The sequence below is a fragment of the Heterodontus francisci genome, chromosome 27 (genome assembly GCF_036365525.1).
Source record: "Heterodontus francisci isolate sHetFra1 chromosome 27, sHetFra1.hap1, whole genome shotgun sequence".
NCBI lineage: Eukaryota > Metazoa > Chordata > Chondrichthyes > Heterodontiformes > Heterodontidae > Heterodontus > Heterodontus francisci.
In genome coordinates, this window is record NC_090397.1 from 62,095,473 (window position 1) to 62,230,524 (window position 135,052).

General features: G+C 42.8%; 1 protein-coding gene across 8 annotated transcripts; it reads right to left on the reverse strand.

Moving 5' to 3' along the window:
• Window positions 1-22,941: 22,941 nt before the first annotated feature.
• LOC137384867 (uncharacterized) lies at window positions 22,942-96,563 on the reverse strand. 8 transcript variants are annotated; one of them, XM_068059474.1, is made up of 24 exons: window positions 96,146-96,562; window positions 80,148-80,296; window positions 76,986-77,081; window positions 76,465-76,537; window positions 73,024-73,115; window positions 71,858-71,995; window positions 71,504-71,631; window positions 71,367-71,386; window positions 68,869-68,968; window positions 64,090-64,190; window positions 63,898-64,004; window positions 61,203-61,275; window positions 61,032-61,106; window positions 59,054-60,106; window positions 55,289-56,444; window positions 51,743-52,223; window positions 49,826-49,922; window positions 45,091-47,189; window positions 40,183-40,308; window positions 35,105-35,258; window positions 32,134-32,239; window positions 29,667-29,848; window positions 26,805-26,927; window positions 22,942-24,311 (listed from the first exon to the last, which is right to left on the reverse strand). In XM_068059474.1, the coding sequence occupies exons 1-24, from the start codon at window positions 96,237-96,239 to the stop codon at window positions 24,241-24,243; spliced, it is 6,894 nt and encodes a 2,297-aa protein (XP_067915575.1). In that variant the 5' UTR covers window positions 96,240-96,562; the 3' UTR covers window positions 22,942-24,240. The 8 variants fall into 8 exon arrangements, with proteins under 8 accessions (XP_067915575.1, XP_067915573.1, XP_067915574.1 ...); XM_068059472.1 differs by having other exon boundaries at window positions 22,942-24,508; window positions 68,869-68,965; window positions 96,146-96,561; XM_068059473.1 differs by having other exon boundaries at window positions 22,942-24,508; window positions 55,289-56,432; window positions 96,146-96,561.
• Between the last annotated feature and the right edge of the window lie 38,489 nt (window positions 96,564-135,052).

Consider the following 135,052-nt stretch of genomic DNA (forward strand, 5'->3'; position numbering starts at 1 on the left):
TTCTCCCCATCACCGGACTTGACTAACCCTTTCTACAAGCCAGCTGATGTAGCAGTTCTAGATTAAAGGTTGTAGGGCTGGAGGAAGTTGGAGATTTAAGGATTTTGAAAACGAGGATGAGAATTTTAAAATTTGAGGTGTTGCTTAACCAGGCGCAAGTGTTGGTCAGTGAGCACGGGTGATGGATGAAACTGACTTGGTGTGAGTTAGGACACTGGCAGCAGAGCTTTTGATGACCAGGTTTACGGAGGGTGGAAGATGGGAGGCCAGCAAGGAGTGTGTTGAATATTTGGGTATGGAGGTAACAATTGTATAGATGAGGCAAGGGTGGGGTCAGTGATGTTATGGAGGTACAAATGGGTGGTATTGGTGATGGCACAGTTATGTGGTCAGGAAGCTCATCTGAGTCAAATATGACAAAGTTTGTGAACAATCTGGTTTGGCTTCAGATAATTGCCACGGACAGGGATGGAGTCGGTGGCAAGGGAACTGAGTTTTTCAGGGATCAAACAAATGGTTTTGGTCTTCCCAATATTTAGTTGGAGGAAATTTCTACTTGTGCAAAACTGGACATCGGACAAGCAGTGTGATGATTGACAGTGGAGAGATCAAGAGAAGTGGTGAGATAGAGTTGGGAGTGATCAGCATACATGTGGAAACTGATGTTGTATTTTCAAATGTTGCCAAGGGGCAGCATGTAGATGAGAAATGGGAGGGGGCCAAGGATAGATCCTTGGACACCAGAGATAAGTGTGCCAGAGAGGGAAGAGTAGCCATTACAGATGATTATTTGGCTGAGTGGATAGATAAGAATGGTACCAAATGAGTGCAATTCCATCCAGCTCAACAGTGGAAAGGTATTGGAGCAGCGTAGTGTGGTCAACAATGTCAAAGGCTGCAGACAGGGCAAAGAGGGATAGTTTACCATTGTCAGTTACATAGGATGTTGTGACTTTAAGAGCTGTTTCAGTATTGTGGTGGGGCATAAACCTGATTGGAGGGATTCAAAGAGTTCCAGAAGTCTGCATACTTAAGTCTGCAACTGTAGATCCGTCATGACCTGCCTCTTGTATTTTGTACTGTGCTATATTCTCATTAGTTCAACTTAGACATGCAAACTGAAAGCATAATAGATTTTTTATTACCACCTTACTTTCAAAATCAACTTTACCATAGAGTTCCTTCCCAGTTTGCCCCGTGCCTCATCTCTACCTGGCAAGACTTAATCTCCCCCTAACTTTTGCTAGTGGATCTGTGATGCTTCATGTGATGAGTCAGATTATGGGTGCCTCTTGACAGCAGGGATCAGAAAGAGACAAGACACCAGTACTCTCCACCCACCAGCAGCCATGTAATCCCCTGGCATAAATAAACTAGAACAGCTTGAGGAAAAATAATTTTGGGGAATTCATCTGACCCTGTTTGACAATCAACTTAAGTTCCAGGAGATGATCACTCATTACGATCTCAAAACAAAGCCCCCAATCAAATATATGATTCTGATTGCAGTGGGGGAAAAACGCGCTGTCGATTCAGTCCCATCCCTCCACAGATTGCCCATCATATCACTTTAAACTTGCCAAATTAAAGAAAACCAGAGCCAAATTGATTCATCTATTAGCCCCTGAATGAAGTGAACCGAACCAGGTATCCTTAGGTCAATAAATTAACTGTTTATTAGAAAAACTAAACTCTTAAACACTACTAAGATATAATCATTAAAAAAAGTCATTTTCAGATTTATGCTCCTGCTGAAGTGGAGTATGGAATATGCAATAGTCCAAGGTTGCTTGAAGTCCTCGCAACTGTCTGATGGAGAAAAACCTTTTTCAACAGTAGGACAGCCAGTAGTCTAGTTCCAGTTGAAGTGATGCTCTTCCAGTGATGAATTTGGCAAGTACAATTCAGTAGTTAAAGTAATTGGTTATTTTCTTTTAAGAAATTAAGCTGGCTTGACTTTTCAGAATTCTGAGTATAATAAATACTGTTTAAACAGAGAGAGAGCTCTCCTTTCCTTCAGTATATGCTGGACAGACTACATCAGTTAGAACAGTCTGTCTCCACTAGAAGTCAGTTCTAAAAGGATAATTGCAACATTGTATTTTGTATATTTACCCCCCACCCCCACTCTCATGCCCGCATCGCAGCCTGGGCGTGCTGCAGTGTTCTAGTGAACATCAACGCAAGCTCAAGGAACAGCGCCTTATTTACTGATTAGGCACACTACAGCCTACCTGAGTTCAATAATGTCAGCGCATGACTGCACCCCCCCCCCCCCCCACTTTTTATTTTTAGTTTTACTTTATTTTTTAGTTTGTTTCATTCAATTTTTTTTTACCATGTGCCTGTCCAATGTTTTTTCGTGTTTGTACTTTTGGTTAGGGCTATCATTATCCTGTCATTCAATGTCCTCTCTGCACTAACGCTTTGTCTTTCACCACACTATTAATGCACTCTTTGCCTTTGCCCCATGACCTCCTTGCCAGTTATTGAGTGACCCTGTGTCCTATCAACACCTTCCCTTTTGTTCTGTTTTGTCCCTCCCCACTTTATTTGCTTAAAACCTATTACATTTCTAACCGTTGCCAGTTCTGATGAAAGGTCACTGACCTGAAGCATTAACCTTGCTTCTTTCTCCACGGATGCTGCCAGACCTGCTAAATATTGCCAGCACTTCTTGTTTTCATTAGAGTTCAGCTTCTGCAGTATTTTGCTTTTATTATATTGTATATTTTGTCCTTGGTCTCCGAATGGCTGTTGCAGGGAAACCAGGAGGCATTCTTTGAGCTGGTTGGTTCCTCTCCATATGGTTGTATCCAATGGCAACCAAAAATGCATCATCTTGAAAATTTGAGGCTTGCTAGTTCTTAAAGCAAATACTGATCCTTTTACAGCCTTAAAGGCACACTGTATACTTCCCAGAAAAGAAAAGAAAAACTACAGGTTCATAACACCTCTGCCCCTGGTGGATTGAAACTTCCTAGAGTGGTTGGGGAGGGTTTAAACTAAAATGGCAGGGGGATGGGAACCTTTGCAAGGAGTCAGGAGGGGGGGATCGAAGACTAGAACAAAAGACAGTAAAGGGAATAAAAGCGATAGGCAGAGAAATCAAGGGCCAGAATCAAACAGGGCCACAGTGAAAAATAGTGTTGGAGCTGCACCCATCCAGGCAAGCGGAGAGTATTCCATCACACTCCTTACGTGTGCCTTGCAGATGGTGGACAGGCTTTGGGGAGTCAGGAGAGGAGTTACTTGCCGCTGGATTTCTAGCCTCTGACCTGCTATTGTAGCCACGGTATTTATGTGGCTACTTCAGTTCACTTTCTGGTCAATGGTAAACCCTAGGATGTTGATAGTGGGGGATTCAGCAATGGTAATGCCATTGAATGTCATGGGGAGATGGTTAGATTCTCGCTTGTTGGAGATGGTCATTGCCTCGCACTTGTGTGGCACGGATGTTACTTGCTACTTATCAGCCCAAACCTGGATATTGTCAAGGTCTTGCTGCATTTCTACACGGACTGCTTCAGTATCTGATGAGTCGCGAGTGGTGCTGAACATTGTGCAATCATCAGCAAACATACTTCTGACCTTACGATTGAAGGAAGGTCATTGATGAAGCAGCTGAAGATGGTTGAGCTTAGGACACTGCACCCTGAGGAACTCCTGCAGTGATGTCCTGGAGTTTTAAAACGCCACGAGCAAGTGCAGAAAATAATCAAAAAGGCTAATGGAATGCTAGCCTTTATATCCAGAGGATTGGAGTATAAAGACACAGAGGTTATGCTGCAGCTGTACAAAACCCTGGTTAGACCCCACTTGGAGTACTGTGAGCAGTTCTGGGCACCACACCTTAGGAAGGATATATTGGCCTTGGAGGGAGTGCAACGTAGGTTTATAAGAATTATACCTGGACTACAGGGGTTAAGTTATGACGAGAGATTACACAAATTAGGCCTGTTTTCGCTAGAATTTAGAAGGTTAAGGGGTGATTTGATTGAAGTCCAAGGTATTAACAGGAAAAGACAGGCTAGATAAACTATTTCCACTGGTTGGAGATTCTAAAACTAGGGGGCATAGTCTAAAAATTAGAACCAGACCATTCAGGAGAGATGTTAAGAAGCACTTCTTCACGCAAAGGGTGGTAGAGGTTTGGAACTCTCTCCCACAAACGGCAGTTGAAGCTAGAACAGTTGTTAACAAAAATCTCTCTCAGATTTAAAATTAAGCAAAGATATTAAGGGATATGGACCAAAGGCAGGTATATGGAGTTAGGCTGCAGAACAGCCATGATCTCATTGAATGGCAGGACAGGCTTGAGGGGCTGAATGGCCTACTCCTGTTCCTATCTTCCTATGTTCCTAAGCTGAGATGATTGACCTCCAACAATCACAACCACCTTCCTTTTGTGCTAGGTATGATTAACCAGTGGAGAATTTTCCCCAGTTCCCATTGACTGCAGTTTTGCTAGGGCTCCTTGATGCCATACTCGGTCAATGCTGCCTTGATAGCAAGGGCAGTAACTCTCACCTCATGTCTTGAGTTCAGCTGTTTTGTCCATATTTGAACCAAGGCTGTCATGAGGTCTGGTGCTGAGTGGCCCTGGCGGAACCCAAACTGAGTGTCTCAGAGCAGGTTATTTCTAAGCAAGTGCTGCTTGTTAGCACTGTTGATGACATCTTCCATCACCTTACAATGTGTAAAAAAAAACTATTTGAAAAAAAGCTAATTTTTTTCCCCGCAGTTTCAGCTATACACTTTTTAAAAAAAATATTAGGACTACAGCAACAAGTTCCATCTCAACACTTTCTGCTTTAAACTTGCAAAAAGGTTGTCCCAATTAACCCATTTCAAATTTCCAAGCCTAGTCTTCCAGTTGTTTCGTGTTTCCTTCCCAGTGTCCCTATTGTCCATCACCTCAGCCAGGTGAACTACACAGCTAGGAGCACTGATCACTACTGGGTTCACTATTCTGAGAAGTTGCTCGAGTACCCCTTAACATATGTGGCATCACTTGACACTGGAAAATCCTGTCCAGTGTAACAGAAGCTGACTTTTTCTTACCCTGGGGTGTCAAAGGAATTTGATAGTATCCCTCCAACACATCTGTCTCTTTAAAGCACATGGTGTTGCCCATTCTGTCCATACAGTCCTTTAAATGAGAATTTGGGTAGGAGTCTGCCTTTCTTACCGCAGTTACTTTTCTATTGTCTATGCAAGTTTGAGCTGTTCCTCCCAGGTTTAGGTATCAAGACCACCTATGAATTCCAGCTGTCCTGACGAGGTTCAACTAAGCTGCCCTTCAGCATGCATTGTACCTCTGCTTCTACTTGGGCCTGTCTGTCTGGATCCAAGCAACAAGGTTGCTGTTTTAAAGGAATTGTTCCCCCTATATCCATATCATGGTGGTGCAGTGGTTAGCACCGCAGCCTGACAGCTCCAGCGACCCGGGTTCGATTCTGGATACTGCCTGTGCGGAGTTTGCAAGTTCTCCCTGTGACTGCGTGGGTTTTTGCCGGGTGCTTCGGTTTCCTCCCACAGCTAAAGACTTGCAGGTTGGTAGGTAAATTGGCCATTATAAATTGTCCCTAGTATAGGTAGGGGAATTGAGGGAAGGTGGGGATGTGGTAGGAATATGGGGTTAATGTAGGATTAGTATAAATGGGCGGTTGATGTTCGGCACAGACTCGGGCCGAAGGGCCTGTTTCAGTGCTGTATCTCTGGAAAAAAAAATGTGTGGCTAAGGTTGTACATCCTGGCTTATCCCTACAAACTTTTTGAAACATTGTGAAAAGCCTGGTTAGGTTTTTATGCTGTTTTGCCTCTGTGCAACAGCATATTGTCTAATTTTCCTAGCCATTCTGTATTCGCTAATCTGACAGTTGGAGGTTCAATCTGAGAATTTTCTAGGCCTGCTTCTGCCTCATCCTCACAATTCGTTTCTTTCTCAAGAGTCCCGATTACCTGACATACTTGTACTGGCTTATCCTCCTCCCTGCGGTAATATTGCAGGGGTGTCAATCTACCTTACCCACTCTTTTGATCACTCTATGTAGGCCACTGAACCGTGCTTTTAATGGTTCTCCCTGTGATGGTAACAACACTAATACTTCATCCCCGGGTTTTATGGTAGGTTGTGGTTTTCCCACCATTTAACAAGTATGGCATGTCCTGCAAAATTGTGTCTCATCCTTTGTCAGAGCTGGCCAGTAATCATGTTGGCTTCTGTGTGATTTGGTGTTCCGAATTCCCCTATGTCCTGCAAAAGGAATGTCATGTGCCAACCATAATAATCCATGGCGATATGTAGGTGGCACCACTATCTGTTCAATAACTGTCCCGTCTTCAGCGGCAGGTCTATGAGGCAGTCTCCATTTCCTCCTCAAAACCCCGTTTGCCATATAATAGCCTTCCGGAACTCCTTTCACTTCAGCTTCTGACAGAGCTGTCTGCTATTAGGTATATCTCTGGATCAGCTTGCTGTGCTGCAATGATAGACGATCTGTTAAACATCTCATTTGGATTATCTAAATCCCCAAATAAGGTTTCAGATGCCTGATTATCTATTTGTGGTGCCCCTTTTACCTCCAACAATGAATCCTGTTTAGCCATTGCTCGGGTGACTACAGATGCAGGAAATATTCCCGGAACTTGTTCCTCTAATTGCTCCGTTTCCTTAATTTCAATTGGTTCCTCTAACTATAGGAGAAACTGGTACTTTAGATCCAGCCAAATCCTTTCCTAGGAGTAGATCAATTCCCTTTACGGCAAACTGTGGACACCACCTACAGTTATTATCCCAGATATTAAGTCACTGTCTAGGCATACATTATATGAAGGTATGGGTATATACTCTCCACCAATTCCATTAACAAAAACTTTAGTGTTCAAGGTGCTCTCTGGTGGAAACCTTATATCTTTCCCCAGCAAGAGTGATTGGGTTGCTCCTGTGTCCTTGAGTATAATGGGTTTTCCTGCCTCACTTACAGGATACACAGTTACTCTCCCCTTTGACAAAGATTCATTATAACTCTCAAGTATTTTATTATTAACCTCTACACTCCTTTTAGTTTTAGTATCTGGTTTCATAGCTGTCGTTAAAGCTATAGCCTGGTCTGCTACACTCTGAGTTTTTTCCTCTGCACTAGCTTTGTGTACCTCAACAAGTCCTATGGGTTTACCTCACAATTTCCAGCACTCTGAACGAAGATAACCCGTTTTGTGCCAATGATAACACTTTGGCTTGTGAATCTCACTTCTACCCTCAGCACCTTCCTTTCTGACTAGTGGAGGTGATCCTAGGGCATTCCCAGCTGTTCTTCCTTGTCTCCGGCTACTTGCCTTCCTTTCACTCTCCCACTTTCTATCCTTCTCATGTTTATGGGGGTGATGGACAAAATAGGTTGGCTTATTCACAAGCTCAAAATCATCAGTAATCTCGGCTGCTTGCCTAGCTTTCAAAACTTTCATGTTATCTATATGAGTTCTCACTACTAAAGAAATGGAGTTTTTAAACTCAGAATTAATTCTTGAAGGTTCTCATATGTGGTTTCTATTTCAATGCCCGTATCCAAAGGTCAAAAGTAATTTGTTTCACCCTTAAATTCTAAATATGTCTGCCGAGCCAATCTCCGTAAGTTCCTAAACATCTGACGGTAAGCTTCAGGGACTAACTCGTACACAGTGAGAATAGCCTTTTTTGCCATCTCATAATCTGCAGAAGCCTCTTCAGGAAGCATGGCATAAGCTTCATGAACTCTGTCTACCAACCTTCCCTGTATAAGCAATGTCCAGCTTGCTTTCGGCCATTTCATCCGTTTGGCTATTTTTTCAAAAGATATGAAAAATGCTTCTACGTCCCTTTCCTCAAACTTAGGAAGAGCCTTTATAACTGTAAACAACTTCTCGCTGGGTCCTGAGCTAAATTCAAATTCTTCCTGACCTGAATTTTCCCTGGATTCAAGACTACCCTGTTGTCTTCTAACTTAAATTCCCTCTTCTCTTTCACTTTCTCTCCGAAATGCTCTCCCTTTCTCCCTTTCCTCCAATTCAAGTTTTCTTATTGCTATTGCTTTTTCTTTTTCCCTTTCCTCTTTTTCCAATTCAAGTTTTCTTAATTCTTTTGCCACCTCAAGTTTTTTTTGTTTCTAACTGAATCCTAACCAATACCACTGCATCACTTTCGGACCTCCTGCCTGCTTGTTCCTCGTATTGCCCTTCATCATCATCTACTAATTCCAGATGATTGGCTATTATGTCAATTATCTCTGCATTTTTGGTGCCTAATTTCAATTCCAACCCCAATTTCACTGCCAATTCTTTTAATTTGCTCTTAGTTAAAGTTATTAAGTCACTCAAGGAAACATTCTACTTTCCCAAAAACTCTGCTGCAACTACTAATGCCATTACAATGGTATAGACTGTACCTTATTATACAACAGACCTGGTTCTTTTATTTCTTTGTAATTGGTGTTCATTTAGATCCCAACAAGCGAGTTTCCAATTACTATGATCCCAGACGCGAGAGTGATTAAATATGATGCCAAATGCAAGACCCCCAATTTAAATATGTTATCCCAGAGACGAGTAGTTAATATGATTCCAAATGTGAGCCCTCCAAATTAGTCTGATTCTGATCCCAGATGTGACCCACTGAATGAAATATGATTCAATCTCCAGCAAGCCCCCAATTAATAGGTTACGACCAACCGCTCAAAACAAAGCCCCCAATCAAAATATATGGTTCTGATTGCGGTGGGAGAAACACACTGTCGATTCAGTCCTGTCCCTCCATGGATCGGCTAACATATTTTAAACTTTCCAAATTAAAGAAAACCACAGCCAAATTCATTAATCTATTAACCCCTGAAAGTGGCAACACAGGTGGATAAGATAGTCAAGAAGGCATACGGCATGCTTGCCTTCATTTTTCGGGGCATCAAGTATAAAAATTGGAAAGTCACGCTGCAGCTGTACAGAACCTTAGTTAGGCCCCACTTGGAATATTGCATACAATTCTGGTCGCCACACTACCAGAAGGATGTGGAGGCTTTGAAGAGGGTACAGAAGAGGTTTACCAGGATGTTGCCTTGTCTGGAGGGTATTAGCTAAGAGGAGAGGTTGGATAAACTCGGATTGTTTTCACTGGAATGACGGAGGTGGAAGGGCGACATGATAGAGGTTTACAAAGTTGAGAGTGGCATGGACAGAGTGGATAGTCAGAAGCTTTTTCCCAGGGTGGAAGAGTCAGTTACTAGGGGGCAAAGTTTAGAGGGGATGTGCGAGGCAAGTTTTTTTACACAGAGGGTGGTGAGTGCCTGCAACTTGCTGCCGGGGGAGGTGGTGGAAGTAGGTACGATAGCGACATTTAAGAGGCATCTTGACAAATACATGAATAGGGTGGGAATAGAGGGATACGGACCCTGGAAGTGCAGAAGGTTTTAGTTTAGACAGGCATCAAGATCGGCGCAGGCTTGGAGGGCTGAATGGCCTGTTCCTGTGCTGTATTGTTCCTTGCTCTTTGAATGAGGTGAACCGAACCAGATGTCTTTAGATCAACAAATTTAACTGTTTATTAGAAAAATTAAACTCTTAAACACTACTACGATATTGTCATGCAGACCCCCACCAGCCAAGAATGAGACATATTCATTTTGTCATATGAACATTGATTTTAAACTGTTGCTGGAGTGAAGAAAGGACTTGTTAAAAAAAAAATCACCAGACACGTGGCTGGAAGGACATTTGCATACTAACAGACAGTGCTTGGAGAAACAAAGGACTATTCCTTGGTCCACTTAACACAAAGAACAAAGAAAATTACAGCACAGGAACAGGCCCTTCGGCCCTCCAAGCCTGCGCCGATCCAGATCCTCTATCTAAACCTGTCGCCTATTTTCTAAGGGTCTGTATTTCTTTGCTTCCTGCCCATTCATGTATCTGTCTAGATACATCTTACGTGCCCGCGTCTACCACCTCCGCTGGCAACGCGTTCCAGGCACCCACCACCCTCTGCGTAAAGAACTTTCAACGCATATCCCCCCTAAACTTTTCCCCTCTCACTTTGAACTCGTGACCCCTAGTAATTGAATCCCCCACTCTGGGAAAAAGCTTCTTGCTATCCACCCTGTCTATACCTCTCATGATTTTGTACACCTCAACCAGATCTCCCCTCAACCTCCGTCTTTCTAATGAAAATAATCCTAATCTACTCAACCTCTCTTCATAGCTAGCACCCTCCATACCAGGCAACATCCTGGTGAACCTCCTCTGCACCCTCTCCAAAGCATCTACATCCTTTTGGTAATGTGGCGACCAGAACTGCACGCAGTATTCCAAATGTGGCCGAACCAAAGTCTTATACAACTGTAACATGACCTGCCAACCCTTGTACTCAATACCCCGTCCGATGAAGGAAAGCATGCCATATGCCTTCTTGACCACTCTATTGACCTGCGTTGCCACCTTCAGTGAACAATGGACCTGAACACCCAAATCTCTCTGTACATGAATTTTCCCCAGGACTTTTCCATTTACTGTATAGTTCACTCTTGAATTGGATCTTCCAAAATGCATCACCTCGCATTTGCCCTGATTGAACTCCATCTGCCATTTCTCTGCCCAACTCTCCAATCTATCTATATTCTGCTGTATTCTCTGACAGTCCCCTTCACTATCTGCTACTCCACCAATCTTAGTGTCGTCTGCAAACTTGCTAATCAGACCACCTATACTTTCCTCCAAATCATTTATGTATATCACAAACAACAGTGGTCCCAGCACGGATCCCTGTGGAACACCACTGGTCACACGTCTCCATTTTGAGAAACTCCCTTCCACTGCTACTCTCTGTCTCCTGTTGCTCAGCCAGTTCTTTATCCATCCAGCTAATACACCTTGGACCCCATGCGACTTCACTTTCTCCATCAGCCTACCATGGGGAACCTTATCAAACGCCTTACTGAAGTCCATGTATATGATATCTACAGCCCTTCCCTCATCAATCAACTTTGTCACTTCCTCAAAAAATTCTATTAAGTTGGGAAGACATGACCTTCCCTGCACAAAACCATGTTGCCTATCACTGATAAGCCCATTTTCTTCCAAATGGGAATAGATCCTATCCCTCAGTATCTTCTCCAGCAGCTTCCCTACCACTGACGTTAGGCTCACCGGTCTATAATTACCTGGATTATCCCTGCTACCCTTCTTAAACAAGGGGACAACATTAGCAATTCTCCAGTCCTCCAGGACCTCACCCGTGTTTAAGGATGCTGCAAAGATATCTGTTAAGGCCCCAGCTATTTCCTCTCTCGCTTCCCTCAGTAACCTGGGATAGATCCCATCCGGACCTGGGGACTTGTCCACCTTAATGCCTTTTAGAATACCCAACACTTCCTCCCTCCTTATGCCGACTTGACCTAGAGTAATCAAACATCTGTCCCTAACCTCAACATCCGTCATGTCCCTCTCCTCGGTGAATAGCGATGCAAAGTACTCGTTTAGAATCTCACCCATTTTCTCTGACTCCACGCATAACTTTCCTCCTTTGTCCTTGAGTGGGCCAATCCTTTCTCTAGTTACCCTCTTGCTCCTTATATATGAATAAAAGGCTTTGGGATTTTCCTTAACCCTGTTTGCTAACGATATTTCATGACCCCTTTTAGCCCTCTTAATTCCTCGTTTCAGATTGGTCCTACATTCCCGATATTCTTCCAAAGCTTCATCTTTCTTCAGCCTCCTAGACCTTATGTATGCTTCCTTTTTCCTCTTAGCTAGTTTCACAATTTCACCTGTCATCCATGGTTCCCTAATCTTGCCATTTCTATCCCTCATTTTCACAGGAACATGTCTCTCCTGCACGCTAATCAACCTCTCTTTAAAAGCCTCCCACATATCAAATGTGGATTTACCTTCAAACAGCTGCTCCCAATCTACATTCCCCAGCTCCTGCCGAATTTTGGTATAGTTGGCCTTCCCCCAATTTAGCACTCTTCCTTTAGGACCACTCTCGTCTTTGTCCATGAGTATTCTAAAACTTACGGAATTGTGATCACTATTCCCAAAGTAGTCCCCTATTGAAACTTCAACCACCTGGCCGGGCTCATTCCCCAAAACCAGGTCCAGTATGGCCCCTTCCCGAGTTGGACTATTTACATACTGCTCCAGAAAACCCTCCTGGATGCTCCTTACAAATTCTGCTCCATCTAGACCTCTAACACTAAGTGAATCCCAGTCAATGTTGGGAAAATTAAAATCTCCTATCACCACCACCCTGTTGCTCCTACATCTTTCCATAATCTGTTTACATATTTGTACCTCTATCTCACGCTCGCTGTTGGGAGGCCTGTAGTACAGCCCCAACATTGTTACCGCACCCTTCCTATTTCTGAATTCTGCCCATATTGCCTCACTGCTCGAGTCCTCCATCGTGCCCTCCTTCAGCACAGCTGTGATATCCTCTTTGACCAGTAATGCAACTCCTCCACCCCTTTTACCTCCCTCTCTATCCCGCCTGAAGCATCGATATCCTGGGAAATTTAGTTGCCAATCATGCCCTTCCCTCAACCAAGTCTCAGTAATAGCAATAACATCATACTCCCAGGTACTAATCCAAGCCCTAAGTTCATCTACCTTACCTACTACAATTCTTGCATTAAAACAAATGCACCTCAGACCACCAGTCCCTTTGCGTTCATCATCTGCTCCCTGCCTACTCTTTCCCTTAGTCACGCTGACTTCATTATCTAGTTCATTACGGGCTTTAGTTACTACCTCCTTACTGTCCACTGACCTCTTCATTTGGTTCCCATCCCCCTGCCAAGGACATTGGTTCCAGTCCGGCCCAGGTGTAGACCGTCCAATTTGTAATAGTCCCACCTCCCCCAGAACCGGTCCCAATGTCCCAAAAATCTGAACCCCTCCCTCCTGCACCATCTCTCAAGCCATGCATTCATCCTGACTATTCTTTCATTTCTACTCTGACTATCACGTGGCACTGGTAGCAATCCTGAGATTACTACCTCTGAGGTCCTACTTTTTAACTTGGCTCCTAACTCCCTAAATTCTGCTTGTAGGACCTCATCCCGTTTTTTACCGATATCATTGGTGCCTATGTGCACAACGACAACTGGCTGTTCACCCTCCCCTTTCAGAATGTTCTGCAGCCGATCTGAGACATCCCTGACCCGTGCACCTGGGAGGCAACATACCATTCGGGAGTCTCGTTTTCGACCACAGAACCGCCTATCTACCCCCCTTACAATTGAATCCCCGATGACTATAGCCCTTCCACTCTTGTTCCCGCCCTTCTGAACAGCAGAGTCAGCCACGGTGCCATGAACCTGGCTACTGCTGCCTTCCCCTGGTGAGCCATCTCCCTCAACAGTATCCAAAACGGTATACCTGTTTTGGAGGGAGATGACCGCAGGGGACACCTGCGCTGCCTTCCTGCTCTTTCTCTGCCTTTTCGTCACCCATTCCCTTTCTCCCTCAGCAATCCTAATCTGCGGTGTGACCAATTCGCTAAACGTGCTATCCACGACCTCCTCAGCATTGCGGATGCTCCAAAGTGAGTCCATCCGCAGCTCCAGAGCCATCATGCGGTCTAACAAGAGCTGCAACTGGACACACTTCCAGCACGTGAAGGAGTCAGGGACATCAGCCATGTCCCTGAGCTCCCACATTGAGCAAGAGGAGCATAACACGGGTCTGAGATCTCCTGCCATTTTTAATCTTAAGCTTAACTTAGTCTTAACTTAGGCAAATGAAAAAGGAACGAAAAGTTTTTACCAATCACACGAAAAAAAAATAGAAAAAGCCTTACCTTATCTACACACCACCGAGTCCTTTTTTTTTTGGTTAGAGGAGGAGGGCGGGTGGGAGACACTACAGGTGTAGTGTCTCGGGTTCAGCCGCTGCCCAAATATATAGGACTTACTTACCCAGCTGCCACCTCGCTCTCCCTGTCGCCACTGCAAAAAGAAACTGCCGAAACAAAAAGGTAAGTTTATATAAGTTGTAAACTCACTTACCCAGCTGCCACCTCGCTCTCCCTGTCACCGCTGCAAAAAGCAAAATGGGCTGTGATCACCAGACATTGAAGGTGAGGATGCTCACATTCCAGGATTACTGCTAAAATGGCAGAATCCACAAACAGAAGTGGTCAAACCAGCTAGTCACATGACTAACCTGCTGGGTAACCTGGGGTTTTTTGAATTGTGCCACAGAGAAAGAGGCAGAAGGCAGTTTGAACTGGAACCTGGTGCAAGGAAGCTTTCTCCCAAGCCACCAGACCCACGGAAGACACGTAAACCTCAAGAGAGAAAAGACTGACCTCGAAACAAGTTGATGCGTGCACTGGGCCCCAACGAATTGCAAGTCTGACCGGCAACCAAAAACTTCACAACAAACTCAAAGGACAGTAAAATAGAAACCCATCTATTGCCTCAAACCTTTCCCCTTTATTCCCTCTACTTTTTCTGTCTCTATCTGCATGTGTGCCTATCGCGTATGCACGCTAGCGTGGTCGCGTCACATATTCATAGTTGGTAACTGGATTAGAGTTTAAGATTTAAAAACTTCTACCTTTCTAGTTTAAAATCTAAGAAAGTCTGTTTGCATTGATTTCTTTGCCTTACAATTGGAAAGCATTGAACAAGGATTCACTAGGGGGGAGCTAAAACATGGTGTTTTAAAAAAAAATTAAACCCTGTTACGGTTAAACCAGGCAAAGGCTGAGACGGAACCCTCGACCCCTCTCACCTGGTCGTAACAGAAATTTGGGGGCTACCGTCCGGGATTTGACCCACAAATGAGAAACTGGAAGTGGGAAGTCAAATTGTTCCCAATCAAAAAAGAGAAAAAATTTCAATACAGGTTTTCTTGTGGTTGTGTGTGCTTGAATACTAACATGTCTGTGACTGAAGCCAGTAACTCCCCAAGCCAGGGTGAAGTAACTTGTGATAAGTTAAAAGCACTGTCTATGGAGGAGTTGAGGAAAATGGCTGAGCAGTGTGGGATCGTTGTACATGGCAAGGCTAGAAAGTCCAAACTCCTAAGACTAGTGGCCAACCATTTTTCCCTTGAATCTGAAGAAACAGAATCAGGGTTAGAAGTAGACCCCGACAGGGTATTGCTAGCAAAGCTACAATTGGAACAGAGGAAACTTGAAGTTGAGGGAAGAGAAAAAGAAAGAGAGAGAGACAGGAGAAAGAAAGAGCCTTCCAGAAGGAACATGAAGAAAAAGAGAGAAGAGAGAAAGCAAGGGAGGAGAGAGAAAGAGAAAGAACCTTCCGGAAAGAATGCGAAGAGAGAGAGCTGAAGCAGCTTGAGTTAACTAGGGGGCGACAGAGTAACCCCAGTGAAAGCATAGCTAATTTGGAGGAGCTTAATTCAGGGTTGGGTACAGGATTGTTAAAATTTTCCCAACTGATCCCAAAATTGAATGAGAGAAACGTGGAAGCATTTTTTGTGTCTTTTGAAAAACTGGCAAGGCAGTTCAAGTGGCCAGCTGAGGCTTGGACTCTGTTGTTACAGAGTAAATTAGTAGGAAAAGCCCATGAGGTTTATTCCTTGTTGCCAGATGAGGGTTCATCAAATTATGAACTGACAAAAAATACTATCCTTAGGGCATATGAATTAGTACCCGAAGCCTATAGCCAAAAGTTTAGAACCCTCAAGAAGCAAGCTAATCAAATAAAAGCAAAATACTGCGGATGCTGGAAATCTGAAATAAAAACAAGAAATGCTGGAACCACTCAGCAGGTCTGAAATAAAAACACCTATTAACACCTAATTTGTACTAATGCGTTGTCTTTCAACACACCATTAACATATTGTTTGCCTTTGCTCCGTGACCTTTTGGTCAGCTATGCGGCCTGGTCCAATCTAGACCTCCTTTGTTACCTCTTGCCCCACCCCCACCTCACTTGCTTATAACCTGTGACTTTTCTAATATTTGTCAGTTCCGATGAAGGGTCACTGACCCGAAACGTTAACTCTGCTTCTCTTTCCACAGATGCTGCCAGACCTGCTGAGTGGTTCCAGCATTTCTTGTTTTTATAGCAAGCTAATCAAACTTATCTGGAGTTTGAGAGAAATAAGCAGCGAGCTTTAGACCAGTGGCTGAGGGCTCTTAAAATACAGCTCAGCTATGAAAACCTCAGAGAAGTAATTTTGTTAGAGGAATTTAAAAACTCTCACCCTTCAGACACATGTAAAGGAGCAGAAGGCTCATAGAGCCCAGCAGGCTGCAGTCCTGGCTGATGAGTTTGCTCTCATTTTTATAAGTCAGTTTCCCAGGGGAAAACCTTTCTTAATCTGAAAAGGACTAAGGATGGGAAGGTGATAGAAACCCAAGCAGTCCTGGGAGGGAAGGAAAAGCAGGAGACACAGGGGGCCCTCCTTCAGCCAAAAAGGAAGGTGCTGTAAACAGGAGTGAGACCTGGAAACCTGTGTGCTTCCATTGTAATAAAGCAGGGCATTTAAGAGCTGACTGCTGGAAACTAAAGGGAAAACCTGTAGGGTTAATCAGGGCACACCCACTCTGTGAAGACAGGACCTTGATGGATAGCACAACAGAACAAGCTGTGGTTTTAACTGCAGTGAGAGTCAGTCCCAGGAAGCTTATGGCTGCAAGTGCAGGAAAATTTAATAGGATTACTGAGGGTTATCAGGGTTTTGTGTCTGAAGGGAGAGTAACCCCATATCCCTTGAGTGGGGCAAGCAAGCCCATAGTAATTCTCAGGGACACAAGGGCCACTAGATCCCTTTTACTGGGAAAAGGCCTGATCTTTTCCCTAGAGAGTGCAGTAAACTCCAGAATGGTGGTGAATGGTATTGGAAGGCAGCGTATGCCTGTACCTTTACACAGGGTGCACTTGGAGTGCGACCTAGTTTCGGGACCAGTGACTGTAGGGATTGTCCCTAGTTTTCCTGTAGATGGGGTTGGCCTGCTCCTAGATAATGATCTGGCGGGGGATGAAGCTGGTAGCTTCCCCAGTAGTGAAAGAGAGCCCCCTGCAATTTCCCTCAATGTGTAATGAATCAGGCCAGGATCAAACCAGCTTCCCCAGAGAAGACTGCATTGGCACTGCAAGCAGATGACCATGAGGTCTGTCTGTCCGAGACTTTCTTTGGAAAGTTAGTAGACCCAGGGAATGAGATAAATAAATCTTTTTGAGCTGAGGCTCAGTGAGTTGACCCATTATTGAGAGAGTTAGCACAGGCTGCCCAGTCTGAAATTGAAGCAGAGGGAATCCCTGATTGCTATTACTTAAAGAATGAGGTACTGATGAGGAAATGGAGTTCTCCTCACAGGCCTGAGAGCAAGGAGTGGACAGTAGTTCACCAGTTAGTTGTGCTGCAGAGGTAGTGGAGAGAAATAGTAAGAATGGTCCATGAGACTACGGGTATATGAAAAACCAAAGCCTGCATAAGACAGCAGTTTGACTGGCCGAAACTCCACAAAGATGTGGTGGGGGACTGTAGGAGATGCCACATGTGTCAGGTTGAGGGGAAACCCCAGCCTACGTGAAATCTGCACCCCTAAGTCCTGTATCGGTGTTTGGAGAACCCTCCAGCAGGGGGTTGGTGGACTGTAAGGGACCCTTGCCGAAAACAAAAGGGGACAGGCAGGCACCAAGCTGGCAACAGGTTAGAAAGGAACGTGTAAAAAGGGACCAAGGTTAAAGGAAGTCCGGGAAGATTCCTAGATGAAAACCCCTACTTTCCGGTCAGCCAACCCCGCAATTTTTGAAAAATTAGACCCCAAATCCTCCTATGTAAATGCAGATGCGAGAAGCACCCCACCAGAGTTGCTAACAGCATTTACAGACACCTGCAGAGACAAAGAAAGTCCTCAAGAGGGCAGAGAAACCGTGAGGTTGATGCCTCACCTTGTCGAAGTGCCGCAGGGAAGCGCAGTAGAATCTGAACAAATACCTGCAAGCAGGAGTGTCCCAGAGGACAAAGGGAAGATTAGTAAAGGCTCTGCCCCCACAGTCAGGAAAAAAGGGAACCAGCCATCCACTGAGGTGAAAAGCCCTTGCATGACTCATCAAGGCACTGAAAGAGGGTTCAGAGGGGAATTGCCCATTGCTGCCGCCCCTGAACAGAACTCCAACTTAGGGCTAATTAAACCTAACCCTCCTCCTGCAGACCTCAACAAGAACAAAGCCTCCTTTGGCAGTCATGGAAACTGAAAAAACTTCCCAAAAACTACGTTTATTGGGATGCCAAAAAGGGCAGTTTAAACTAACACTGCTACCATGAAAAGACAGACTGTAACAGTTGCTAGGGTTCTGAATGAATGAGAGAGATGTGGGAGTGTTCCTGTCCTTATCTTCTCTCCCTTTTAATGAAATGCTCTTTTAAAGACAAAATCGCATTTCATTTCGCTCAGTGTGGAGGTGTTATGCAGACCCCCACCAGCCAAGAATGAGGCATATTCATTTTGTCATATGAACATTGATTTTAAACTGTTGCTGGAGTGAAGAAATAAAAATAAATCACCAGATGGCTGGAAACATATTTGAATACTAACAGACAGTGCTTGGAGAGACAAAGGACTATTCCTTGATCCACTTAACCAAAAATGGGCTGTGATCACCAGACATTGAAGGCGAGGAAGATCACATACAAGGATGACTGCTCAGATGGCAGAATCCACAAACAGAAGTGGTCAAACCAGCTAGTCACACGACTAACCTGCTGGGTAACCTGGGGTTTTTGAATTGTGTCACAGAAAAAGAGGCAGAAGGCAGTTTGAACTGGAACCTGGAGCAAGGAAGCCTCTCTCTGTCTCTCCCAAGCCACCGGACCCACGGAAGACACGTAAACCTCAAGAGAGAAAAGATTCTGACTTCGAAACAAGTTAAAGTGTGTACTGGGCCCCAACGAATTGCAACAAAGTCCTTTCAGATTTACGCTCCTGCTGAAGTGGAATCTTCCAATGTGGAACAGTCCAAGGTTGGTTGAAGTCCTTGCAGCCGTCCGATGGGGAAAAAAAGGTTCTTCAACAGCAGAACAGTCAGTAGTCTAATTCCAGTTGAAGTGATGCTTGTCTTCTTCCAGCGATGAATTCAGCAATTACAGTTCAGCAGTTAAAGTAATTGGTTATTTTCTTTTAAGAAATTAATCTGGTTTGAATTTTCAGAATTCTGAGAGTATAATAAATAGGGTTTAAACAAACAGAGGGAGTGTTCTCTTTTCCTTTTGTATATGCTGGCAAACAGTCTGTCTCCACGAAAAGCCAGTGCAAAAAAGGTAATTGCAACCTTGTATATTTTGTCCTTGGTCTCCGAATGACTGTTGCCGGGTAACCAGAATGCATTCTTTGCAGCTGGTTGGTTCCCTCTCCGTATGGTTGTATCCAACGGCAACCAAAAATGCATCTTCTTGGAAATTTCTGAGGCTTGCTTGTTCTTAAAGCAGTACCGATCCTTTTACAGCCTTAAAGGCACACTGCATACTTCCCAGAAAATAAACCCGCAGGATCATAACACTAAGTACTTTACACAAATTCCTGTTGAATGTTTGCAGCAAATATGCACAAGCTGGTAACTGTTTCCCAGGTCACTGACATTTAGCATAGGAAAACCACCTGACCTCTAACCTAGTTCTGTACTTTAGTTTTTACATATGTTGCTTCATTCTCCCTAAATTATCTTATTCAAATAATCTGGCCTTGTGGACAGTCTACTTTCATAGTTATAAATACTTTAATTAAGTCTCCTAAGAGCCTAGATTTTTTGGAGTAAAGATTAAGTATCAAGCTAGTGGGCCTCTAAATCTCCCACCATGTGAGGGGACCAGAACTGGCCGCAGTATCTAGACAAGGCACAACTAAGATTTCATATAAAGGTGCAACGGGAAAATTGAGTTCTACATTCTGATATTCTGCTTTTGCTATAGTCTTTCAGTACTGCTAGCCAATCTTCAAGGACTTGAGTTCTATTAGAAGACCCAGGTCTTTCTCTTAACAGACCAATATAAAGCCCCTTTTAACATTAGTCACATGTTGTGGCTGTGGCAGTGTTCTGACCAAGGGCAGGTCCACTGTTCGTTCTTTTCTCCACCCAGGAGAGATGATCATGGCTAAGGAAGAGGGTATATGAGGTGGTTTCCTGTTGCCTTCCTCAGATAGGAACAGGGATTGAACCTACGGTGTTGACGTCTATCTCAATGACATACTAGCCATCGAGCCAACTGAGCTACCTGGTCCCCAGCTACATTGTTATGAGTGCTTTCTTTTTTTTTTTGGTTAAATTTTGAGGACTTGTGTTTTATTTGGGAAAACTGAAAAAGGATTCCATTGATGTTGGAATTTTCTTTTTATTAAAAGGTCTTCATAAGGTCTTTTGGACTTGTTTGCAAACAAGTACCGGAAGCCACTTGTTTTCAGATAAATACGCAGCAGAGGCTTTTTGCCCTGGAGACGATGTTTACAGAGAAGTGGCAGGTCAAGATTTATAGGGGTCAGGAGGCTTGACTCTTGACATTGTTTTTGGTTTCGCTTTGGACAATCAGTTGGAGTTATAAAAACCAACATGAAGGACAAATCCCAGCTCAGCCTGTTCCAGATTTTTGAAAAGCCTGCCAAGTTTTCCATCTGAGAAGTTCTTAGAAGCAAGTGTAGCTCAGAAGTCAAATGGCAGTCCATTGATGCCTGTTATTTTGTAAGTCTGCATATTTGTTCTTTCATCATTCCCTCCCTAAACTTCTCTGCCTAGCGCTCCTGTAAGACGCTGCTTAAAACAGGTTGCCTGCCCTAATGTCTCCTTGTGATTTAATGGCAAATTTTGTTTGATAATGCTCCTGTGAAGTGCCTTGGGACATTTGCTACATAAGGTGCTATGTAAATACAAGTTGTTGATATTTGTCTATCTAATATGAGTAAGTCTATGGTTTGAGGATATGGTGCAAAACAGGCTTGCTTTGGGAAAATTCTGTCAGAATCCACATCGGATGGACCACCTTAGTTGTAATCGCCTCATGCTAAACACAATTCCCCATTGGCCGTGAGGGGCAGGCAAGCTGATCTCGCGGCTCCTGCCACAATGTAAATACCTACCAGGCAATACTCTAATGATGTACTGCTGCTTATCCCGCATTGGGCATCTCCAGATCAGTCTTTTTTTATCCCTCGAGTGTGACGTCCTTCCCCTAATATTTCCTCTTTGTTTGATCTTTTCAAGAAACTCCTGAACTGTGAAGTTCCCAGGTGGAATTTCACTGCCCCTGCTTTGCAAGCAGAGTTTGGCAGGGGGTCCGTCGTTGATTGGGTGCCCTGAGGGAGGGCAGGAAATCAGCCAGGGCCTGTGCTATACTAGCTGACAGTTCGGATCCATTGAGCAGTGCCTTAAAGACATTTAAGTGACACTTCAGTATTAGTTTGATGCCACATCGCTCTGGTAACTGCATCGACACCCTGGTGAATGTAGTAGTCCAGGAAACAGCTTCAACAGTAGGACAGCATGAGGAGGTTCTAAAGGTGATCGTTGCTTCCAGTGATTCCCTCAAACACCCAAACTCAGGCCTTATTTTGCACTGTTTGGTCTGTTTTTGCTTAGATCATTAATCAAATTGAGCCCTTGCCCAGCACACATAGGCTGGAAAGAATGATAGCAGCATTGCTGCTACAACCACATGGTATCAATCTAACCCCCTCCAGTGCCATCACGGGGTAGGGTGGGGCTCCTGCAGTGGGCCCAATAGGCATTGAACCTGCAAGGTGCTGCAAGGACACTAGTATCACTGAGACAAATGCCACCTCAGTCTATGAGGGTCCTATTGGCTATAGAGCCAGCCACCAACCTCGCAGCCTCCTCACACTGAGCTGCACCCAGTAGGAGTAAGAAGTTAGTTTCATGTATTAAAAGAGACACCGTGATCAGAAATAATAGGAAGTAATTGGTATTTGTGGAAATCTTTGGCAAATGAGTGTCTTTGTGGATTGTTTTTATATACGCCTTCTTATTCTCTTTTTGTAAGAGTCCTTTCCTGAAAGGATGTAAAAATCTATTATAGGGCTTAAGCACTAAAATCAAGGCTGACACTTCAGTGCAGTACTGAGGGAATGCTGCACTGTTGGAGGTGCCGTCTTTTGGATGAGATGTTAAACCGAGGCCCCATCTACCTGCTTGGGTAGAAGTAAAAGATCCCAAGACACTATTTTGATGAAAAGTGCAGGAGTTCTCCCCAGTGTCCTGGCCAATATTCATCCCTCAATCAATATTACAAAACAGATTATCTGGTCATTATCACATTGCTGTTTGGGGAGCTTGCTGTGCACAAATTAGCTGCCGCGTTTCCTACAGAGTAACAGTGACTATACTTCAAAGCAAGTACGTCATTGACTGAAAAGTGCTTTGAGACAGCCGGTGGTCATGAAAAGCGCTGGCTTGGACTCTGGCCCACATGGCCTCCTCCTATGCTGTAAATGACTATGAATCTATGCCTGCTTCGAGGGTTATTGTGAACCCATAACTCTGAAGTTCTGCAGATCTGCTGTTAAGCGAAAAGTTAAAATTTAATGCACTGTTTCTGGGCTGAATAAATTAAACTGCAGAGTATTTCAGAAACATTTGTTATTCAAATGGGAGTAATCAGTACATCAATTTTTGTCTGATTACACTAATGATGTCATTTTTCTACATTAACAGCACAATAAATACAAGATGTTGGTGTTAGTGAAGCAGACAGGGGGAAAAATTGTACAAGGTGACATTGGGGTCCTGTAGAGGTAAAGGAAGATTATGTAGTCTGGCAACTTGAGGATAGCTTTCTGTGCTGAACCCTATGGAACCAATTGTGCCGAGCTTTTTTTTTTAATGTATTAACAGACTGCTGGGGAGTACTTTACATCCCTTACTTACCTCCTCCTCACATTGTTGAGTTTCTAAATGCAAAAAGGAAATCTCTTCCACAAAACACACTAAGTTGAAATCTTAAGACAGTTTTATTTTACCAAAACATTTAGTGTCAAATGGAATGTTGCTTTTTTGAAATGTAGCAATAATCTTTATTTTGACAGATTAAATATGTACATGTTTACAAATAAATACAAAAATATAGTACGCTTTTGGTTCTATTTAATTGACAAAGTAATTTTAGTCTGAACTAGACTTAAAAAGTACATCTTGATGCATAAAAACATTAAAACTGATCAAATATGGCAGCTACATTTTGTTTTGACAGTTCTATGACAAGTACCAATAACTACATTTTCTATTTCTAAGTTAACAAGTCTTGCAAACAATCACCTAAGAAATCTGAAGCAGGTTTCTGTGTTGTGATTTCAATTCAGTTTGTCTAACTTTAGTTACTACATTTTTGGGGAGGGAGGGAGGAGTAATATGGAAAAAACAGAACTCGTGGAGTTCACCTGTTAGTTGAGAAAATTGTAAATGATGCACGGACACCTAAAGAAGATACTATTACTTATAAATAATTTTCTAAAAACTGGTAAATACTGACTCAAATCAATACATATTTTGCTAAATGACATGTTTCAAAAACTTAATTGTTTTCTAGTGTTTTACTGGATAAGAGGTAGATTACTACCCATTAGGTTTAGACTAAATTCTTCAAATGAGGATTCCATAGAATAGCAATAAATCAGGATATTACAACCAGGTAAACTGGAGGATATCTGTAGCTTTTCAGGGAAGTCCTGACTGAATTCCCACCCACTGATCAGCTTCAGCTCTTGGGGGCCCCTTGCACGTGTTGAATGTAAAAATGGTGCTGTTGACGTCTGTATCCCTGATGGGTTTATAACTGCTCAGACCAAAATGCTGCTTAAGGGACAAAGTAGTTCCCTGAGCATCTGCAAGAGCTTCCTGCCATCAGCAGTAAACTAGTCAGTAAGGTTCGAGCTTCAGAAGGCATTGCAGGATTCCATCTTTCCGTCCACCGCCACCCCAGTTTGCCTAATGGGAAACTAATAATGAAGGAAGTTTGGAGATGAAAGAAAGTTATTAGACATTGAGACATAGTGCCCCATTGTTTTGCTGTTTGCTGACAGCCAGAATATCAGATCAAGTTTTACAAATTTTGTTGAAAATGTTTAGCCAAGTACTTGCCAAAATCTGGCAGAGACTCTGAAAAAATAATTCATTCATGGCAAAGCACAAGGAAAAGAAGTGAGGGCACAATCAATAAGGGAAAAACATAGAGTCATTGTTGAATTCTCTTCCAAATGCAAAAATTGCACTCTGATCCTCCTGATTGCATCGGTTACCTTAAGTCGCACCACAGAGAGCTAACATGACTGAATGATGATGGATAGTTGATTGCCCTTTGTTTTGCTGGAAGCAAAAACAGGATGGTGAGATTGAGGACTTCTCTTCCTTCCCCCTCCATCCCTCCCTCTTCACATACTATGCACACATCATAACAACTCAGAACAAGGTTGGAGTCATTTGCAAATTCTGGGTTACTGTACTTTTCCCAAAGGACGATTCCAACTGGGTCTCTGTGGAGTGACCACTTTCAGCCAGAACAGCTAGAAAGGAAAGATCAAAAACAGTTTTCTCTGTGCTCAAATTTATGTATAATGCCACATTATGCATGTTGAGTGGCACACCCTGTAATCTGCTTACATTCATATAAGTGTCAGCATGTTGGATAAGCCGTTTTCAGCATCACTGATACTTCCAGTTGGATTACTAGTACTTACACATTAGTTATAAAACTCTGATATGCTATCTGAGTCTGCCAAAGAAAATACAATTCACTCTAGCACACAACAAATCTTAATGCACCTCTTTCAACGAATGGGCACAGGCATGTTGGGCCAAATGACTTCCTTCTGTGCTGTAAGGATACCGGACTCAAAATTGAGAGAAATCAGGGCTTTGTAGCTAACTTAATTTGGCATATGTCTTATGGTTTGTCACAGCATTTTGTGCAAACTTCAAATAAAAACAGAATGTGACCAATTTGCAAATCTCTGTACCGCAGCTGGTTTTAAATCATTAACAATTCAAAACCACCATTAACAGAAAAAAAGTCAGACAAATGCTCAAGACTTGTAAATGAAGCTTATTAGGGTAAAATCTGAAGTTTGGGAGGGAAGGAAATAATTGGATTCAGCTTTGTGAATCACACAATACACCAAGAAGTCGAAGTTTGTAGCTAGTAATGCATTTCTCCTTGCCTCAGCTATGAGGCAGTAGAGTTGCAAACACTAGTTTGCCTCTCCCCAGCCAAGCTTAAAAAAAGAAAGGCAGGAGAGGGCAAAATCATGTCAGACAGTCGTCCACATTTCCACATGCCAGTTAGAATTTGTTTGGTATCTGGGCTTGCTATGTGGCATGGAGTAAGACAGAACAGAAAAAAAAACAATAGAACAGGGGAGGATTCACAGTTGTAATCAATAATTAATAAATGAGTGAATGGGACACTGATGCACTGGAATATATTGCTTGAATCTGGTATATGTTTAACTTGAGTGGCTATTACATACTATAAATATTTTTTTCAAAATGTATTAAAAATACACCAAGCCTTGAATTTTACAACCTCCCCGGGAGCCGGCTGGAGGGTTGGAGGGGCTGGTAAAATTGAGTGGGAGGTGAGGGTGAGGCAAGGATGCCGTTCCCGTCGCCTAAGCCCCGTTGCCATTTTACCAGCAGCGGGGGGAGGCTGAAACAAGACCGGCAGCCCCAGGACAATGGAGTCCCTTAAGTAGTCAATTACTTGCCACTTAAAGGCCTCCTCCCCGACAGCTGGGAACTTCGACACCTAAGGATGCCGTCTGGTAATACCAGGCAGCCACCTGAGGGCCCTCTTGATCAGGCATCCTGTGCCCCACAGAAGGCCCCCCGCAGCAGTGCAATCCGGCCCTGATGGAGCACCAGCCGATTGTCCCCGGCGAGGCCCGAAACCCGACTTACCTTTTTCGGGGTCGGTATCCATGATGCTGCTCTGGGCGGGTTGCAGTCCCACTGCCGGTGACACTGTTGGGACTAAAGAGCTGCCAGCTTGTTGATTGACTGGCAGCTCTTGGAAGTGGGACTTCCTGCCTCAGAGGGGCTGAAGTCCCACCCGAGGCCAATTAAGGGACGGGCCATGCAAAAGAGCCAGAGGGCGGGGCCTCTAGCTGTCATGTAAAATTCCAGCCCAAACAATTAACTCTTAAAAATATTGTGGGGAAAACTGTCCTCCTCAAATTGGATAGTTAATTTCCTCTGGTAGTCTACTGGTCAGCACACATGCGTGAAATTTCTTAGGGTGCTATTTTAACATAGAGGAAATTAAGACCTTTAAAACAATTGCAATTCACTCCAGGTATTCTTCTCCAATTGGACTGCCTGTACCAGGTTTCCCAAATATAGTTTGAGTTCTCAACAACTTGGTAAACAAACCAATGTTGCCTCCAGGTCTCTACTCATCACAGACCTTCCCTTGTGTTCTTGCCTTCTCCCCCCGCACCCGACTTTCTCTGCACCTGTACTTGTTTAAAACAAGTAACAGATTAAAACAAGTACAGATTACATCGGTAATCTTTTCCATTTCTGATGAAGAGTCACAGACCTGAAACGTTAACTCAGTTTCTCTCTACAGATGCTGCCTGGCCTACTGAGTATTTCCAGCAATTTCAGTTTATATTTCAGATTTCCAGCATCTGCAGTATTTTGACTTTTGTATCAGTGTTGTTGGATTCTCAAAAAAAAGAATAGATTTCCAGTGGCTGTAGACTCATTGCTGATTACTATGGTCTTCAATAGCAGGCAAACCTTTCAATTATGTAATGGAAATGTAATTTAAAAAAGGGATAAATTATAAATTAGTCTTACCATTTTCTGTGGCCAAAGAACTTTGTAAAGGAGTGGTTAACATTCTCAAACCTTTAGTAAAATTTTTTACATCCGTAACAAGGATTCCACTTTGTGCGAAAATTTCTCGGTTCTCAGGTTGACCTAAAAGATTATTGATTAAAAGAGGCAATAAAACATGAATTACTATATTTATTTATTTATTTTTTATTTATTTAGGGCTACAGCACTGAAACAGGCCCTTCGGCCCACCTTGTCTGTGTCGACCAACAACCACACATTTATACTAATCCTACATTAATCCCATATTCCCGACAACATCCCCACCATTCTCCTACCACCTACCTACACTACGGGCAATTTACAATGGCCAATTTACCTATCAACCTGCAAGTCTTTGGCTGTGGGAGGAAACCGGAGCACCCGGCGGAAACCCACGTGGTCACAGGGAGAACTTGCAAACTCCACACAGGCAGTACCCAGAACCGAACCCGGGTCGCTGGAGCTGTGAGGCTGCAGTGCTAACCACTGTGCCACCCTAGTTTTAACAGGTTTGCAAGTTAGCACTTCATGACCATGTTTTCAAAAATAAGTATAAAAGGACAATGCTTGTGGAGCGAAGGTTTCGATTGTTCAAAGAAACAATTTGAAAATATGCTCATTTATTCAATATAGGAAAGAAAAATAGTTGAATTTATAGAAGAACATAGAACTAGGACATTCAGCCCCTCAAGACTCTTCCGCCAATCAATTAGATTGTGGCTGATCTGTATCTTAACTCCATCCTATTTGCCGTTTCCTTAACCCTTGCCTAACAAAAAAAAAATCTTTCCATCTCAGTTTTGAGATAATAGCATTTTATCACATCCTCAGAAATCTCAAAAGCACTTCACTATCAATTCATTACTTGGAAGGGCAGTCACTATTTTTTTGGAGTCAGAAACAGCAGCCAACGCAATGGCAAGGTCCCACAAACAGCAAGCGAGATGAATGACCAGTTAACATCTTCCTTATATTGTTTGCTGAAGGAGGAACATTGGCCACGACCCTGGGAGACACCCTACTCTTCTGAATAGTACTGTAGCGTCTAATGTCCACCCAAACGGGCACGCAGGACTTCAGTTTAATGTCCTGTCTGTAATGTGCTACCTGCAACATTGATGGAATGCTACACTGAAGTGTCAGCTTGGGCTATAAACTTAAGTCTGAACAGGCTGGTGAATTTTCTGTAGGAACGAAAAGACTAAGAGGTGACCTGATAGGGTAGACATCCAAAAGATGCTTTCACTTGTAGGAGAGTCCAAAGGTAGGGGCTTTAAATGTATGATAGTCACTAATAAATCCCATTAGGAATTCAGGAGAAATTTCTTACACTTCTGGGCTGAATTCAAAAGGCGGGGGAATCCCGCCTCAGCCATTTGGAGCACCTACCCCCCGATTCTACGGCACTAGACCAATTAGCAGCCCTTTAAAGATGAGGATCCTGCCTCCAAGAGTTGCTGGGCAATCAGAGGGTTGGCAACTCAGTCATAGTGGCAGCACCATCGGGAGTGATGGCCACTGCTGGTACTGCACCAGGCTTTGGACCCAGGCCCAGCGCTGGAGACCTGGACCGGAGGTAAATGAGGTGGGGGTCACTGGGGACAGTCCAGTAGGCCCTGGCGATGAGAGACAAAGGAGGGTGGGCGTCAAGTACAGGGGGCATAAAATTCAGCCCAGAGAGTGGTGACAATATAGAATGCTGTCACAAGAGGTGGTTGAGGCAAATAGAATGGGTGCATTGAGGGGGAAGCTAGATAATTACATCAAGAAGAATAGAAAGTTATGCTGGTAGGATTAGATGAAATAAGTAGAGTGCGAAGAAACTCATGAGGCGTGAAGCATAAGCACCAGCAAACATTGAATGGCCGGTTTCTGTGTTTTAAATCCTATGCAAGTGCTGGAATGGAGTTTGGATTCATGTTCTGAATCAGAAGAGAGAATGCACCACCAAAACAAAACCAGACTTACATTTGGTGAAAGGGGAATTCTGACCTGAAATACTTATCCCTCAATTCACAACTGTAGATACTTCCATTCATTCTCACTACCTCATGGAGCTCAAGATTTTAATGTGACTAAAAGTCCTGATCCAGCCTCGATTTTCCTTCAGAGGAAAATCCAAGTCTAAATTATATAAGTGAGTGATTCTGGCTTACACTTGCAATATCATATATTTTACCCTCTTCAAGAAAAATCAATTTTTAAATCAGTATTTTTTTTTCCCAAAAGCCCTTTGCTTCTGATAATCACCTTGCTTAGCTGCAGGCTTGACAATTGAGAACACAGACTTAATATAGCGTTAAAAGTTGTCTGTGATTTCAACATTAGTTAAAGCTCAATTACAGCAAAGCTTTGGCACTTGACCATCCAGCAAGCTCTATTATCTGGAATTTCCAAAATCTCCCAAAGCATTCCTGGGCTACGTTTTCCTGAGTGCGGTCAATTGTTCTTGGCATTATTTAGTGATGCTTGTTGGAAAGAGCTGACTCTCATGCGTACTACAGGTATGTTGTTGATGCACCGATACCGAAGGATTAAGGGAAAATTAAAATCAGCTTTCCCAATGCCCTGGTATCCTTCGGTCTTCCGGCAATAACTTTGGAATGGAACACTGGATCTCCACCCACCTTGGTAAGTTCAACTCTTGATTAACCGGAATGTTTAATTATCTGCCACCCCTCAGGTCCGGCACATGTCGCATAACAAAGCTTTTACTGTACAAAGATTTTCAAATGTTACTGTCTAGGCTATTTAACGTGCCTTTAAATATACAGCCACCAACTTTCCCCATTTTCCCTCCAAAATCACATCACCTATTTAGCCAATATCGTCACATCTCACCTGTGAGAAATACTGCAAACCTGGAACTGATTTTCTGAACCTGGAGCTTCACAAGGCAGCGAAGATAGTCAGGCTTCTCCTGGGAACTAGAATCACACTCATGGAAAGGGAGAACTTCCACAATGTTTGCTGCAATCTTTCGAGTCAGTAGAGAAATCTTTCTCTTTGCAGTATTGTCCTCTCTGCATCAATAAATTATATTGTTTCACATACACATGAAGTAAATACATTCTAAAGTCAATAAGAAATGGACCAATTCAAATGTTATTCACCAAAACAGTTAAGAATTCTTTGAATGATGCCATAAAATAACTTGCAGTTAGATAGTACATCTCACATCCTCAGGACATCACAAAGCATTTCACAGGCAATTAAATACTCTTCTGAAAACAAAATGTTGTCACAACTGTTTTGTAGGCAAATGTGGCAGCCTATTAGTGCACAGCACACAGCAAAGTCCCACAAACAGCAATGCAACAAATGGCCAGATAACCCCTGGAGGTTTTAGAACAAGTCAATCTGGTTTTACTAAAGAGAAATCCTGTTCGAAAAATTTATTCGAGTTTTTTGAGGATGTAACTTGTCGGGTAGATAAAGGGGAACCAGTAGATGTAGTATACCTGGATTTCCAAAAATCATTCAATAAGGTGCCACACAAAAGGTTAACTGGCAAGATCTCATGGAGTTCTGGGTAATATATTAGCATGGATAGAGGATTGGTTAACAGACTGGAAGCAACGAGTGGGCATAAAAGGGGCATTTTCAAGTTGGCAGGCAGTGAATAGTGGAGTGCCGCAAGGATCAGTGCTGGGGCCTCAGCTATTTACACTCTATATTAATGACTTAAATGAAGAGACAGAGAGTAATGTATCTAACTTTGCTGATGATACAAAGGTAGGTGGAAAGGTAAGCTGTGGGGAGGACACAGACAGGCTGCAAAGAAACAGGTTAAGTGAGTGGGCAACAAGATGGCAGATGGAGTATAATGTAGGGAAGTGTGAAGTTATGCACTTTGGTCATAAGAATAGAAAAGCAGAATATGTTTTTAAAAGGTGTGCAACTTGTAAGTGTCGATGTTCAAACAGACTTGGGTGTGCTTGTACAAGGAACACAAGGTTAAGTATGATAAGCAATTAGGCAGGCAAATAGCATTTTGGCCTTTATTGCAAGGATATTGGAGTACAGGAATAAGGAAGTATTGCTACAATTGTACAGGATTTTGCTGAGACCACATCTGGAATACTGTGTGCAGTTTTGGTCTCCACATTTAAGAAGGGATATACTTGCTTTGGAGGCAGCGCAGTGAAGATTCACTAGATTGGTTCCTGGGATGAGGGGGGTTATCCTACGATGAGACACTAAGTAAATTGGGCCTGTATTCTCTGGAGTTTAGAAGAATGAGAGGTGATCTCATTAAACCATATAAGATCTTAAAGGGGCTGGATAGGGTAGACGCTGAGAGATTATTTCCGCTGGTCGGAGAATCTAAAACACAGGGGCACAGTCTTGGGATTAGGGGCCTATCATTTAGGACTGAGTTGAGGAGAAATTACTTTATTCAAAGTGTTGTGAATCTTTGGAATTCTCTACCCCAGAGGGTTGTGGCTGTTCCATCGTTGAATACATTTAAGGCTGGGATAGACAGATTTTTGGTCTCTCAAGGAATCAAAGGGTATGGTGAGCAGGCGGGAAAGTGGAGTTGACTCCGAATATCAGCCATGATCGTTTTGAATGGCAGTATTGTCGATGAGCCATATGGTCTACTCTTGCTCCTACTTCTTGTGTTTTGATAAATATTGGCTAGGGTCCCAGGAGAATCCCTACTGCTTTCCTTCAAAATAGTGCTATGGGATCTTTCACGTCCATCTGAAGTGGGTAGACAGGGCCTCAATTTAACATCTCATCTGAAAGACAGCACCAATGCAGCACTCCCTCAGTTCTGCACAGAAGTCTCTGGACGTGAGCACACAATCTTCTGACTCAGAGGCAGCAGTGCTACCAACCGAACCATAGTTGGCACTCAAGAAGGTTTATTTGTTTCCTGTTATACAAGGGTATCAACATATTAGTTTGAGAATGGTGCCTAGCTTGGAATAAAATATAATAAATTCACCTTTTGAAGATGATAACACTGGTTCTCACTGCCAGGCATAACACACCCTCTATTTATAACCCCAGTGTGTTCTCAAGAACATAGATTAAAATTATGTTATTTAAATGACAGTTTTGATTTCTGCAATAAAAGACATGATGTTACGTTTAAAAAAAATAGGAAAAAAATTTGCTGTTATCCACAGTGCCACCCACTTTGGAGCTGGTAAGATCAATGCTTTGCGTTTTCTCACTGTCACATTCCCTATAGTGCCAGGCCACCCTCCACGGTGACCAGAACCCGAGCTCCTGACCCGATGGCCAGTTTCACAGCCCCACAACACCACTGCCAACATAACATTCATCACAAACCAACCTTGCCACCTCCTTCAGTTTTTTGAGTTCTTTGAAATGAATCATCCATTTCCATTTACACTCCATGTTCAGCTGCTCCAAGACGGCTGAAATTTGTTGCAAATGTTCTGATTGTGCAAAAAAGAAAAATGCTCAGTAAAAATGTAAAATTCTCAAACTGGAAACGCTGGAGACTTGGTAAATGCATCCGCTTAAACAATTAAGGGCAATGAGCTTCTAATCGGCACAACTTGTGGGGGGCAGTGGGGGGGGGGGGGTGGATTGCGGTTTGAGGAGTTTGCCATCTCTGCACTATGGAGGAGAAGGAGGAATCATCCAGCATTCCCATTCAGGATCCCTATTCAGTGATTCCTGTTGGGAAGTGCGCATGTTTTAATGTTGATCTGTGAGACTGAGGTCAGCTGTGATGCCACACAGTCTAACAGTTTGCCAACATTCACGGTTTAGGTGCACATAAAGATTGGTCATTTACCTGATACAGTGGATGAAGCTGCACTCCCAGCATACAGAGGGGGCAGAAGAATTGGATGGGATGGGTTAATAGAACTGTCTCATTGTCAGGATCTCTTTTTAAATTGAAACAGTTGCAAAGAATTATGATTAAGCTTAACATCTTTTTGTTCTGTTGTATTATTTTCTTTATGATAAAGCTCAAATGCTGGCAGTACATTACTGGAAGCAGTGATTAACAAACTATGAGCACAACAGCACGGAGAGATGAAACAATGCACAAGGACATCTTAACTGTGGCCTTCTCCAGGCTAACAACCTTCCGAGATCTCTGCACTCCTCCAGTTCTGGCCTCATGCACGTCCCTGATTTTCATCACTCCAACATTGGCGGCTGTGTCTTTGGCTGCTAAGTCCTGGAATTCCCTCCTGGAAACATAGGAACAGGAGGAGGCCATTTAGCCCCTCGAGCCTGTTCAGCCATTCAAAGAGATCATGGCTGATCTGTGAGCTAACTCCACATACCCACCTTTGCCCAATATTCCTTAATACCTATGGTTACCAGAAACCTATCAATCAATCTCAGACTGACAATTAACAATTGATCTAGCATCAATTGCTGTTTATGGAAGAAAATTCCAAACTTTTATCACCCTTTGTGTGTAAAAGGGTTTCCTAATTTCACTTCTAAAAAGGTGTGGCTCTAATTTTTATGACTATGTCCCTAGTCTTAGAATCCTCAACCAATGGAAATAGTTTCTTTCTATCTGCCCTTAATATCTTGAAAACTCAACCAAATTACTCCTTAACCCTCTAAATTCCAGGGAATATTACCCTAGTTTGTGTAATCTCTCTTCTTGGAGTTTAACTCTTGGAGTCCAGGTATCATTCTGGTAAATCTATGCTGCACGCTCTTCAAGGCCACTATATCCTTCAAACCTGAAGATCCTTAAACCTCTGACTCGCTACCTTTCTTTCTTTAGGACACTTGTAAAACCTACCTGGTCATCTGCCTTAATATCTCCTTATGTGGACTGGTGTCAAATTTTGTTTGATATCATTCATCAAGATGCTCATTAAACCCACCTCCTTGACCAAGCTTTTGGTCACCTGTCCTAATCTCTCCTTATATGGCTCATTATAAATATTGTTTGATTATGCTCTTGTGAAGCACCTTGGGACATTTTGCTATGTTAAAGGCACTATATCAATACAAGTTATTGTTGTTGTTGATAAATTCACCAACTACACCCTCCCACTGGGGAGCCAGGTTTGATTTAGTGGAGCTAATAACCCATTTATTTTAGACAGATTACGAACATAGGAACAGAAGTTAGCCACTCAGTCCCTCAAGCCTTCTCCACCATTCAATTAGATCATGGCTGATCTGTATCTCATCTCCATTTACCTGTAATAGCTCCATATCCCTCGACTGTCATACACAACAAAAATGACGGGTTTAATGCTTGCACTATAGTAAGTGGGAAGAATTTCAGATAAAAAAAAAGTGTTAAGCATTCATGCACTTGCATTTCAAGATCATAACAATTTGGAATAATTTGGTTTTAACAGGTGTCCTGATTGTGAAACAGCTTCTTTAATGTCACTTTCACTTCCCTTTCCCCTATTAAAAACAAAATACATTAGTGCTTTGGAATTCATTAAGTTTCAATATCTACTGTAATAAAGGGATTTGTCTGACATAGTAACCAGAAACCCACCAAGAATCCATTTGTTAAATTTGATTTCAATGAGGGAAAACTGCAAAAGATAAGTGCATAATGGAATTTGAGCAGATAACAAGGAGAGGATCAATTAGGGACAGCTCTACCTGTAGGACTGCTTCCCCCTTGAAAAGAAACTATTTGATTTAATACAGAAATTTAACCACCCATTTGGATAGACTACTACCTGGGCTGGGAGTACTCACTGCTCTGATCAACCATTACACTTTATTAGGAAGAGCCTAGTCTCATGGAGACTCCCAAGACTGGGCTTTATTCTTTCCTACTGGCAGATTATCTAAGGCACCATGAGGTGTACGAGTTTTCCAGTTTCCACACTGGTCATTCGATTTTCTTTTAGAATTTCCAGAAGATAGCCAAGTGATTAAACTAATTTGTAGACTGTTTTCAAATCCCCTACATCCTTTCAATCTACTGAAATATTAGTTATTATATTTTGTGAGAGCCATTTGGCAGTGCTGCACAAAATAGGAATTTTGTTAATTAAAAAAATGTCATATACATTATCAATGACATGATAATTCCATTTTATGTCAGGAACTATACCAACAGCTTAGGATCTAAAGTTTTCCAGCTCCTAAACTGAACATAGTCTTTGCAATTCTTTATCCTTATTTTATTATTTGTCATTGAAGTTAAATTTAAGCTTATTTCATATTCTGGACTTCTACATCAGCACAGTAATAAAGATTACTCTCACGTATCAAGAAATAAAACCTTAACTTCATTAAAGGAAAAGTTGTTCATGTTGAAAACTGAGTTTGACTACTGCACCCACCTGGAGTCACATCGTTCAGCACTGTACCATCAGAGACAACAAAGCCTCCTGAGCTAAGTAACTCTTGGAATGTCTGGTCTTTTATATCCCCTGGATTATCCACACCAGCAAACTGAACACAATGCCTCTGTTTCAGTGCCACTAAATGAGGAATCTGGGAAATGGTCCCAAAAATATATAATTATTCCAGTATGTACATAACATCTCATAGCAAAGGCAAAGGCAGGAAAGCAGCTTAAATGTACTGTAATTATTTTTTAATAATATAAAATTACTGCTGTAATTCCTCTAAGTCACCCCTCGGGGCACTGAGGGGATTGGGTGCAATGCTGGTTTTACAGCCCATTGAAGCAATATTAGGCAGGATGGAAAGTTGGCAATTCACTCGATCCCTTGGGTTGCAGTGAGTTAGGTTAAAATTGCCCCAGAGTCTTCCATGTATTATGAGTCTGGCTCCTGCAACACAGTCGTAAAAGGAAGCTGCACTTTTGTCTATTTGTAATCAGGTTAAAAAAAAATCGTTCCTGATAATCACAGGACCCACAGTCAGACTACCTGGCATCATCTTTGTTCTATTTCAATTGGCATTGCAGTCCCTTGTATCCCATTGTGAATAAAAGTTTTGCTAAACCCATCATCCTATACCAGTTAATCCTATACCTGCCACCCCCTGTAGCATTGCTCACTGGCAGTCTGGGACTCACGAGTGTGGTCTCAGATGTGGTCCTGTGGCAGCCTAAGCATGATAGAGGTTCTCCCATTGCTATAATACAGCAAGCTTAGTGAAGCAATATATTACCTGACTTGCACAAGGTAATAAAAATGTGTACACTTCATTGAAACAGAAAGAGAACAGTAATGCTATTTATCTGCAACGTTAGAAAAACTGACTTAATGTGAAAAAGGCTCGTTTCTTCCCTCTTTTTCTCTATTTCTTTACCCGACTTCCCACCAAGGATTTGCAGGATTTATCTCAGATACAAGTATTTTATTTGTTTATTCTTTTTTTGTGTCTCCCTAAAAACATTTCTTTTCTTTAGGAGTTATCTGTACTGCATGATTATAAAATATTTTTCCTCCCCCTCAAGCTGCAGGGTGGATTGACAGTACTTGCTGAAGCTGGTGCTGTGCATTAGCAGTGTTCCAAGGTGGTTTTTTTCCCCCATCAAGTCTACAATAACCCCCACCTTGTATACATGGTCAGAGTGACTGACACAAGCCAAAAATTCCAAGCTCAGTATCAAAGCATCTCAAACAATCGCCTCCATCCCTCACCCCTCCGCACAATCAGTTCCCCTCTAACACAAAATATAACCACCGTTGGTGGCCGTGCCTTCAGCTGCCAAGGCCCCAAGGTCCAGAGCTGCCTCCCTAAACCTCTCTGCCTCTCCTTTAAGTCACTCCTTAAAATCTACTTCTTTGATCAAGTTTTTGCGCACCTGTCCTAACATCTTCTTATCTGCCTCCTTGTCAAAAGAAAATTTGACAACAATCCTGTGAAACGCCTTGGGGGCGTTTAACTACATTAAAGGCGCTATATAAATGCAAATTGCTGTATAAAGGAGGAAGGATCAAGAGCTTTGTGTGACACGCTTGGAGATGGAATACTCTGGACCTGCAATGTATCCAGGAAGGAATGGACAGGCACGAAATGTGACAGGAGTGGACTGCTCGAGCAGAGGAACCTTCAGTGTTAAGACAAGCTGGCTATGCTGTGCAATATTGCAAAGGAAGAAAAATGCACGACAGAGGTGGTCACCCCACAATCAGAGGAACAGGTGACTGACCTCACGAGATTCCTACTGGTCTGGACTGGTCCAGCAAATATACAGTTCTCGACAGGTGTTATGAGGACAAAGGCTGCAGCACATGTGAGGGTAATGAACGGCAACAAGAGCGATTATAGAGCAAGGGGTTACCCACTGAGGAAAGCCAGAATCTAACCGACAGAACAGGCAACTCAATAATTCAGTAAAAGCAAAATACTGCAGATGCTGGAAATCTGAAATAAAAACAAGAAATGCTGGAACCACTCAGCAGGTCTGGCAGCATCTGAGAGAAGAGAAGCAGAGTTAATGTTTCGGGTCAGTGACCCTTCTTCCGAAGAGGGACCCGAAACGTTAACTCTGCTTCTCTTCACAGATGCTGCCAGACCTGCTGAGTGGTTCCAGCATTTCTTGTTTTTATTTCAATAATTCAGTAGACAGCCCAACTTGCAGCTATGACTGGGAGTCCAGGATAGGGGATGAAAAGTCTCCTTGAATGGGAGAGAAAACAGACAAATATAACAAGCAATGGCACAATTTTTAAAAAAAAGAAAGCTTAGTGGCTTTGGAGTTATGCTCAAGGTTAAAATACAATCAAGATTTCAAGGATAATATCCTGATGAACACTCCCAGGTCTGAGGTTTAGCCGGACATGCACACTGTAAGCAAATCTGTACATTTCTATCTGCTGGGTTGGCAAAATATCTGTTGTAGTGCAAGCTGCTCCGATGGGATTGGGCTTGGAGATTGCTGTTGTTCTGTTTCCTGAAGTTCTCCTGCTGCCAGTCTCAGGGCATTTCATGCCTGACGCTGCAGCTTTGATCAGGGAGCAAACTTTGGGCAGCAGGAACTACTGAATTCTTGATAGACCAGGAATTCCTGCGTGCAGGAGAATGTGCTTCTGCAGCAAAGCAGCAGCATCATCAGGCAGGACCTGCAGTCAGTATTGTAATGAAAACATTATTAAGGAAGCAGAGAAGGGGACTAGAGGTGGAGAGGGGAAAGTGCCTTTTAACCATGGGTAGGGTTTGGCGAGGGAAGATTGATTCTTTTGAGCTGAACAGGGGGTTAGAGAGAGTCGAATATCTCTGTGAACTGGACAGGGGATAGAGAGAGAAGAGATAGTGTGAGCAGGTTGAGGGTTAGGAAAGATGGAGAGTTTCTGAACTGGATGAGGGTTAAAGAGGATAAACTGTAAATGGCACAGGAGGGAAAAAAATCGGCCCTTTGAAGGGGTGGGGAAAGTTTTTAAAACTGGTACCCCCATCACTCCTGCCTCCCTAATATAATTCTCACAGTCTTACCTTGCATAGTTCAGATGAGCTGAGCAGAATGGGGCAAAGGAACCTGCAATCTTCATTTTCCAAGGTACTATACACAATGGCTCAATATACAGCACTGGACTGCCCAGCATCAGCCTCATTTAAATTATATTACATATAGAATAAATTTTCTAAGTATAATTATGATCCATTTGGTTTCCAATGGATTTACTGGACAGGCAGTATGGTATTAATAACCTGTGTTTTGTTATCTTATATATATTTATGTAATCTCTCATTACATAATACATGCAAATTAATAAAACACAGGTTGTTAATTCTATATAATTAGGGCCCTACCAAATTCACAGTCAAATTTCATGGTCACAGCATTTTAAGAATCGTGAATTTCACAGTTTCACGTATTTAAATCATAAATTGTGGCAACAAACTATCAAAAAGTCACATCAGATTTCTTTTTACACACTTTATACTTTATTTGCATCAACTTCTTACTGCCACTAAACATTTCAATCTGCAACAGAACTTTCAAATTACTTTTACTTGCGCACCCAAACAATCTACAAATGCTGCTAACAAGCAGCAGCGGATTTCCCCTTTCTGTCCTCCCACTCCTGCTGTGTCACCTCTCCAACACTAGTTGACGCTGTTAGCCATTGTAAAGCCATGACAAATGGAACGGAGTTTGCAGAAAGGAAGAAAACAAAGGAAATCACAATGCTTTGCCATTATGGTAAGGGTAGGAGTAAAACAAGACAGATAACAAATCCATTGTTGATCTAACATCAGAAAATAAAACAGGAATGATTTGAACAGTAAGGTGAAGCACAAAGCAAATCAATAAAAGTAATTCACAAATTGTGAATTTGCAACAAAGAGAAAATGAGCAAAACATAATTTTGAATTGGGGCAGCATAATAAATGGCCAATTTCATGGAGGACCTAAGATTGCATGGTCTGTGATGCATTTTGCACGGCCATGAATTTAGTAGGGCCCTATATATAGAAACCTAATGGATCATAATTTTTTTATATTATCTAGGTAAAAATTATGTATATCCTATGTCATTCTATATGCATACCAAAAGTAAGGTAACAAAATGAAGGTGACGAGAGAAAAGTCAGCAGTGTTGACAGAAGTTCTAAACTCCCAATTCAAACAAGAAACATCAATGACAGGAAGACAGGGGGCATCAAATGGGTTCAGGGCTCTGATGATGTTCACAAACCAACAAAGTCGCTTAGGTATCTTACACCTGTTTGCATAAAATGCTACACCAATTGTTTACACTTGCTGGTTTAAGTTTCCCTATGACTGATCATCATTTTTTGTGATGTGTTGGAATCATTTAATCTGTGTGCCAAACAAATATATCAACAGCAAAAATTCAGTGTCAAATATCTTTATCGCTCCACACTTAAATTTGTGAATGTATTTGAGAACTGCAATGGGCAAAAGATTATTTTTAAATTTTATACAGTGCGTGCATGTGAGGAGACTCAAGAAGCTGGGACTGTTCTCCTTAGAACAGAGAAGTTGAGGGGAGATTTAGCAGAGGAGTTCAAAATTATGAATTGTTTCTACCGGCAACAGGGGCAGTAAACAGAGGACACAGATTTAAAATAATTGGCAGAATAACCAGAGGGGAGATGAGGACAATTTTTTTTTTTTTAAATGTCGTGAGTTGTCTGGAATATATTGCCTGAAAGGATGGTCGAAGTAGATTTCAAAAAGGAAACTGGATATATACTGGCAAAGGAAACATTTGCAGGGCTTTGGGGAGTGGGACTAATTGGATAGCTCTTTCCAAAGATCAGACACCGGCACGATGGGCCAAATGGCCTCCTTTTATTTTGCTGTATGACTCTTATGATAATGTGCCAGATCCTTTGCTGAAATCAATACAAGTAACTCATGCCAGTTGTATTTTCAGTAAACAACCAGGTCCGATGCACATCCTATATGAAAAGAAACGTACATAACAAAGGTGTAAGTTTAAGTGCTCAGGTGTGTTGCTGGGCTACTCACCTGGTGCAAGTGTGCTGATATGTCTTCATTTCTAATAACAATAAGCACTCTGCCGGAATGAGGTGGCTGGATCATTGAAAGATCCAAAGGTCCAATTTCCTCATGACCTTCTTTCCTAAGAAATTCCTGAAACGTTAATGCGGTTATTAAATAAAAAATAATTAAGGGGATCTCAGATGAGCTTTATAGGCGATTGCTGAAAGTCAAGAGGTAACGGAGGAAAGGCACAGTTTATGGCCTTATGTACCTTGATGTTTAACCCATGCAAATGGCAATCTATCAAACATCTTCAAATGCTTTTTAGCAGAACCAAGAGGCAGAACAACAGAATCACAGTGAAGGGCAATGTCGTCCAATATTATGTAGCAACAGCAGTAAACATGAATGGCAAAAAGGCCATTCAGCACATCAAGCCTAATCTTTTAGAGACTCTGTACAATTATCTTACTCAAGGATTTTACCCTACCTTATAGAATCTTACTGTTTTGTGTTTCCTGTATTTGTAGGAACTGACTATTTTGCAGACTAAGGAATCCTCTTAATTCAAAGTTGCTCAATTTGAATTATCTGATCAATTGGAGTGGAAATTGTTCAAAACACTCATTATTTAAATTGCTTATATTGAACTAATGGATAATTAAATTTTTTCCCCAAGCAACAGAAGACTTTGAATTAACAGGATTAATGGATGACATAGAACCACTACAGGCATTGCACTGTGACTGCAGTTTACCAGGTGAGAAACGGTATGATGCATCGAAATGGTTTTAGTTTTCAGTTTCACAACCATTTAAATAATTTTTTAATACATATAAATTCAAATAGAATAATTCAGTATGAACTATTAGGACTGTCTTTTGAACCTTGCAGGACTGAGTGAAAGTGTTCCTTGCACGTAGTAATGTTTCAATAACTGATCATTCTCATATTACCATAGAAACTATACATTTACATACTGATCAATCTACCATGGCATCGTACACAGTGAGTCAAGACAGAGAGTCATATTCAGGTAACATCGTTGCTTCACTGCTGCAGGGTCAAAATCCTGGAACGCCCTCCCTAACAGCACTGCGGGTGTAAATCAGGAAATGGAAAGGAGAGAGGAACTCAAGAAAATTACAATCACCAGGATGTGGTACTGAACAAATTGTTGGAGCTGCAGGTTGATAAGTCCCCGGGTCCTGATGGACTTCATCCTAGGGTCCTAAAATAAGTGGCTAGTGAGACAGTCGATGCGTTGGTTTTAATTTTCCAAAATTCCCTAGATTCAGGGAAGGTTCCATTAGATTGCTAATGTAACTCTTTTATTCAAAAAGGGAGACAGAAAGCAGGTAACTACAGGCCAGTTAGCTTAACATCTGTCTTAGGGAAAATGTTAGAAGCTATTATTAAAGGTGTTATAGCAGGGCACTTAGAAAAATTTAAGGTAATCAGGCAGAGTCAACATGGTTTTGTGAAAGGGAAATCATGTTTAACCAATTTATTGGAGTTCTTTGAAGGAGTTACATGTGCTGTGGATAAAGGGGAACCGGTGGATGTACTGTACTTAGATTTCCAAAAGGCATTTGACAAGGTGCCACATCAAAGATTATTGCAGAAAATAAAAGCTCATGGTGTAGAGAGTAACATATTGGCATGGATAGAAGATTGGCTAACTAACAGGAAACAGAGAGTAGGCATAAATGAATCATTTTCTGGTTGGCACGATGTAACGAATGGTGTGCCGCAGGGATCTGTGCAGGGGCCTCAATTTTTTACAATTTATATAAATGACTTGAATGAAGGGATTGCTAAATGGTTGCTAAATTTGCTGATGACACAAAGATAGGTAAGAAAGTAAGTTGTGAAGAGGACATAAGGAGGCTACAGAGGGATTATAGGTAGGTTGAGTGAGTGGGCAAAGATCTGGCAAATGGAGTATCATGTGGGAAAGTGGGAAATTGTCCATTTTGGCAGGAAAAATAAAAAAGCATATTATCTAAATGGTGAGAGATTGCAGAGCTCCGAGATGCAGAGGGATCTGAGTGTCCTCGTGCTTGAATTGCAGAAGATTAATATGCAGGTATAGCAAGTAATTAGGAAAGCTAATAGAATGTTATTGTTTATTGCAAGGGGAATTGAATACAAAAGTAGGGAGGATATACTTCAGTTATACAAGGCATTGGTGAGATCACATCTGGAGTACTGTGTATAGCATTGGTCTCCTTATTTAAAGAAGGATGTAAATGCATTGGAAGCAGTTCAGAGAAGATTTACTAGATTAATACCTGGAATGGGCGGGTTGTCATAAGGAAAGGTTGGACAGGCTAGGCTTGTATCCGCTGGAGCTTAGAAGAGTAAGAGGTGGCTTGCTTGAAACATATAAGATCCTGAGGGGTCTTGACAGGGTGGATGTGGAAAGGATGATTCCTCTTGTGGGAGAATCTAGAACTAGGGGTCACTATTTAAAAATAAGGGATCGCCCATTTAAGACAGAGATGAGGCAAAATCTTTTTTCTCAGAGGGTCGTGAGTCTTTGCAACTCTTCCTCAAAAGGCAGCGGAAGCAGAGTCTTTGAATATTTTTAAGGCAGAGGTAGATAGATTCTTGATGAGGGCGAAAGGTTATCGGGGGTAGGCAAGAATGTGGAGTTGAAGTTACAATCAGATCAGCCATAATTTTATTGAATGGCAGAGTAGGCTTGAGGGGCCGAGTGGCCTACTCCTGCTCCTAATTCATATGTTCATATGTTCTACACCACATGGATTACAGTGGTTCAAGAAGGCAGCTCACCACCACCTTCTCAAGGGCAATTAGGGATGGGCAATAAATGCTGGCCTTGCCAGTGACACCCACATCCCATGAATGAATTAAAAAAGGTAAAAAGAAACCTGAGGGGTAACTGAACCAGGGCATGCAGACACAATCCAGTCCCCACTGAAGAGTCATACATTTAGTCCATAGTTATAAAGGAGACTAGCTACATAAAGCCCATGATTGCATTCTACTTGTGCCCCCATGTCTGGTAGGTATAATCCTGCCAGGGTGACAAGATGCACCCAGGGATGGTGATGGAGGAGCTTGTGACATTGATCGATTATCACACTCACAAAACCACACCTATTATCAAGCTGCGGCTAACTTGCCTGTAGGGCAGTGCTGCTAACTTGGGCATCAACACCTAAAATGGGAGCAACAGGACTTGCAGGGTCAATGGAGCCGAAATTGCCTTTTTCTTTGACATAAATTCTTTCCTTATTTTGATATAACACTTCGATTTATAATTTAAAAAGAATTACTTTTCTTTCTCTATAGAAAACCTAGCCAAATTGGGAAGCACAAATGTAGAGTTGGTTGGAACTTTGGAATTCCTCTGCAGTACAAGTTGGGAGTAACCAAACAGAGGAATTCTATACAGAGACATCCTCCAAACAGTGGTGCTGGTGGGACTGGTTGGAGATTGTAATTACTGTGCATAATACAGATCAGCCTGGCTCCGTTGGCAACACTCTCACCTCGGAATCAGAAAGCCATGGGTTCAGGCCTTTATTGGAAGGGGATGGAGTATAAAAGGTAGGGAATTCTTGCTACAATTGTACAGGGCATTGATGACACCACAGCTAGGGTCCTGCGTACAGTTTGGTCTCATTTAAGGAGGAATGTACTTGCAGTAGAGGCAGTTCAGAAAAGGTTCACTAGGTTGATTCCTGGATGAACTGGTTGTCTGATGAGGGAAGGTTGAGCAGGTTGGGCCTATCTATACTCATTGAAGTTTAGAAAAATGCGAGGTGATCTTATTGAAATATAAGATTCTGAGGAGGCTTGACAGTTTAGATGCTGAGAGGATGTGTCCCCTTGTGGGGGAATCTAGAACTGAGGGAAGAATTTCAGAATAAGGTGTCTCCCATTTAAGACAGAGTTGAGGAGGAATTTCTGCTCTCAGAGGGTCATTAATTTTTGGAATTCTCTACCCGAGAGAGCAGTGGAAGCTGGGTCATTGAATATGTATAAGGCTGAGTTAAGACAGATTTTTGATATACAAAGGAGTCAAGGGTTATGGGGGCAGGCAGGAAAGTGGAATTGAGGCCATGATCAGATCAGTCATGATCTTATTGAACGGTGGAGCAGGCTCGAGGGTCAAATGGCCTATTCCAGCTTCTGTTTCTTATGTTCTTATGTAGCACATAATCCAGGCTAACACTTCAGTGTAGTAATGAGGGAGTGCTGTATTACTGGAGAAATTAGACATTAAACTGAGGCCTCAAAGTGATCCCATGGCACTTTTTCCAAAGGAGAGCAAGGATTTCCGGCTCGAGTCTTGATATTCCTCAACTGACTTCTGCCTCTCCCCCACCAATTTGTGGAACCTTGGTGTGCATAAGTTGGTTTTCATGATGGTTTACCGAACAACACTTCAAAAGCAAATCACTGCTGTTAAGTGCTTTGGAACATCTGGAGGATGTGAAAGGCACTATATAAATGCAAGTTATTCTTTTTTACCTTGACAGGAAGTGCACACAGGACATACGATTTTTTAATACATTAGAAGTTGATCGTTGTGGTGTTATATACTGGAAGTCCAACAGCATCCTTAGCTAAGGCAAGTTTAGAGTGCGAGGAATAATTGGACGTAATTCAGATCTCAGTTTAAACTCATTACTTGTATATTGCCATTATAAATTCCTACATTTTCATTTATAATGGAAACTTGCCATACTGTAATTCCACTCTCCCACAAGTGGTGGCACTGCAGCATTTCCAGTGGCCGGAGGATGCAGTTACAACGCAGCAAGTTTGCATCAACAATTTTCATTATAGATGTCAGTATAGGAATATATAATGGTAAAGTCGGCAAGAAGCTGGTGCAGATATGAGATTTGTTTTCAAATACACTAGTAGATATAAAATAATGGAAAGTACCATTACCTTAATTTCCTTAAAGAATGGATCAGAATTTGTTTCACTGACATAAAACTTGTAAGTGCCTTTCCACGATTCCTTTACAACTTCATTCAAATTCTGGTGCAAGTCACTGCATAGCTCAGATACTAGGCACAGAAATGGATCAGTTCTTTTCCTCCCATCACCCTGAAGCTCTTCATATTCCTTATGCTTTACATTTAACAGCTCATCAGCAAACAAGGACCCTTTCTCCCCAGTACAGTGTTGTTTACTTGGCACCCTATCTGCTGGCTCAACAGAATGACAACTCATGACGTGAATTTGACTGCTCAGCCTTTTGTGACTATTCATGAAATTTGCATAATTTTTAGGTTTGTAAAATGCAAAACCTTCTTGTTGCCAGGTAGCATCTTCTCTATTAGTCCAATGTGGTTTTTGAGTTTCATTATACAAGCGCCCCCCATTGCTTTGGTTAGTCTTTTGGCATGATATCGTCACAGTCAACGGGTTTCTCCTCCCAATTACTCTCCCACTGGAAACTCTTTGGATATTCTTCCTCCTCAAAGCTGTTTTATTTCCATCCCTTGAAGATGAGACGAAACTTGTATATGGTGCGGTATTTGCTCTATTCACCAAATGGTTAAGATTCCGAGAAAAATTGATATACTCCAAGTCTAGAATTTTCTGAATCGGACTGATATTGCTAGAACATCTTGCGTTCCAGTTCCACTGTCCTAAATATTGAACTGCGCTCGTGGAGAAGCATTTCTTTTGCCAATTACAAAACGTCCTGGTGGTCCTTTCGGATGTAAATGGCCTATCAGGTTTCTGTTGCGCCTCTGCAGTTACAGTGAAGTTTTGGTAGACATTCAGTCTGCCAAAAGGATCCAGGATTTTAATAACTGGAGGTGCAGGGGCATCGCTGTCACTCATCTCCTCTACCATATTATTTTCTTCAAAGCCATGTGGGAAATAATTCAAGTCAACATTTCTCATCTGCAGATGCCCACTTCCTGTGCTCCATTTCTCTCGGAAATTTCCATGTTCTGAATCTGTATCGGAAAGACACTGTAATTTCTCTCTGTATGCTTTTCTTTTTCTTTTCCTCTTCCGACTACTTCCATTTAGACTAATCCTAGGCACTTTTTTGTTTTCAGAAAAGTCTCTAGCATCTGTCTGAATTTCAATAACTGAACCTTCTGAAAGGTCTCCAGGGGTAAAAGCAGATTCTTTGGAAACTTCACGGCCACAATTAGATTTTTCAGAAGCTGTGTTAAAGTTGTTGCCATGATTCACCATTTTAAATTCCTTCTGCTTTTGCAGAACACTCTGGTTTTCCACACAGTTTTGACTAGAGATGGCTTGAAGTTTTATCTGGCTTCGACATTCGTCACCTGGGGACATGCATTTCAATTTATCTGGAAATTCAGGATCAGAATTGCTTGTAATCTCTACCCATCCCAGCATCTTTTCAACACTGGTTGTCTTCCTATGTGTTTCTGTACCATCTCTGAGCAGCTGTATATCAGTACGATTTTCAACATAAGAGCAAGTGCTTCCTTGCACCAACGGCCCAGCTGTGTTGTCCAATGGATTGCTGGAACCCAAAGACCGGCTATAGTTGTATGTGATGACATTTGAAGATTCTGAAGTGTTTACAGTGTTATTATTACTTAGTACATCTTTTGCAAAAGGAAAGCTTTGCAAAGCAGCATCAACAAGGTTTACCCCACCTAACTTATCCTGTGGCACATGTCTTTCAGTTGCAAACGTGTCTTTGATGGTTCCCAAGTCTTCTGTGCATGATGTATTTTCAATATCCTCTGAAGCAGTGGGATGATCAAACCATTTGGTCTGAAGTCTGTTCTCATTGGAGTCAATCGGCTTTTGACAACTTCCTGAAGCACCTACATTGCTCGAGTTTGTGTTTTCTTCACTCTGAGATGGCTCCTGCACTGGCAACTGAATACCAAATACTTCTCTAATAACGGAAGATTGTCGAATGATTCCCACCTGACCATTTTCAATCACAAGATCATCTACGTTATTCGCACTTCTTGACTCGTCCGCAACAGAAAATGGGCATGTTGAAGGCTGCGCTGAGGAAGACTGGCTCTCCACTACTTAATAGGAAAACATACAGATTCAATTAATTACTTTGAAATGCCCATATATTATTTTTGCTTTTCTGTTGCTCATACAGAGTAAAAACAAAACAACTTTGTTCACTAGTCACAGTTGTTAGCCTCTATTTAACTCTGTTTCGAATGCTGTTACCATCCATTAGCACTAAAATCGTGCCTCGTCCATTAGAAATAGCCTCGTGAGACCCACCAAATCTATAGAGAGCACAAGTTACAGTAGCATAGTGGTTTTATTTAGTTTAGTTTAGAGATACAGCACTGAAACAGGCCCTTCGGCCCACCGAGTCTGTGCCGACCATCAACCATCCATTTATACTGATCCTACACTAATGACATATTCCTACCATATCCCCACCTGTCCCTATATTGCCCTACCACCTACCTATACTAGGGACAATTGCTAATGGCCAATTTACCTATCAACCTGCAAGTCTTTGGCATGTGGGAGGAAAACGGAGCTCCCGGAGGAAACCCACACAGACACAGGGAGAACTTGCAAACTCCACACAGGCAGTACCCAGAATTGAACCCGGGTCGCTGGAGCTGTGAGGCTGCGGTGCTAACCACTGCGCCTGGTTTAGTAATCCAGGAGGTGTGAACCAACGATCTGGGGACAAGTATTCAAATCCCACCATGGAAGCTGGGGAAGTTAAATTCAGTTACTAAATAAATTTGGAACTAAAAAACAGCTAGTATCAGTAATGCTGACCGTTTAACTATTGGATTGTTGTAAAAACCCATTTAGTTCACTGATGTCCTTTAGGAAAGGAAATCTGCTGTCCTTTAACCGGTCTGGCTTATACGTGACCCCAACTGCCCTTTGAAATAGCCGAGCAAGCCACTCAGTTAAGGGCAATTAGAGATGGTCAATAAATGCTGGCCTTGCTCTCGACACCCACATCCCATGAATGAATAAAAAGAAACAAGTGTCTGAGATTAGAATTACAAAACACAATTATGTAGAATTAAACAAATGAAATGCAGCACTGCACCAGAATTTTTCACTTCTGAATGCTGAAAGAATGCAGTTCGAATTTATACCATGAAGGAACTTTGACTGCATGGTATTGGCAGCATGTAGATGAGGAACGGGGGGCTGGCCAAAAGTGGAGTCTAGAGGCAATTGTGTGGTGGTGGCAGAAAGAGACACCATTGTTGGGCATGGTTTGGTGGCAATTGGGTAGCTAAGTAATAAACAGGGCAGGGCTGTGAAAACTGGCCCACCATGTGTGAAGACCAGAGTAAATTCAATGATCTGTGCTCTGTAGCGCCAATTCTTTAACCCATGTTCTCTTCAAGTGCACCTCCCTGCTCGGAGCATGGGATCAAAGAATTCACCCTTATAAATGAAGGAGAGTCAGCATTGCAAGCATTCACCTACAACACACACTTTCACTTCAATAAATTTTCATAGTATCAATATTTTATAACAGAAGTTAAACCTACATTCAAGAGCAAATTTACAAATTATTGCGAAGAACTGTGGACACACAATTCACTGCATATTGTCCTGGTGATCAAGGGACTTATTTTTCTCAACAACTAAGTGTTTATTCAGTTTTAAAGGTTACCCTCAGACTCATCCTGTTAGTGTTGCTGAACAATTTCAAAATGTTTTATAACAGAACTAGTCTGTTTGTTGTCTGTTTGACTTGTATCCATAACGAGCTATGGGACATCAAAATCTAGTAACTTTACAAAGACAGCATTCCATCACAGTAAACCACTGCTGCAGTTTTGTCTACAGAATCTTTGAAATATTACAACACAAGCCTCCAAATAAATCTCTGTCCTTGTGGTTCTCCTGTTTAGGAAAACCCATTCATTCTCTGAGGATCTCCTGAATCAAATGGCAAGTTACAATATGCATGTAACAATGGTTTATTAAAGTATCTTCATTTATAGCTTAGTTACCGCATGCAGCTTAGTCGCTTGACCACTGCATGTGTAATCACATAATCACAGGGAAATCATCATGGGTGTCATAGCCGCTGCTTAGCTATGTGGGGGTCTTTAAAACTTCTAGTTCAGCTGCTTTACATCCCTCATTCATGGGACAAATGTGGTGCATTGCTGTGTTCATAGCACTTGATGTACATCATCAAAGTATTTTGGAAATACTTTTAGCAATACTTTAAAAGGTAACTCACAAAATTTCAGTTAACCAGCCAATTGAAGATGTAGAAATTCCACAGGTAGTGTCTTGTTCTTTTAAGTAAATGTTGTGCTTTTGGTGCTCTTGCTAGACTACCCCATGAGTGTGTCGCCAACCATTTTCCATACATGAATTTTAATGGCTGAAAATTATGGGTTGCCCATGTACACTCCTCCATAACAAAAGTGTGCAACTAGACAATTTACTCTATAATCTACTCTTTGGTGTTTTTAGGCAAATAGCAAGGAATGGCTCAGATTAAAACTACTGATAGCCAGCAAACAATTTGAATTATTTTCTTCAACATGAACTTTAATGCTTACAACATATTAATAAAGCGAATTGTATATGGCACTAACATTCTTTTTAAAAATATAAATCTAATAGACATAACATTAACATCACAGCCTGTGTAAATGCAACTGTGCAGCAACATTCAGAATAGTGATCGATCCCAAACCTGATAATGGAGTTAATCTCTGATTCAGATTTTGCTCCTGGCTCTCATTTTCTAATCTAGCAGCACAAAAGTCATTTGTGGATTCCTGTTCACAGTCCTGTTTGTAAAACAAATAATTTAAAACAATTTACAACTGCCTGTATTACACATATTGCCGAATGGCCGCCTTCTGCGCTGTAACAATTCTGTGATTATTACACATTTTACTTCCTTACATCATAAAAACAATTAAACTCAGACATTATTGCTGGTCAGCTTCAATTTAAATTACAATTATGTACAATTAGATACTCTCTAATCCATCTTTTCTTCCCTTTAGCAATTAACTTTTATTGTAATCCTAATAAAGGTTAGGATTTTTACCCTTCGAACCTCCACCCAATTGCCCTCACATCAGTACTTTTCAAAGATATGGAAGCTGCTGTTACCTCTCACGTTATTCCATCATCTCAAAGGTTTCAGCCCAATTCATAAGCACCAGTAGTTTTACCAGTCTTCCTATTGCCTATAACAGTTTATATCATCTCATTTCAATCTACAGTCTGGGAAACCAAAAGGCTACAAAAAACTGGGTTTGTAACCTCCTCAGTGATCTCTGCCTTCCTTCAATTGTGGCCTCTGGCATATCCCCGATTTTCACCACTCCACCTTTGGTGGCCCCAACTCTGGAGCACCCTCCCTAAACTTCAGGGCCTCTCTAGCTCACTCTCCTCCTTGAAATTGCTCCTTAAAACCTACCTATCGACAAATGAGCAGAGAGAGTAGCTTTCTTTTCAGGAGGGCTAGCAAGTAAAAAAACAAGATGGAAGAGAGGTGGAAAGGTGCAGTCATAGACATCTTGAAACACCTTTGGAAAAGGGCTAAAAGAATTGGCTGCTCATGAACAATAAGTGGCTGAGGCTTCCTTTCAAAGAATTTACATTTAATAGTTTACTCCAAAAGTGGGGTGAATACCTAGAAATATTCTCACATCCTTCAGAGATCATGAAAACATCTGCTTTCAACTGGATTGCAAGACCCAAGGGTTTTCTGGTGTGGCGCTGATTAATTTGGAATATAGTCTGCTTCAGAGATTTTTTTCTAAAAGCTAGTTCTGTAGAGTCCCCATGAACAAGACAGTGGCATTCTCTATCTTAGTTAGCTAGCTGAAAACCTAGGCTATTTTGAGACTTATCAAATGCACGGTACAGAATTTTAGCTGCACCTTAGAAGCTATACTGAAAAAAATGGTTGCATCCTTAATAATTACATTAGATCAATAACCTGTCTGGAAAACAATATACAGTCAGTGATAGCTTTGCAGCCAAAGAGTTCTATGTTTTAAGTACTGTGCTGGGTCATCAAAGTAAGTGGACGGTATTGAAAGTACAGCAAGTAAACTTCAGTTTAAAGTCTACCTTTAGGGAGAAGGCAAGTGGTGTACCAATTGGAATATATTGGAGATTAACATTGAAGTGTATTATATACCATTTACCTGTTTGATCCAAGTCAAATCATTTGTTGGCACAGAGCCAGGGACTGGACCAATGAGAGAAAATGCCTAGTCGAGTTTTTTTTTGGGAAGAGAGGAGAATCATAAAGCAACACACGATAACATTTCAGTCGCAGAGTGAAAATTCCTGGGTCTCAGTATTGTTAAACTAGATATTAGGTAGAAACCAGTGTTATAGAGATTAGATTATAGAGGACACCAGCTCCAATTAAAAGAACTGGCCGCTGAGACTGAACTCAAGATAACATTTAGTGTAAGAACCCACAAACATGACACTCGGATTTTGCTTTTGCTCTATTAAAACCAGATTATACACTGTACAGTCAGTTATTACAAAGCACTAACAAAATTGAATGCGCTAATTCCCCAAGTCATATTTAGAAAGAAGCTTCAGATCATCCCTGATCAACAGGAGTAGTACTTACCTCCTCAGCAGCAATGTGTGCAGTGAGTGTAAGACCACCACTAGAATTTTGTGGTTCTGGATCTTTTGTATCATTAATGATGGCACAATCACTGTCCAGTGGACATTCTACCTCTGGTTGAGAACTGGCACAAGGGAGCGTTTCTCTACCAAATGGTATGTTGGTGTCACAAGAAGTGACAAGATTTGATTTCTTCTCAATCCTCTTAATTACAGATGAAATAATTACTCCTGCCGTTTGCAGCTTTTCTGATGTTGCTGACTCAGAACCACTTTCACTAAAGGCAGCCTCTCCAACTCTCGCCAGCTCTTCATGTAAATCTCCTCCAGCAGCAGCAGGGTCTGGAGTCTCAGTGTGTTCCTGTACCTGCCTCATTGAGGTCTGCAGCATCATACTAGATTTGGTATAAAAAAGTCCAATCCACATGTGAAGGATAAGCTTCACTTCCTTCATGGTCTCTTGGACAGTCGGATCCCAAGGCCTAGAAAAAAAAAAGGGAGAAAGAAGAAAACACATTACGAGCACAATTAACAGACTTTTCTTTTGTAGAATCCTGTGCAACCAACCTCTGAAGTTTCATAGGGGGACGGTAGCTTGGTGGTAATGTTACTGGACTAGTAATCCAGAGGCCTGGACTAATGCTCTGGGGACATGAGTTCAAATCCCACCATGGCACCTGGGGGAAATTTAAATTCAATTACTAAAACTGAATTAATAATGATCATGAAACTACCAGATTGTTAATTCACCAATCTCCTTTCACTGGAGGAAACCTGCCAACCTTACCCAGTCTGGCCTACACGTGACTCCAGACCTACAGCAATGTGGTTGACTCTTAACCGCCCTCTGAAATGGCCTAGCAAACCACTCAGTTGTATCAAACCACTACAGGAATAAAAAAAGCACACTGGGTGTACCTACACCACATGGACTGCAGGGGTTCAAGAAGGCAGTTCACCACCACGTTCTCAAGGGCAATTAGGGATGGGCAATAAATGCTGGCCTTGCCAGCAACGCCCACATCCTAAGAACAAATAAATAAAAAAAATCTCGGAAGGAAACCCAACCAAATTTACTTTCTCACAGGAGCAATCAACCCCATCCCTACCAAATAATAACATGATAATTTGGACAGTGGCAGTAAGAACATAAAAATAGGGGCAGGAATAGGCCATTTGGCCCCCTGAACCTGCTCCGCCATTCAATAAGATCACGGCTGATCTGATCGTGGCCTTAATTCCACTTTTCTGCCTGGCCCCATAACCCTTTACTCCCTTGTAGGTCAAAAAAATCTGTCTAACTCAGTCTTGCACACAGTCAATGACCCAGCCTCCACTGCTCTCTGTGGTAAAGAATTCCAAAGATTAACGACCCTCAGAGAAGAAATTCCTCCTCATCTCCATGTCAAATGGGAGATCCCTTATTATGTAACTCTGCACCCAAGTTCTAGATTCCCCCACAAGGGGAAACATCCTCTCAGCATCTAACCTTCAAGCCCCCTCAGGATCTTATATGCCTCACTAAGATCACCTCTCATTCCTCTAAACTCCAATGAGTAACAGGCCCAACCCACTCAACCTTTCCTCATCAGATAACCAGTTCATCCCAGGAATCAGCCTACTGAACCTTCTTTGAACTGCCTCCAAAGCAAGCATATCCCTCCTTAAATAAGGTGACCAAAATTTTACACAGTACTCTAGGTGTGGTCTCACCAATGCCCTATACAGTTGTAGCAAAGCTTCCTACTTTTATACTCCAGCCCCCTTGCAATAAAGGCCAACACTCCATTTGCCTTCCTAATTACTTGCTGTACCTGCAAGACGGGCCAAAGGGCCGTATAACTCTATGATTCTATGACAGTAACGCTGTGGAGATTAGACACTTTGAGGGCGGTATTTAATGGAGGTGGCGGGGTCTTACCCACTGGCAAGTGTCCCGTGTGGCCTCTTTGCAGGAAGGCCCAATGCATTACATGCCAATCAGGCACTTATCTGGGCAGCAGCGGGCCTACCCCGGGATTAAGGACCACGTGGACAGACGACCTGCCCACTGAGAGTTGCCAGCCAGAGACCAGTGCTCTTTTATTCAGTAGTGCCACCGGGGAGGCGGTGGCTGCCATCGGTAATGCACCCTCCCAAGGCCCAGGATCACCGATGGACCAGGCCACAGCTGAGTAATGGCAAAAGGGGTTTCGCAGGGTGGGGGTCACAGGGCAGGGGGTTGTAGAGGGTCGGCAGCAAGGACAGTGGGGTGACTCTCAGCAGGTTCCCCCCTTCCCAATGACAGTGCCTGATCGATCAGGCACTGTGCCTGTGAACGAGGGACCCCACTACCAACCCCCACCCCCTGCCAAACCGCAAGCAGCCAGCAAGCAACCCACGTAGGTTTACTCATCGTGTTCCCTGTGTGGCGACAGGCCCACCCACCGCTGGGCTTATACTGGCGGCGGGAGGAAGGGGCCCTTAATTGGGCATTAATTGCCACTTAGGGGCCTCAATTGATGACGGGGTGGGCACAAGATGGTGCAGCATAAAATCCAGCCCATAGCAACTTTAGAGAATATCTGCTACCATGGTCACTAGTTAAAGAGCATGAACTTATCAATCAACTGCCATCTTGGTTGTTGCACTTGCAAAACTAGTCAGGTCCCTTGATGGTGTAAAGACCTGTTGGGGTTGAATAGTTTATTCTTACACCTGTTTCACCATTCAATTAGATCATGGCTGATTTGCATCTTAACTCCATCTTGGTTCCATAATCCTTAATACCTTTGCCCAGCGAAAAGCTATAAATGTTTTATTGACCCCCAGCCTCAACAGCACTTTGGGGGACAGAGCTCCAGATTTTCACTACTCTTTGCGTGAAGAAGTGCTTCCTGACATCACCCTTGACCTAGCTCTAATGTTAAGGTTTCAAGGTTTCCTGAAATTGCTTCCTTGGACACTGAACTCTCATTCCACCACACTGGATTCTCTTTAGACTCTCCTATGTGCACTAACCCTTAGTACTACACTTTTTTAAAAAACTTTGTCTTTCATCATCAATAAATTTTCAAACTGCCGAAGTCAGATGTTGTAGACTAATTTTATCAAACTGCACTCCCAGTGAAGAGCCTCCCCTTGCGGGAATGCACATCAGAATGTTGCACGCATATTTCACACCATCATTCGTTCATCAATGGACAGGAAGTCATGGGTAACGTGTGCCTGAATTCTCAATATCCGCTCCTGTCAGGCAAGGCTGTGCTCTGGGAGAGCAATTTCATCAAAATACCCCTCTTAATCTGCACTTTATCCACCCCACGCAAATATTCTTGACATGCAAAGCTACTTCATGTGTAACGTAACTAAAAACATTTAACATAAATCTCCAAACTTGTGAAATACAGCTGTACAATGTATATAACTACAGAGAAATTAAAATAAACGTTACTTTGAGATCTTTATCTGTTAAAAACGGAAGCACACTCTTGCAAGTCAAAACCAAAGACAACTAAAAACCACTGTTGCATTACTTCCTCATTTCCGAAAGCTTTAAGCAACTTACCCATGTAGAGCCCGATTCACAGATTTCTCTAGTGAATCATTGGTATACTTGCTGTCCCACTGGAACAAATATGGTCCTTTCCATTGAAATGTCACAATTACGGTGTCCTTTTCCTCATGTATGCTGCGAGACTGTTGGAACTCTTCATCAAACCTGCTCTGTGTTGAATCAGCCAAGGTATAATCGGCTCTCTGACCATATTTTCCCATTGCAATATTATTCTTCTGTGGATCTGGTGTAGAATTTGTAACATTTGTCCAACACGTGTCTTCACGTCTGAAAGGTAGCACTCTTCCAACTAATGTTCTTTCCTCATCCTTGGAACCAACCTCAGGCTGCGACAGCGAAGTATGGATCGTGTTTTGCACATGCAATGCAGCCGGGTATCTCTCTGCATGCAGTGATGTGTACTGACACACCTCAGTCTCCTTCTCAGACAGCACAGGGTTAGCAACAGCTAAGCACGTGGGTTCTCTATCCCTCGGTGGCCGAGAATATGAATGGTCTCCCAAGGCGCGAGAACTGTGAGGGGTCGTTAAAGATCGGTGAGCCAACTCCTTAGGTACTCTAGTGTGAGAATTACGCACATGCGACGTTTTGCGGTTAGAGAAAGCTGAGGCTACACAAGAAAGACTTGCTAAACTCCGAGATGCAGCAGAATTGGATGGCTGACTTTCAGAGAACTCGCTACTTCCTTCTTGGTGGCTTTCTGCTACAAATGGCATTATGTTTTGTACCCATAACTCTCTATTAGGCGAACAATCACTGCGATTGGCAAGCAAATTAGGACAATGATTTAATTGCCTGCTGTTCCCAACAGAACCAGTCTTATTGGAAGCAGACATTCCAGATGCCTGGTGCGACACCATAGTGTATTTCTGTTTAGGTTTTGCTACTGCTGTGATAGAAGAACTAATTGCAAGATCAGCAAGAATATTTAGTGCATCTGTTTCTCCTATATTGGTCTCAACACCTTCTTGTGATACCGGGCTTGCCATCTCTGGAGTTTTCTTTGCACTTAACCTACTTGAACCAGTGCCTGACGACGGGGGATGCAGGGAGGCAGGCTCATCATCAACAAAGGCATTTTCCACAATGTTCCAGGTACAGACTCCATATCTCGTAACCTGCTCCGTGTTTACTCCTGTAACACAAACTGACAGGTTTAAAAAGTCAATCGCAATAAGATGGATGCATAACCATCTATATACTAAACAATTGAATCATACATCAGAGAGGGAAATACAATTGTTTTTGGTGAGGCAAGTGTCTAACACATATGGAAGTCCATCACCATGCGCAGCCTAGGTTTCCAAGTGCCATGCTCGAAAGTCAGAGTTATACCGCACAGAAACAGGCCCTTCGGCCCATCGTGTCCATGCCAGCCATCAAGCACCTATCTATTCTAAACCCATTTTCCAGCACCTGGCCCATAGTCTTGTATGCTATAACATTTCAAGTGCTCATCCAAATATTTCTTAAATGTTGTGAGGGTTCCTGCCTGTACCACCCCTTCAGGCAGTGTGTTCCAGATTCCGAACACCTTCTGGGTGACAAAACTTTTCTTCAAATCCCCTCTAAACCTCCTGTCCCTTACCTTAAATCTATGCCCCCTGGTTATTGACACCTCTGCTAAGGGAAAAAGTTTCTTCCTAGCTACCCTATCAATGCCCCTCATAATTTTGTATGTCTCAATCAGGTCCCCCTCAGCCTTCTCTGCTCTAAGGAAAATAACCCTAGTCTATCCAGTTTCTCTTCATAGCTGAAATGCTCCAGCCCAGGCAACATCCTGGTGAATCTCCTCTGCACCCTCTCCAGTGCAATCACATCCTTCCTACAGTGTGGCGACCAGAACTGTACACAGTACTCCAGCAGAGGGTGATGGTCGAGGGTTGTTTTTGCGATTGGAAGCCTGTGACCAGTGGTGTACCACAGAGATCGGTGCTGGGACTCTTGCTGTTTGTAGTGTACATTAATGATTTAGACGTGAATACAGGAGGTATGATCAGTAAGTTCGCAGATGACATGAAAACTGGTGATGTCGTAAATAGTGAGGAGGAAAGCCTTGGATTACAGGACAATATAGATGGGCTGTTAAGATGGGTAGAACAGTGGCAAATGGAATTTAATCCTAATAAGTATGAGGTGATGCATTTTGGGAGGACTAACAAGGCAAGGGAATGTACAATGGATGGTAGGACCCTAGGAAGTACAGAGGGTCAGAGGACCTTGGTGTACTTGTCCATAGATCACTGAAGGCAGCAGCACAGGTAGATAAGGCGGTTAGGAAGGCATGTGGGATAATAGTCTTTATTACCTGAGTCATAGAATATAAGAGCAGGGAGGTTATGATGGAGCTGTATAAAACACGAGTTAGAAAGTGGCCTGTCACTTTAAAACAATCACCATGTCTTGCAACAGTGATTTGCCTCATATTCTCTGCCCATTAGGAATCTGGGTATAGAGCTTCCTTTGACAGGCACTTGGGTCCTACAAAACCGGAGAGGACCACACTTTTCAATTGCTTCATCATGCTTCAGCTATACAAAGCCCTGGTCAAGCCATACATGGAGTTACTGTGAGCAGTTCTGGGCACCACACCTTAGGAAGGATACACTGGCCTTGGAGGGAGAGCAGCATTGGGTTACGAGAATGATACCTGGACATCAAGGGTTAAATTACAAGGAGAGATTACACAAACTAAGGCTGCATTCCCTGGAATTTAGAAGTCAGATGAAAGGTCACAGACCTGAAACGTTAACTCTGTTTCTCTCTACACAGTTGCTGTGAGACCTGTTGAGTATTTCTGGCACTCTCTGTTCTCATTGCAGAGTTCCAGCATCTACAGTATTTTACTCATTTAAAATTCTCATCCTAGCTTTCAAAACCTTCCATGGCCTCACCCCTCCCTGTCTCTGTAATCTTCTCCAGCCCCACAACCCTCCGAGATCACTGCACTCCTCTAATTCTGATCTCGACCACCCCCAATTTTGATCACTCCACCATTGCTGGCCACGCCTTCAGCAGCATAGGGCCTAATCCTCTCTGCCTCTCTATCTCTCTTTCCTCCTTCAAGATGCTCTTTAAAACCTAAATCTTTGACCAAGCTTTTGGCCATCTGCCCCAATATCTCTTTATGTGGCTTGGTGTCAAATTTTGTTTAACAATGCTCCTGTGAAGCGCCTTGGCATGTTATATTCCATTAAAGGCGCTATATAAATACAAGTTGTTCTCCTTGGCAAAAGGGGTTCAGATAGTTTCAAAATAGTTGAGATGCTTTCAAATTTTTTGGCCCCCCCCCCCCCCCCCACCGTTGAGCTACACTCTGATTGAATCTAAATATGAAGAGTTGAGGACAAAGTGAAGAGCAAAGGCAGGTGATAAACAGAATATCACATGCCATATTTTTGAGTTAGGAGGACAATCCCTCACAATTTCCCCCTCCTTTTTTCTGTGAATTGTGTGCTGATTACGGAAGGGATATTACTGCTGGGGAACGGGGTACAGATAGGTCAAATAAAAAACGCAGATTTTGCAAATATATCTATAACTGTTCGATCTTTTAAAATGAAACAATTACTTTTCTTCCCAAGTAAATTTCTACATCCCTGAGGCTTATCAGAAGCATTGCTCCAAATTAATTTTATTAGTACAAGGAGATGGATTATTATAATTGTCACCAGAATACAATGCCATCCCAGGATATACCAGTGTGCCTTATGGCAGTGGTGGGCAGGAAGGAACCTATCTAAAATTTCCCCTTACCAGTTTGACCACGTTGTTTGGTCAGCTTTTCCGTCGCAATCTTCTCTGTGCCTTTGCAGCTCCCGACTGCTTTTCCTGTAGCTGAGCCTCGTTTGGAATCCATTGTAGAAGGCACTCCTGCCGCTTTAATTTTCTTTTTGTTCATGTGCGTTGGGGTAGGCGGTTCCGTGGAGATACCTTTACCCGACTGAACCAGAGTCCTTTTATTATTGCGAGCAGACTGCGACCTTGTGGAACATCCCTGACTCTTTGAAGCCGCACTGGCTGCCCCACTGCTGGCTGCACAACTGAGGCTTCTGAAGGTTCCCAACATTTGCGCTTTGGCACCCAGTTTGTTTGATACACTGGCAAGCAATGGCCGAGCTGCCTTCTTTTTCACTTTGTTAGCACCTTTACTAACTGCCATAGACAGAGTTGGTGTGCTGACTGGATTAGCTCTTCCCACAGTCTTGCACAGTTCTCCATTTGTTTGGCTCCGTGCTGTAGCCCTACACTTCATTCCATGCCATGGAGGCGTACTCACTGCAGGCAAGCTCATAGGCACGCTATCTTTTCCTTGAACCATTCTGGGTTTAGAAATCCGTTTTTCGCGTGGGAGCGCAGCGTTAGGGGGCTTTGGTTCCAAAGCATGAGAATGACACAAGACCTTATGCCTGGCACCAGAGTTTAGACACAACTTGAGACACTTCTCCTGAAGTTTCAAGATGGTTGATACAGGAAGTATGTAGCTTGCAGGGTCAGTAAAGTAAGGAGAAAGTTGGGAGATTGTCGTTCTCTGGCAGTCTCCAGGAATAAGTGGCTCTCCTTTGTTTAATGCAGCACGGGCAGTAATTGGAGGGCCCCTGTCTGCGGTAACATTGGAACTTGTGGATAGCTCTGGAGTCATTTTAAAGTATTCAACGAGGTGATCCTCAACCAATTTGTTCCGTGGAATCACCGGAGCACCAGGGGATTTCAGAGCTTTTGTCACAGCATAGCCAATACCGGGAAGAAGTGGAGTTATCCTATTCTTGAAAAGTGAGCTACCTTGTGTGCGGGTCACCCGATTAATTTCTGCATTGGCGAAAAAAGCAACATTATGCAAAAATACTGAAAACATATCATTAATATCTTTTTTGAAAGACTTATTAATAGGAGGTATTCAAATAGCTCAAACTAAAAAATAAACATTAGCGTTCCAATTATCTAACTGCTTATGTTTACAATAGTACACTCCTTTCACCTCACAAAATGCTACCAATCTATATACCGTTCCCTACAGGTGAGCCAGCCAGGACACAATGATATTCGGACCACTCCATGAGAAGCTCTCCTAGTGGCTCAGTTGGTGAAAGCCGAAGGCACATAAAGCACACATTAGAATACAGATCTGTGCTGATCGCAACCATGCTGATCAAGGAGAGGAGGGGAACAACAACAAAAAAATGTCAGGGCTTCCTGCTCCTGATCGCTAACTAATAAACTACTACTGGAAAGTGTGGGGTATAAAGGAGGACAACATCGGGCACTTGGGCTCTAATATTCCTTCCCCCTACGGTTCAAAGACCAACCAACACTCACAGCCTAGGCTTACAGGTGAAGAAACCCTTAACTGCACAAGACATAGGTGATGACTGGCACCTGCTAAACTGCATCGTGCCAGGAGATGATATTTTCAGGAGAGCAGCGGCAGATGAATGGAGAGGAACAGGGCAAAATAAAGAGTCTTCTTCATAGTGAAACAATATTGACCAAAGCTATCAGCTGAATTTTGTCATGCTATTTTTGTTAGGTGGGTAGTAAATGTACAAACCCATGCTGTACAAGGATCCACTTCAGATGATCAAATAAGAGTTTAAAAATGATTGACTGATTTCACAAACCATTTTTAACATCACCATTAAGGGGCTTAAAAATAGCTGATGTTGTTTGATGGTCCTTAAGAGGAGAGAAAAGGTTTACCTGCAGTATAGTGAGCAAAAGTAAAAATAGTTAGTACCTTTAAGGTGAGAAATTCTTGGTGCTTTGAAAATGAACACAGCTTGTACCACATTGTGAATAGACTTGCTGCTTCCTGCATGACATGAAACAAAATGCCCATTATTGTAAAGAAAGGTTTCCTTAATTCAGTTATACAAACATTTAACTTGTTCATTATTTATATACTTGCCTCTGGTAGAACTGGAAACAGAATCAGTGAACAATATCAGTAGCCCCTGATCGTTTAAGCATTTTACAATTGCCTGGGGGAAAAAAAACATACACAGACTTGGAATTTCAGTGGGAATGTAAGCATTAGAACATTGAAAAAGGGGCCAAAAAGTTATTCGAGATGAACAAGACCTGTAGTTAGATAGCACCTTTAACATAACAAACTATCCCCGGCATTTTGAGAGGAAGAAACAGACACTGAAACTTTTAACAATAAACTGTATACACAACTCAGAATTGTAATATAATATCCAGTTTCTCTCCACATATTCATCTGAGAAAAGCAGTTTTTTTGTGTTTGTTCTGAAATATAGCAAGGCCTTCCCCAATGCCATTTTCAAATGGGAATACAATAATGTAAAAGTCTGCCGTGTTTATCTTTTATCAGCCTCCAACGATTTGGGAGCAGAAGTTGCTGTCCGGCTAGAGTCTGCAATTCCACTGATAACACACTGTTCCTGATGTGCTTTAGAAAAGATAAACAACAGACTTCATTCATGTTACGACCAGGTATGAAAGGTGTCGAGGGGTCTTTTATTGTCTTCATCTGGTCTTACTGCAACAGGGTTTAATTTTAAACATGCTGTGTTTTGAGCTCCCCCTTTGGTGAATCCTTGTTCACCGCTTTCCCATTATAAGGCAAAGAAATTAGCACAAACAGGCTTCCTTGGGTTTAAAAAAGAAAAGGGAAATTTATTAAACCTTAAACTTAAACTCTAATACTGTTAACACCTACGGATGTACAACGCACCCATGCTAGCATACACATGCGATACACACATGCAAATAGGGACAGAAAAGAGCAGACGAAAAAGAAAAGTAGAGGTTTGAGGCAATATCAGAAAAGTTTCTTGTTTACTGTGCTTCGAGCTCACAGTAGTCCTTTTGGAAGTAATCTTGCTTTTCATTGGGGCCCAGTATTCTTCTTAAATCTTGTTCACTGTAGGAGACTTTTTTTCTCTTCGGGTTCATGTGTCTTCAATTCCGTGAGAAAGAGATGAGAGCAGACAGGAGAGAGGTGTTCTCAGTCCAGGAGCAAACAGCTTTCTGCCTTTCAAACACTCTGTGGCAAGTTCAAATTCAAACAGCCAGTTAGTCTTGTGACTAAACTAGTCTTCCCAGGTCTTCTGTGTATTGGAGAAGCAGGGACCGGGTCCTTTGTTCCAACACGGTCTGCTAGTGTGAAAAAAAGGTCTTTCCGACACGGAGCCTGGCAATTCCTCGTGATAGGCCTGCTTTTCTTCCCAGCAACATTTTTAAGTTTTTAATGTTCATGTGGCGAAATAATGTGTGCCTCATTGTTGCCAGGTGGGGGGCCTGCATGACATTTAGCATTTAAAACAGGAGAACTTTACTGCAGGAGCATGGTACTATCAATGTAAACTGATTAGCCTCACCTAATATCCAACAGCATTTAGTCTAGAGTTAGAATCATACAGCACAGGAGGCCATTTGGCCCTTTGTGCCTGTGCTGGCTCTTTGACAGAGCAGTCGTGTTTAGTCCAATACCCCTGCGTTTTGTTCGTAACCCTGTAAGTTCCTCATCCTGAAGAACCTGTCCAATTTCCTTTTAACATTATTTACGGAATCAACTTCCACCTTCTTTTCAGATCCAGCATTCCAGATCCCGATAACACTCGGTGAACAAAATTCTCCTCATCTCCCTTCTAGATCTTTTGCCAATGATTTTGAATCTATGGCCTTTGGTCATTGACCCACGTGCCAATGGGAACAGCCTTTATCCATTTACTCTATCAATGCTGCTAAGCATCATGAAAATCTCTGTTGGGTCACCTCTTAACTTTCTCTGTACCAAGAAAAACACCCCTAACTTTTCCAACCTCTCCTCATAACCGAAGTCCCTCATCCAGTTGAGAAGCTGCTCCACGGATCACTGCTCACATTTCATGGAAGCAGATGGTGTACACTCGCCAGCTTCTATCCAGTGTCCTACCTACAGGGAAATCATCCTCTTTCTTCCTGAATCAGTTACTCCCGCAAAATTCAATAAGGACCAAAATGGGGAGTGTGTGGGGAAGGGACTCCTGCTCCTTCTAAAAGCAATCTACAGGAGCTCAATGTTGCTAACCTCTGGGAGAATGTTTCAATTGGTGCGTCAGAAGGAAACGAATGAGCAGTTAATTTGTGTTTCGTTGGTGCTGCTTGAGAGCAGGACACAGAGAATGTGGAGCTTCCAGCTACATGGAGTGGTTGAAGCAGATAGCACTGACGCATTGAAGAGGTGGTTTGATGAGGAAGAAGGGAATAGAGGGATATGGGGTTGGGCAGGGGGGGAGGGGGGGGCGGTGCTGGATGTACATGTGTGGGGTGGGGAGTGCTGAAGCGTGGTAATAGGAGTGAGAGGAGGCCCGCCATGACTTATAAACACCAATGTAGACTAGTTGGGGCCAAATGGCCTTTTCCTGTGCTGTAGCACAAGATCCTTTACTTCCATCTGAGGTGGCAGACAGGGCTTTAGTTTAACATCTGATTTGAAACACAGTAGCTCCAACAATGCAGCACTCTCTCAATACTGCTGTGCCACCTGAACTCAAACCTTTTGAATCAAGAGGTGAGAATGCTATCATTCATCCATGGCTGATCCCACCAAGTGCCTTTAGTTCACAACAAATACAAATGTGCTCAATTCTTACCAAGTTCTTTTCCCTCATTTCGTCTATTAAAGGACCCAGCTGAGGAGCTTTTCCTTCTGTATATTCCACCAGTTCATACCAGCTGCAATAGAAACCTTCCAAACAAACTGAGACAAAGTAGAAATGATGGATCAGTTTATCAGCCAAACATTTTTTGTGGCTTCACAATTGGAGCAAATCAAATTTAAATACCTTCTTTAAGTTTGTAATTTTTTCTTTCAAAAACTGCTCGTGGCAACTTGTGTTTCAGTTCACCAATGTTCATAATATATTCAATTTTAAGCTTTGTTGGTCTGAAGAAAAAAGGTACAATAGATGAAAAATGGAAATATTTAACAGAAATAATGCATAATTTTTAAAAAAAGCGATCTGTACTATTTGTTTTGTGTTGCAATATATTCACAAATTGCACAGCCCTTTTATCTATACTGCAACACTCAGCCTTGCAATACTTTGTATTTGGGTAGGGGCGGGGGGCGGTCACAGATGTCCGCCTGTGGAGGGCTTGTGGGGGTGGCGAGATAGTGGTAGCTGACATTGATTCCGATCAGTCAGCTCAACAAGGGGTCTAGGCTACAGGAGCTGGATGTGGAGTCAATGAGTGATTTCAAAAGGAAATTGTATGGACACATGAGAGTAATAAACTTGCAGGGCTACAGGGATGGAGCAGGGCAATGGGACTGATTGGACTGCTCTACAGAGAGCTGGCATGGACTCAATGGGCGAAATGGGCCTCCTTCTGTGCCGTTATGACTCTTTGCCTCAGCAACGGGATTGGCAGTGATGACTGGGTCCAAAAGACTGGGCTCACCCTTGCAGCCAAACCGCTCCTCACATTTGTCCGGACAGACTGAAGGTGTGGAAAAGGAATTTTCCATCAAAATGGAAGGTATGGTGGTAAAATGAACAGTGGGAAACATTTAAAGAAACAATTCAAAGGGTTCAACAAAAGTACATTCCATTTAAAAACAAAAACTCATCAAGCAAGACCCATCCATGACTCACTCGGGAAGTTAAGGAGAGTATTAGACTAAAACAGGCTTACAATGTTGCAAAAAAAAGTAGCAAGTCTGAGAATTGGGAGTGTTTTAAAAACGAGCAAAGGGTCACCAAAAGGTTGATAAAAAGGGAAAAAATAGAATGAGAGTAAACTAGCCAGCAATATAAAAACAGATTGTAAGAGCTTTTATAAGTACATAAAAAGGAAGAGAGTAGCTAAAGTAGACGTTGGTCCCTTAGAGGCAGAGACAGAAGAAATCATCATGGGGAATGAAGAAATGGCAGAGGCACCAAACAAATACTTTGTGTCTGTCTTCACAGTAGAAGTCACGAGTTCAATACCAGAAATAGGCAGTAACCCAGGGGTTAAAAAGAGTGAGGAAATTAAGGATATCGATATCAGCCAAGAAAAAGTATTGGAGAAACTGGAGACTAAAATCTGACAAGTCCCCAGGACCAGATGGCCCACATTCTAGGGTTCTAAAAGAGATAGCTGCAGAGATAGTGGATGCGCTATGATTTTCCAGAATTCCTTAGATTCAGGAATGGTCTCATCAGATTGGAAGTTGGCAAATGTTACACTGCTTTTCGAGAAAGGAGAGAGAGAGAAAACAGGGAAATACAGGCCGGTTGGCCTAACATCAGTCATATGAAAGAAGTCTTAACATTGCACTTGGAAAAGCACAGTATGATTAGAACAAGTCACCATGGTTTTACTAAAAGGAAATCCTGTTTAACAAATTTATTAGAGTTTTTTGAGAATGTAACTAGTAGGATAGATAAAGGGAAACCAGTAGATATAGTATACCTGGATTTTCAAAGGGCATTCGATAAGGTGCCACATACAAGATTAATAGGCAAGATAAGGGCTCATGGTGTTGGAGGTAATATATTAGCATGGAGAGAAGATTGGTTAATAGACAGGAAACAGACAGTGGGCCTAAATGGGGCATTTTCAAGTTGGCAGGCAGTGTATAGTGGGGTGCCGCAAGGATCAGTGCCGGATCCTCAGCTATTTACATTCTATAGTAATGACTTGGATGGAGAGACAGAGAGTAATGTATCTAAGTTTGCTGATGATACAAAGCTCGGTGGAAAAGTAAGCTGCAGGGACGACATAGAGAGGCTGCAAAGAGATATACTCAGGTTAAGTGAGTGGGAACAAGATGGCAAATGGAGTATAAAAGGTAGGGAAGTGCGAAGTTGTTCATTTTGGTCGTAAAAATAGAAAAGCAGAATATTTTTTAAAAGGTGTGAAACTGTTAAGTGTTAATGTTCAGAGAGACTTGAGGGTACTCGTACAAGAAACGCACAAAGTTAACGTGCAAGTGCAGCAGGCTATTAAGGCGGCAAATAGCATGTTGGCCTTTATTGCAAGGGAATTAGAGTACAAGAATAAATAAGTCTTACTAAAATTGTACAGGGTTTGGTGAGACCGCACCTGGAATACTGTGTGTAGTTTTGGTCTCCACATTGAAGCAGTGATATACTTGCACTGGAGGTGGGGCAGCAAAGATTTACTAAATTGGTCCCTGAGGTGAGGGGGTTGTCCTATGATGAGAGGCTGAATAAACTGGGCCTCTATTCTCTGGAGTTTAGAAGGAATGAGAGGCGATCTAATTAAGACATACAAGATTCTGAAAGGGCTTGATAGGGTAGAAGCTCAGAGATTGTTTCCAGTGGTCAGGGAATCTAAAACATGGGGACACAGTCTCAGGATAAGGGACGAATCATTCAGAACGGAGATGTGGAGAAATTACTACACTCAAAGGGTTGTGAATCTTTGGAATTCTCTACCCCAGAGGGTTGTGGATGCTCCATTGTTGAATACATTTAAGGCTAGGATAGATAGATTTTTGGCTTCGCAGGGAATCAAAGGATATGAGGAGTGGGCAGGAAAATGGAATTGAAGCCCAAGATCAGCCATGATCGTATTGAATGCTGGAGCAGGCTCGATGGGCCACATGGTCTACTCCTGTTCCTATTTATTGTGTTCAGTACTGTACTGGAGAGTCAGCCTTGATTTTAGTGCTTAAGCCCTATAATAGATTTTTACATCCTTTCAAGAAAGGAATCTTACAAAAAGAGAATTAGAAGGCATATATAAGAACAATGCACAAACACACCAATGTGCCAAAGATTTCCACAAATACCAATTATCTCTTCATTATGTCATATTATTATTTCTGATCACTGTGACTCTTTTCATACATGAAACTAACTTCTTACTCCTACCAGGTGCAGCTCAGTGTGAGGAGGCTGCGAGGTTGGTGGCTGGCTCTATACCCAATAGGACCCTCATAGACTGAGGTGGCATTTGTCTCAGTGATACTAATATCCTTGCAGCACCTTGCAGGTTCAATGCTGATTGGGCCCACTGCAGGAGCTCCACCTACCCCGTGATGGTACTGGAGGGGGTTAGATTGACACAACCATACAGTCACTACCATGGAGTATCAGCAAAGCTGCTCTCATTCTTTCCAGCCTACTTGTACTGGGCACAGCAGGCTCAATTTGGTTAATGATCTAAGCAATAACAAACCAAACAGTGCCAAATAAGGCCTGAGCTTGGGTGGTCGAGGGAATCACTGGAAACAACGATCACCTTTAGAACCTCCTCATCGTGTCCTCCTGTTGAAGCTGTTTGCTGGACTGCCACACAGTTACCAGATTGATGTTACATCAAACTAATACTGAAGAGCCACTTAAATGTCCTTAAGGCACTGCTCAATGGATCCAAACTGTCGGCCAGCAGAGCACAGGACCCGGCTGATTTCCTGCCCTCCCCAAGATGCCTCAGGACAGCCAATCAGCACCCGGCAAAACTCTACTCAAAAAGCAAAAGCAGAGGCAGTGAAATTCCACCTGCGCAGTTCACACTTCAGGAGCTTCTTGGAAAGGTCAAGCGAAAGAGGAACTGGGGAGAGTATATTATGGGGAAGGACGTTACACTCAAGGGGAAAAAACCTGATCTGGAGATGCCCAAAGCAGCAGTACATCAGCGTATTGCCTGGCAGGTATTTACACTATGGCAGTGGCAGGAGCCCCAAGATCAGCTTGCCCGCCTCTCACAGCCAATAGGGAATTGTGTTTAGTGTGAGGCAATTACAGCTTGGTAGTCCATCAAATGCAGATTCTGACAGAATTTTCCAACTAAAAGTAACCCTGTTTTGCTCCATACCCTTAAACCAGAGACTTATTCATATTAGATATTCAACTATCAACAACAACTTGCATTTATATAGCACCTTATGTAGTACATAGGAACACAGAACTTAGGAGCAGGAGTAGACCATTCGACCCTTCAAGCCTGCTCTGCTATTCGATGAGATGGAATGCCACCACCTGCAACTTCCCCTCCAAGCCACAAACCATATTGACTTGGAACTATATCGCCATTCCTTCACTGCCGCTGGGTCAAAATCCTTTCCTAACTCCCTTCCTAACAGCACTGTTGGTGTACTCACACCCCAAGGACTGCAGCAGTTCAAGAAGGCAGCTCATCACCACCTTTTCAAAGGCAATCAGGGATGGGCAATAAATGCTGGCCTAGCCAGCGATGCCCACATCCCACAAACAAATAAAAAAAAAATCATGGCTGATCTAGTTGCTGTCTCAATTCCACTTACCTGTCTGCACCCCATAACCCTAACTCCCTTGTCTATCAAAAATCAATCTAACTCAGCCTTGAATAAATTCAATGACCCAGACTCCACTGCTTTCTGGGGAAGAGAATTCTACAGACTAACGACCCTTTGAGAGAAAAAAATTTCTTCTCATCGCCGTCTTCAAAAGCGCATGCCCCACTGTCCCAAGGCACTTCACAGGAGCATTAACAAAATTTGCCATCATTATCACATAAGGAGACATTAGGGTGGGCAACAAGAGATAGGTTTTAAGCAGCGTCTTAGAAGAGAGCGAGGCGGAGAGGTTCAGGGAGGGAATGATGAAGGAACAAAAGCACAGACTTACAAAATAACAGGCATCAATGGACTGCCATTCGACTTCAGAGCGACACTGATCACTTTGTCTTTGTTGATAAGTTGTCCTTTCCAAGGATAGTACTCCACTGCTAAATATAAAACAGTCGAAGTTAAAGCCAATGCAGATTCCTGAAAACAGATTTTCATATATGCACCTATACATCACACCCGTGTAACAGTCCAGATTGCCACAAGATACGCTGGGAAAAGAAAAAACACAAAGGGCTGAATTTTCCTCGCAGGCCTCAAGACCCTGCTGTCAGGCTCAAATGGGAAGTCAGAAGCCGCCCCAAAATTGGCCAATTAGCGGCCAGAGGATGGGCTCGCCATCCAATTAAGGACGGTGCATGGGCTCTCGAAGCTAGAGGGGCAATGGAAGGCACAGAAGCTGGCTTTTCAAAGAAAGGTGAGGGAGAAGGTGCCTCACGGTGAAGATGCCCTCTCTCCAACTTTCTTTTAATTTGCAATTTTAAAAAAAGCTCTTAGCAGCCAGGCCACCGTCATAGAGGAACTGTCCGCTGCCAGGAAGCCTCCACTAGGCAGCTGGCCTTGGCCCTGATGCCTCGGGGCAGACGGGGGGGGAGGTGTGGTGAGAAGAGGCAGTGCCTGGAGGCAGGCTGGAAAATCCCAGTTGGCCTCTGACAATAGGCCTTAATAGGCCATTAACAAGGTCAATTTGGCTACCTGCCGCTTGTGGGGGGTTTACTCTGCCACCCCCATCCCGCCTCTGGGAAAATGGCCTGAAGTGGGATGGAGCTGAACTGGCATGTCAGCCAATGGCATGAAATTCTGTGCCCTCCTAGGTCCACGCCCGTTCCCATCGGGGCCTAGAAATTCAGCCCTAAAAAGGAATATACAGTCTCCTCCCAATAATTCAAATCTGTTTCTAGTATTAATTATTTCAAATGTTTAGATTCTAACATTAAACAAAGTATGTAATGAAGCAGAGTGGGAACGTAGTGCGTAAAAATTTTATTAAAACGTCAAATTATCAGATTACATTAAAGCTACAATGTGGAAACTGACTATTTGACCCCAATAGTCCATGCTGGCATTTATCCCCTACACAAGCAGTATCATATTTCCACATGCACACCCTGTTCCCCTGAGTCTTCATCCCACTTTCTCCTTCAAGCACCTGTTTAGCCTATTCTTCAAAGCAGGCATGGTCACTGCTTCAATTATCAACATCAGTAGTAAATTCCACAATTTCACAACCCTCTGTATAAAAAGTTTCGACTTATAACATAAGAAATAGGAGCAGGAATAGGCCATTCGGCCCCTCGAGCCTGCTCCACCATTCAATAAGATCATGGCTGATCTGATCTTGGCCTCAACTCCACTTTCCTGCCTGTTCCCCATAACCCTCAACTCCCCTATGGTTCAAGAATCTGTCTATCTCAGCCTTGAATATATTCAATGATTCAGCCTCCACTGCTCTCTGAGGTACAGAATTCCAAAGATTCACAACCTTCAGAGAGAAGAAATTCCTTCACATCTCAGTCTTAAATGGGGAACCCCTTATTCTGAAACTATGCTTCATATTCTCTATCCTAACTCTCCTACATTAAACCTTGAAGAAAAAGGATTACTCTTGTATTTAGGCCCCCTTGTTCTAGTCCCCTGGAAACAGTCTATTTCTAGCTACTCTGTCCCATCTCTTCATCATTCGAAGCACCTCTATCAAAGTCACTTCGTAACCTCCTAAAAAAAAAGCCACAGTTTCTCCAAGACTTTCCAGGCAACATCCTAGTGAAAAAACAACACTCAGCTAAATCTGGCAGCATCTGTGTAGAGTGAAACAAAGTTAACGTTTCAAGTCAATAACCCTTCATCGGAACTGGGAGTGATTAGAGATGTAACAGTTTATAAGCAGAGGCAGGGAAGTGGGGAGGAAAGGGAGCAAGGCACGAACAGGAAGGTCCATGATAGTACAGCATGGCTACCCGACCCGCACCCGACAGGACCAGACGACATGTGTCGGGTTCGGGTCGGACACACTCTATTACCACCTCTGGTACGTGGCTCCAATCTTTTTGGACCTGAAAGTTTGTTTAGTTACAGTTTTTTTTTTAAGCTTGTGCAGATAAGCAACAAAGTGAAAAACGGAACCTAGGTTAACTGATGGTCAGGTCGGGTACGGGAAAAAAAAACGAAAGGACTCAGGCCGGGTCGGACGTGGTTCTGTTAGGCTAGGGTCGGGTTTCATTTGCAGACCCGAGCCAGCTTTTACGTGATAGGTGAAAGATAGGAGAGGTTAAATGGCAAAAGGGATGATATGGAACAGAAAAACTCATTCTTGAGCCAATGGACTGCATCCACAGATTTTAAATCATACGTCAGACCAGAAACATTGGAATTAAAAGCAAAATTCAAAAATGCATGGTAACCAAAGATTTAATACACATTTTTTTTTTTACATTTCACTTCTGAAATAAGGGAACACATTAAGTCTAATACCCTAAGTTTAAAGGAAAAGCTCTTTACCTTGAATTTCAGGAACAAGACTGGCAAGGAGAAAAGTGAGAAAAAAAATTAGATACTGTCATATGATTTTTAATGATCATCAGTAAATGCATCTTAAAACAAAAATAACATTACTCCAAAGCAGAAAGAGAACTTACATGTCAATCTCTGCTGACCTGGTCATGATGCACTTGTTGTCACAGTACTGAAATGCTACAATAGCATACGGATAAATTTGTCTTGGGCACTGAAGAACATGACACTGTCCAAACTCATACACATAATACTGGAATAAAGGGAAATAAAACTGGTCACTAACCTGTAAACCAAAGCTGATCCAGGAATAAAACTGAAATATTAAATCACAAATCGTATCGAAAGGAATCAGAATTAATTCCCAGGGATAAAACTTTACTAAGAGTAGGGCAACCAAAAAGCAAATTTTGAGAGGGGCCAATGTCTGAAACATCTATCAAATACTCGTATCTGACAAATGCAAGAAATAATTTCACCTGTGTCAGTTCAAAGGCTTGAAAATGGCTGGTTATGGAAGACACTGTATCACTGTTGATGGAAACATGGCAGTTGTAACCAACGGATGGACTGGTCAAATCTGCTGTGTAGTTTTCAATCATAGACTTCACTCTACCCTGTTAAATAAACAAAACAGCACTGGGGTCGCTCTCAAATAGGAACATGTGGAAAATAAAAAAAAAAGGTCATTTTTACTGCGATTAAACATAATCCTTTCAACAGACCCTACAGAATTATACAATTGTGGATTTATTAATTGCGCAAGGGGTTTGAACAAACAGCAGTAAAATTGTCAAGTGAATATCATCAAATTTCACTCTAGCATCCAGACAATCAGGCAAAAAAAAAAACCAGGATCCGGTTAATATTACATCTTTCAGCCCTGACTGCTGAGGAGTTGGGTTCAACAAATGGCAGTGTTCCATAGGGTAAGCCTGCACTGATTTAAATAATACCCGTGAAATATGATGTATTTGAATGTAGCAGCACGCGTGGTATAGACACTGAGCAATACGGAGATGAGTTTGGGTGCAAGTAGAAAAAAAAACTTTTTTTTTTAAAGTGGGAGAACAGCAGAGGAAATCAAGATCCATTTCAGATCGAATCTTCTGTGGATTACGGCACATCGTCACAAGACAGCAAAAAGAAAATGGCTCCATTGTTACGGCTGTGATTACAGGGACGATTCTAATTTGGTAAATCTTGACCTCCTGTTCATCGAGAAGGGTGCTGCTATTGAGGAAGCATCTGTTACATATAAACACACAATTTCCTTGCGGGCAAAGTTTAAGGAATGAAAGACAGCTGTTTCACCTTAAGCAAAGAATAAAATAAGTCCTGTTATGCCAGTAGATGAAACAGAAATATTACTTCCTGAAATTTCTAGCTCATGCACGATATCTGATGGATTGAATAACAGCGCAGAGTATAAATAAAACCTGCGTGTCATGAGATATTGTACATTTGCTACCCATAGCAGCAGTTTCAGAAAGTTCCAAAACCAGTTTTATTTTGTGGGACAGGGAGCAGTAAGTGGAAGAAAAGAACGAACATTTTAATCAGATCAGAGAACTTCAAAGCGATGACACTTCTCGATCAAAATGAGAGCAACTTTGTAAAATACAATAACAATGCTTTCCTTTACCTTAAGTATTTTAAAAATGAGAATATAGCCACACTTCCCATGGTACCATGGTGTGGGATGAAGGAAGTCTGAATATTTACAAAGATATACTCCTGTAGGACAAGAAGAAAAGGTGAAGTTACTGGATTACAGTGGTAAACATTCCAAACCTAAATGGTTTTACAAAAGGCAAAGCCTTAGTTCTAAAGACCTTGAAGTTACTCCCTACAATATTAGCATTTTGTAATTCGGAGGAGGAAGGGATATGAATTTAATCTATGCAAAGATATGAACAAACTATTTGTTAGGTGGTTCTTCTCCCAGAGAATAGAGAGCCTCTGGAATACATTGCTGGCTGGAGTGCTGGGTGCTGCCTCTCTGTATTACTATCAAGTAGGAAGCGGACCAGTCTCTGGCTGGGGCAGAGATCACATCGTATAGAAAAAGTGTCTTTATAACCAACACCAGGAGTCGGATTTTGAGCCCCCGCCGGGGTCGGGAATGGAGATGAACAGGTGCTAAAAGTAGTGCCTCCTGCTGGTGCGTAGGTTCCCCGGCTCGATCCCAACCCTGGGCCATTTTCCCGGAGGCGGGATGGGTGGCTGGCAGGGCTACCTGTCAGCATGCAGCGGGCAGCCGACCCAGCTTGTTAACGGACACTTAAGGCCAACTGAAGGTGGCTAACTGGGTTTTTCCAGTCGGCCTCCAAGTTCCCAGAGATAGCAGGGGCCAGTTTAGTTGCCTGGAGGTTACCTCCTGATGTGATAGAGGGCCCGCACTCCAGGCAGACCTAGAGGCCCTTCCTGTCTGCCTGGGTGCAGCAGCAGCTGCAGGCTGCCCTATAGAGGGGTTCCTCTAGCACAGCAGTGGAAATCTGTAAAGGCCTTTTTCTTTATTTCATATTTCAAAAAGTTGGAGAGAGGGTGCCTCCATTTTGAAGCGCCCTCTCCCTCACTTACCTTCCACGGCCTCCTGCTGCTCCTCTCAAGCTGGAAGGTCTCTGATTGGCCCTCCAGCTTCAACAGCCCGCCCGCCATCCTTAATTGGAGAGTGAGCCCGCCCTCTGGCCATCCCATTGAGTGATTGTTTTTCACACAATGCACGCTTCTGATTCCTATTTGAGCCCGACAGTGGAGTTCAGAAGCCCAAGGAAAAATCCAGCCCTTGGTCCGTGAGAGCCCCTAGACTGCTTTCGATCATCTGAGAGAGTCAGAGAGGAATTTTTCTGCAATACTTTTTCCTTCATTGGCCCTGGGTTTTTTCTCTTTCCCTGCCTCTCCCAGGAGATTGCATGGTTGGGGTGGGGGAAACGGGATGGGAAGCGTCTAGTCATGAGTGTGCAGCAGGCTTGACGGGCCAGCTGATCATTTCCTGCCTGTCAATTTCGTATGTATGTTCATATACAAGTACTTGATTTTTTAGCCTATTATTTTAATAGAAGTGTTTTGCTCAGCTTTACAGCTGAGCAAATAGTCCCAGAACTTGACTATTTGCTGTGCTACTTCTCCTATGCTCACTGAGGTATATTCTAATAAGTATCCCAGCAAATTATTGCATACATTTGTCACTGAGGGATCAGGACGCACAACAGTTATTATGGCATTCATTGCCATTGCTAGTTGCAGAAAATTCCGTGCCAACAGAAGATTTAAAAAAAAATACACGAGCTCAAATATAATTCTACAATGTATTTTACAGCATTGTAAACAGCTTCCACATCAGTTAATAATCTCAAATGAAAACTAACACCCCATTAGTTTACACGTCAGTCAACACACTGTTTAAAACTCCGGAATATTAAAAGATTAAAACACCTCCTTTCCTTTCAACAGGATCCTTAAAAGCATTGAACCACAAATTATCCACCAGAAAAAATAAATGAGCAACAATCTAACCTGCACACAAGTTCTTCATGCAATTTTAAACCAACTGCAACAAATAGGAGAACTAAAACTGAAAGACAATTCATTCACCAGTCTAGTTATCAATGCACAGCCATAATTATGCAAGATAATTAAACTATATACTTTTATTTCCTTATTCTTTAATTCACTTTCCTCCTTTAAGACACTCCTTAAAACCTACCTCTATGATCAAGCTTTTCATCATCTAACCTAACATCTCATGTGGCTCGGTATCATACTTTGTTTTATAATGCTCCTGTAAAGCACCTTGGGACATTTTATTACGTTCAAGATGCATTATAAAAATATAAGCTATTGTTGCTTTAAAAAAGTTGGAGCCATTTACTGGGTGTAAAACTATTGTTCCTCTCTGCAGTTTCAACCATCCTCTTCAGCTGCTGATATGGCTTGCTGTTTTCATGTCCACTGTCCCACTTCTGCTGACTCTTGCACCGAACAACTCTGTGCAGCTGGAGTTTTGGTCAATTTCTCGCCATCTCCTTAGGGGGTTCTCTTCACAACCAAAATATAGGTCGATGAGGATATTCCGAAGCTGACCTTTCAGTCTCCAATGAAAGCACAGGGCTGCTCTGCCCAGTTCTGGATATAAATATAACACATAAATTTGACCAGACGCTAGAGGGGTAGTTCCATGCTCCCACGTGCGAGTCAGAGATAGGACTGCAACGCTGTAGCTCCAATTAGCCAACCTATACTCCCGTGCAAGCGTGTCTCCCACAATTGAATTCATTATGTTGTTCACCAGCACACTGTTCAGGGAAGTGTGCTAAATTTGCTTTGGTTTCCTTGAATCCTCCTTCCCAAAGGGAGTCTGTCTGTGCTCATCTCAGAGGGAGGAGATTCGGTGTAAAAAAGGCTGACTATGTCAGTGCAGGTAGGAGTTACCTGTCTCCTACAATGCCATGGGCAGAGAGGAAGGAGGAGGAGGAGGTAGAAGTGCAAGGACATATTTTCTGGGACTCTAGTTTGCGACATTTACACTTTGCTTCCAATTTTTGAGGGAATAATCTGAAGAGTGCCTAATGCCAATTCAGAGATACCTTCCTGGGATCTCCAAGCAGAGAAACTCTGTTAATGAACAGTCTACACCCTCCGAAAATGGAGCACTTTAAACAAATATGTCCAACCTTAGATTTATGACAAAAAGCAGTGTGCAAGATTCTCTTAAAGTATAAAACAGCCAATGATTTACTTACAAACTGACACACCTAGCTGAGGTACGCATACAAACATTTGCAATGCAGTTCAAAGCTTAGCAGCAATACTAAGGTTGCAGGGACAAGCTTAATTATTAATTAAATCTATTGTTCTTCTGCAAATCCTAACTTTATAGCCAAAGGCAGGCATCAACTTGTATTACACATCAGATGCTTAAAATGGTCTCTGAATAATGACTTTACTTTTCAATGTGTTCACATTACTAAACCGACCAAAAAGAAGCAGTTTTCCCTTCGTGCAATATAACAAGCACCGAGATCCACCTAACATGTAAGTACATTAGTTTAATACATATTGCATATAAAAAATATTAAAATACCCTTCAATGGATCTCCTAGAGTTGTGATGTTACTGCTCCCGATCTGCAATCCTTTTTGGCAGACAGATTTTGCCTGCAACAGTAAAACAAAAAATTAAGAGGCATCAAGAAAACCAAAATCAAAACTATATTATAGCAATTAAACCCAGACAAATGTTATTCCATCGCTTGTGATATATAACCACATTCTTCCAAGTCCTTGGACTGGACTCCGCTTTCTCAGACCATCTTAGTTAACGCCTGTTTGCTTATATAAAGATGTGACTTGTGTTAGATACTCAGAAATGTGCTACAGAGCTACAATGTTCTCAACGTTTAGATGTATTTAAGAAATACTCAATATCTCCTGTCCTGGTTTATGAAGCTATCTGAACTTCTTATGTTACAGGTTTGCCTTACACCACACCTCCCTACTCCCTGTATTTTCAAAAGTACACAGGAATGAATTATAAACGAGTCTTTGGTGTAATCTTCAAAATATTTCTAATTTTTCCCAAATAGTGTTCTCTTTTAGTTTTTACCTGATCTTCTGTTTCAAACAGTAAAAAAGCGAAGCATTCAGCAAGTTCCTCTTTACTATATCCTTTCCCCTCCATATCCTGTCGACAGGCATTGTACTGCAATTAATAAATAAAATGTTAAAATCGCTTCCAAATTGAAAAAAAAAAATTTTGATTTGACAAGCATTAAAGCAACATTAATTTGCAAAGCAATTTGCCTTGTAAAACAGAAGGTAGAATCATATGCTAATACAAAGTCTTTGCCCGGATTTTGTTTGTCAGCGGCAAACAAGCAGAGATATAGCAAAATAAAAGCAAAATACTGCGGTTGCTGGAAATCTTCAGCAGGTCTAGGAGCATCTGTGGAGAGAGAAGCAGAGTTAACGTTTCAGGTCAGTGACTCTTCTTCAGAACTAGCACATATTAGAAAGGTGAAAGGTTTTAAAGCTGAAGCCGAGCTATAGTGCTGGTTACTCCTACACTTGCCCATAGAAAGTCTGTGTGCTTCTGCACTGGAGGTCGCAGTTATCAGAAATCCAAAACAGCTCAGTACCCTCAACAGTGGATCTGGGACCTGTGTGAACAGGGCAAACAACTGTGTGTCTCCTGAACCAACTAGATTAAAGAATCCTTACTGAAGACACTGGAGTCTAAACCCAGATATATAAGTTAGAATATTTAATTTAATGCCAATTCATATAACTTACCTCCTGTCTCCCCAAAGCCTGTCCACCATCTACAAGGCACAAGTCAGGAGTGTGATGGAATACTCTCCAATTGCCTGAATGAGTGCAGTTCCAACACTCACGAAGTTCAACACCATCCAAGACAAAGCAACCTGCTTGATCAGCACCCCGTCCACCACCTTAGATATTCACTCCCTCCACCACCGGCACACAGTGGCAGCACTGCAGCAACTTGCCAATGGTCCTTCGACAGCATCTTCAAAACCCGCGATCTCTACAACCTAAAAGAACAAGGGCAGCAAATGCATGGGAACACCACCACCTGCAACTTCCCTTCCAAGTCACACACCATCCTGACTTGGAACTATATCACCATTCCTTCACTGTCGCTGGATCAAAATCCTGGAACTCCCTCCCTAACAGCACTGTGGGTGTACCTACCCCACATGGACTGCAGTGGTTCAAGAAGGCAGCTCACCACCACCTTCTCAAGGGCAATGAGGGATGAGCAATTAATTCTGGCCTTGCCAGTGACACTCACATCCCAAGAACAAATGTAAAAATAAACTCCCACAATTACCCTGACTACACTTACCGACACCCAACTAGCTGTAAAGAGTCTATTCCATTCTTCCAGTTTCTCTGTCACATCTGTCCTGACAATGCAACCTTCCATACCGGCGCTTCCGATATGTCTTCCTTTTTCCTCAACCAAGGATTGCCCCCCACTGTGGTTAACAAAACCTTCGACTGTGTCCATTCTATTTCCCCCACTTCTACTTTCTCCTCTACCCCTCCTTCCCAGAACCACAACAGGGTTCCCTGGTCCTCACCTTCCACCCCACCAGCATCTGCATTCAACAGATCGCCCTTCGGCATTTCCAGCACCTCCAGCCCGATGCCACCACCAAACACATCCCCTTTCAGCATTCCAAAGGGACCGTTCACTCCGCGATACCTTGGTCAATTTCTCAATCACCCCAGCACTCCGTCTTCCTCCCACAGCACCTTCCAATCAAGCACAAGGGATGGAACACCTGCACTTTTACCACTTCCCTTCTCACCATCCAAAGCACCAAACACTCCTTCCAAGTGAAGCAGTGATATACTTGTACTTCTTCCAGTGTACTGTAGTCGCTGCTCAAGATGCAGTCTCCTCTACATTGGGAGACCAAACACAGACTGGGTGACCACTTGGCAGAACATCTCCGTTTGGTTCACAAATGTGACCCCAAACTTCTGGTCATCTGGCATTTAATTCTCCACCCCACTCCCACTCTTTCTGTCCTCAGCCTCCTACACTGTTGCAATGAAGCTCAAAGAACAGCAACTCATCTTTTGATTAGGCACTTTGCAGTCTTCTGGACTGAATAATAAGTTTAACAATTTGAAACCATAACCTCTGCCTCTACTTTTTTTTGTACAGCAACTGTTGGTGGTGATTCTGCAACTCCCATTTACATGTCCTCTCAACACTTCTTTTGTTTATTTACTTGTCCCATTACCACCTCTTTTTGCCTTTCACAATCACCTCTTTTTTCATCAAATCGCTCCTGCCTTCCACCCCATCACAGACTTTCCTGCTTTTTCCTCCCCTTCCCCTCTTGCCCTGCCTTGCTTAAAAACTGTTACATCTTTAATCACTTCCAGTTCTGATGAAAGGTCATCGACCTGAAACACTAACTCTGTTTCTCTCTCCACAGATTCTGCCAGACCAACTGAGTCTTTCCAGCATTTTCTGTTTTTATTTCAGATTTCCAGCATCCGCAGTATTTTGCTCTTACAGATCTGGAGATAGTCATTTTAAGCAGCTACATGTTTCAATTTTTAATTCATTCATCCTCATTCTGTTTTAAAATAAAAGCGTGTTGCTATAAATTGTAGCTCTTGCTCCATTTTTAAGCTTATGAGTCCCAGATTCAAAGCAAAGCCTGCCCTGGGTAAATTCTACATCATACACAACACACAAAAAGGTTGAAAAATATCATCTCTTTTGAATGCAATACATTACTTTAAATTGTTTAACCTGGATACAAGTAATATTTCAGGAAACAAGATGCAGAGAGGCTGTTTCCCTGTCTGGAGATTTCAGGACTAGAGGGTCATTGGCTCAGGAGAAGGGGTCGGCCTTTTAGCCATATGATGAGGAGAAATTTCTTCATTCAGAGGGTTGTGAATCTTTGCAATTCTGTAGCCCAGACAGCTGTGGTGTTGTCATTGATAACATTTAAGACTTAGATTCATAACTATTTGGACACTAAGGTAAAGCGGAGATAGAAAATCTACCATGATTTTATTGAATGGCAGAGCAGGCTCAATGAGTCGTATGGTCTACTCCTGTTCCTATTCCTTCTGTCCAGGACAACTATAAGAAAGACTCAGTTAGCCGGACACAGAAAAGAAAAGCCCCGATGATTGCATATGGCATTAAAGATTAAGCAGAAGGCAAAATCTCAATGTCTGTCAAATTCTTTGTCTGCTTTTAATACAGTAATACCTGATCTAGAAGTTTCGTATTATTCACTAATGTCACTTGGTTGTACTGAAAGTAACTCCCAGATGAAGAGTCTAAGAACGCCTGCTGCAAGATTGGAAGTATTTCTTGTGTGAACTGGCCGGAGGCAAGGGAAACCGTTTGAAAAATTTCTGCAAAAAAAAACAAAGACAACATTGTTGTACTGCATAGCAGTAGAACCGCAGGTTGAATTCAGAAAAAACGTTAGTTACCCCTCAACAATTGTATTAAGTCTCAAAGACAGTTCAGGTTTTAAATGCATGCTGTGTACATTTTACTATTCTCACTACGGTTTTCTGAAGGGGTTGTTCCAAATTCTTTGAAAAATCTTTAAAAACCTGCAAAAGGTAATTCCTATTAACTATGTCAACTCATTTGACCATCTAGTGTTCAACACAGAATAGCAATAACAGTATCAATTAATAAATTAAAGAACAGTCCATATGTTTAAATAAACTCAAATTTTGCTTCTTAAAAAGGAAAAATGTACATTTTTTTTTAAATTGACTGCCAAATCAGGCATTATCTAATTTTTGTTACACCTTGGATTTCCAGACACGCCAACCGAATATCTCTTATACCCCAAATGAAAATTAAAACAAATACCGGTACGAAGCCATTGAGATCATTCAGTAACAAATGTCTTGGCATCTACTCAAATTTTAAAAATGCCTTTATGTTGGTCTCACTTTTTAAAATTCCCACCTGTACCACACTGGTGGCATAATGAAGGATGAGGGCGTTAGAGGGGTGACAATCCCCAGCAGCAGAGGCACTCAGGTCAAAGCCTCCTGGTACAAGGACGCCGTCACCGTCTTCTGCTCGGATTCACTGTCAGTTCTCAGACTGATAAGTATATACGACCAGTTTGAACTGACCTCGGATGCCAAAGTAAACCGTGGCAACAGCGAAGCCATGTTCTTTGGAATATGGTTCGGAGGGGCTGGGGCGTGTGCCAAAAATTGGAAGGAGCATATAGCCATGGTGGTCATGGTGAAACAAAGACTTGTGGTACATATCCCCAGCACCTTCAAAGAGTCTGACCTGACACAGAAACATAGAAAATAGGAGGAGTAGGCCATTCGGCCCTTCGAGCCTGGGTCGCCATTCAATACGATCATGGCTGATCATCCAAACTCAGTATCCTGTTCCCGCTTTCTCCCCCATCCCTTGATTCCTTTAGCCCTAAGAACTATATCTAACTCTTTCTTGAATATATTTAATGATTTGGCTCAACTGCTTTCTGTGGTAGAGATTTCCACAAGTTCACCACTCTCTAGGTAAAGAAATCCCTCCTCATCTCAGTCCTAAATTGACTTACCCCAATCCTTAGACTGTGACCCCTTGTCCTGGACTGCCCCGCCATCGGGAACATCCTTCCTGCATCTAGTCTGTCCAGTCCTGTTAGAATTTTGTAGGTTTCTATGAGATCCCCTCTCATTCTTCTAAACTCCAGCGAATACAAGCCTAATCGACCCAATCTCTCTTCATATGTCAGTCCTGCCATCCCAGGAATCAGTCTGGTGAACCTTCGCTGCATTCCCTCCATAGCAAGAACATCCTTCCTCAGATAAGGAGACCAAAACTGCACACAATACTCCAGATGTGGTCTCACCAAGGACTTGTATAATTGCAGCAAGGCATCCTTGCTCCTGTACTCGAATCCTCTCGATATCAAGGCCAACATACCATTTGCCTTCTTAACTGCCTGCTGCACCTGCATGCTTACTTTCAGCGACTGGTGCACAAGGACACCCGGGTCTCGCTGCAACTCCCCCTTTCCCAATCTATCGCCATTCAGATAATAATCTGCCTTTCTCTTTTTGCCACCAAAGTGGATAACCTCACATTTATCCACATTATACTGCATCTGCCATGTATTTTCTCACTCACTCAACCTGTCCAAATCACACTGGAGCTTCTCTGCATCCTCCCCACAGCTCACACTCCCACCCAGCTTCGTGTCATCTGCAAACTTGGATATATTACATTTAATTCCCTCATCTAGATCATTAAAATATATTGTGAATAGCTGGGGTCCCAGCACCAATTCCTGCGGTACCCCACTAGTCACTGCCTGCCACTCGGAAAAAGACCCATTTATTCCTACTCTTTGTTTCCTGTCTGCCAACCAGTTCTCCATCCATGTCAGTACCTTACCCCCAATCCCATGTGCTTTAATTTTGCATGCCAATCTCTCATGTGGGACCTTATCGAAAGCCTTCTGAAAGTCCAAATACACCACATCCACTGGTTCTCCCTTATCTATTTTACTAGTTACATCCTCAAAAAATTCCAGTAGATTTGTCAAGCATGATTTCCCTTTCATAAATCCATGTTGACTTTGTCCGATCCAGTCATTGTTTTCCAAGTGCTCTGCTATTACATCTTTTAGAATAGACTCTAGCATTTTCCCCACTACTGATGTCAGGCTAACCGGTCTATAATTCCCTGTTTTCTCTCTACCTCCTTTTTTAAATAGTGGGGTTATATTAGCTACCCTCTAATCCATTGGAATTGTTCCAGAGTTTATAGAATTTTGAAAAATGACCAGCAATGCATCTACTATTTCAAGGGCCACTTCTTTAAGTACTCTGGGATGTAGATTAGCAGGCCCTGGGCATTTATTGGCCTTCAATCCCATCAATTTCTCTAACACCATTTCCCTACTAATACTGATTTCATACAGTTCCTCCTTCTCACTAGTCCCTATTTTCCCCAACATTTCTGGGAGGTAATTTGTGTCCTCCTTTGTGAAGACAGAACCAAAGTACGTATTTAATTGGTCCGCCATTTCTTTGTTCCCCATTATAAATTCCCCTGTTTCTGACTGTAAGGGATCCACATTTGTCTTCACTAATCTTTTTCTCTTCACATATCTATAGAAGCTTTTACAGTCAGTTTTTATGTTCTCTGCAAGCTTACTTTCATACTCTATTTTCCCCTTCTTAATCAATCCCTTTATCCACCTTTGCTGAATTCTAAACTGCTCCCAATCCTCAAGTTTGCTGCTTGTTCTGGTCATTTTATATTTCTCCTCCTTGGATCTAATACTATCCTTAATTTCTTTTGTAAGTCATGGTTGAGCCATCCTTCCTGTTATATTTTTGCACCAGACAGGAATGAACAATTGTTGTAATTCATCCACGTACTCTTTAAATGCCAGCGATTGCCTATCCACTGACGATGAAGGGGACAAAGGTGTTTTTCTATACAAACTTTTCCACGAGGGACAGGTGATACATCCAACTGAATGGAGCATTCTGCGGTCACCAGGACCACAACTCCATCAGGCAGTGGTCCGCACGTAACTTCCTCGAAGTCCTGAGGGAAAAGGAGATGGTGGATCCTGTCGGATGGTTCCTGGGCAGACTGTCAAACTCATATGGCAGAATGCCTCATCGGCAAAACTTTCAAACAAACACCAAGACTGTAACTTGGCTGGTGCTGAGAAGGAACCTCCACGTCAGATCCTTCCTTCATGCCCGGAGTGTCACCGCCTCCGCACACTGCCCTCGAGGCAGCTGCAGTGGGGAAGAGACCGTTGCCTACCCCCTTCTGGAATGTGCCTCTGCATTCAACAGATGAAAAGGCAAGGGTAGTTGAGGCACCTCATGTACTGTATTGAAAGAAACTGATCTTTACTGCGCTTCTTGAAATGTCCAAGCTGAATTGTTTTGTAATGCATTTTTACAAATGTTATGTATATTTTTGAAAGAAAGAAAATATGGTTATACAAACAAGACTGCACCAACTCTTGGTCTCCCTAAAACGCACTCACGGCCCAACACCTCATCAGGCTGGGAAGATGGCAAAGTACAGACGAAGAGAACAATTCTGCCCATCGAGCAAACCCTTCAGTCAAAACCAACACTTCCAGAATTCAGGTGCCTCTAGTGATTCTACAATCTGTTCCCACCCAGACTATTCCAGAAATTAATCATTCTTTGTGAAGTGCCTCCTGCCATCCAATGTCCCCTTAGAAACATAGAAAATAGGAGCAGGAGTAGGCCATTCGGCCCTGCTCCACCATTCAAAAAAAGATCATGGCTGATCATCTAATTCAGTACCCTGTTCCCGCTTTCTCCCCATGTCACTTGATCCCTTTGGCATTAATATATCTATCTCCTTCTTGAATATATTTAATGACTTAACCTCCACTGTCTCCTGCGGTAGAGAATTCCACAGGTTCACCACCCTCTAAGCGAAGAAATTTCTCCTCATCTCGGTTCTAAATGCCATACACCGAATCCTGAGACTGTGACCCCTGGTTCTGGACTCCCCAGCCATCGGGAACATCCTCCCTGCATCAAGCCTGTCTTGTCCTGTTAGAATTTTACAGGTTTTTATGAGATCCCCTCTTATTCTTCTAAACTCTAGTGATTATAGGCCCAGTCGATCCAATCTCTTTTCATACGTCAATCCTGCCATCCCAGGAATCAGCCTAGTAAATCTTCTTTGCACTCCCTCCATGGCAAGAACATCCTTCCTCAGATAAGGAGACCAAAACTACACACAATACTCCAGATGTGGTCTCACCAAGGCCCTGTACAACTGCAGTAAGACATCCTTGCTCCTGTACTCAAAATTTCTTGCAATGAAGGCCAACATACCATTCACCTTCCTAACTGCTTGCTTGCTCTTGTTCCAAAGTCTTGGTTTATCAGAGAATTGTTACAGTGCAGGAGGCCATTCAGCCCATCATTCTGTACTGGCTCTCTGAAAGAGCAACTATCAGTTCCATTCCCCTGCCTTCTCCTCATAACCCTGCACATTCTTCCTTTTCATATAACTGTCTAATTCCCTTTTGAATGCTTCAATTGAACCTGCCTCCACCACGTTCTCAGGCAGCGCATTCCAGACCTTAACCACTCTCTGCGTTAAAAAGTTTTTCCTCTGGTCACTTTTGCTTCTCTTACCAAATACTTTAAATCTGTGCCCTCTCGTTCTCGATCTTTTCACGAGTGGAAACATTTTCTCTCTATCTACTCTGTCCAGACCACTCATGATTTTGAATACCTCTATCAAATCACCTCTCAGCCTTCTCTTCAAGGAAAACAGTCCTAACTTCTCCAATCTATCTTCATAACTGAAATTCCTCATCTCTGGAACCATTCTTGTGAATCTATTCTGTACTCTCTACAATGCCCTCACATCTTTCAAGTGCGGCGCCCAGAATTGGACGCAATACTCCAGTCGAGGATGAACTAGTGTCTTATACAAGTTCAACATAACTTCCTTGCGCTTGTGCTCTGTGCCTCCTATTAATAAAGCCCAGGATACTGTATGCGTTATTAACTGCTCTCTCAACCTGTCCTGCCACCTTCAATGACTTATACACATATACACCTAGGTCCCTCTGTTCCTGCACCCACTTTAGAATTATACCCTTTATTCTATATTGTTTCTCCCTGTCCTTCCTACCAAAATGAATCACGTCACATTTCTCTGCATTGAACTTCATCGGCCACCTGTCTGCCCATTCCACCAAATTGCCTATGTCCTTTTGAAGTTCTACACTATCCTGCTCACAGTTCACAATGCTTCCAAGTTTCATATCATCTGCAAACTTTGAACTCGGAAAAGCAAGGGTCCGAACACTGATCCCTGGGGAACTCCACTACAAACCTTCCTCCAGCCCGAAAAACATCCATTAACCACTACTCTTTGTTTCCTGTCACTGAGCCAATTTCATATCCATGTTGCTACCGGTCCTTTTACTCCATGAGCTACAAGTTTGCACACAAGTCTGGTGTGTGACACTATATCAAATGCCTTTTGAAGGTCCATATACACCACATCAACAGCATTGCCCTCATCAACCCTCTGTTACCTACTCACAAAACTCCAGCAAGTTAGTTAAACATAATTTTTCCTTAAGAAATCCATGCTGGCTTTCCTTAATTAACTCGCATTTGTCCGTGTGACTATTGATTTAGCCCCAAATTATCTTTTCCAGAAGTTTTCCCACCACCGAAGTTAAACTGACTGGGCTTATCCTTTCACCCTTTTTTGAACAAGGGTGTAACATTTGCAATTCTCCAGTCCTTGGGCACCACCCCTGAGTCTAAGGAAGACTGAAAAATTATGGCCAGTGTCTCTGTGATTTCCACCCTCACTTCCTTCAGTATCCTTGGATGCATCTCATCCGGCCCTGGTGCCTTATCCACTTTAAGTACAGACAGCCTATCTAATACTTCCTCTTTACCAATTTTAAACCCCTCTAGTGTCTGACTTACCTCCTCTTTTGTATCTTGAAATAGCACTTGCTGTTCCATTTAGTGTCTTATATACCACTATTAGCCTCAATCCTTTACCTCGCTACAGAGCTGAGGAATTAGCTTTCCTCATAACTCTATCTTCCAACACCAGGGATCAGTCTTGTGGCCCTTCTCTGCACCTCTTGCAGGACTTAAGATAATTTCCATGAGCTTTGTTGAACAAAATCAAACAAAGCAGTCAAAATGCAGCCTTACTGATAAACTATACAGCTTCAGTACAACAGTCTCAGAATACACTGTACTGATTTAACAATATAGCTCGGCATTCTATTTGCTTTACTGATTGCTGCTCAGAAATAGATTTTCAGCTGGCACAGGAGTAGAAAGCAGGAAATGACACAGGGACCCACATTGTCAGATCACTGCCTGCGTTTCCAATATTTCGAGCATTAGTTCCAAACAATGCTGGAAAAGTGTACATAAACATGGAAACTACTGTTTTGTCATTACCCTCTCAGCAATGCCAGATGTAAATCACACCCAGAGAAAACGAACATGCATCATTACTAGATGGAAATTAATTTAAAGGGCCCAAATACCATTTATGAAAGGATTCATTAAATCTGGTTTCCTAGCCATTCCTGATTTTTTTTCCCCCACTGCTGACAGCTGCTTCGACATCTTCCTTACGCATTCTGCTGTGAGGCTATCATTTTCACCCTTCCTACCCCCATTTTAAAGAAGCCACAATGAATTGGGATTACCCCATAATCTTTGTTTTTTGTAAAAAAGAGAGGCCTACAGCAATCTCCTGGTGGTACACTGATGTTCTCCCAATTCGAATTGGCCCAGACGCACTGCTCACAGAATTTGCACTTCATGAGTTATATCAATCCATACTTTCAGGCCCAACTACAGCCAATTTCCATCTTTGGTATTGTCTTGACAATAACTATGAAAGTACAACAAACCTGAGAGTTTACTCTGCAGGATTATTATCCCACATTCAGTGGGCACATTGGCCAATGGTAACAATCAGCCATGCATAGATGCACAACTTAAGTCACAGGTGCAGTTACCACAGCAAGCCAATTTATCCAATCCCACAATGAACAACTGGCATGACATAGCACTGCAATTTTAGAGTGGCAAAATTCCCCACGGCTCAAGTCATTGATTGAATAGGGCAGGCAAGGGATCAAATTCGGGAAGATATGGTAAATCAAGGAGTATAGGAACATAGGAAGATAGGAAGAGCAGTAGGCCATTCAGCCCCTCGAGCCTGTCCCGCCATTCAATGAGATCATGGCTGATCTGCGGCCTAACTCCATATACCTGCCTTTGGCCCATATCCCTTAATATCTTTGCTTAACAAAAATCTATCTATCTCAGATTTAAAATTAACAGCTGTTCTAGCTTCAACTACTGTTTGTGGGAGAGAGTTCCAAACCTCTACCACCCTTTGCGTGAAGTGGTGCTTCCTAACGTCTCTCCTGAATGGTCTGGCCCTAATTTTTAGACTATGCCCCCTAGTTTTAGAATCTCCAACCATGGAAATAGTTTATCTTTATTTAGCCTGTCTTTTCCTGTTAATATCTTGAAGACTTCGATCAGATCACCCCTTAACCTTCTAAATTCTAGCGAAAACAGGCCTAATGTGTGTAATCTCTCCTCGTAACTTAACCCCTGTAATCCAGGTATCATTCTTGTAAACCTACGTTGCACTCCCTCCAAGGCCAATATATCCTTCCTAAGGTGTGGTGCCCAGAACTGCTCACAGTACTCCAAGTGGGGTCTAACCAGGGTTTTGTACAGCTGCAGCATAACCTCTGGGTCTTTACACTCCAATCTTCTAGATATAAAGGCTAGCATTCCATTAGTCTTTTTGATTATTTTTTGCACTTGCTCGTGGCATTTTAAAGATCTATGCACCTGAACTCCCAAGTCTCTTTGGACATCCACTGTACTTAACCTCTTCCCATTTAGAAAGTACCCTGCTCTAGCCTTTTTTGGGTCCAAAATGGATAATCTCACACTTGCCCGCATCGAAATCCATCTGCCACAGTTTTGCCCATTCACCTAGTCTGTCAATATCTCTTTGCAATTTTATGCTATCATCTAGACTATCTACAATGCCGCCTAACTTTGTATCATCAGCAAATTTGGATATATGACTTACTATGCCATCATCCAAGTCGTTAATGAATAATGTGAATAATTGAGGCCCCAACACAGATCCCAGTGGGACACCGCTAGTCACATCCTGCCAATCAGAGTTCTTACCCATTATCCCCACTCTCTGTCGCCTACCACTCAACCAACTTCCTAACCATGTCAATAATTTGCTCTCAACTCCACGGGCTTCTACCTTAGTTAACAGTCTCTTATGTGGGACTTTTATCAAATGCCTTCTGGAAGTCCATATAAATAACATCCATAGACATTCCCCTGTCCACTACCGTAGTCACCTCTTCAAAAAATTCAATGAGATTTGTCAGGCATAACCTTCCTGTTAAGAATAGTCATGAAATGAGGAGAGACAAGGCAACAGAGAAAGGTATTAATACGGGAAATGATAAACAGACTGTGACAGAAAGGGGCAGAGCGTACAAATCTAAGAGTAAATCAACAAATAAGGCGAGAGGTTACAAAAATAATAAAAGGACAAAACTAAAGGCTCTGTATCTGAATGCACTTAGCATTCGAAACAAAACATGAACTGAGAGCACAAACAGAAATAAATAAGTACGATCTGATAGCCATTACAGGGACATGGCTGCAGGATGACATAGATTGGGACCTGAATATTGAAGGGTACATGGCATTTAGGAAGGACAGGAAGCTAGGAAAAGGTGGAGGGGTAGTTCTGTTAATTAATGATGGTATTAGTGCAACAGAGACAGATGATCTAAGTTCAGGAGACCAGGATGTAGAAGCAGTTTGGGTAGAGGTGAGAAATCATAAAGGCAAGGTGTCACTTGTGGGAGTGTGTACAAGCCACCTAACGTTAACCACACTGTAGGATGGGGTTTAAAGGAAGAAATAATGGCAGCTTGTCAGAAAGGTACAGCGATAACTATGGGGTATTTTAACCTACATATAGACTGGAAAAATCAGATGGGCAGAGGTAGCCCAGATGAGGAGTACATAGAATGTTTTCAGGATAATTTCTTGGAACAATACATTCTGAAGAAAACCAGAGAGCAGGCCATACTAGACCTGGTATTGTGCAACGAGATATTAATGACCTCATAGTTAAGGTGTCCCTAGGTAGCAGCGATCATAATATGATTGAATTTTACATTCAATTTGAGTGAGAGAAGAGTGGGTCCAAGACTAATATTTTAAACTTAAATAAGGACAATTATGAGGGCATGAAAGCAGAGCTAGCTAAAGTGAACTGGCAAATCAGGTTAAGGGATAGGTCACTAGAGATGCAGTGGCAGACATTTATGGGGATATTTCAGAATACATAGAAGATACATTTCAACGAGAAAGAAAAATTCCAAGAACGGGACCCACCATCCGTGGTTAACTAAAACAGTTAAAGATAGTATCAAACGCAAAGAAAAAGCATATAATTGCGCAAAGATGGGAGGCAGGTCAGAAGATTGGACAGAATATAAAAAACAGCAAGGAATGACTAAAAGATTGCTAAGGAAGGTAAAATTAGAGTATGAGAGAAAGCTAGCAAGAAATACAAAGACAGATAGTAAGAGTTTCTATAGATATTTTAAAAAGAAAAGAGTTAACAAAGTGAGCATTGGTCCTGTAGAAAGTGAGTCTGGGAAATTAATTATGGATAATAAGGAGATGGCAGATGAATTGAACAGATATTTTGCATCAGTCTTCACTATTGAGGATACAAGTAACATCCCAGTATTAGCTCTAAGTCAGGAAATGGAAGGGAGGGAGGAACTCAAGAAATTTACAATCACCAGGGAAGTGGGATTGAACAAATTGTTGGAGCTGCGGGCTGACAAGTCCCCGGGTCCTGATGGACTTCATCCTAGGGTCTTAAAAGAAGTGGCTAGTGAGATAGTGTTAGCTTTAATTTTCCAAAATTCCCAAGATTTGGGGAAGGTTCCGTTAGATTGGAAAATAGCGATAGTAACTCCTTTATTCAAAAAGGGAGGGAAACAGAAGGCAGGAAACCACAGACCAGTTAGCTTAACATCTGTCTCAGGGAAAATGTTAGAAGCTATTATTAAAGACGGTATAGCAGGGCATTTAGAAAAATTCAAGGTAATCAGGCAGAATCAACATGGTTTTGTGAAAGGGAAATCATGTTTAACCAATTTACTGGAGTTGTTTGAGGGAGTTACATGTGCTCAGGATAAAGGGGAAACCGGTGGATGTATTGTACTTAGATTGCCAGAAGGCATTTGATAAGGTGCCACATCAAAGGTTATTGCAGAAAATAAAAGCTCGTGGTGTAGTGGGGCAACACTATGGATAGAAGCAAAAACAAGAAATGCTGGAATCACTCAGCATTTCTTGTTTTTGTTTCAGATTTCCAGCATCCGCAGTATTTTGCTTTTATATTACTATGGATAGAAGATTGGCTAGCTAACAGGAAACAGAGAGTAAGCATAAATGGATCATTTTCTGGTTGGCAAGATGTAATGAGTGGTGTGCCACAGGGATCTGTGCTGGGGCCTCAACTTTTGACAATTTATATAAATGACTTAAATGAAAGGACTGCAGGTATGGTTGCTAAATTTGCTGATGACACAAAGGTAGGTAGGAAAGTAACTTGTGAAGAGGACATAAGGGGGCTACAAAGGGATATAGATAGGTTAAGTGAGTGGACAAAGACCTGGCAAATGGAGTACAATGTGGGAAAGTGGAAAATTGTCCACTTTGGCAGGAAGAATAAAAAAGAAGCATATTATTTAAATGGAGAGAGATTGCAGAGTTCCGAGATGCAGAGGGATCTGGGTGTCCTCGTGCATGAAATCGCAAAAGGTTAGTATGCAGGTACAGCATGTAATTAGGAAAGCTAATAGAATGTTATCTTTTATCGCGAGGGGAATTGAATACAAAAGTAGGGAGATTATGCTTCAGCTATACAGGGCATTGGAGAGACCACATCTGGAGTACTGTGTACAGTACTGGTCTCCTTATTTAAGGAAGAATGTAAATGCGTTGGAGGCAGTACAGAGAAGGTTTACCATTAGACTAATACCTGGAATGGACAGGCTGTCTTATGAGGAAAGATAGGACAGGCTAGGCTTGTATCCACTGGAATTTAGAAAAGTAAATTTCTAAATTGATTAAAACATGCAAGATCCTTATAGAGGGGTCTTGACAGGGTGGATGTGGAAAGGATGTTCCCCCTTGTACTAGGGGTCACTAGAGAATCTTTTTCTCTCAGAGGGTCCTGAGTCTTTGGAATTCTCTTCCTCAAAAGGCAGTGGAAGCAGAGTCTTTGAATATTTTTAAGCCAGAGGTACATAGATTCTTGATAAGCAAGGGGGTGAAAGGTTATTGGGGGTAGGTGGAAATGTGGAGTAATCAGTTCAGCCATGAACTTATTGAATGGCGTAGCAGGCTCGAAGGGCCGAGTGGCCTACTCCTGCTCCTAATTCGTATGTTCGTATTGCACTACATGGTCATACTTGCTACCTTGATCAATCCTAATCATGTTATGTCAACAGGAAAGTATTACCCTTTCTTAAAAGTCATGTTTGTTTCCAACTTTGTTAACGCAAGGGTTAAATTATGGAGGAGAGAATACACAAACCAGGGTTGTATTCCCTCGAATTCAGAAAGCTGAAGAGTGATTTGATCAAAGTTTTCAAGATATTAGGGGGAATAGATAGGGTAAATAGAGAGAAACTATTTCTGTTGGTTTGGGAGTCTAGGAAACATAGTCTAAAAATTAGAGCCAGACCTTTCAGGAGTGAAATTCGGATCCACCCCCTTCTCAAGGGCAATTAGGGATGGGCAATAAATGCTAGCCTAGCCAGCGACACCCACATCCCACAAACGAATTAAAAAAACACTTTTACATACAAAAAGTGGTAGAAACTTGGAACTTCTTTCAGCAAATGGCAATAAATGCTAGATTAATAATTAATTTTAAATATGAGGTTAATAGATTTTTGTTATACAAAGGTATTAAGGGATACGGGGCAAAAGCAGTTATAGGGAGTTAGGTCGCAGATCAGCCATGATCTCACTGAATGATCAAACAGGCTCAAAGAGCTAAATGGCTTCCTCCTGTTCCTATGTTCTGTGAGGTGTAACACTAGGTCATGCAGTTCATGGATGCATTCCCAGCAGTTGCCACAATCCTTTCATTTTAAAGTTAAGAGTTCAAATCCTACTGTAGCAAGTTGTGAAATCAAACTTAATGTGGGCTCATACTATTAAAAAAGTGCCATGAAAGCTGCTGGTTTGCTGTAAAAAAAAAAATTTGCTTGACTAATGTCCTTCAGGAAATGAAATCTGGCACTCCCTGCCTGGTCTGGCCTACACGTGATTCTAGACTGCAATATTGGTTGACTCTTCATACCCTCTGAAGTGATCTAACAAGTCCGAGCTGTACAAATTATTGCTAAAGGCCGTCGGAAAAATCAACTTCTCAGGCAACCAAGGATAGGCAATAAATGCAACTTGTCCACATCCAAAAGCAAATTAGAATAAGCAATTCTCCTAGTGCACAGCTGTACAAAGTAAGAGCAGTAGTTTTTAATGTAAAGAAACAAAGACTTGCATTTTTATAGTATCTTTCACAACCACCGAATGTCTGAAAGTGCTTTACAGCCAATGAAGTACTTTGAAATGTAGTTACTGTTGTAATGTAGGAAACACGGCAGCCAATTTGCGCACAGCAAGCTCTCACAAACAGCACAGTGATAATGACCTGATAATCTGTTTTTTGTAATACTGATTGAGGGATAAATATTGGCCAGGACACCAGAGATTACTCCCCTGCTCTTCTTTGAAATAGCACCATGGGATATTTAACATCCACCAGAGATGACAGATGGGGCCTCGATTTAATGTCTCATCCAAAAACAGCACCTCTTACAGTGCAGCACTCCCTCAGTACTGCACTGGATTGTCAGCCTTGATTTTCGTGCTCAAGTCTTTGTTAGTTTGACTGATCCCTCAGCTCAATCCAAAAGGGATTCCCTTTGGACCACTTCTCCATTTAAATCCTATGCTGTAATGCTACAATATCTCTAATTAGTAACACTACCTCTTCCCTTTCTCCCTCCCCCATCCTCCTTAAAGTTTTACAGCTCACTACATTTAATTGTCAATCCTGACTTTTGCTGCAGCCATACTTAGTATTGCTATTACGTAATGATTTTCCACTTTAATCAATGATTCTAGTTCCACATTTTGGCATTAATATACCACACTGCATCTGTAAAATTCTTAAAGAAAGAGCTTGCACAAATGAAAGTACTTTTCATCCCTCACTCCTTTTATATTCCACCTTTCACGTCCTCATGAGCGCTTCAAAGTGCTTCACAATTAATGAACTGCTTTTGAAGTGCAGGCACTTATTTTCTAGACAAATCTGGAAGCCAAAATGAACACAAGGTCCATCAGATAACAATGATATATATAACCAGTTAATTTGTTTTTGGAGGTGCAATTTAAGAGACAAGTGATGGCCGAAACCTCGTGAGCAGGCAGACAGTGCCTCAATTTAACATCTCATCTGAAAGACAGCACCTCTGACAATACAACACTCCTTCAGTTACTGCACTGAAATGTCAGTGTAGATGTAGTCAAATTCCTGGAGTGGAGCTTAAACCTTCTGATGAGAATCTAACACTCGTAAATCGTTAAAGGCATAAATAGTGTAGATCTAAGCAAGTTAGCTAAGATCATCGGATTGAACAAAATTGGTACATTCTCACTTTTTAAAAATTTGTTCATGCGATGTGGGCATTACCAAGCACTTCCCAGCAGCATTTATTGCCCATGAAAAGGTGGTGATGAGCTGCCGCCTTGAACCGCTGCAGTCTGTGAGCTGTCAGCACACCCACAGTTAGGGAGTGTCACGCAGGCCCCCCACATGCCAAAAATGAGGCATATTAATTTCGCCACATGGACATTAAATTTCAAATTGCTGCTGGGAAGAAGAGAAGGCCGGATACAAGGGGTTGCCAAGCCCCCTGGCTGGAAAGACATTTTTGCATATTAACAGACAGTATCTGTAGACAAAGGACCATTCCCTGACCCACCCAATACACAAAGCCAGAAGTGGTTATACCAGTCAGGTGGCTACTCTGCTGACCAACTTGGGGAGTTTTAAATTGCAGAAACAGGGTTTGAACGGGAAGAAAGCGCTGTGCTCCTGGACTGAAAAGACCTCCTCTCCTCCTGTCTGCTCACATCTCTTTCTCATGGAACTGAAACCCACTGAAGACATGTGAACCCCAAGAGAGAAAAGTCTCCTACAGTGAACAAAGTTGAAGAAGAATACTGAGCCCCAAAAAGAAGCAAGATCCACCTACAAACAAGAACTCTACAGTGAGCTTGAAGACCCGTAACAAAAAAACTCTTCAGATATTTTGCCTCAAACCTTTCCACTTTATTTTTCTTCTGCTCTTTTCTGTCTCTATTCGCATGTGCATATCACATATGCATGCTAGTGTGGGGCGCTGCGTGTACCTGTAGGCTTTAACTGAATTAGAGTTTTTAGTTTAAGTTTAATAAATTTCACTTTTCTTCTTTAAACCTAAGAAAGCCTGTTTGTACTCATTTGTTTGCCTTATAATTGAACAAGGATTCACCAAGGGGGAGCTGAAAACACAGTGTGTTTAACATCAAACCCTGTTACAGTAAGACCAGGTGAAGACTGAGAGGGACCCCTCGACACCTTCTCACCTGGTCGTAACAGGGAGGGAGCTCTTGAAACTGGAGATTAGGCAATTCAAGTTTCTGCACAGTTTACTGCAAGTGCAGTAGTTGTTTAATCCTCATATATGCACCCTGTGTGGGCTTTTTGTATATTCTCTCTAAGAAATATGGCATTTTTGACACCAGCTGATCTCCCATTGCACATGGGGAGTGAAGGCCAACAATAGGTTTCAGGTGAAATGGATAATTGGACCTGGGCACCGACATAATTCAGCCTTCATTTTCAAATCATACATCAGTCTTTAATCTTAGATTTGCATGAAATTCCTGTGTCGACACTTGCAATGGAGACAGGCTATGTAAACCTGTCACGCTGTAATTCTGCCCTTCCACCAGAGGTAGTGCTAGAGCATCACCACTGGGGAAGGGTGTCGAAAAAGTCCATTTATTTCATTTCCAAGTAATAAACAACTAAAAGCATCAATAACAAGCTCAAAGAGTAAGTATATCCCAATATTTCTAAATGGTCATTACACTTAAGAGTGATGGAATTTAATAAAACCTCACTTTCTGTTCAGAATAAGTACAGGGGACAAAAATGAGTGCATTACACAATCATCCTTTAAAACATACCCCTACTGTCAAAACTTTCTGAGTTACACCTGGTAGCTCAAAGCATCTACAAATACAACTCAGTCTTGGCTTTATGATTTTCCAAAGGTTGAATCATGAAATCAGCTTTTTGTGATTTTAAAAAAGAACGATACTCCTGATACCGACAGACAATGCAACTTTAAGATAGGCCTGATCCAACGATTTTGGTCATTTGGTAGGGTAGAAATTGCCCAATATCACATGTTGACTGGAGCTGGTGAGCACGGTACAATGAGGAGAAAGTTAGTTAAGTGTGTGTCCACGGCGGGAACTCACCTGAGCGAGAGACAGCATTCCAAGATGGGGAACATGGCTGGTTACAACTCGGCGACGGAGGTGAGGAAGACATGTTTTCAACCCTCAGCTTCATCCGTCCTCTTCGGGGCAGGCCAGAAAGTTTATTTTTGTTGTTGGCAATTTAATAAAATTCCACGTGAGGAGAAGAACCGGCATCGGAAAACGAGATTACCTCAGGGAAAATCTGCCCGGTGCGGCGACATGGCGGGGTAGAGAGGGGTCAGACCTCAGGTGTGGGCAGGTAAGGAGAAAATTATATTACAGGCGAATTTTAAACAAAATCCTGAGGAAACTTCTGCGCCGTCGACGGCAGATAACGTGCAACGTAGTGGTTTCTTGTGGCGAGGCGGAAGCACTACATCAGGAAGGGAATAAAGAAAGAGAAAGCTTGGTACGCAATTTAACATCGCGAAAGGAAGAGCAAGACAGGACTTCCTGAACAAGCTGGAGCGCTGCTGACCTCATATTAGTCATAGTCCATTCTCAATCTTCATGGAAAAGCCTCTCCGTTCATTTAAAGAAGAAAAAAAATAAGAGTCTTAAGTTGAGGGTTTTGTTTCCGGAAACGTAACATTTTTAAAAATTCTTTTTTTTAATAAGTTATTGAGAAAAGCGGAGCTGTTTTCCGCTGGCTGCAGCTTCCCAGGCGGAATGTATCCATTGGCGAATGTTGCCTTTTTTTGCAGTTGATACATTGTTACAATGTGTTTATCTTCAAGCGGGGTTCCAGACATCGCGTCACAATCGCCACTCAATGGCCCTGTTTGCATTCCTCACTGCAGGACAGGCCGATCCCTCAAATAGCAAAATCACTCTCCTCACTACCTCGGCATTGTCTATTCTTACAGATTTGAAAATGCACCAGGTTATCATCAATTTTCAACCCCTTCTTCAAAACCCTCCCTGGATGGGTGCAACTCCAACAACACTAAGGAAGCTGAACACCATCCAGGACAAAGCCAGCCCACTTCATTGACACCCCATCCACCACATTAATATTCGCTCCCCCCACCATCGACGCACAGCAGCAGCAGTGTGTACTATCTACAAGATGCACTGCAGCAACTCACCAAGGCTCCTTTGACAGCACCTTCCAAACCCGTTACCTCCACCACCTAGAAGGACAAGGGCAGCAGGCGCATGGGAACACCACCACCTGCAAGTTCCCCTCCAAGCCACACACCATCCTGACTTGGAACTATATCGCCATTCCTTCACTGTCGCTGGATCAAAATCCTGGAACTCCCTCCCTAACAGCACTGTGGGTGTACCTGCGCCAGATGGACTGCAGCGGTTCAAGAAGGCAGCTCACAACTACCTTCTTGAGGCAATTAGGGATGGGCAATAAATGCTGGCCTAGCCAGCGACGCCCACATCCTGTGAAAGAATATTTTAACAATGGTCAACCACCGTGCAGAGAGGGAAAACATGTCTTTATGAATTCAAACTCCTCATTTACTATATGTGGTACAGTAGGGTGGACTGTTATCTAAGCAATAGCCAGTTGGCGTGGACTCCAGGGGCCAAATGGCCTCCTTCGTGCCACGATGACTGTATATGCGCTGAATGTTCGGGCCCTCCAAATTCGGGAACAGGGGGGGGATGGGCTAAAAATGTTGGCTAGGATGTCGGTTTCAGGAAAACATTCTCAGCACTGGCAATGTTACCAGGGCAGTACAGGGATCCCACTCTCCTCCCCATTGAGGCCAATTCGATTAGTTTATAAGCTCGTTAAGTGCTTGTTAATGTTGAAGAGTGGAATTTGCATGGGTTTCAGGAGGCATCTGTGGCAGATCTGCTGAAGAGAGGCAGGTAGAGTGGGGAGCCTGTCATGGCTGCCCCGGGCATCACTCTGGCACCATAAGTGAATCAGCAGGGCAAAGGAGGACATGCTCTTTGGCAAGGAGGTGCTCTGGGTGCTGCACAGGTGGTGGGGAGAGTGGGCACTCAACTCTTGGGCATTGAATAAAGTCATCACCTCCCTGGCATTGCAGGGGCAGCAGAGCAGGGGGCAAGACTGCCAATGACAATTGGGGGCCCACCTGTCCTAAAGGAAGGCTGCAGCTGACACCATACTGGAAAACTGAACAAGCAGTAACCACATACATCACAACTCGATAACAACATAGAAAACGTCAAAAATGGGGATGTTCGCTGATGATTGCACAATATTCAGCACCATTCGCAACTCCTCATATACTGAAGCAACCCGTGTAGAAATATAGACAATATTCAGGCTTGGGCTGAGAAATGACAAGTAACATTCGCACCACACAAGTGCCAGGCAATGACCATCTCCAACAAGAGAGAATCTAAACATCTCCCCTTGATGTTCAATGGCGTTGCCATCGCTGAATCTCCACTATCGACATCCTGGGAGTTGGCATTGACCAGAAACTGAACTGGAGTAGCCACATAAATACCGTGGCTACAAGAGCAGGTCAGAGGCTAGGAATCCTGTGGTGAGTAACTCGCCTCCTGTTTCCAAAAACCTGTCCACCATCTACAAGGCACAAGTCAGGAGTGTGATGGAATACTCTCCACTTGCCTGGATGGGTGCAGCTCCAACAACACTCAAGAAGCTTGACACCATCCAGGACAAAGCAGCCCGCTTGATTGGCACCCCATCTACAAACATTCACTCCCTCCACCACCGACGCACAGTGGCAGCAGTGTGTACCATCTACAAGATGCACTGCAGCAATGCACCAAGGCTGCTTAGACAGCACCTTCCAAACCCGTGACCTCTACCAACTAGAAGGGCAAGGGCAGCAGATGCATGGGAACACCACCAACTGCAAGTTCCCATCCAAGTCACACACCATCCTGACTTGGAACTATATCGCCATTCCTTCACTGTCGCTGGGTCAAAATCCTGGAACTCCCTTCCTAACAGCACTGTGGGTGTACCTACCCCACATGGACTGCAGCGGTTCAAGAAGGCAGCTCACCACCACCACCTTCTCGAGGGCAATTAGGGATGGGCAATAAATGCCAGCCTAGCCAGCGACGCCCACATCCCATGAATGATTAAAAATAAAATAAGCAGGCATCATTAATTATTATATCAATGCAGGCACAGGCATGACCCAAGGAATAAATCCATAAGAGCTGTGGCCACAGAAACAAGTCAAGAAATTAATGGAGTAACAAGAACGAGTCAACTAACAAATTCATAGATCAATGGGCATAGCAATAAATTCATGGAGCAACAAGGACTAGTGATTTAATAAACTGATGGGGTAGAGGAGATCAATAAAGTACCACCTTTAGTTTTCTACCACTATTTCCTGCCCCTGTGCACTAACTTTCTTTTATTTTACAGTCGTTCACTTTTCAAAGCACTATGTGGTTATCTGGTATTTTACTGTAAAGGTATGATTGTTTTTTTAAAATAAAACTAAAAGTCTCTTCAGCTGAAAAAAGTTTTTTTTTTGTTAAGAATCTTAGTCAATTTTAGGTGCTTTTAAGTGCTCTGGTACATTAAGAATTAAGTAGTGATTTGGCCGATGTGAAAAAACTGGGAACAAAGCCGTCAGGGAAACGGAGGGGTACAGTTAAATAGGGGTCATAGGTGAGATCAGGGACATGGCGGGGTGAGGGGTCACATTGTGTGTGGGCGTGTGAGACCAACTATTATACCATCAATGAAAGTTGGGATTCAGGTAAGCCTGAAATAGAGAAATAGGCCCATAAGCAGGCAAGGAAGTTCCTGCAGCTCCATTTCTCAGGTGAAAATGCCAAAAACGTTGGTTGTTAAATACCTGAACATTGGGCAACTGGTGCAGGGGAAGGAGGGAAACTGGGCAAAGGAATCCTGTGTGCCTCATGCTGCTATGTCTGATATAGCCCGATATGGCCCTTTTCTGGTCTGTAAAGGGTTATTCCTGTCTTAGAGTCATAGAGTTACACAGCACAGAAACAGGGCCTTCGGCCCATCGTGTCTGTGCCGACCATACAGCAACCAACAATTCTAATCCCATAGTCCTGCACTTGGCCCATAGCCCTGTATGCTATGGCATTTCAAGTGCTCATCTAAATACTTCTTAAATGTTGTGAGGGTTCCTGCCTCCACCACCTCATCAGGCAGTGCGTTCCAAATTTCAACCACCCTCTGGGTGAAAAAACCTTTCCTCAAATCTCCCCTAAACCTTCTGCCCCTTACCCTAAATCTATGCCCCCTGGTTCTTGACCCCTCCACTAAAGGAAAAAGTTTCCTCCTATCTAACCTATCAATGCCCATCATAATCTTGTACACATCAATCATGTCCCCCCCCCCTCAGCCTTCTCTGCTCCAAGGAAAACAACCCTAGCCTTTTCAATCTCTCTTCATAGCTGAAATGCTCCAGCCCAGGCAACATCCTGGTGAATCTCCTCTGCACTCTCTCCAGTGCAATCACATCCTTCCTATAGTGTGGTGACCAGAACTGTTCACAGTACTCCAGCTGTGGCCTAACTAGCGTTTTATATAGCTCCGTCATAACCTCCCTGTTCTTATATTCTATGCCTCGGCTAATAAAGGCAAGTATCCCATATGCCTCCCTAACCACCTTATCTACCTGTGCTGCTGCCTTCAGTGATCTATGGACAAGTACACCAAGGTCCCTCTGACTTTCTGTGCTTCCTAGGGTCCTACTATCCATTGTGTATTGCCTTGCCTTGTTAGTCCTCCTAAAATGCATTACCTCACACTTTTCAGGATTAAATTCCATTTGCCACTGTTTTGCCCATTTTACCAGCCCATCTATATCTCCCTGTAATCTAAGGATTTCCTCCTCACTATTTACAACACCACCAATTTTCATGTCATCTGCTAACTTACTGATCATACCTCCTAAATTATTAATGTACACTACAAACAGCAAGGGTCCCAGCACCGATCCCTGTGGTACACCACTGGTCACAGGCTTCTAATTGCAAAAACAGCCCTCAACCATTACCTCCTGCCCCTAAGCCAATTTTGGATCCAATTTGCCAAATTGCACTGGATCCCATGGGCTCTTACCTTCTTAACCAATCTCCCATGCGGGACCTTATCAAAAGCATTACTGAAATCCATGTATACTACACCTACTGCTTTACCCTCATCTACACATCTAGTCACCTCCTCGAAAAATTCAATCAAGTTAGTTAGACACTATCTCCCCCTGACAAAGCCATGCTGACTATCCCTGATTAATCCCGGCCTCTCCAAGTGGAGATTAATCCTGTCCCTCAGAATTTTTTCCAATATTTTCCCAACCACTGATATTAGACTCACCGGCCTGTAATTACCTGGTTTATCCCTACTACCCTTCTTGAATAATGGTACCACATTCGCTGCCTTCCAGTCCTCTGGGACCTCTCCTGTGGCCAGAGAGGATTTGAAAATTTTATGTCAAAACACCTGCTATCTCTTATAATAAATAAAAACAAGAAATGCTGGAACCACTCAGCAGGTCTGGCAGCATCTGTGGAAAGAGAAGCAGAGTTAACGTTTCGGGTCAGTGACCCTTTGCCTCACATAACAGCCTGGGATACATCTCATCTGGGCCTGAGAATTTATCCACTTTTAAGCCTGCTAAAACAGCTAATATTTCCTCCCTTTCAATGCTAATCTGTTCAAGTATATCACAATCCCCCTCCCTGATCTCTACACCTACATCGTCCTTCTCCATTGTGAACACCGATGAAAAGTAATCATTTAAAACCTCACCTATGTCCTCTGGCTCCACACAAAGATTGCCACGTTGGTCCCTACTCTTTCCCTGGTTATCCTCTTACCCTTAATATACTTATAAAACGCCTTGGGATTTTCCTTTATCTTACCCGCCAATGTTTTTTTCATGCCCCCTCTTTGCTCTCCTAATTACTTTTTTAAGTGCCACCCTACACTTTCTACACTCCTCTAGTGCCTCCGCTGTTTTCAGCGCTTGGGATCTGCTGTAAGCCTCCTTTTTCTTTCCTGATCCAATGCTCTATATCCCTTGACATCCAGGGTTCCCTGGGCCTGTTAGTCCTACCCTTCACCTTACTGGGTACATGTTGGCTCTGGACTCTCACTATTTCCTCTTTGAATGATTCCCACTGGTGTGATGTAGACTTTCCTACAAGTAGCTACTCCCAGTCCACTTTGGCCTCTCAGGCATTTGTTTGTTGTTTCCAGCTCCATAATTTAATGATTTTACAGGAACCACAATGGCTTTCCATTTACAATGGAGTCAGTATTTATTCCAGGATTAAGTGGGGTTAACCTAGTTTACATGGGTCTGTGTAATGAGACCGAACATAAATTAAGAACCTCAAGTTTACATTGTGTTACGACCATGTGAGAAGGGGTCTAGGGGTTCACTCTCAGCCTTTGCCTGGTTTAACCATAATGGTTTAATTTTAGAAACACTGTTTTTAGCTTCCCCTCAGTGAATCCTTGTTCACTGCTCCAATTGTAAGGCAAAGAAATCAGACAGGTTTCCTTATATTTAAACAAGAAAGGTAGATGTTTATTAATCTTAACCTCTAATCTGGTTAACAACTACGAATATGCCACACGACCACGCATACGTGATAAACACAAACGCAGATAGAGACAGAAAATGTAGAAAGAACAAAGGGGAACAGTTTGAGGCAATATCTGTTTGGTATTTACTGTCCTTTAAGTTCAATGTGGAGTCTTTGGTTGCTGGTAAATCCCGCTATTCGTTGGGGTCCAGTTGACGCTTCAACTTGTTTCGATGTCAGAGTCTTTTCTCTATTGAGGTTTATGTTTCTTCCGTGGGTCCAGTGGCTTGGGAGAAAGCAAGAGAGAGAGAGAGAGGCTTCCTTGTTCCAGCTTCAGTTGCACAATGCCTTCCATTCCTTTCTCGGTGGCACAATTCAAAATCCCCAGGTTGCCCAGCAGGTTAGTCTTGTGACTAGCTCCTTATTTGGAACAGTTTCTCCTGCCAAATTTGTGGATTATATTACCTTAGTAGTCTCTGGAATGCGCTTCCTTACACCTTCAATGTCTGGTGATCAAAATCCATTTGGGTTAATTGGAGCAGGGAATAGTCCTTTGTCTCCACAAGCAGCATCTCTTAGTATGCAAATGTCATTCCAGCCCAGTGTCTGGTGATCTTCAAACAAGTCACTTCTTCGCTCCAGCAGCAGTTTAAAATCACTGTTCATATGACAAAATTAATATGCCACATTCTTGGCAGGTGGGGGTCTACATGACAATTGGATCAAGTCCACTTGTACTGGTGACTACTTTAAGCTCACAACATTTCACGTGGAATATTTCAGCTTGGTTGAGGTATTTTTTATGAATTCATATTTATGCCTTTTTAATGTTGAAATATTTTACCACCAGCAAGTTTCTAGCTGCAGAAAATTAGATTGCCTTCCTTGTAAGCTTTCTTTCTTCTCTTGAGTGTAAAATCCTTTTGGGTTTATTACCCAGGTTACAAACAGGAAGAGTTACAAAGCAACACTTCCATTTCCAATTAAAATTACAGCAAAATACTGCAGATGCTGGAAATCTGAAATAAAAACAAGAAATGCTAGAAATACTCAGCAGGTCTGGTAGCATCTGTGAAGAGAGAAGCAGAGTTAATTTTTCAGATCAGTGACCCTTCATCAGAACTGGCAAAGGCTAGAAACGTAATAGGTTTTAAGCAAATAAAGCGGGGGTGGGGCAAGGGATAACTGAAGAGAAGGTGTTGATCGGACAGGGTTACAGAGAATAACTGACCAGAAGGTCATGGAGCAAAGGCAGATGTTAATGGTGTGGTGAAAGACAAAGCATTAGTGCAGAGAGGGTGTTAATTGACAGAAAAATAGATCAGCCTGGCCCAAAACACAAACATGAAAAAAAAGCAGTGGGTAGGTACATGGTTAAAAAAAAGTAATAAAATAAACAAATAAAAAAGAAAAATAACTAAAAACAAAAAGGAGCCCATCATGCTCTGACAGGCTCCCATTTCCAAGATGCCTTTGTGGTTTATGTCAGTAAACCATATGTGTGACTCTCTTGTGTACCCAATATAAATAGTAGATCTCTTGGGCGTTGTTACTTCTTTTTCCTCAGGAGAAATGAGGATATATATAATTAGTTATTTGGTAGTACAAAAATGGAGTATTGCTGAAAATAGAGACATTTTGTCAAAGCTTTTCATCTTGCACTCATCAGGACACTTCGAAAGAATACCAATGTAAAGGAAAGCAACAAATTTATACTGTATGAGTAAAGAGTGCTGATTGCTTGGCAAGTGGACTCTGATTGGTAGAAGCGTTGCAGAAAGTGGCACCAACAACAACAATAACAACTATAAAACATAAACAATAATTAGTGCTAGTTATCACTAGAAGAAGCTGCCTTAATCATATGCATGGGGGGGTTTTATAAACTTTATCATCTTTATCATGCTCCTACTTTCTGGATGACTCTAAGTGTGAATGGACTGTGGAAGGAGCAAACAGCAACCTGTCACTCCGAGAAAAGTAAATGGTTAGCTTAGGTTTTTGTGGTCTGCCACTGAAAAGCAATCCAGCTGTGGAAGATATAATGTATAAATATAAAATGAATATATAAATATAAATGAAAATATAAATATCCAGTCCACTCATGAAAGTGACTGAGATGTGAGATCATGTTACTGTCCTCCTACCAGATTGGTGACCTAGATGGTGATTATAATTGCTCTGATAACCAATGATTTATCTATATGCACTCATAATTTGAGAATTGAGTCCTCCCTTGCTTGCATAGAAACCAGCCACCATTATTTGATCTATCCACAGACACAATTACTGGTTACAAATCAGTCTTTGAAGAATAATTGAGCAAGATGTACTTTCCTTTGCTTTGAATCTGTTGCGATGCAACAGCGACTGCTCCAGTATTCATATACTGGCTATTCTGAAGTTGAATCTTGAACCTCTCAGGGAAGCTTTGATCAGAAGTATCAATGATTGAAAAGGTTTTTGCAGTCTCTATACTGTTGCCTTTCAGATCTAGAAGTGGTTTGGTCAATTTGTAGCTCATTGGCTGTAATGCGCTTTGGGATGCCCAGTGGTCATGAAAGGCGTTATATAAATGCAAGTCTTTTTAGGAGCAAATGCAACATTGGGAGCTATTGAATCATGAGAGAAAATAGGCTACATTTACCTTATTAAAGTTAAAAACAAAAAGACTTGCAATTTCACAGCCACAGCACATCCCAAAGCATTTTGCAGCCAATGAGGTGCTTTTTTTGAAGTGTAGTCACTTGTAATGTAGGAAACATGTTATATATTTTAAAAGATATATAAAGTTATATATAGGCAGTACTACAATGAATGTAGCCTGCCACCTAAGAACTGACCAGATCTGTCCTGCTGATCCTCTCATTCAATGTGCATCTCCTGACTTCCCTTTTTACAAGTTTAGAAATGATTTAGCAAGTTTGATCCTAAGGCTGTGTAGAAAGAAGTGACTTCTAATGCGACTTCCTGAAGTGACTGGTTCAGATTTGCCAAGTTTGAACTTCCTGTTCAGGTTCCTCTTGTGCTAACATCAACGGCCACTCACATGAATGAGTCCTTTCTCCTTGCAAACCAACCAAAGTGAGATCTTATACCTATAAAATCTGATGATTTAGCATGGTACTGAGTTGGACAGAAAGCCCCAGTCGTTGTGCCTGTGCCTCACTTGAAATGATGCAGGCTATCTGCTGCCAAGTCACTGATTCTGTTAAGTTTCTTCCTAAGGCTGCGTGAGAGCAAATTTTTATAGTGTGAGTTCCTAAAAAGGCTCTGCTTCAGACTTCCCAAATTTGGTGAAGAATATGAGTCCTCCCTCGCCACCCTCTCAAGGTGGATCAGACTGTTCACAATCTTAACATATTGTTTGACTCTGAATTCTGCTTTAAGCTACTCGTCTTATTCATTACTAAGCTTGCTTATGTGCTGCTGCATAATATTGTCAACTTCTATCTCTAAATCTGCTCCTCAGCCACAAAAACCCCAAGGCTGAGTACGAAGATGGGCAGGTGCAAAATGTTGTGCCGCTGGCTGGCCTGCCAGTTTGCTGGCACCATCTCACTCCCGAGCCATTTTCCTGCAAATGGTGGGTAGCCAATTAAAAGGGTAAATTGTCTATCAAGACCCATTGTCAGAGGCGGACAGGAATTTTCCAGGTGGTTTGTAGGCCCCCCCGAGTTGTCCTTAAATGGACAGCGAGCCTGCCCTCTGACCGCTAATTAGCCAATTCAGGGAAAATCACTGCTGTGTGACTGTTGCCAGAACAGTGCAGGATTGCGATCCCCATTTGACCTTGATGTCATGGTCCTGAGCCAAAACCCAAAATCCTGCCCATTCTATATGCTTTTGTCAATTTCAGACTCAATATTCCAAAATCCTCCTTAGTGGCCTTCCATTTTCTTCCTTCCATAAAAGTGTGACTTGTCCAAAACTGCTGGGTGTGTTCTGTCCCACACTGTCTCACTTGTCTATCACATCACCTCACTAACCTTCACTGGTTTCCTGTCCCCTAATATATTAAACTTAAAATCCTTCCCCTTGTCTACAAAACTCTCCATGACCCCACCCTACCTCTGCAACCTTCTCCAGGTCTGTAACCTTTTCCAAAAGCTCTATTACTCGGCTCCTAGCCTTCGCTGGACCATCTGTTTGTCCCACCATTGGCGATAGAGCTTTAAACCACCTCTGTCCTGCTATCTGGAACTTTTTCCTCCTCTCTCTCCACCTTTAAAAAAAATGTCAAAGCCACCTCTTCAGCCAAGCCTCAAGACTTAACGTTTCTGTTAAAGGCACTACACAAATTCAGTTCTTCGATTAAGAAGATTACATTTTTAAACAAAAGTGAAATTCAGTGCAGCTGAATTCACCCATTTACACAACTTAACACTACCTCAGATACAAAATACAAGACTAATGATTTGCTAAATTCTCTAATAATGCTGATCATTTCTATGTGAGGTTTACGACAAGGTTAATATATCCCACATAGCCTTCCATTGCTCGCCACTGCACCAACTGAAGATTTGACAGAAAGCTGCCAGATAAGAATCTCTCTGCTGAGGTCTGGAGTGTCAGTCTGCTTGCAGAAACACCACATGGAGCATCTCCACCCTAGCATGAGAGCCATGGTATTTGAGTTCAAGTTTCGCAGGCTTCTGGTCAGACAAAATGGCAACCTGCTTAGCTTTTATACATAACAAATCAGAATCCAGCAAGCCAATTTCTAGGAAACAAAATATGTGTGTATCGACTGAGGTCTGTAATATTTTGCAAGAAGGTTGAATTCAATCAGAACATTTGAGATGATTATTTATAGCCTCATCCCCTAATAAATGACAAACCGCCACAATATATAATTTTCTGCTTTCTGAATTCAGAGCCCAAATATGGTATTCTTAAGTAAGTTTTAGAATGACATCGGAACATTATTCCTCTCCCCAGCAAAACATATCCACTACCTATACTAATTATATCTATTGTTTTAACAAGTGAAATTAACAATAATTTAATTATTGTTACATTATTTTGTACATGTGTCCATTGAGAATTGATTTGAGACTGTCTCATACTACTTTCACTTGCAACCCTTAAATCCAAAGTCAATCCCAGTGAACAAGAGTGAGCTTCAATTTTATATTCATTGATTCCATCATGGTCACCTCCAAATTTCTTCAAGAATTTATACTTGGCCTCCTCCTAATCTGCATGCTGCACCTCTGTGACGTCATCCATAGATATGGCGCTGGATTTTGCGTCGGGTGGACGGGAACTGGCCACCGATGTAAAATCCGGTGGCAAACCCGCTTCCGCCTAGCCTGGGGATCCATCCGTATTTTACTTTACTTGTTCCGAGGCAGGACTTCCACCTGCTTGAGGACATGGAGCCAGGACTGCAGGTAAGTTTGGGTTGCCTCGCCGGTGGTAATCGGTCGTGCCCTGGTGAGGCAAGGGTGGTCGTTTGAGGGGAAGGGGGGCATCTTGGGTCCTGGGGGTCGTTGGGGAAGCAGGGGTGGCCCTCAATCGGGCACCCTGTGCCTGCTTGTGAGGGTTCCCCCCCCCCCGGCCTCCGGGGGCGAGGAGAGGCCGACAGCTTTGAGCAGATGGCCTTTCCCAGCTCCAGGACGCCTGCTTGCCACAGGTAAAATCCCCGTGAAGGCGGGAAAAGGCCCTTAAGTTGCCGCTAATTGGCAACTTGAGGGCCTTGATTGGCCTGGGGCGGGCGGCCCGTTTTCTGCCTCCCCACCCTACATAAAGTGGGGCGGAGGTGGGAGCGGGTCAGGAAGGCCTCCTGGAGCCTCCCGCTCCATTTTACGCCTCCCCCACCCCCATCCGGCTTGCTGGGGTGGCATAAAATTCCGGCCATGGGGTCAGCTTTCCACATGTCTGCTGATTATATCCAACTCTACCTCTTCATCATTTCCTTGAAGATTTCCTTATTGTAAAGTTGCCTGACAGACATTAAGCCTTGGATAAACCAAAAACATCCGACAAAATAACATTGAGAAGACTGAAGCCATTCTCTTCAGCCCTGCCAAAAACTCTACACCCTTATCGTCAACTATTTTCACCCCTCCCTGGCTATTTATTCAGTCTCAGCTAGACTTGAACACAGTCTCAGTACTCTGCTCTATCCAGATCTGAGTTTTAAATCCCATATCCTACACACTGCCAAAGCCATTTCCTTCTACCTTAGCAATATTGCTCATCTCCACTTCTCCCTACCCATCCATCAAAACCCTATCCAATCCTGGGCTGACTTTCAGATTTCCACCCTCCAAACACTCCAAATTATCCAAAACTCCTTCGCCCAACTTCTGTCCCACTCTGCACCCTGTTCACTCATTATTCCCATCCGTGTTGATCCACACTGATTCTCCGTCCCCCAACAAATTGAATTTAACATTCTTATCCTCGTCTACAAATCCCTCCGAGGCCTCATCTAGCCCTACTCTGGAACCTCTTCCGTCCTTCCATTCACTTCCATGCTTTCCAATTCTAGTTCCTGTGCCTTTCACCTTCATCCCCACCTGCCCACTTTCAGAGGCAGATACTTCAGCCAGCTCAGCCTAATCTTTGGAACTCTCTCCCTAAATCTCTACACTTATCTCTCTACCTTTTAAAAACCATCTCAAAATACATCTCCTTGACCAAGCTTTTGGTCACTGCCACAAAGGTTTCGCCTCCTTGTACCATCTTGGGACAATTTTTCTATTTAAAAGCATTATATGAAAATAAGTTAGTATTGATTCCTGCATTAATATAATTACATCTGAATTCAAATGCAAAAGTAGATATAGGACCAAATTTTACTTACACCCTTGATGTCGGGAGCCATGGCGGGGGGTGCCTGGAAAATGCCTCCGGGAGAGGCCTTCGACGGATCTCGACACCAGGAAGGCCTGGCCCGATATTGCTGTTGATGGCAAGGCCTTGTGGTGGCACTCCTGCCGCTCGGCGACAGGAGCCCCATTTAAATTTTTAAATAAATTTAAATAAACGGATTAATGACCTTTACGCTCCCACTATCTCTCCCAGTACAATCTTCGTGCTGGTGGCCGGCACACTCGCACCTTCGAATCCCCGTCCGGGGAACCGAGGTGGAACACTGGTGGGGAGAGTGGCAGGTAAGTTTCTCAGCGTGGGGAGGTGGGCGGCGCGGAACTGGGTCAAAATAATATCATTGGTGTAGGGGATGGTGGGAAGGGTTATAGTGGAAGGTTTATGTACTTTGTGCGGTGGGGGGGGGAGGTCAGGTGGGAAAGGTAAGTGTTTTGGGGGGAGAGGGCAAGTCATTAATTTAATTGTTACTGCAGGCATATTTGATTTTTTAAATTAAATGTTATTTTAAATATTTAAATTGAAAGGTAGGGTTCGAAGTCCTTTAAAAATGGCGTTAGTGCCCGTGCACAGACAGCTCGCTATTAGAACATAGAACATAGAACAGTACAGCACAGTACAGGCCCTTCGGCCCACGATGTTGTGCCGACCCTTTAACCTACTCTAAGATCAAACTACCTACATACCCTTCATTCTACTATCATCCATGTACCTATCCAAGAGTTGCTTAAATGTCCCTAATGTATCTGCTTCTACTACCACCGCTGGCAGTGCATTCCACGCACCCACCACTCTCTGTGTAAAGAACCTACCTCTGACATCTCCCCTAAACCTTCCTCCAATCACCTAAAAATTATGCCCCCTGGTGATAGCCCTTTCCACCCTGGGAAAAAGTCTCTGGCTATACATTCTATCTATCCCTCTCATCATCTTGTACCCCTCTATCAAGTCACCTCTCATCCTTCTTCGCTCCAATGAGAAAAGCCCTAGCTCCCTCAACCTTTCTTCGTAAGACATGCCCTCCAGTCCAGGCAGCATCCTGGCAAATCTCCTCTGCACCCTCTCTTAAAGCTTCCACATCCTTCCTATAATGAGGCGACCAGAACTGAACACAATATTCCAAGTGTGGTCTAACCAGGGCTTTATAGAGCTGCAGCATAACCTCGCAGCTCTTAAACTCAATCCCCCTGTTAATAAAAGCCAACACCCCATACGCCTTCTTAAAAACCCTATCAACTTGGGTGGCAACTTTGAGGGATCTATGGACGTGGACCCCAAGATCCCTCTGTTCCTCCACACTGCCAAGAATCCTGTCTTTAAGCCTGTATTCTGCATTCAAATTCGACCTTCCAAAATGAATCACTTCACACTTTTCCTGGTTGAACTCCATCTGCCACTTCTCAGCCCAGCTCTGCATCCTGTCAATGTCCCGTTGCAACCTACAACAGCCCTCCACACTATCCACAACTCCAGCAACCTTTGTGTCATCGGCAAACTTACTAACCCAGCCTTCCACTTCCTCATCCAAGTCATTTATAAAAATCACAAAGAGCAGAGGTCCCAGAACAGATCCCTGCAGAACACCACTGGTCACCGAGCCCCAGGTTGAATACTTTCCATCTACTACCACCCTCTGTCTTCTATGGGCCAGCCAATTCTGTATCCAGACAGCCAAATTTCCCTGTATCCCATGCCTCCTTACTTTCTGAATGAGCCTACCCTGGGGAACCTTATCAAACGCCTTGCTAAAGTCCATATACACCACATACACTGCTCTTCCTTCATCAATGTGTTTTGTCACATCCTCAAAGAATTCAATAAGGCTTGTGAGGCATGACCTGCCCCTCACAAAGCCATGCTGACTGTCTCTAATCAAACCATGCTTTTCCAAATAATCATAAATCCTGTCTCTCAGAATCCTCTCCAATAATTTGCCCACCACCGACGTAAGACTGACTGGTCTGTAATTCCCAGGGTTATCCCTATTCCCTTTCTTGAACAAGGGAATAACATTTGCCACCCTCCAATCATCTGGTACTACTCCAGTGGACAGTGAGGACGCAAAGATCATTGCCAAAGGCACGGCAATCTCTTCCCTCGCTTCCCGTAATATCCTTGGGTATATCCCGTCTGGCCCCGGCGACTTATCTATCCTCATGTCTTTCAAAATTTCCAGCACATCCTCCTTCTTAACATCAACCTGTTCGAGCATGTCAGCCTGTTTCACGCTGTCCTCACAAACGACAAGGCCCCTCTCACTAGTAAATACTGAAGCAAAGTATTCATTAAGGACCTCCCCTACCTCCTCCGACTCCAGGCACAAGTTCCCTCCACTATCCCTGATCGGCCCTACCCTCACTCTGGCCATCCTCTTGTTCCTCACATAAGTGTAGAACGCCTTGGGATTTTCCTTAATCCTACCTGCCAGGATTTTTTCATGTCCCCTTCTAGCTCTCCTAAGTCCATTCTTCAGTTCCTTCCTGGCTACCTTGTAACCCTCTAGAGCCCTGTCTGATCCTTGCTTCCTCAACCTTAAGTAAGCTTGCTTCTTCCTCGTGACTAGCTGTTCCACATCTCTTGTCATCCAAGGTTCCTTCACCCTACCATCCCTTCCTTGCCTCATCGGGACAAACCTATCCAGCAGTCGCAGCAAGTGCTCCCTAAACAACCTCCATATTTCTGTCATGCATTTCCCTGAGAACATCTGTTCCCAATTTTAGCTCCCCAGTTCCTGCCTAATAGCATTGTAATTCCCCCTCCCCCAATTAAATATTTTCCCATCCCGTCTGCTCCTATCCCTCTCCATGACTATAGTAAAGATCAGGGAGTTGTGATCACTATCACCGAAATGCTCTCCCACCGAGAGATCTGCCACCTGGCCTGGTTCGTTGCCAAGCACCAAATCCAACATAGCCTCCCCTCTAGTCGGCCTATCTACATATTGAGTCAGGAAACCTTCCTGGACACACCTGACAAAATCTGCTCCATCCAATCTATTTGCACTAAGGAGGTTCCAATCAATATTAGGGAAGTTGAAATCACCCATGACAACAACCCTGTTACTTCTGCACCTTTCCAAAATCTGCCTCCTAATCTGTTCCTCCGTGTCTCTGTTGCTATTGGGGGGTCTATAGAAAACTCCCAATAAAGTGACTGCTCCTTTCCTGTTTCTGACTTCCACCCATACTGACTCAGTAGACAAACCCTCCTCGCCGACCTCCCTTTCTGCAGCTGTGATACTATCCCTGATTAGCAATGCCACTCCCCCACCTCTTTTACCTCCCTCCCTATTCCTTTTGAAACATCTAAACCCCGGAACATCCAACATCCATTCCTGCCCCTGTGATATCCAAGTCTCCGTAATGGCCACAACATCGTAGCTCCAAGTACTGATCCATGCTCTAAGTTCATCACCCTTATTCCTGACACTTCTTGCGTTAAAATAGACACACTTCAACCCATCATACTGGCTGTAACTTTGCCCTGTCAACTGTCTAACCTTCCTCACAGACTCTCTGCACTCTGTATCTGCCTGTTCAACAGCTACCCCATCCACTGATCCGTGGCTCCGGTTCCCATCCCCCTGCCAAACTAGTTTAAACCCTCCCGAAGTGCTCTAGCAAACCTCCCGCCCAGGATATTGGTGCCCCTCCAGTTCAGATGCAACCCGTCCTTCTTGTACAGGTCCCACCTTCCCCAGAAGGTATCCCAATGGTCCACATATCTGAAGCCCTCCCTCCTACACCAGCTGTGTAGCCACGTGTTCAGCTGCACTCACTCTCTGTTTCTAGCCTCACTAGCACGTGGCACCGGTATCAATCCTGAGATTACTACTCTGCTCGTCCTGCCTTTTAGCTTCCAACCTAACTCCCTATATTCGCTTTTCAGGTCCTCATCCCTTTTCCTAGCTATGTCATTGGTACCGATGTGTACCACGACTTCTGGCTGCTCCCCCTCCCCCTTAAGAATCCTGTAGACTCGATCCGAGACATCCCTGACCCTGGCACCCGGGAGGCAACATACCATCCGGGGGTCTCGTTCGCGACCACAGAATCTCCTGTCTGTTCCTCTAACCATTGAATCTCCTATCACTATCGCTCTCCTATTCTCCCCCCTTCCCTTCTGAACCACAGAGCCAGGCTCAGTGCCAGAGACCTGGCCGCTGTGGCTTTCCCCTGGTAGGTCGTCCCCCACAACCGTATCCAAAACGGTATACTTATTATTTGAGGGGAACGGCCTGGGACGGACAGCCCACTCCCTCCCTGTCTTTGGGGAGGGCAGGGGGGGGCAGTCCGACCCAAATATTTAAATGAGCCGCCTCGCTTAATATCACAGCGGCTCTGCGACTTGCAGCCCGCATGGGCAGGCTGCCATTGTTTTATCAGCGGCAGGGCTATAAATTGCGGCTCATAGTAACTACATGAGAAAAATCTTCTTTGTTTAACTGTGAGAAATAGATATTGTTTTGCCACTTTTTTCTCTTGTTTTAGTCTTATTTTAGTTAGTTCTTTTTTAACCAGAGGAATATGTCAGTTAATGCCAATTTTAGTCTTGTCCTCTGTTCCAAAATTTTGGTCATATTTTAGTTTTAGTCTTGGAAAATTTGTGCTCATTAAATTAGTTTTTTGTTTTCCATTTTTGGCAATTCTTGTCTTTATGGGAGCTTTTATCCCCTGAAATTTTTGTATTAAAAATATAATTGTTTTATTTTTCATTGGGCCACAAGAAATGTGAAATATTGCCACTGAAATGACAACACTTGTCACTAAAGTTAAGGGTTCTCACCAGCATGGTTTATGTTTATATGTCCAGGATGAGAGGACACCATCAGGCCCATATGTGTTCACCCTTATCCTTACGCTGATGTGTTGCCAGTGCGTCAACCAGCCCCTTCCCCCACCTCATGGGAGAGGTGAAAATAAAGACCTATAGCCAGCTTCAGAATGACATGCAGAAAAGCTTAGAAGCAGATATCACACAACAGATACTGCATCTCAAGGATATCAAGAGCGAAAAAGAAACTAGCATTAAAAAAGATTCTTTACTGGATTTAATAGTGACTGCCTTTTATTTGTGGACCCTAGTTTTAGACGACTCAGCATAAATTCCTCATAAATTAACATGCCTTGATGCCACATTTCATCTGAAACTTCTAGTACGGCCAATGAAATTCAGTTCAATTTAAAATATTTATCGCAAAGGAAGTATTACAACTGCTGTCTTACCAGGCAGCTCTCTTTTCTCTCATTTCACTGCCCCTTTTGCAAAGTCTACATCACATGCTCATTAGGCAAGCAATGTGACAGCATAGAATCTTCCAACACAGATTGTGCCTGTGCCAACTCTTTGATAGAGTGGTCCAATTCACTGAGTCATCTCGTGTGGCCATATGGAATGAGATGAGCTGCTCCACCAGCCAACAGAAAGAAGGGGCAACACAAATGATTCCAGAACACGTTTAACAGGTTAAATAAAAGCAAAATACTGCGGATGCTGGAAATCTGAAACAAAAACAAGAAATGCTGGATTCACTCAGCAGGTCTGGCAGCATCTGTGGAAAGAGAAGCAGAGTTAACGTTTCGGGTCAGTGAGTTCCGAAGAAGGGTCACTGACCCGAAACGTTAACTCTGCTTCTCTTTCCACAGATGCTGCCAGACCTGCTGAGTGAATCCAGCATTTCTTGTTTTTGTTTTAACAGGTTAAATACTGTCTGAAGCCTCAATCATCCTTTCAACTGATAGCAAGTGCACTGTCTAGGTGAGTACAGACAAGAGAATATGTATAAAGTTACATTAAAACATGGTATCAAAAAAAACTTTTTTAAAGACATTAAACCTTTGAAAACAACTAAGTCCTATTGATTTAAAAAAAGTCAACTATTAATACTTGTCAAATAAATTGGCTGGCACAATGACATCTTAATTAAATACAGAAAATGCTGGAAATACTCAGCAGATCTGGTAGTATCTGTGGAAAAAGAAACAGAGGTAATATTTCAGGTTTGCGACCTTTCATCAGAACTGTCAAAAGTTAGAAATGTAACAGGTTTCGAGCAAGTGAAAGGGGGGAAGGTTTCATGGTACAAAGCCAAAGGGAGTGGTAATGGGACAAGGAAAGAAACAAAAGATGTGTCTGGATGAGGTGTGAATGGCAGAAGAGCAGCTGTGCAAATACAAAGTAAAGGGATAAAGAATGAAACAACAAGGAGAAGAAAAGAACCAGCAAAAAAAGCAAGTAAAAAAATGGGGCCAAAGGGTATGATCTAAAATTGTTGAACTCAATGTTGAGTCTGGAAGGCTGTAAAGTGCCCAGTCGAAAAATGAGGAGCTGTTCCTCGAGCTTGTGTCGCATTTCATTTGAACACTGCAGGAGGCCAAGGACAGAAGCTCAGAGTGGGAGCAAGGTGCAGAATTGAAATGACAAGTGACGGGAGGTTCGTGATTGCACTTTGCAGACTGAACGGAGGTGTTCCGCATAGCGGTCACCCAGTCTGCATTTGGTCTCCCCAATGTAGACGAGACCACATCATGAGCAGCAAATATAGTATCCTAAATTGAAAGTCACTGTTTCACTTGAAAGGAGTGTTTAGGCCTTGGATGGTGAGAAGGGAGGAGTTAAAAGGGCAAGTGTTGCATCTCCTGCGCTTGCATGAAAGATTCCGTAGGAAAGCGGGGATTTGTTGGGGTAACTGAGGAGTGGACCAGGGCGTCATGGAGGGAATGTTCCCTTTGGAATGTTGAAAGGGGAGGGGCAGATGTGTTTGGTGGTGGCATCACGCTGGAGATGGCAGAAATGGCGGAGGATGATCCGTTGAATACAGTGGAAGGGGAACCCTATCATGGTTCTGGGAGGGAGGGGAAGGGGGTGAGAGCAGAAGTGCGTGAAATAGATTGGACACAATCGAAGGCCTTGGTGGGGTGAAGAAGTTCTGCCCTTCTCTCCGACATGATTTCCGTTTATCTCTTCTACCTTGTTCATCATCATTGCTTTCTATCTCCCTTCTTGTGTTTGTTTCTTCCCCCCTCCCCTCCCCCCCCCCCCCCTTTCACTTGCTCAAAACCTTTTACATTTCTACCTTTTGCCAAATCTGATGAAAGGTCACAGACCTGAAACATTAACTCTTGTTTTTCTCTCCACAGATGCTGCCAGACCTGCTGAGTATTTCCAGCGTTTCCTGTTTTTAATTTCAGATTTCCAGCATCTGCAGTATTTTGCTTTTGTACAATGGTATCTAATGTGGAGTCAGAACTTTCCGTATATTATTTGTGGTATAGATTGGTAGTCTCCCGAGCCCATATCACAGCTGCAGTGTTCAGTGGTGAAATTGTGAAGCTTTGAACTTCCTCACTGAGGGAAGCGAGGAAAGTCACTCTCCACTCCTCTGTCACATCTGATAGTAGCTTATTTCAGAGGTTCTTTGACAGGGATCTTGGAAACTTACTGCCCTGCCTTCTCATTTGGGAAAGATGCCTAGCTTGGGGAGACCTAACAAAATGGAAGAGAAGAATGTACCTTAAAAAAGGAAGAAGTCTGCCTGCAATAACAATAATTCTGCAGTACATTTAATCAATGGACAAGGGATACTATCACTATATGGCTGCACAACTCAACGTTACCTGGGATCTATAGCACAGAAACAAGCCATTCGGGCCATCGAGTCTGTACTGGTGTTCCTGTCCCACATGAGCCTCTACCCACCCTACTTCATCTAATTCTATCAGCCTATTCTTCTATTCATTTCTCCCTCATGCACTTATCCAGCTTCCCCTTAAAGGCATATATTTTGTTGGTCTCAACTATTGAATGCGGCAGTGAGTTCCACATTCCAACCACTCTCTGGGTAAATAGGTTTCTCCTGAAATTTTATTGGATTTTTAGCGACTATCTTTTACTTAGACCCTAATTTTGAACTCCACCACATAAATTTCTCATGAATTAACACCTCTTGATGCCACATTTCATCTGAAAGTTCTACTATTGCCAACTGACTTTGAGGAAGTAATGCACTGGCAGCTGACTTTTGCTCTGATTTCACTGCCAAAGCCAACATTATATCCTCATTAGGCAAGAACTGTGACAGTGTAAAATCTTACAACACAGAAGGAGGCTATTTGGCCCATTGGCCTGTGCCAGCTATTTGAAAGAGCTATCCAATTACTCCCACTCCCCCACTCTTTCCTCATAGTTCTGCAAATGTTTTGCTTTTTACCTATATATCCAATTCTCTTTTTAAAGTTACCATTGAAACTGCTTCCACCACCATTTCAAGCAGTGCATTCCAGATCATCATAACTCGCTGTGTCAATAAAAATTCTCCTCATCTCCCCTCTGGCTCTTTTGCCAATTATCTTAAAGTAGTGGTTTACTTTTTTAATATAAATAGGACAAGAAAGCTAATAATATAGTCCCAAGCTAATAGATTTTAAAGGCAGATATTTTTAACTGCAGAGGTTGTGACATGTTCCCATACTTGAAGGGGAGTGAATAAACAGCATTACTCTGTGATATCTGTATTTCTGCATGGAGTATGCCTTTAGCAAAACTAAGCTATATATGAATTCCATATGTAATTCTCAATGCACAAAACCAGATATCTATATAAAAGTCAATAAATTGTAACTTTAAATATTTATATGTGTAATATCTAGAATAATAAGAGGCAGTTTTTGACGGTCCGGACTGTTTGATTAAGGGGTGTGTCTGTTGATGGGTTTATTTGTGGGCAGTGTCGGAGGCACATGGGCTGCATTTAGTTTTCGGCACCATTTTCAACTGGGTGGGATGGAGGTGAGTAGTGGAAGCGAAATCCAAATTTGTCAAAATGTTGTTTCAGGGAATTGGTTGCTAACTGAAATTTTTAAAACTCCTCGCTGTAGTTTGTGGAGCCTTGCTGCACACTAAACAGTTGCCACTTTATCTCACAGGACTGTACCAGATAGTTAATTCTATGCGAGGAGCTTTGGGACATTCGAAAGACACATGAGTGCTGAATAGATGCAAATCTTTTTTGTCTTCAGGAATAGTCAGCAACAGTGCAAACTAAGGGGATTAATAGCCTTTTCTGAGTACATATACTCTCATAGAGTCATCGAGTCGTACAGCATAGAAACAGGCCCTTCGGCCCACCGTGTCCATGCTGACCATAATGCCTATCTCATGCAGCTAAGAATCTTATTAGGAGGGCACCAACTAGCCAGCTGAGTGCAAAAGCAGTAGAATTACTTCAGAATAATACGTTAAACTGATGAAGGTTGTCGTGCAGATCCCCACCTGCCAAGAATGAGGTATATTAATTTTGTCATATGAACATTGATTTTAAGCTATTGCTGGAGTGAAGAAATGCCTTGTTTGAAGATCACCAGACACTGGGCTGGAAGGACATTTGCATACTAAGAGACACTGCTTGTGAAGCCAAAGGGCTATTCCCTGCTCCAGTTAACCCAAATGGATTTTGATCACCAAACATTGAAGGTATAAGGAAGCGCGTTCCAGGCCCCGCTAAGATGATACAATCCACAGAGCCAGGACTGGTTAAACCAGCTGGTCACATGACTAACTGGCTGGTCCAGGTTTTTTGAACTAGCCACAGGACAGTTTGAATTCAGAAGACAGTGTGCAACTGAAACAGGAACAAGGAAGCCCCTATCTCTCTCTCTCGCTTTCTCCCAAGCCACCGGACCCATGGAAGACACATAAACCTCAAGAGAGAAAAGACTCCTACATCGGAACAAGTTGAAGTGTGAACTAAGCCCCAGCGAATTGCAAGACTTATCGGCATTGAACTTAAAGGACTGCAACTACCAGATATTGTCTCAAACTTTTCTCCTTTATTCCTTCTACTTTTTCTGTCTCTATCTGCGTGTGTTTATCACATATGCATGCTAGTGTGCTCGCGTCACATGTTCATAGTTGTTAACCCGATTAGAGTTTGAGATTAATAAACTTCTACTTTTCTTGTTTAAATTTAAGAAAGCCTGTTTGATTTATTTGCATAACAATTGGAACAGTGAACAAGTGAGCTAAAAACACGCTGTTTTCAAATTAAATCCTGTTACGGTTAAACCAGGCAAAGGCTGAGAGGGAACCCCTAGACCCCTTCTCATCTGGTGTAAAATGTTGTTTCCTAGAGCTAGCTATACACAAAAGCAAAAACTTGCATTTCAATAGCACCTTTAACATAGTAGAACGATCCCCAACATGGTTCACAGGAGCAGTATCAAGCAAAATTGGACACAGAGACACAGAAGGAGATATTAGGGCAGATGGCTAAAAGCTTGGTCAAAGAGGTAGGTTTTAAGGATTGACTTAAAAGAAGAGGAGAGAGGAGCAAAGTGGAGAAGTTTAGGGAAGGAATTCCAGAGCTTAGGGCCTAGGCAGCTGAAGGCACAGCTCTTAATGTTGAAGTGATTAAAAATCTGGAATGCTTAAGAGGCCAAAATTGGAGGAGTGTAGAGCTCTGAGAGTTGTAGGGCTGGTAGAGGTTACAGTGATAGAGAGTGGAGAGATCATGGAGGGATTTGAAAACGGGGATGAGAATTTTAAAATCAAGGCATTACCAGACCAGGAAGTAAATAGGTCAGCAAGCCGAGGGGTGATGGGTGAATGGGACTTGGTGCAAGGTAGGATACAGGCAGCAGAATTTTAGATAAGCTCAAGTTTTCAGAAGGTGCAAGGTGGGGGACAGTCAGGAGAGCATTGGAATAGACCAATCTAGAAGGAACAAAGGCATAGATGAAGGTTTCAGCAGTAGATAAGCTGAGACAGGAGATGGGTCATGTTATAGAGGTGAAAGTATGCAGCCTTGGTGAGGAAGAGGAGCTGGGGTTGGAGCCCAGTTTAGGATCAAATCAGATATCAAATTTGCAAACAGTTTGTTGCAGCCTCAGACAGTGACCAGGGAGATGGATGGAGTCAGAGCCAAGGACTGAAAATAACAGCTTTTGACTCCCCATTATTTAATTGGAGGAAATTATTGCTCATCCAATATGGGACAGACAACCTAGGGAGCTACACACCAACCAACATAAAGAGAGCTGTACACCGCCAGAGTAAAACCTATACACCACTGAGATGGATTTACAGAGTAAACCTTCAAGGAATCATTACTTACGAACCCACAGAGGTAGACTCACTTTAAAAAAAAAAATGACTGCTGTCAGGTTTGTGCACCTTGCTTTGGGAATGCTTTATGTTTGGTGAGGTTGTTTTGCAAAACTCTTTTGTTCTGCACCTGTGGGATAACAGTTGGTTAATTAGATCTTTGAAATCTTTATAGTAACATTCGGGTACTGAGTGTACCGAGTATAACAATTTTTTTGATCCATCTGATACAAGGCACCTGGAGTAAGGTGTAACGTTCTCTGTTTACAATCAGTTATGACTCTTCTAATCTTTGCCATGCAAGTTGTTTCAGGGAAATGTCTGCTAACTGAAATTTTAAAACTCCTCACTATAGTTTGTGGAACCTTGCTATGTACAAAATGGTTGCCACTTTATCAAACAAAACTGCACCAGATAATTAATTCAATGTGAGGTGCTTTGGGACATTCAAAAGACATGAGAGTGCTGAATAGATGCAAATCTCTTATCTTTAGGAACAGTCAGCAACAGTGCAAACTACAAGGGATTAATAGCCTCTTCGTATTACATATACTGTCATGCAGCTAAAAATCTTATAAGGAAGCCACTGACTGGCCAACTGAGTGTACGAGCTGTAGTTACTTCAGAATAATGTGTTAAACTGATGGAGGTGAAAAATTTTATTTCCAGTAAGCGGTTGCTAACTTCAATTTTAAAATTGCAATGTTTTTTGAACCCAATTCTGTTAATTGCATTAATTAAACTTTGAGATATGTGAGCAGTGTCCACATAGGGTGCGTTTACTTTTCGGCACCATTTTAAACATAATGGGCTGAATTTTACTGGCCTCTCAACGCCGCAAGTCGCTCGGTGTGGCGCCCCCCCCAGCTGCCTGGTGGCGAGCCCTCCATCTACATATTTAAATTAGCAATAATTATATTCAAATTAACTTACCTGTCGTCCCATGCCGATTTTACAGTCTCCATTCGGCCTTTGCACGCCTTCGGAACTCCGCAAGGCGAGAACCAGGTGGGGAGGGGGGAGTAATAAAAATCTCGGGGTGGGAGGGGTGGAGGAGCATGGAAATCAATTTTTATTGGATGTGGGGATGGTGGGAAGGGGTTATAGGCCAAATGTTGCAGGTTTAGGGGGTAAAGTTCAGGTAGGGAAAAAGGAATGTGTTGGTCATTTCAGGCATTGAAATGACCATTGCGGGTTGGGGAAGGGCCATCCACATATTTTTTATTGTGTAATAAAAATTTCATGCTGTTTCGCGTTTAAAAATTTGAAGTAATTCCAAGGGCTTAAAGCCCTTTAAAAATGGCGCCAGCGCCTGCGCGGTGGCGCTGGACACCATTGCGGGGACGCAGACGCCATTGCTACACTTCATCGGGGCGGGTGCTGCGCCCCCACTATTTAAACGAGCTCCCATGCGAAATATCACAGGGGCTCAGCAGCAGCCACTGAATGCGGGCACCCCACTGATTTTAAAGGGCGCTGCTGCAGAGCACAGCACCAAATAAAATTCAGCCCAATGTTTTCACATATGCACAACTTATTGCAGCTTTTGCCAAGTTCATAAGTTTTGATTCTGTTAAAGTCTTTGGTGAAAGAATAACTAGAAATCCTGTATTTAAAGAAGCACTGTTGCAATAAAGATGCTACTTTGACCGCAAATGTTTTTCTGGTCTCTGCTATGGCACACGCAGAGACGTGTGGGACATGCGGGGGCCTGGAGCGTGTGACACATGTGCGGCTGCCAACGGTTGGTGGTGGCGGCAGTGACAAAAACAACAGAAGATAAGGGTGTGACTATTACACAGGCAGGGATATAATTGGTATCTGGTGGTGTATTATCTCTGGACCAATTTACCATACTGGGATCAATGCAATCTTGCCTATAGTACACAGAACCCAAAATGCTTCAATACTGTGTTTCAATGTCACACAACTTTAAATTATACCCATTACTTAGTGAGATTTTATAGCCATTGTGAGTTTTGGTTTGTGGTAACCCTGGTCGGAGAGATTGTTGCCGTGATGGATGGGATGGGATGGGATTAGATTGATGGGAGGGATGGGGATGGCAAGAGCGAGATGGGGAGATTCACTAGATTTGAATTAAAAGATTTTAGAGAAGCTGTCAGGTTAATTAAAAGAATACATCAGCATTGACTCTACAGATGAAGATGATAGTTTTTACCCTCCGGAGTTTCTACACAGTCTAACTCCAATGGGCATGCCACCACACAAACTTAGATGCAAGGAAGGAGCACTTATAATGTTGCTATGAAATTAGAAAGGATATGAGAGGGTGCAGAGGAGATTTACCAGAATGGTTCCAGGGATGGGAGATTTTAGTTACAATTTAGGTTGGAAAAGTTAGGGTTGTTCTCAGAACAAAGGAGATTGAGGGGAGAGTTAATAGAAGTATAAAAGATTATGACAAGCTTAGATAAGTTATGCAAGGAAAAACTGTTCACATTAATGAATGGTACAAGGACTAGGGGACACAGATTGAAGGTTTGGGGCAAGCAGCGGGTGGTAATGACCTGGAACTCCATGCCCATAAAGGTGGTGGAAGCGAAGACAATCAATGACTTCAAAAGGAAATTTGATGGCCGCTTGAAAGAAGTAAGCTTGCAGGGCTACGGAGATCGAGTGGGGCAGTGAGACTGACTGGATAGCTCCATGGAGAGTTTTCATGGACTCGATGGGCCGAATGGCCTCCTTCTGTGCCGTAAATGACTCTGACTCTTATGACTCTAAACAAGGACTTTGTAATGGAACAAGATTGATAGTAAGGAAGCCGCTTTCTTCAATGATAGATTCTGAAATTATATCTGGCAGATTTCAAGGAAATAGGAGTGTTTAATTCCTTGAATAATATTGAGCCCATGAGTTGTAAACCTGCCTTTTCAATTTAGGAGAAAGCAGTTCCCAATTAGATTTTCATATTCAATGATTATAAGCCAGACTTTGGACAAAATTAGTATTTATATTCCTAGGCCTGTTTTTACACATGGACAGCTCTATGTAGCTTTATCCAGAGTTAGAAGTTTTGATCCTGTTAAAAAATAACTTGAAATCCTGTATTTCATTAAGTACTGTCACAATATAGATACTAATTTGATGCCAAATGTTTTGCAGGTCTCTGCTGGCATAGATATAATATACAGATAGGATAAAAAGGAATGGTTTACTCACCCAAACAATCCTTTGTCATTTTGTTCTGCCCATGTGTTGCTGTCTTCTGTAAGTTGTTTCTTAACCACAAGGGTGGTGCCATTCACATCACTTTTGTAATGCTGGTAGAGATTAATTAGAATGCCTCTCCTTAATATCAGAAAGAGTGCTGTGTAAACTGCTAATCACATTACGTCTGTGGGGATTCCAGTTTGATCTTGTTTGTAGGGATGGTTAGGAATTAGCAGAACTACTGTCATGGTTTATTTTAGTAATAATACAGGGAACAAAAAGTTGGATTGAAAAAAGTGCTACAGAAATCTACAAGATCAGCCATGCCTGTGTGCCATTGAATTTAAGCTCTCTAACTTGTTATATGTTTTTGGTATTGGACAATTGTGTCCAATAAGCGATATCTAATCAATTTGTGCTCGTTTTCCAATACCAGCGGCAGTGAAATTCTGCTACCTGGTTCTTTATGAGTTTCGATCATGAGTGACATTTCTGTTGCTTAAGCCTAATTGGTAATTTTCCATGAATCTTTTCTACATGTGGATTCACACTTCTGTTTTTTTTTACATTGAACATAAGCAGGAAAGGCATTCCTCCATGGGATTTGATGCTTTTTGGCATGCAGCAACTGGATTGCTTATTTTTATACTTAAGAAAAATGCAAGTTAAAAAAAATGTGCTCTGTGTTTTTGAAGAGCTCGACATTTAAGGAACTTTACTTTGTAGCATTACAGATGCATCCAGTATTCTGTATCTATTTTATTGCGTTATTTGCACTTGTCTTTCCAAGGGCTCAGAAGTTAAAAAACTAATGATTTCAACTGCTGAACAGTTTATTAGTATTGAGTAATTGTATAATTGTTTGCTGAAAGATATTCATCTCAGAATAGACTCTTGCGATTCTGGGGCTGCAAACTGTTTAGTCAGTATCACAGCACATAGCAGGACCAATGTATCACATTATGGTTTATTGCTCCAGCAATGTTCTGGGTGGGGGACTTCAATGTCTATCACCAAGAGTGGCTTGGTAGCACCACTACCGAGCTGGCCGAGTCCTAAAGGACATTGCTGCTAGACTGGGTCTGGGGCAGGTGGTGAGGGAACCAACAAGAAGGAAAAACATACTTGACTTCGTCCTCACCAATCTACCTGTTGCAGATGCATCTGTCCATGACAGTGTTGGTAGGAATGACCACCGCACAGTTCTTGTGGGAGACGAAGTCCCGTCTTCACACTGAGGGCTGAATTTTATCAGCGCTGTGAAGGCGATGGCCTTCCAACACGGAAGTGCCCCCCCCCCCCACAGCCCCTGCGATATTACATGTGGGGGCTCATTTAAATGGACGGGGCGGAGCTTCCGCCCCAGATGACGTAGAGGGGGCGGCTGCCACGTCCCCAGCAACGGCGACCGGCGCCACCGCCATTTTTAAAGGGCTTCAAGTCCTTCAGGATATATTTAAATATTTAAAGGTACCAGTGAGCTTAAAAACGTTAACATACATTTAATGTAACATTGAATCTCCTAACCCACCCACCCCTCACTGAATCCTAAACACACAAATTGACCTATCCCCCCAAAAATACACTTTCTGAAATTCTGAACTTCCCCCCCCCCCCCAACCTTCAGTATCTTTGACCCTCAACCCCGTCCCACCCATAACCGATAGGCATAGTTTTCCCACTCCGCCCCCCCCCCCCCCCCGCCCTGATAAGTTTATTCCTCCTCCCTCCCCACTAGTGTCTCGGCTCGGAACTCCAATGTAGTTCCGAAGGTTTACGAGTTGCAGCCGGTTGGCTGTAAAATCAGCGTGGGACAACCGGCAGTGGCAGCTAAGTTCATTTGCATGTTACTGTAGCTAATTTCAATACTTTAATGAAGGCCGCTAATATCCGGCGGGGCCTTCTCGGCATCATTGGCCAGGCCACTCCTGCTAGCATTTTACGGGCCTCCCTGCCACAACCCGGAGCGTCGAGGGGCTGGTAAAATCCAGCCCTGAGGGTACCCACTATCGTGTTGTGTGGCACTACCACCGTGCTAAATGGGATAGATTTTGAACAGATCTAGCAACTCAAAACTGAGCATCCATGAGGCGCTGTGGGCCTTCAGCAGCAGCAGAATTGTATACAACCACAATCTGTAACCTCATGGCCCAGCATATCCTCCACTCTACCATTACCATCAATCCAGGGGACCAACCCAGGTTCAATGAAGAGTGCAGGAGTGCAGGGCGGCACAGTGGCGCAGTGGTTAGCACCGCAGCCTCACAGCTCCAGGGACCCGGGTTCGATTCCGGGTACTGCCTGTGTGGAGTTTGCAAGTTCTCCCTGTGTCTGTGTGGGTTTTCTCCAGGTGCTCCGGTTTCCTCCCACAAGCCAAAAGACTTGCAGGTTGATAGGTAAATTGGCCATTATAAATTGTCACTAGTATAGGTAGGTGGTAGGGAAATATAGGGATAGGTGGGGATGTTTGTTGGGAATATGGGATTAGTGTAGGATTAGTATAAAATGGGTGGTTGATGTTCGGCACAGACTCGGTGGGCCGAAGGGCCTGTTTCAGTGCTGTATCTCTAATCTAAAAAAAAACATGCCAGGAGCAACACCAGGCTGGTGAAAATGAGGTGTCAGTCTGGTGAAGCTAAAACACAGGACTACTTGCATGCTAAACGGCAGAAGTGGCATGTGATAGACAGAGTCGAGCAATCCCACAACCAACAGATCAGATCTAAGCTCTGCAGTCCTGCCACATCCAGTTGTGAATGGTGGTGAGCAATTAAACAACTAACTGGAGGAGGAGGCTCCACAAATATCCCCATCCTCAACGATGGGGGAGCCCAGCCCATCAGTGCAAAAGACAAGGCTGAAGCATTTGCATCCATCTTCAGCCAGAAGTGCCGAGTGGATGATCCATCTCTGCCTCCTCCTGAGGTCCCCAGCATCACAGATGCCAGTCTTCAGCCAATCTGATTCACTCCACACGATATCAAGACACGCTGAAGACACTGGATACTGCAAAGGCTATGGCCCATGATAAAATTCCGGCAATAATTCTGAAGACTTGTGCTCCAGAACTAGCCGTAACCCTAGCCAAGCTGTTCCAATATAGCTACAACACTGGCTGTAAAATTGCAACAGCTCCCAGAAAGGGAGGGGACCAGCAAAAATTAAAGTTAATTTTAACCATTTTTAATGGGTTTTTTTCTCCAGTTTTTACAAAACATTTGCGGCACAAGGAAAAATGGATAGGATATGAAACTGAATCAGGCAAAGTCATCAGTAATGCAATATCCTGTTTGAATATTATTGTCCTCAGGGAAATGTTGTTTTTGTCTTGGAGGAGTTAGAAAAATCATTGTTAATTTTATCATTTAAGTTTGCAAAAGAAAGGAAATATATACACCTTAGTTTTCCTGTCGACGCTGTTGGAACATTTTTTGCAAGCTTAAACTAATAGATTTATTTTCAGGTAAGGTAATTGAACAAAAAGACACAGCGAAGAAACCCAGTAGGTGACTGCTAGTGGTGAAGAAACTGTAACCCGATACAATTTCTCACATTTAAGAATATTTAATAGGAAGAAAGCTGAAATCCACTGTGGTGTGCAGGCTACTTCTTCAAAGAGTTGAAAAGAAAATTCTCCGGGTAGTGGCAAAGACGTTATTTTTTTCCCTGTTGTAATGTAATAAACACGCATATACACAGCACACCCCCTAGATTTCTTCCTATGTTTCTCTTGAATTTGTTTCTGGGCAGTGTCTATAAACATAAACAATAATCTGTTAGAATTATGTGAAGTTATACATTGTGGAATAACTAAGAACTCTTAATATTGTGTAAGCTGGTGCAACCCTACTCTGAAAAAGCATGCACCATTAATAAAAAGATCCTACTTCCTTCCGTGTTTGCACCTGGAAAAAATCTTTATCCCAATTCACTTACAACTGAACTTTCAAAATCCCAACTGATTAGCCTTTGGCCCTCTGTTCACTACACAATTCTGAAGCTACAATTCTACTCAACCACCTCACCTCCACCTTTTAAGCCATAGTCCCTATTAAAACCATTACTCTCTCTCAACATGGCTGTCCTCCCTGGTATGGCCCTCACCTTTGCTCCCTTAATACCAAGGGACATAGACTTGAACAGATACGGTGGACACTGGCTTAGCCACTCACTGCCAGATCTGGTTGGATGACATAAAGCATTATCGGGCCCTGCTTTTGTCTGCCAAAACTTCTCACTATTCCAGGTTTATCCTGGAATGCAAAGATAACCCCTGGCCTCTTTTCTGTACTGCAAACTGTTTTCTGAAACCCTCTCCCCTGTCTCCTCCACTGTGGGCGGCACAGTGGCGCAGTGGTTAGCACCGCAGCCTCACAGCTCCAGGGACCCGGGTTCGATTCTGGGTACTGCCTGTGCGGAGTTTGCAAGTTCTCCCTGTGTCTGCGTGGGTTTTCTCCGGGTGCTCCGGTTTCCTCCCACAAGCCAAAAGACTTGCAGGTTGGTAGGTAAATTGGCCATTATAAATTGTCACTAGTATAGGTAGGTGGTAGGGAAATACAGGGACAGGTGGGGATGTTTGGTAGGAATATGGGATTAGTGTAGGATTAGTATAAATGGGTGGTTGATGGTCGGCACAGACTCGGTGGGCCGAAGGGCCTGTTTCAGTGCTGTATCTCTAATCTAATCTAATTACTTCAGCTCCAACAATAAGTGCGAGGAGTTCCTGTCACTAAGATTGAGACCATGTGATCAACTGACTCTGCCACTTCCCTCCCTCCCACAAGCCCACCCGGCCAAACTTCTTCTAAAGCTCCCTCCTGTCCTAGCCCTGAACTTGCATCATTCTCTAGTTTCTTTCCCATCTCCCCTCATGCCCTCTCTGTATTCGTCTTGTCCATGAAACCCACCTCCTGCTCCCTCAACCCTATTCCCACTAAACTTCTGACCACACAACTTCCCGTCCTGGTCCCCATGTTAAATATTGCTAATTATTTTCTATATTCAGGTAGTGTCCCCCGTTACTTCAAATTTGCCATCATCACCCCTCAATAAACAAAACCTTGACCACCCCATCCTTGTAAGCTATCACTCCATTTCCAAACTCCCTTTCCTTTGCAAAGTCATTGAACGTGGTGTTGCCTCCCAAATCCATGCCCACCTTTTCCAGAACTCCATGTTTCAATTCCTCCAATTAGTTTTCCACTCCTGCCACAGTACTGAAACAGCTCTTATTAAAGTCATTCTGTGTGACTGTGACAAAGGTAAACTTTCTCTCCTCATCCTTCTCAACCTGTCTGCAGCCTTTGAGACAGTTGATACACCATTCTCCTCCGACACCTGTCTATTGTCAGCTATATGGGGGCTGCGCTCACCTGCTTCCATTCTTATCTATCTAATCGATTCCAAAGAATCACCTGCAATGGCCTCTCTGCCCGTGCCTGCACAGTTACCTTGTGATGGAATCTGGATATAATGAAGGGTTATAAGGTTAAAAGAGTTAGTTTCCTATAAAGTAGGGATTAAGCAATTAAAAGGGTTCATCTTCCTAAAAGGTTCCAAAAGTTAATCTTTATAATATAAATGGACACGCCTCCGTGTTAAAAACCCTTGCCTCATCTTAAAACATAAAGGCAGCTTCTGATGATAAGGATTCACTCCTTAAATCACGAACCTCATCACACAGTAAAACATTGATAACATAGTTTTGCAAATGGTGTGTGAAAGCTAACACAGTGTAATAGTTGATAAGATGGTTTTTTGCTGATAGCCCTTAACTACAAGTCAACTGAATTTTTTGACCAAACTGACCGAACCTAAAAACTGAATTATAATCTTGAAACACAGTTAGATGACTAATGAGGACATTGGCCGTCACAAGCTTGGAACTTACCTTTTTTAGAAATCGAAGAGAGTGGATCTTAACTGGAAGTTAACTATTACACAGGCTTATTTGGGAAATAAAAGGGAACAAACTTACTTGCAGAATTGGTAACAACCCCAGATATAAGCAATTAGTCATGCAACTTGGAAACAGTAAGAATATTAGAAGCACACATTGGATTTTAGATTTGTTGGACACACTCAATGTCTCTCATAGTAAAGGTATGTCAATTGGAGTGAGGCAATAACCGGAACAGAATTATCTCGCTGTGACTATAGTCTTCTACTTGGGGATTTAAAGTAAATGTTACTTTAGTAATTGATGGATATCCATCTTAAATATTTCACTGTAACAACATTTAGATTTAAAAATTGGATTCTCTACTAGAATATAGATTGTGCTTTGTTTTCCTAGAACTATTAATGTTGCAATTGACTGTCTCACCAGCTGTGAATTGCATGTTTGGTTCTTTAATAAACTTTTATATAGTTTAGAAATTACTTTGTCTCACATAGTCTTCTGTATCGTGAACTTGTGAACACATCTCTGTGCACTCTTTGGTGGGGAGGTACATTACTGAGGAGAGATTCCTGGCTCCTCACAATATCCAGGTCATTATAATCTGGCTGAAATTAGTTAAAAAGGCTATCTGGAGGGCGGTAATATTCTCAGCTGGTTCCTTTCTTTAGGGAGTGTTAGATCAGTCCATCACATTCAAGTATCTTTAGGATCTGTCTTTCGCAACCTTGAGTGAGACTGAGCATCTGAGAAGTATGCCTGGTCTGGGATAGCCTCAAAAAGGAGCTAGGATTATAATCCATGACAATCTCTGATGTCCCCCAAGAATCTATCCCTCCTATTCCTCATGGACGTGCTGCGCCTCAGCAACATCATCCACAAACACATGCACATTGACCACATTCAGCTCTGCCTCACCACCCCCTCTCCCAGCCCCTCAACTGTCTCTAAATTGTCAAACTTCTTGTCCGTTATCCAGTACTGGATGAGCAGAAATTTCCTACCATTAAATACTGGGAATACTGAAGCCATTGTTTTCGGTCCCTACTACAAAATATGTTCCCTAGCCACCAACTCCATTTCTCTCCCTGGAAACTGTCTGAACCAGACTGTTCGCAACCTTGGTGTCACATTTGACCCTCAGATGAGCTTCCGACCATATATCTGCACCATCACTAAAGACCACCTATTTCCACCTCCGTAACATCACCTGACTCCACCCCTGCCTCAGCTCATCTGCTGCTGAAACCCTCATCCGTGTATTTGTTACCTCTAGACTTGACTATTCCAAAGTACAACTGACCAGCCTACCAGGTTCTACCCTCCATAAACTTGAGGTCATCTAAAACCCTGCTGCCCGTGTCCTAACTCACACCAACTCCTGTCCTTCCATCACCCCGTGCTCGCTGACCAACTTTGGCTCCCAGTTAAGCAATGACTCCACTTAAAATTCTCATCCTATTTTCAAATTTCTCCATGGTCTCGTCCCTCCCTATCTCTCTAATTTCCTCCAGCCCCACAACCCTCTAAGATATCTGCACTCCTCTAATTTGGTTCTCTTGAGCATCCCTGATTTTAATCACTCTACCATTGGTGGCCATGCCTTCAACTGCCAAGGTCCTAAGCTCTGGGCTTCTCTCCCTCAATCTCCCCACCTCTCTTTCCTCTTTTAAGATGCTGTTTAAAAACTAACTCTATTTGGGACCATCTGCCCTAAATCTTCATGTGTGGTTCAGTTTCGAATTTTGTTTTATAATGCTCCTGTAAAGCACCTGGGGACATTTTTATAATGATGCTAAGGTTGCTATATAAATACAAGGTGTTGTTGAATTGTTCCTTTTAAAACCATCTGGCACAAAATATATCTAAAGACAGTTGTGCAGAGTATAAATAAAATCCACATTTGCTGCTCAATGCTTTAATTCACAATGCAGCAGCTGATCTTGGACCAAGGATTTGTCATTATAGAAGTGCCAGGAAAATCTTGGCAGTATTATTCTGTATTTGATTACTTACATTACATGCAATGCAATAGTATTATTTGTTGCTCAAGCGTTTTCCTGCTAGTTCTGCCAGGGTGGTAATGACTCAAATACAAAAAAAGCTACTTTTAAACTTCAATGTAAACGTCAGTGTGAATGAGATGTGGAACTAACTGGATTGCTCTTTGAAAGAGCAGCACAGACTCAATGGGCTGAATGGCCTGCCTCTGTGCTGTACTGTTTTATGAGTCTATGATTCTACCTGCACTGCTAAGAAAACACAATTCTGGTTGGTCAACATCTTGTTTAAATTACTCGGATGATCTTATATTCTGAGACTTTATTTTTTTAATTCACCAAATAACCATCAGTTCTGTTTCAGGGTGCAGACTTCTGCTCGTATATGACCTGTAGGAAAATGGTGATTCTAACTCCCGTGAAATATTGTTTTGAGGTGGAGCAGAGGGAGGGGAACTGTTTGAGATTGTGTAATAACTTGTTTATCAAGTTTAGCTCCTTTGCAGTGAGAAGCCTCTGAATTTGGTTTAAAAATGCAGCTTTCCTGAGGGGAGAGAGCCAAATGGAGGTAGTTTGAGGGAGGGGGAGACGCTGACGTAGTGGTAATGCCATTGAACAAGTAATCCAGAGGCCCAGGCTAATGTCCTGAGGATGTGGGATCAAATCCCACCGCGCCAGCTGGTAGAATTTAAATTCCATTAATTAATAAAAATCTGGAATTGAAAGCTAGTCTCAGTTTCAAGACACCATTACTATCATTGATTGTTGTAAAAAAAAAACCCATCTGGTTCACTAATGTCCTTGAGGGAAGGAAATCTGCTGTCCTTACAGTCCTGCTGGCCTATATGTGACTCCAGCCCACAGCAATGTGGTTGACTCTTAATTACCCTCTGAAATTGCCTAACAAGCCACATGGGCATTGACAGATGGGCAACAAATGCTGGCTTTGCCAATGCTGCCCACATCCCATGAAACAAAAAAAAATTACAAGCATCAGCAGCCCCCGACTGCATCTGTGATTGTAGGTGATGAGTGTTAGCAGACTAGTCAACTGGTGAGGAGCATCACAACTGAATCCAACATTCACATGCATGTTTTCCAGTAAAGAAAAAAATCACTGGATAGTGTTCAGTGACCTTTGCAAATGTTTTCTTTTCCTTGCTTGGTATGACTGTGGCCACTTTTATAGAGACTGTAGTGCTGCCCCAGCTCATTCAATACACATTAGCACCAAATTTGGACTGAGGCTGAGTATCACACTGTGGGATGCATTCACTCACTGAGCTATCAGGAAAGCTGTAACCCTTTATATAGATCTGAATTCATCCAATTTGACTTTTGCTAAGAGCTAATCATGGACCTTTGGTATCTCACCCCATGTGGCAGTTTTAATTTTTAAATGTAGCCAGTCATCTGTTGGCAGTCCATAGCTGGAACCCTGGCCATTTTTACCCTCCCTATTCCACGGAGCGCTGAATTAAGCTGTAAGCACCTTGGGACATTAAAGGTGCTATATAAATGCAAGCTCAAGTCCCCAATCCTCTCTGGAGGGCACTGCACTGAAATGGCTTTCTAATAACCCAAACTTCTAGTGCAAAAGCCCATAGAAAGCCCATGGGCAAGTGTAGGTGTAATGAATGGCGTAGCACAGTACATTCACCATTTATTGCAAAATCTGGACCAAGATCTTGTAAATGCCCTCGGTTTCACAAGACATATTTAACATTATTTAATTCTCTGCTCCACTCCCACTCTGACCTCTTTGTCCTTGCCCTCCAACACTGTTGTAATGAAACTCAACAGAAGCATGAAGAACAGCGCCTCATCTTTTGATTAGGCACCTTACAGCCTTCTGGACTCAACTCTGAGCTCAACAATTTCAGATCATAAACACTGTTCCCATTTCATTGGATAGCAGTTGCTGGTAATGTTTCTGCTTTTAACATTTTCACTTCCTCTAGACTCAACTCTTGCTTGTTTTACACCCCCCCCCCCCGCCCCCGCCCCCGCCCCCCAGGAGCAGACTGGAGGCAGGGGAGTGTAAAACCTAGTGGGAGGCAGGGATGCTGTTCCCGTCACCTACCCACACCTGCGGCCATTTTACAAGCAGCGGGGGAGGTTGAAAACGGTTCACCCACCCCAGGCCAATTGAGGCCCTTAAGTGGCCAATTAATTGCCACTTAAAGCCCTCCTCCTGCCACCGCTGGTATTTTACCAGCAGTGGACGCCCACTTTGCCACCTGGGGAGGCTGCTGGGTAAAACCTGGCAGCCTCCTTGTGGGCTTGGAGGTGCCCCCTGATAGAGCACCCTGTGCTCCATGGAGGGTCCCCAATGGCACAAGCCGCCCCCACTGAAGCAGTTCCCTCTAGCACTCTAATCAACCCCCACTCCCCATTGCCGGGCCCAGCCGATTTTCCCCGGTGAGGCCCGAAATCCTGCTTACCTTTTGGTGCCGGCATCCATGGTCATCTTCTGGCTGGGTGCAGTCCCAGCAGTGGCCACCATTCCCCATGGCACTACTGGGACGGAGGAGCTGCCAGCCCTCTGATTGGCCAGCAGCTCCTGGAGGTGGGATTTCCTGCCTCAGAGGGGCAGAAGTCCTGCCCGGAGCTAATTAAGGGCCTGGGCTATGCATAATGGCTTCCAGGCCCAGCGGAAGTGGACTTGCCTCTGAATTTTCAGCTGGTGGGTGGAGCCTCCACCGCCACGTTAAATTCCTGCCATGATCCCATTGCCATCCCACTTTGCCATGTACAGTCATCCTTTTTGTCTTTTAATCACTCCTACCTCCCACCCTATCACAGACTTTCCCTTTTGTTAGTTCCTCCCCTCCTGCCTTTCCCTGCTTTTGTACTTGTTTAAAACCAGTTACATCTCTAACCATTTCCAGTTCTAATGAAAGACCATTAACCTAATATGTCGGCCCGGATTTTGCCATCAGAGGTGAAGTGAAGATGATTGCCACCAACCTCAAGAAAAGCTGTCCACAGAGATCTAATGATCTCTATGGCATAGATTTCCCCTTCCCCAACATTAGTTTGATTCTGGCACCAAGTCTGTGGGATCTCCAGGTATCCAGCAACAATGATGTCATTAAGCAGGCTAAGCAGCCAATCACATTGAAGAATTCTCAGCCAGCAAATCAGGAAGTAAAATATACAGATTATCATTCACTTTTTATAAATTTTACAGTGAGAGAAATAAAGATTGGGATATACACATGGAAATATGGTAGGTGCTGAAATATCATAAACAGATTTTTGAAACAAATGTTAAAAACCTATGGAATTTTTATCAGAATGTAGAAATTTAACATTCCACAAATATGACATTTTCAGGCCCAGAGAGGTTGTTCAATGGTAGTTATGACTTGGCACTGTTACAAAAGTGCTTCT

Coding starts and splice junctions, on each gene's coding strand:
- LOC137384867 (XM_068059470.1), bottom strand. CDS start 96,239: ATGAAGCTGAGGGTTGAAAACATGTCTTCCTCACCTCCGTCGCCGAGT. Junction 61,276..63,897: donor AAATGAGGGAAAAGAACTTG/GTAAGAATTGAG, acceptor TTTTTCCCCCAG/GCAATTGTAAAATGCTTAAA. Junction 49,923..51,742: donor CACACATTGCTGCTGAGGAG/GTAAGTACTACT, acceptor TTTTACAAACAG/GACTGTGAACAGGAATCCAC.